At 55.9% G+C, this 102,240-nt stretch overlaps 4 protein-coding genes and 1 long non-coding RNA gene across 18 annotated transcripts; 4 read left to right on the top strand and 1 right to left on the bottom strand.

The window, feature by feature from the left end:
• Positions 1 to 508: 508 nt before the first annotated feature.
• Positions 509 to 9,701, top strand: ALG1 (ALG1 chitobiosyldiphosphodolichol beta-mannosyltransferase; the record flags this gene model as incomplete). Its single annotated transcript, XM_084536824.1, has 13 exons — positions 509 to 722; positions 804 to 881; positions 1,177 to 1,280; positions 1,772 to 1,920; positions 2,972 to 3,061; positions 3,719 to 3,835; positions 4,788 to 4,909; positions 5,668 to 5,706; positions 6,263 to 6,322; positions 7,053 to 7,163; positions 8,206 to 8,320; positions 9,050 to 9,125; positions 9,470 to 9,701. 13 exons carry the CDS (start codon positions 509 to 511, stop codon positions 9,602 to 9,604), a joined length of 1,410 nt encoding a protein of 469 aa, XP_084392950.1. The 3' UTR covers positions 9,605 to 9,701.
• EEF2KMT (eukaryotic elongation factor 2 lysine methyltransferase) lies at positions 8,221 to 17,551 on the bottom strand. Of its 3 annotated transcripts, none has more exons than XR_014698211.1 (9): positions 17,329 to 17,551; positions 17,189 to 17,251; positions 15,851 to 15,931; positions 15,521 to 15,622; positions 15,194 to 15,327; positions 14,043 to 14,341; positions 12,567 to 12,716; positions 11,668 to 11,900; positions 8,221 to 11,086 (listed from the first exon to the last, which is right to left on the bottom strand). XR_014698211.1 is itself a non-coding variant. In XM_084536826.1 (8 exons), exons 1-8 carry the CDS (start codon positions 17,401 to 17,403, stop codon positions 11,800 to 11,802), a joined length of 1,005 nt encoding a protein of 334 aa, XP_084392952.1. In that variant the 5' UTR covers positions 17,404 to 17,551; the 3' UTR covers positions 11,384 to 11,799. The 3 variants fall into 3 exon arrangements, 1 of the variants encoding a protein (XP_084392952.1); XR_014698212.1 differs by lacking the exon at positions 8,221 to 11,086 and adding an exon at positions 11,127 to 11,258; XM_084536826.1 differs by lacking the exon at positions 8,221 to 11,086 and having other exon boundaries at positions 11,384 to 11,900.
• A 58-nt stretch (positions 17,552 to 17,609) lies between these two features.
• On the top strand, positions 17,610 to 19,483 carry NDUFB6 (NADH:ubiquinone oxidoreductase subunit B6). The gene is made up of 4 exons (XM_084536829.1): positions 17,610 to 17,876; positions 17,972 to 18,064; positions 18,226 to 18,270; positions 19,329 to 19,483. The coding sequence occupies exons 1-4, from the start codon at positions 17,697 to 17,699 to the stop codon at positions 19,395 to 19,397; spliced, it is 387 nt and encodes a 128-aa protein (XP_084392955.1). The 5' UTR covers positions 17,610 to 17,696; the 3' UTR covers positions 19,398 to 19,483.
• Positions 19,484 to 20,933: 1,450 nt separating this feature from the next.
• Positions 20,934 to 23,382, top strand: LOC311445122. The gene is made up of 2 exons (XR_014698217.1): positions 20,934 to 21,149; positions 21,720 to 23,382. It is a non-coding gene; the product is annotated as an uncharacterized lncRNA (long non-coding RNA).
• A 2,814-nt stretch (positions 23,383 to 26,196) lies between these two features.
• On the top strand, positions 26,197 to 70,861 carry CAPN15 (calpain 15). Of its 12 annotated transcripts, none has more exons than XM_084537436.1 (16): positions 26,197 to 26,261; positions 29,773 to 30,125; positions 30,213 to 30,394; positions 34,603 to 34,748; positions 40,002 to 40,321; positions 58,836 to 60,333; positions 62,968 to 63,176; positions 63,388 to 63,571; positions 65,743 to 65,966; positions 66,927 to 67,052; positions 67,145 to 67,297; positions 67,631 to 67,792; positions 68,082 to 68,314; positions 68,509 to 68,669; positions 68,880 to 69,058; positions 69,201 to 70,861. In XM_084537436.1, the coding sequence occupies exons 5-16, from the start codon at positions 40,146 to 40,148 to the stop codon at positions 69,376 to 69,378; spliced, it is 3,483 nt and encodes a 1,160-aa protein (XP_084393562.1). In that variant the 5' UTR covers positions 26,197 to 26,261; positions 29,773 to 30,125; positions 30,213 to 30,394; positions 34,603 to 34,748; positions 40,002 to 40,145; the 3' UTR covers positions 69,379 to 70,861. The 12 variants fall into 12 exon arrangements, with proteins under 12 accessions (XP_084393562.1, XP_084393563.1, XP_084393564.1 ...); XM_084537437.1 differs by lacking the exon at positions 26,197 to 26,261 and adding an exon at positions 26,305 to 26,411 and having other exon boundaries at positions 29,773 to 30,120; XM_084537438.1 differs by lacking the exon at positions 26,197 to 26,261 and adding an exon at positions 26,305 to 26,411 and having other exon boundaries at positions 40,023 to 40,321.
• Positions 70,862 to 102,240: the final 31,379 nt, after the last annotated feature.

Below are 102,240 nucleotides of genomic sequence, written 5' to 3'. Positions count from 1 at the left end.
TTCTTGTAGTGAGGGGCCCAGAACTGAACAGTGCACTCAAGGTGCGACCTCAGCAGAGCAGAGCCCAGGGGGACGATCACCTCCCTGGCTGCACTACTCCTGACACAAGCCAGCATAACGTTGGCCTCCTTGGCCACCTGGGCACACTGCCGGCTCATGTTCAGGTGAGCATCGACCAACACCCTCGGATCTCTTTCCTCTGACACAGCTTTCCGGCCACTCTGCCCCCAGCCTGCAGCGCTGCATGGCGTTGTTGTGGCCAAAGTGCAGGACCCGGCACTCAGCCGTGCTGAATTTTTAATCCATTAAAATAAAATAAATAAATAAATACAATTTATTGTGATTTTATTTATAAATAAATAATAATTTATTGATAAATTATTAATAAGTTAATTTAGAAATCACCCCGTTGGCTTCCGCCTCGTGCCGTGAGGCGGACCCGGGCGCCCCCCTCAGCCCTCGCCCTCCGCACCGCCCGGGGGCGCTGCCCCCTCCGCGGGGCCTCAAGATGGCGGCGGGCGGCGGGGCGCTGGCCGCCGTCGGGGCCGCGCTGGTGCTAGCGGCGGCCGCGGCGCTGTGGTTGTGGCGGCGGCGGGCGGGTGGTGGTGAGGGCCGGGTGTGCGTGGCCGTGCTGGGCGACCTGGGCCGCAGCCCGCGGATGCAGTACCACGCGCTCTCGCTGGCCCGGCACGGCCGCGGCGTCTCGCTGCTGGGCTACCTCCGTGAGTCGGGGCGGGCGGGGGGCTCGGGGGGTGCTGCCGGCGGGGTCGCGGCTCTCACCCAGCCTCCGTCCTTTCCCGCAGAGACCCGGCCGCACGGCGATGTGCTGGGCAGCGACCGCATCCGCGTCGTGCCGCTCTCCGACCTGCGGTGGTTGCGAGGTGGGTGCGGGCCGGGGGCGAGGAGGGGGAAAGAAGGGGCAAAAACCGGCCCGGGGGTCGTCGGGTGCATGTTTTGCTCACGGTTTTGTGCGTGTGTTCATCTGCGGGTACTCGCTTTTTCCTCTAGATAAAAAGCAGAATGGGGACTTGGGGGTGGTGTGGTGGTTCTGTGACATCAGGTTTCTGTTTTTACGAAGTGCCATTGCTTTAAAGCTTCCCAATAGCTCATTCTGCACGGCACACACATCTGTTTGCAGCGCTGGAGTGTCCTCACAGGCTCTCTGTCCCTTTGCAGTTGGCCCAAAGATTCTCCAGTACGTTGTAAAAGTCATTGCTCAGGCGATGCAGCTGCTGTACACAATGCTGAAAATGGAGCGGCCGTCCTATATTCTCCTTCAGGTACGTGTTCTGTGTGTAATTAATCTTAATAGTATAGAATTACGGAATATTTTAGCAGTCTCAGACATTGCTCTAATTATTTGAGAGCTAAAATTGGCCCAATCCATGGTATAAACCTATATAAAAACTACTTATTTCATTCTAGACTTTTTTTTCTGTGAGCTCACATTTGTTCTTCTTGTTAATTTTTGAGCTTTTGAATTTCATTGGCATATATACTAGTAAAGAATAAATCCTAACAGAAATACTCGTATGTGTTTTGGATGGGAATTCTGACCCAGATCTGACAGGCAAATTTGAAGTGCCTGCCAGCCTTCCCAGGAGAAACTGGCAGTTCTGTAGTTGGTCAAAACAAAATCGTCCCTGTTCATTAAGATCCCTTTAAACAATGTTATTTCAGTCATTCGATTTTCTTTTTCTCGTTATTGCTAAGTGTTTATCATTTCACCACAGTCATGCCCTGTTTTTACTTGTTTTTATTTATTAAACAGAATCCTCCAGGTTTACCTAGTATTGCTGTTGCCTGGGTAGCATGTCTTATCTGGAGAAGCAAATTGATAATTGATTGGCACAACTACGGATATACCATAATGAGTCTGAGTCATGGAATAAATCACCCGCTAGTACGCATTGCAAAATGGTTTGTACAGAAATTTCTTCTCTTTACAAGTTATGCACCTTTGCAGAGCTCAGAAGGATGGAAAGCAGAAAGAAGAATATAATTAGCAAAGGGCTGTTTCCATCAAGAATTAGTACGTTTCAGGAAGCACATTCTTTAAAATGCCTTTGTTAAACACATAGGAAGGTGGTGGTAGGTGATATACTGTAAAATACACTAAAAATTCCGTTTAGGTAAATTTATTCTATAAAAATGATGTATGCAATTTAAAAGGATTAGGTTGTTCTCTAAAGTAATTTGTGAGTAACTCATAAAAAAAATACTTTCCTTTTACTTTCTGTTAAGTACTTCCAGTGTTAACGTTGCGAACATTATTCTGCCTGCTGTATGTACGTATATACACAGGGCAGAGTGCAAAGAATACGCTTTGTAAGAAGCCTAGGCTGTAACAAAATAAGGAAATTCATGTTCATTTTAGGTGAAATATGGTATCCCAATGCAATGCAAACTCTCGTGCCTTTGACAGTGAGCTATTTAGAAACAGGAGAATAAAGTAATTAGAAACCTGTCTTAAAGTAGGTTTGTGAATGTTAAAGGAACTAAAAGATTTTCTCACATGGTTTAAACTTGTTCCTTTTGTTCTTGTTTGAAGTAGTCATGTTGCATATGCAAACTTGATCTTATTGCAGTGACTTTGTCTAGTGTTGTGGTTTTTTTTTTTATTCTTTAACACTTCTTTACACTCCAGTCCATCTGCGAAGGTGTTTCTATTTCTTACTCAGTCTAGCTGGTTACCTACAGGTAACAGCTTTAAGAAGCTTTCTATTGTTGTGTTCTTAGGTTTTAAAGGATAAGGAAGTCATGCTGTATCCCTTCTCATAAACTGTTATGGCTTCAGTATAACAGCACAAGGAGTTAATCTTTAATTGTTAGTTAAACTTCAGTTACTGGGTGGTGGTTGAGTTTCTTTTGGTTTTGTTTGGCTTTTAATTGAGCATTGGCACTGGAGACTGCCAGTGTATTTGGCTGTTGGGATTGTCTTAGGTTCTAACTAAGATTTAATTTTTGTCAGGTACGAGAAGCTTTTTGGACGTTTGTCGGACTATAACTTGTGTGTCACTAACGCGATGAAAGAAGATCTATGGGTGAATTGCAAAATAAAGTAAGTGAAACACCTCTAACATTATTACGTACATACTCAAAGTGAAATGAAAGCACGTAATTGTGAATCTGAATTCAGAGTAATCTTAACAAAAGCAACTTTTTCCTAAGCTAGTTCAGCACTACTGGAACCAATTAGTCAGTTTTGTTATGAACTAGTGGAGTGTGGGTATTGAATAGTCTTCATTAGCCTTCATAATTAACACTTCATTGTCTAGAAGGTGGCAGTCCAGATGTTATTGAAGACTTGCTGCTGCACTGTCTATGAAATAAAAAAAAAAGGCAAACATCACTGTATTTGCTAACGATTAGTCAACCCTGCAGATTTTTATTTTGCAGTCACAGGGCTTTAAAATCAAAAGGAAAAGGTGTTTTTTAAGGAAACCTTAATTTATAGGTTTAAAAATCAGGACAGTGATGTCTGTAGATTTTTATGGTTGTGTTACATCCCTTGAATGTGCATATAGGGATCCTTTTTGTACAGTATATCAAGCTTGATCTATACCAGCAAACTTCAGGAATACAGAAAGTTGAGTTGAATCATCATTTTATTGTTAATAATCCGCTTTCTGCATTATATTGTAGCCTGTCACTCTTTACCACGTGCATTTTGTTAAATCTGTTTTTTTATTTAACTTGTGAATGTATTTAATTACAGGGCAGTAACGCTGTATGACAGGCCAGCTTCTTATTTTAAGGAAACACCACTAGAGCTTCAACATCAGTTGTACATGAAACTTGCAAAAGACTATGAACCATTTAAAGCACAGCATATGTAAGTAAAGCATGCAATTATTCTGTGTCATTCAGTTAAAAATTGGCATTTAGTGCCCAGAAATATCTTTGGATGGGATCACAAGTTTCTGAACAGCAGCAGACAGTGGTCTTTGCATGCGTTCAGCCAGTAGCAGATGCTGTGCAAGTCTGCTTAATTGTTGCTGGAGAGGACAGAGTAAGTGAAATCATTGAGGGGTGATAACATGTTGCTTGATGTGTAAAATTGGTGGGTTTTGTTTGTTTAAAGAAAAAGTTGGTGTAAATTCTGAGGAAATAAGTAATAAAATACATGAAGGGTGAAAGCAGTTGTCTGGTTCCCATTGAACTGGATGACAGTGATTGGATGCTTCGTTAATAGCATTAATTTAGCAATTGTTTTAATAGTAAACTCCTCGTTCCTTTATTGTGGAGGCTTTTCAAAATCTTGCACTATAAATTTAAGTGTTCTTCTCTGGCTGTGTGCAGGATGTCTGCTGTAGTAGATAGCCCAACAGGCAGTTAGTTTACCAAACTAATGACTGAAAATGGAGGAGAGAATCATACTGTATGGCATTTTCTTTTTGGAGCTGCACACCACTGAATGTAAAGGTTCCAGTTTTAATTGAATAAAAGCATTGTTGGCCCCCATGCTTTGGATGTATTTGGGTCAGAGCTGGAAAGAGAGACTGTTTTCCCAACATTTTAAGGAAAACACTGTGAGAAGATAGAAATGTGCTTATGATAGTGGTGTCATTAGGCTCATGGTAGTAATAGGAAAGATTAAAAAAAACTGTCTTTCTTACGATCGGGTGTGTCTCTGCAAATCAGAACAGTAATGGTTATTTCCAGAGAAATCGAGTAGCAAGTCTCAAACAGTGCTTAGAAATTCATGTCAGTTAAGCATAACATTTCCTTCTGTGTTTGTAGACTGTGTTTGTGTAGTCCATATTCAGAACATTCTGTTTACGTAGTACAGAGTCTGTCAGTTCGAATGCTGAGAGGTCTGCCTTTACAGAAATGGATAAAAGAAATGGACATGTGGTAAAAACCGGAGGACGGCCAGCTCTTCTCATCAGCAGCACAAGCTGGACAGGTTTGTAAGCAGATTATTTTTTAATATTTCGTTACCTTTTAACAAAAGATATAACTGGGGCTCTTTATATTTCCCCACACTCGAAACTTGATGTGTTATACAGGCATGTTTGTATCGTGAGTGGCAAAGTTAAATTTTTCTTCATTTGTCCGGAAGAATTTAAAGACAAGTTGTATATGATATACCTCAGTGACTAAAAATGAATTAAAAAAAAGAAGCGGGAAATCTTTTTTTTTTTTTTTTTTTTCATTCCAGACATAGTATCTTGTTTGGTGGTGTAAAATGGATTAAAAAACTATAAAATTTTTACTTCTTTATTTCTGATAACATCTATTATGTGACTTTCTCACTTTCCATTTTTTTTCTCTATATGAGAAAAGGAAAAGAAAGGTGAAACAAATCAATTGCTAGTAACCATGGCAGAATTGTCTGTACCTTTTGAATTAACAGAGCAATTTCCACTCTTAAAAATTCTGGTTTCAAAAGCTAGAGAATGAATGTGATACATAGCACATCCTCAAAAGAGTCCATCGGTGGCTTGTTGGCCATGTTGTCAATAAGGGGAACAAATACATTTTTTAAATGGTTGTGGACTCTTTTTTATGAAAATAATTACAGCAGATTTTTAGTAGGAAGAGCTTGTGCCGTACTGAAATCATTCAAGTAAAGGTGAAGAAAATCTTTGTTGTTATTTACATATAATAATTTGTTACAAATGCTAGAACCATGAATATCTCTAATAAAGCCTTTTCTTTCAGAGGATGAAGACTTTTCAGTCCTTTTAAAAGCTTTAGAAGGTAGGTACTAAGGAATTCATCTTACCTATTCCAAGGGGAATGGTTGTATGTTGGACAGTTACGAGGCGTTTCTCTAAAGAACAGTGCCTCCTTATTCAAACGAAAATGCAGGCATATTTGATTGATTTGCAGTACTTTAGGAGTTAAAAAACAGAAGTGAAACATCTGGATTTAACTGGAGTAGTTGTCCGGAGAGAATTATATTTCTCTTGGTAAATTGCAGTTTTCTAAGCTATGAGTACTTTCCATAGGTATCTGATAATAGGAAAGAAGGGAATGTGCATTGTCTATTTAAAAACTACAGCTGCAGTTTCTAGATAAATTGAAACAACCAGTATGGTGTAGTCAAAGAAACCTATGAATAGTACATTTTAAACATATCATAATTTATTTCTATAGAAACTTGTCAATTTTGGTATTTGTAAATTTACTGCTATTTTACTAGGTATATGTTTATAAAGAAATTACTTGAAGTAGGAAGCTAAGTGACCATGACCGTTCTTAAATCAATCATCCATTTATTTGTCAATTCTGAACAGTTTTTTATCTTTTCCAGATTATGAGCAGCATATCAATGAGGGAATCAAGCTTCCAGCTTTAGTATGTGTGATAACAGGTAATAGTTCACATTATAACTTTTTATTTTCTGCTAATAGAGATGACTTCATTTTCACTTTTGTACTATGCTGACTCTTCTATGATGATGACGAGAGAGAATTGTTTTTGTCTGATTATAAATCAGAGCAGTTGGATTCTTGCAGCAATGTAATCATGGCACATCTTTAAAGAGGAGAAGCTCTCAGCCTGGCTATCTACATGTAGCACAGCTGTGCGTTATGCCACGTTCAAAATAATTTAATCTCAACATTCTGAACACTGAGATGCTGCAGCCAAAGACACATAAAGGTGCATGTTCGGAGTGTTTCAAGCAGAAAGGTTCTCTTAATGCAGGAAGAAACCTACTCATCAAACATCTTTTTGTAAAACAGTATGCACAGAATGAATGCTGGTTGGTTAACTTTCTAATTAATAGCAGACTAAATCTTAGTGTGATTTTTAAAGAGCAAATTTGTATTTTTGGGTTGTCTTTTGGCTGTAAAGAAAATGCAGGTCAAGACTGGGCAGCACTGACAGTAGGCTGCTTTAAATACCAAGTTAAGAGAGAAAATGTAGGTTCATCTTGTTTTCAATGGGACTTAATCTGTGGGGTGATCATGGTTGGTATATTCTGAGATGTTTGAGGCAACAGGACTTTGTCATCTGTACAGCAAGGTGCGCGGACAGCACTTTATTTTCAATCATCCTGATACAATCATTATTATATTTTCTGTGTGTGTTTTAAACAGGCAAAGGGCCACTAAAAGAATACTATAATGGACTGATAAAGAAACTGCACTTCAGACATATCCAGATCTGTACACCCTGGCTTGAAGCTGAGGATTACCCTCTTTTGCTTGGTAATCAGAGGATTATGAAATAGATTTGATAATGTGTGAAAAACAATTTAGCGGAATTGTGATAGACATTATGCGCAGGAGATAGCAGAATATACATGTAGTAAGAAAATGAACTTGCTGGTAAATGATGATATATACATGTATACCACTTGTGTTTTTGACCTAGGCAAGCAAAATTGCTTATTTCTTTAACTGCATTTTTCACTCTTATCCCAAGAAATAGGCATAATACCTGCATTGGTATTTCAGTCTGTTATTTATACTTCTATGCTGAAATACAGCTTGCCTGATTGTGTTCCGGTTTACAGGGCAGGTCGGTACCTGATACCGTAAACTTTTGGCTGAGCACCCAAAAAAGCTGAAATTCTAAATTAACATGTCTTGGAATAGTGTTCCCTCAGCATGTTCATTGTATTAGCATGAAGTGTGAGTAAGCGTAATACAGTAGCCAACTACACTTTCAAGTAGATCTGCTCTTCGTTTTTCGAACCTGCCTATTTATGTGGCTGTAAAACATGGTGTTTATAGTGTAATTTTAAAGTAATGAATATAACGCCTATAAAATGGCATTGCAACTTCTCTGTCTTGAAATCACTCAAACTGGAAGAAGTCGCTCATGAGCAATGCAGCATGTGCTGTTTGAATTGTGGCAGTTTTCCTCTGCACTTACCCATTCTTCGCAGATTAAGAGACGGCAAGGCTGTTTTCAGATACGTGAGGTTTTAAAATTCCCCTTAATTTAATATATGTACTTGCTTGGTATGTTTCTAAAGCCTGGCTAATTTTAGTAAATATATAGTTTAGTGTGTGTGTGTATGTGTGTATGTATATATGTATATTGTGTGTGTATGAATATATTATATATGCGTATACACATACGTTTTCTACAAGCTTGAAATTGACTCAGTCTGGATAGTATTGAAAATAGCTTATATTTAGCTCATATCACCCAAAGAAATACATGCGTAGAAGGGTTCACAATAAGACTAGAAGAGATGCTTTCAGAGAATTTAGGCTCTTGTGTGTTTTGTTTGCTTCTCAGGCTCAGCAGATTTGGGTGTGTGTCTCCATAAATCATCCAGTGGTTTGGATTTACCTATGAAGGTGGTAGATATGTTTGGCTGTTGTTTACCTGTATGTGCAATATATTTTGAATGGTAAGAGCTTGCTTATTCTGATACAATTTAAGTAGATCTTATAAGATGCTATTCTAACAAGACAAGAGTTTTCTACATTCTGCATGTATCGGATGAGATTCCAGTACTATGCCATAACAACTTACTTTTGATTCAATAAGACAAACTTCAGAAGTCAAGGTTGTTTTATTTAAGGTTGGCTAAAAATTAGCACCAGTTTTTACAGACTTTGGACCATTTATTGCAACCAGCTGCATCAAAAAAAAAAAAATCCCCTGTAATCCTTTGTTTCATTTAAAAAAATCCTTCTGCATAGACATGTCTCTCTTCTGTGAAGGGGTGAATGTATGCAGTCAGACTTATAACTTCCAGTCCTTCAATTAAAGATGTATTCACTGTGGAGATCTCATGTACAGATTTTCCATGTGATTAAAGTAGAATGTTGCCCTGATCTGCGATGCATGTGCAGACAAATGGCACAATGACAAAGTGGGGGACCTACTGTAACGGTAAACAGCAGTATGACATAGGGGGGGAACAATCTTTAAATTAAACCTTTATAACTGCCTTTTGTTCCATTTTGTCAGGAATGTAATGTTCATATCTAGACATCTAGGTTCTTAATGTGTAAGGCATAGCCATGTCTCTACAGATACACTGTGCAACTTTTTAAACGTGTATGTCCCACTCACTGTTCTTTTTTTCTTGTTTTTTTTTTTTTGTTTGTTTTTCTATTACTTTTGTACACAGTTTACATGAACTTGTGAAACATGATGAAAATGGTCTGATATTCAGGGATTCCAGTGAACTTGCAGAACAACTGAAGGTAAAGTCTTGACAGATTTTCTTTTTCCGCTAGCTTTAACCACAAAGGTGTTACCGTGTAAGCTACCTTCTCGTGTGATAATCCTCTGTGTATTTTGCATTCTCAGAGGTTACTTCTTTGCCTGGTGGATCTTATTGGCCCTAGTTCTATTTGAATATGGATATTACTGGCCACATTTCTATTTGATTTCAAATATGAAGTTGGCAAGAACGCACTAAATATTGTGATATTAAACTGTTCAGAGGGTCACACCAGAGGGTTACCCCTGAGAAACTAGAATTAATCCAAAATATAACATGATACTTTTCTGTGTTTTTTTGTTTTGTTTTGTTTTAAACTTACAGATGCTTTTCCTGGAATTTCCCACACTGGAAGGCAAACTCCACAATTTCAGAAAAAACCTTTGTGCATCCAAGCAGCTGCGTTGGGATGAGAGTTGGGACCAGACTGTTCTTCCCTTGTTTATGCAGAGTGAATGACTTTTTGTGGCGAGAGGAGGGTGTCCAAAAAGCTAACACATTCCTGCAGTTGCATAGATGTGACAATCAGTGAATAAACGCTCTTTGTTATCTGTGGTTACAATTTTTAATTGCTTCATCTCGGGGCCTGTTTTGATGAACCTTTTCTTTTACAATTGGAGTAAGAATAGTGCTGCAGGTGCAGTTGAGGTTATTTGTTGTCTGTAAATCTTGGGGGAAAATGTGGTTCCCATGCTGAAGAGGTTGATCCTTGCCATCTGCCTTTTTTTCTTGTACTATTTGGAATGAATGTGCGAGGTTTAGGTACTCTGGGAACTTGTATAAAATATGCTTAACTGGGCTGCTTGTTGGTTACTTTTAGCTGAAAGTACTTGAATACATACACAAATTATACCAGTTATACCTACTGTACAATAAATGCTTAAGTAGGTGATTATTTTTCTGCAAGGGAGAGACTTTTTTAGTTTGAATTTTCATTTGAATCGAGGATACATTTTTTTTGTCTTTTTTTCATATAGTTAACATTCTTGTATAGTCTTCCCTAGACAAGTACTGACTATACCCTTGTATGTTTTTATGGAGATGGAAAACAACTTTGAAATTAGATAGTTCATTTTTACAGTGTGTGCAAGAGTAAAAAGGCACAGCCACTGGTATGTGACAGCTTTATTGAACACTTAAGAGGGAAATTCACCTTTCAGTGAATGTTGTCCTCATGCATTGGAGTAAATGTGCCCATTTACTTTGAGAAAGAATGTAAAATTTATCCCTAGAATAGAATAGAAAAGATATTTAAAGTATGCAATAATCTAGTAAAAGGGCACTTTACTTTCTGAGCACTCATTCAGGTCTGGCCTTTGTTTTTTTATTGTTAGTGTTCCTATGGACCTAATGCTTACAAGATGTTTTTTCGTCTTCATGATTCTTTATAAAATGGTTTTATCATACAGTTGCTGCTTGCATAACTTTCTTCAGAGTTCCTGGGCTGGATTCTGCACCAGTGCTTTTAAAACAGCTTACAGAGTAATCATTTAATACCTGCTTCTGCCAAGCTAGGCGGCCATTTGCTAATCTTACCTTCCTCCTGCACCGTGGTTACAGTAGATACTCTCTTTTGAAAAGAGAGCTCTGACAGTGATTTGGTTCCACTGGTGGGAAGATGATGATAAGAACCCAAGCTGCTTCCTGTAGGAGTTTGGCAGTTTCATTAGTTCATTGACTGAAGAACCATCTATGAAGACATACTTGCTGATTCCCCTGTTTTGCAGCAAATCCCTGTACAAGAGTATGGCCAGGCCCAATGCACGCATGGATGTAAATCAAGTATTTCTCTAAAGCAAATGGTGATGCTGAAAGCTTTAGAGAAGTTGGATGTTAGGAAAAGGTTCTCCACTGAGGGGGTGGTTGGGCACTGGAACAGGCTCCCCAGGGCCATGGTCACAGCACTGAGCTTGACAGTTCAAGAAGCGTTCTATGATTTTCCTGTAAGAAATGGTTAGATTTCCTGGTTAGACCCAAAATGAGCCGTCTAGCCTTGCAGAACAATTTGAAGACTTTTGTGACAAGAAAGATAAAAGAAACTCCTGTTTAGGCTGTTAGTGTACATTTACTCTAGCACCTTCCTCCTACCCTCCTCCTCCTCAGGGAGAGGTAGCTAAAACAAAAAAGTATGTCCAGGGTTACTTCTGTATGTCCGACTTAATACTAACAGTCATGGTCTGTTTTAAGATGACCCACATAGCAAGCATGCAAATGCATAAAGAAGTAATTACAACTAGCTTTAGTATTAAAAACCATTTATTACTATAAAACATTGTTCTGCTCCCTTGTCAGTATGAGGTACTCATCCTGTGATCACAGATCATGGCTCTGTGTAACACAGATGTCTGCTATTTACAAATCAAAATATGTTTGAACAAATTGTTGAACTCCGATTTACAGAATCGGAGTGCATTATGATTAGGGCTTTCTTTATTTCTACAGCTTGAGATACACAGATACTTCTAAGAAGCATCTCCTTTCTTGCATGAATGCTGGCAACTGCAGAAAGAAAAGTAGCTTACTTTGACAGCAATCTGTGCATAGAAGTGTATCCTCAGTGCATGCCTCTCTTGTACGTTTCTGGAATTCAAGGTAATCTTGTTGCAAGGATGAGATAGCACTTGCTGGTCTGAAAACTACTTGCATCTACCAAATTATATAAATAGCTGCAGAATAGTTACATTTGAGTGAGTATCATAGAGAAAAATACTGTTGCTGTGGACTGGAATAATCTGCCATCCGATTCCAACTTTATCTGCAAAGAGAAACATGGGGAATCATATTTATGCTTAGTAAAATGAAGAGCAAAAGTTGCATGTGAAGTTCTGCAAGGAGATCTTAGCATGCTGGTAAAGCAAGCTACAGGCAAATGCTTGAGCATGTATTTTTTAAAGTTAACAGGTATGCTTGTGCTGCGCATTCAGCATTTCATTGATTCTAATCAGCCAATGGCTGTAGACCAGCTGTACAGCTAGTAGGCTGCAAGATGGACTTCTGAAGCATATGAAGGAAAAAAAAACATCCTTTCCCCTTTTATTTAAAGTTCTAGCTTTTTTAACCCTCAAAGAACAGTTAAGATAAGAGTTTTAGGCTGCATCTGAAACATTATCACAGTGGCAGTGCAGCACAGATGTTTTTCCTCCTTCAAGCTTAACCTTTACAATTTTTCCTATTGCCTCCACACTTGCAATCCATCTTAAGTTGACATTCTTAACAACTGAGAGTTGTGATAGGATGTAACAAGAAGCTAAAGCTTAATTTCCTGACCAAATCCATTTGGAAGGGTTATTGCTCTTGAATACAAGAATCCTGTTATTGGTCAGTACCCTTTACAAGGAAAAAAAAAAGTTTCTCTGCTACAGATAAGTAATTGGGGAAAAAAGCTACAATTATTGATACAGTTGATGAAAAAAGTACCTACCTAGTTCAGCCTGGAACAGATGATACGTGTCTGGATTACGAATTGTGAAAGCAATATAGACCTCAGGAGGTTTTCCATCTGCTCTGAAAGTAGAGAGCTTTTGTAGCATACCAATAAGGCTTGCAGTTATCTCTGGATCATATACCACATCTGCCAAAAAAAGGGCAATATTCAATATTTATTAAGAATTGAGCAAGAAGCAGAAATAAAGCTATAAAGTATTTTCTTAAGGAAGAATGGCTCTATCAAGGGATTACAAGTTTCCAAGAAGAGATTTTAGAAAACACAGTATTTTATGTACTATGTCAAATTGCCCTCATCTCCATTATTGGTCCAAAATCACTAAAGATCATTGTTCCTTTTTGTAATGGATTGTCAGACCCTGTGTTTAAGCCTGTGTTCAGGGAGACTGCACAAAAGTTGAGCATTGGTAGTGTTACGACTGTCCTTAGCAGGACAAAACCATGGTGTTAGAAATCTATTTCAGAGGCTGAGTGGAAAAGTCTTGATTTCAGCTGCAACGCTTTTTATTCTCAGTATTTTCCCTCAAGTAGGAATACTGATGAAAGGTGGAAAACCTTACCATTAAGGGCTGCAAAAGTAAGCCTCACTTCTTAGCACCGTGAGTTTGAAAGCTGTCAGTTGTGTTCAGAACTGACATTTAGTAGGTGGCTGTTTACTACACAGTAACATTGAGACACGTGTACAAGTTAACATATGTTGCAATGTAGCAGAAGCATGTCCTGTAGTACCAGCAAATAGTAGATACATGTAATTTACCCTGTTTTGAATTGCCTCGCCTTCATGAGTCTGAATCAGGCTGCTTTGTGCATTCTGTCAACAGTATGGCTGGGTTTAAGTTAACATACATGCAGTGACTTCATGTTATAGAACTCACATATATGATGTATCACATGTGATACCTTACGAAGAATTGTAATCATGATGACAATTACATTTTACCATTTCTTTACCTGAATTCTTAGGTGGTTTTGCTTTGCAAAACCCCTAAGCTGGAGAGTAAAATCATGTAGTTACAGTTCCAAAATTCACTATTGCTGTATTTTCCATTAATAGATTTTTATGGACTCCCTCAAGATTTGAATACAAGCAAGATCCAAAAAGGGAGTGTGTTTTTGATGTTTTTTTTTGTTTTTTTTTTTTTAATATTATCCCCCTTGAGAAGAATAATGCTTCCAGCTAAAATTGATGAGGGTCTCAAGGGTGGCAGATCTATCATCTATTTCTGGATTTAAAAAATACAAAAAAGACAAATAATTTGCTCTTCAGTATTGGGTAAACAACTGTTGGATAGCTGAAAAATACAAAGTGGTGAAATGAACTGGGAGATGTTTCTCCAGACACAGTACCCAAAGTAGGGTTGGCTGAGCCCTGCAAACAAATACCTTTGTTTCTGTTACCTATTTATTTCTGCACGATGCCATACAATCTGGTATAATCAGAAGTGAAAAGTACCTGCTGCAATGACAACGTCTGGCTGTAGATCCAACAGTTGCTTTTCTGTAACTGAGCCCCAGTCAAGCTCTGCAACAATTAGTTTCGGCTGTTGGTAGTTCTTCCCTTCTGCCTCCTGCCCTTCAGATTTTGGTTCAATAGTTTCAGGCTGCACAGCAAAGCCATTCAAACGGATGTTTTCCACCAGCTGTTTGAGAACACAATGGTGGTAGTCACTAAATATATATGCCTTGGGGTTGCAAGTTTTGCAGATTGCCAGTCCAGTGAAGCCAATCCCACTTCCTAATTCCAAGACTGTCCTGAAGGTTAATGGAGTAAAGTAAGTATTGATTAGGACACTATGAGTTATGACATCAAAACGTTCAAATTATATCTAATGGTAAAAATCAACTACAAATTATTTCAGTATTTTTTGAGTAAGCCATCTATAATCTCTATTTAAAATATCTGGTAAAGATGGTAAACAAGATGCAGTTATAAGCATAAAAATGCATCACTTGAAGTACTTCTCCTGCTTTTCCATGTGGTACAAAGTACTTCCATCACTGGAGCAAGACACATTTCATGTGTTCCTTGACTTCTGCAGCATGGTTGTCTCCACTTAAACTGGTTTTACAGTTCTTCTCTTAGTCAGTGGAGAGAGACAAATGATTCTGGAGCACAGTTCCTTTCTTGTGAGGTGGATACTTTAAATTAGCTTAGCTGAACCTTTCCCCAAAAGTGCTTGTTCATCTCCATTGATTATAAATAAAGTCAAGGTGATGAGATTAGCTGTGCACATCTGCACTACAAACACTTGAAGTTAGATGGGATGAGTCCCATCCAAGAGGGAAGTGCACTAATTAAAGTTAGCTACCTTGCTGCCTAGCCAGTAAAATTCAGCAGCAAACATACAGAGCAGGCCAGACTATCTGGTGTAATGGTTTTCATCTTGAAGCCCATCTTAAACTATAAAGTCATCTCATGAATTAAAGTTCAACTTGCAGAACAGAAAAAAGCAACAGCTGGTAGCCCAACTCAAATATTTTATCTATTTTGGGGGTAAATATTGTGCATTATAAAATTATAGTTGTGCATATAACTCACTTATGCTATGAATGAAAATACCTTGGTTTCTTTCCCCATCTTTCTGTCTGTGATGTTGTTTTTACCTGTTACTGAAAACTGTGGAGTTCTCCATTGCCCATTCAGCAAGATGAAGAGCAGCATCCCACGTGACGAGCCCTGTGGTTCCTTGAGAGATAATTGCCTCGCTCTCAGAAAGAGTAACGGATTCTCCAGTAGGCTGGAGGACATGCAGAGGAGGAGAAAGATGGATCAGCACAGACAACTGATTTTGCAGTTAACAGTCAATATTACTGCCTAGAAAAAAAAAGTCAGAAGCACTCTGGGTTTCTGGATGTGACATTTAAAGCCACCTGTTGCTTAGTTTAGATGATTAAAAGTGATTTATAACAAAGCAGTACATTAGTTTTTACCAGTAAGTAGTTTTTGTAACAGCGAGTAGATTCTTTTTCATTTAAAATATCTGCTAGTGTATCGTACAACTCATCCAGGGGTTCAGCTGTTGTGGACTCGTGCTGTGTGGAAGAGAAAAGGACAGCTTCAGTTATCAAATTGTTAGTCATGGAACAGAGAACCCATATGTTAAATACCACTTTAATACACTGTTGGCTATAATGTTTTACACTAAATGCTGTTTTCTATTATTAAGAATAATTCAGCTTGGCCCACAATGGTGTATTTTCAAGAAGACCCATCCCAAGGTGAACCAAAGAGTTACAAGCAACATGGAAAGTAAGCATTACCTTTTTGATGAGTTCAGTTAGGAAGCATCTTCTGTACTTGATGGAAGGGGGATACTTTACACACAGAGGGTGGAGAATGGTCTAAAATGATAAAAAAAAAAAAAAAAAAACAGCTGCAGTTGAAACCCTTTACCAAGTGAAGATCTTAGGGAGGGCACAAAATGCACAGTGACTTGAGCCTGAAGCTAGAAGTATTGATGCTGAGCCAGAAAAAGAAATTTGGTGATTTCTGGTCAGTTTGTTAGGTTTCAGACCTGTGGCAACAAATGTATTTTTCACTTTTCAAAAAAATAAATAGCAAAATTGAGTGAAAAGAGTCCGACTAGCGCTCCTTCTTTTGCTTTTCTCTTCCTTTTGCCTTGCTGCCTCATTTGTGATTTCCTGTCAGCATGCAGACAGAACATGGTAAGGCTTTAGGGATTCCCTGGGTGGCTTGACTCACCAGCTGCTTTCTTAACATCCAGGGCACAGGGATGTGAAATCAGCTTGGCAGGTTTGCTCCTGGCATTAGGGACATCTCCACCCAGGTGCACTGAGCTTTGATTTTGATGCTAATAAAGAACAGCTAAGTAACAGGAAGGAAAGGAAGAGGTCTGTCCTGCTGAGTCCGAAGTAAGGCAGGCAAAAGTGTTACTGAAGAATCAGACAAAGAAACTCTCTAAGACTCAGTTTGGAGCTTTAGCAAGGAGGCATTCCTTAATTGCAGAGATGGATGTGCAGGGGATCAATCCACCTAGTGTGCATGCCGAATTGTTCAAGCTATGGGGGTTATATACAATCAAAATATACATATAAATGTATACATATGTATATTTCATGTGTATATTAATATAGATATATACAGATATGAATATAGATATCATATATATGTAGTCATAGTTAATGCACTCATGCCATTTCCTGTAACTCATTAGAATACACGAATGTTTCTGACACGTGCACGTTTGTTTTCACTCGGGGTCTTTCAGGGGTCTCTGGTGGTCCTTGAAAGCCTTCCTCGCTGTGTTGGGCCCAGTTAGCGGGTCCTTCATCTCCTTCTTCACCTCCCTGCCTCAGCCCAGGCCCGCCCGCACCCCGGGGCAGGCTGAGGCGAGCTCCTCACCCATCTCCTGGCGCACCCCCAGGACCCTCTCGCCTGGCTTGGAGACACGAGTCGGTGCTTTCTCACAGATGAGGCTGGCTGAATAACGAGAGCTGTTATATCTGAGCTTATTGTACGTAACTGACCGCGGTGAGGTTTGCCCTGTGCTGCTAAGGCACCTCAGCCCCGCGGCAGGCTCCCTGCCCGTCCAGCAATAGCCGCGATAACCGCGATAGCCGCGACAAGCCGGCCCTCACCTGGTGCAGGATATCGGCCAGCAGGGAGGAACCCGGGGCGCTCCTCAGCCTCTGCTCGAGCTCCTGCAGCACAGGGAAACCAAACCTGAGCCGGGCCGGGCCCTCCTCGCTGCCCCCAGCCCCCCGCGCCCTCACCTCACCGGCCAGGGGAAGGCTCGCAGCTGCCGGGCCGCCAAGAAGCGCCGCTGGAAGCAGAGCCCCAGCTCCTGCTCCATGGCCCGGGGAGCGCTGTCCGTGAAGCAGCCGCGCCCAGAGGAAGCAGCGAGGAGGAGCCGCGGCGCCGCCTGAGCAGGGCTCGAACCCGCGGCCCTGCCGTTAGCAGCCCGGCGCTGCCCCCGCTGAGCCACCCGGGGGGACGGCCCCCCCCCGCCCCGCCCCGCCCCGCCCACCCGGTGACGTCATCGCCGCGCGGCCCGGGGCCGTCATCGCCGCGCGCCGTCGCCAAGGACACGGCGCCCGCCGGGACCGGGAGCGGGGCCGGGAGCGGGGCCGGGGCCGGGGCCTCGCCATGGGCGGCTTCAGCGCGGACGAGCGGCTGCGGCTGCAGCAGCTCCGCGTCCTGCGGCGGCGCTGGCTGCGGGACCAGGAGCTGAGCGAGCGGGAGCCCGTCCTGCCGCGGCGGCAGCTGGGGCCCGTGGCCGCCTTCTGGGAGCGCTTCCTGCAGCCCGGCGGCCTCTGGCGGCAGCGGGTGAGGGGGGGGGAGAGGAGGAGGGGGGCGGCCCCGGGCCCTGAGCCCTGAGCCAGGCCCCGGCCCCCAGCGCTGACCCGCTCCGTGCCCCGCAGGTGTTCCGGGCCTACCAGGCCGGCGGCTTCTTCGTGGCGCAGGTGCTGATCCCCGCCTGGCTCGTCCACTACTACGTGAAGTACCACGTCATGGTGCGTGCCGGGCTCCCCTCAGCTTCGCGTGGTTCAGTAACCGGGTTACCGGGCCGTGCGCCCAGCGCAGGTCGTGTTTCGGGAGGGCTGGGCGCTTTTCAGGTCTTTGAGGTTTCCGCTGGGTGACACTCCTTTTTCTCTCTCCCCTTTCGTGCTTTCAGAGGGCGCCGTATGGAATTGTCTCATCCAACCCAGCAATATTCCCGGTAAGCCCGCTGACTGCTTGGGTCACCCTCCGGCTCTGTAAGTAGAGGCAGGGGAAGGAAGGCGTGAGGAGAAGCACAGGTTTGTGTAGTAGCTGTAAAGAGGATTTACAGAAGGATGCACACGAGGCAGCTTGTCCTGAAGCAGCACTGCACTATGTTCACGGTATTTTTGTACAGTTTTTGTCTCATTCTTAGAGCAGACAGCTCCTGTTTCATTGGCATTTCCCTTCTGTAACTGCAGACTTTCAGGTACCTGGCTGGCAGTGCTGCCCATCCTGGGCAGGAAACACAAACGTCCCCTGATGTTGTCTGCACCCGGAGCATGCAGACCCTGCAGGGCTCACCGCAGCCCAAAGCTTTCCTCTTAGGTTCTTGGTTTGCCCAGTGTCTGTCAGGTGGTTTGGTCTTTAGTGGTTCTTGGACTGCTCTGAGCTGCAGCTCGTTGATCAGTGCAGCAAGTTGGTGGGCAAATATTCTCATATCAGTTTGGCTCTGCTATTTCTGCTTCATCTAAAAATAAAATATAATTTTGAAAGTTCTGCCCCTATCAACCACACAGCAACATGCAGTCAAGCTGTGGGTCTCTGACATCAGCCCAACCACTCGAGTAAGGTCAGTTCAGCAGGCCACAGCAGTGCCTAAAGCTTTAATAAACAAAAGTCAGGCACTGGATTGATTTCTTTGAGGGATTACACAGCTCTTTGTGTGCCACAGAGACCGCTTTGGAGACTCACTAAGGGTGGTGCTGTGAAGGTGGTTATGCAGTGCTATAAATCTGGTGCAAATTTTAAAAGCAACATTCTCTTTAAATGCTTGTCCGTATTTCAGTGGCATGAAAAGAAAGGGGTAAAGCAAGTACAGATTTTGCATAACTTGGCTGTGATGTTTTGCCAGCACCCTGGGACATGTTGAGTGAATGAGAATGTTCTGGGTAAGCTGAAGCAAGATTTTTTTGTCTGGAAGCGGGGACAGTCACAGCTTAAGTGAAAGACTGAACTGTGTAAAGGAATAGATTGGTTGTAAGAGAAAATGCTCACCATGCTCTCTCTTCCCATTAGGGGGACAGAATTTTAGAGACGGGAGAAGTTATTCCACCCCTGAAAGACGAATCTGCTGGGCACCACTGATGGCTGAAAACCGACTTCCTCTGTGAGCAAACAAGGCGAGAACTGCAGCCAGCTGCTTGTTCACTTCTATAAAAGTCTTTATCCTGCGTTGTCTCGTCTTTTCTGTTGTTAACTTCCTCCGTAGTCCAGCCTATTCCAGTTGCTACTCGTGTGGGAGTTTCTTTTGCTTTCCGTGAGTTTTATTGCTAAGCCCTTGTGATTTCCTCCCCACCTCCTTTTTTTTCTGACACGCTCTGACGGTAGGACAGCGGGGCCTTGCAGTAACAGCAGAGGTGCTGTAGGTTTCCTTGTCTGCTCAAACACATAGTGCCCTGGCAAGCTCCTGCGCACCCTCACACGACAGCTGTCCTCTTCCAGGCAGCCTCGCAATCCCTTTGCTACCAACAGAGACAAAGTTAAGCTTCCACCTGCGTGGCTTCCCCCATCCCAGCCAGCAGAGGGTAGCAGAAGTGGCACCTGGTGCCCCACTGGCCTCCCCTATCCCAGCCTGTGAATCAGCACGTTGAGAATTTAGTCTGCCCCAAACTGCCTCTTCCTGAGCAAAGAATCCAGCTGGGGAGGAGAGCAGAGATTCGTGAGCCCTCCCAAAAGGTCTGCCTGATAGTTTGTTTTAAGGGAAGTAGGGAGATGAGGTTTGGAAGTGCTGAGTCAAAATTCTTCATTCTTACTAAATTCTTTATTCAAAATTCTTTATCCTTTAGCACTTATCTCTGACTTCAGCCTCTCCTGACTCAGAGTCGTCCTGCTCTCACTGTCCCCTCACACCCGTGGCACTTTGCACTGGGGAATATTGCCCTCTACTCTAGTGCCAAACCCACAAGTATTTTGGTGGCTCGTTTGGGGCTAGAAATGACTAAAACAGCAATTCAAAGTGTAACTGGAGGCAACGAAGGCGAGGGGCTGGGACAGGAGCACCGTGACCTGATGGAACCGCCGATGCTTGTGATGTCACGGCTGCGGGCAGGAGCCCCCGGGGGGCTGCCAGACCCCCGTAACCCCCCCGGTAGGGACGGCACCTGCACGAGCACGCTGCTCCTCGCACCGGCAGAGCCATGGCCAACGCGGGGGTGAAAACCCTCCTGCAGTCGAAGGAGCTCCTGGAGGCCATGGAGCCCCCGCTGGGCAGCCAGGCACAGCCCCCCGTCCCCTGTCCCCTGCTGGGCCCGGGATCCTCCCAGGCCCTCGCCAGGCACGCGGCCATCTCCTCCCCGGGGTAAAAGGCAGCTCAGGGTGGGACAGCATGGGGACAGGGACTGGGGAGTGGTTGGGGGGCACTGGGGTGAAGGAAGGTGGCGAGGGGTGGCAGGACCCCCACTGGTCACCGTGGGGAGGCTCAGGGCAGGAATGCTGGGGAGCTAGAGGGTCACCAGCACGGTGTGGAGTCAGCGGGGGCTGCTGGGGGCACTGGGAAAATAGAGAGTCAAGGGGGAGATTTGGGAGGTAACGGGGTGATGAAGGGTTATCGGGGGCAATAGGGGCTGGTGGGGGTCATGGAGGGGTTGGGAGGGTCTCGGGGGGTTCCTGACCATGGTCACGGGGGTCGCTGCCCCATGTGTCAGTCCCCCCATCGCAGAGTTCCGCAGGAACAGCACTCCCCAAAACTGCTACAACCTGAAGAGAACCTTTGCCTGCACCAACCTGCTGCCGCTCAGCCTGGCCAGCTCTGACAGCTCCACAGAGAGGGAGGCTTCCCTCGGCCCCCGCCTGCACACGTCGTGCTCCCAGGATAAATCCGAGCCCGCTGCCCCCCTGGTGAGTGCCTGCTGGGAACGCCCAAAACACCCCTGGGAGCTCCCTGGTGCCCTTGCCACATGAGTGAGGGACTGGCTGGCGTGCCCCACATCTCCGAGGTCTCTCTGCATGCTTCTGCGGTGCTTGTGGGGGACTGGGGACCCTGACGTCTCCTGGGGACATCCCCATACCTGTGAGGATGCCTGGAACCCCCAGGGCTCCCAGATCTCCCCCAGGGAAACCCTGACACCTCTCCCCCTCTAGTGAGAGATCCCACAGGACTACAGGGAACTCACAGCACCTCAAGTCCCATGGATGTCAGAGCTCCAGCACCCCTAGGGGACATCACAGCCACCCGTGATCCCCTGTGTACCTATGAGGAGGGGCCCAGGTGTCTGTTCTAGGTCACAGACTCGGTCCCAAGTCTCAGGAACGGGTGTGTTGGGCCAACAGGCACATGTAGGGCTGGTACGTGGGCTCCAGAATCACCACAGGGAGGGAGCAGACACCTCTCCATAGACCAGGGAGGGATGTGACTGTCACCACCCTGCCAACAAAGACTTTGCGTGACGCGGAGCATGGTCATGGCAGGAGAACTGATCGTCAGCACCTCGCCTGTCCTGCTGAAGAAGGCAGAATGTGGGACTCGGTGAGCAGGACTAACCACCCACTGCAAGACACCGTAGTGCTAACAGCGTGTTGTGTCCGTGAAATGAAGGTTCCTCTCTATAAACGCAGTGTGGCTCTTCCCTTGGGGACCTTGGGGTTTGTTTGGACCTCTCAGAAAAATCCTTCTGAGTCTTGTATCCCTCAGTGTGGGTGATGTGTTACCTTGACAATGAAATCAAAGTGATTCTGGGTTTGTACAATACCTTAAACATCCTGTGTTACAAACAAAACCCCATATACACGTGTATGCGCATGAGTACACCTACTCCATGCCAGTTTTTTGAGATGCCTACGTGGTAAAAAAGTATTAGATCATCTCTGGTCAGTGATAGGCATATGTATATAAAATGTATTTTTAGTTGTTACGTATTCTTCGCACCCTTTTTGTTGCACAAAGCCTTCTACTGCAAGCTCAAGGACTCATAGAGGAGATATCCCATATGGGTGATAGATCTCATGCTCTGGGCCATGACTTCTCCAACCAACCCTTTGGAGATCCATCAGGACCTGCGTGTTCCTCAGGCTGAGGCCAGGTACCAGGACAGTGTGGAAAATAGCTGCTTGCCAGTCTCAAACTAGGGTAAAACAGGAGGTAAGGACAGAGTCATTAAAAAGTTGATGTTTTGGGAGACAAGGACTGGAAGATCCTCAGCTGGTTGGCCACCCCAGCCTTCCTCTCTCACCTGATGCACCTCAAGCAGGAGCTGCTGGTTCCAGCACCTGCAAGAACTCATAGCCAAGAATCCTGTATGCATCCTCCGGTGTTCTTCACCGCTGGGCGTGCTATCCTTGATGCATGGCGAGCTGGGTGGGCTCCAGGTCAGTCCCCAGCTTCTGCCATCCCACAGAGTATCCCTTGGAGTATTAGCTCATGATCAGTGCCTAGCAAGATCATTTACATGAGGAGGAGACACTGAAGATTTGGAGCCTTCTCAGCACTTCTGTCTACACTGACGTACAGTGGAAGCCGTGAGGCTTTGTGTGGCATTTGCTTGTTGGATCTTGACTGTGCAAATCCATGAGAGATTGAAGCACAGAGTATTGCAAGAAGTGGCTGATGTTTTTCCAAAGCTGCTTGCTACCATCTTTGAAAAGCCCCGTTGATAAGGGGAGAGTCTTCATGACCAGATCACATTTTCTACCTTCATCAAAAAAGGTCCAACAGATGGCCCATGCCAGCCAGCTTCACTTCAGTCCCAAGGAAAAACCATGGAATGACTCCTTGTAGAAGACATTTCTGGCAGATGAAGATAGGGATGGGGAGCAGTTGGCATGGATTTACTATGATTTTGTGCCTGAAAAGTGTGGTTGCTTTCTGTGGTAAGATGGTCAGGTTTCATCAGGGCAGAGCAGTGGATGCCATTTACCTTGACTTCAGCAAGGCTTTCAGTGCCGCTAAGGCATCTGTTTCCAGGAGCATAGTTCACTGAAATATTGATGCCTCTGGTGCGTTGGCTGAACACTTGCTTCTCTTTAAATCAAAGACAGAAATAGGAACTTATCTCAAGTGCTGTAATAACTGGAATCCCCCTCTGGAATTGTCTGTCTCCAATGCTCATAGATAAAAACTTGATGGTCAGTACAATTGAAATGCCTCAGTTTAGATACCTAAAATTAGGTGATGTGCATCCCCGTTCATCTGGCTTTGTAACAGAACACCCTGGCATTCATTCAGTACTTGAAATTGCTTCGTAACTAAGTCTGTTCTGTGTGCCTCTGAGGGCCAAGCATAATTTCAGGCTCATCACATCAGCGGAGCTGGATGTCAGAAGCTGGGTCTTCAGCACAAAAGGAAGGGGTGGGGAGCCGGGGGTCGGCCTCTTCTCACAGGTAACCAGTGATAGGACCAGAGGGAATGGCCTCGAGTTGTGCCAGGGGAGGTTCAGGTTGGAAATGAGGAGACATTTCTGCTCAGAAAGAGCAGTCAGGCGTTGGGACGGGTTGCCCAGACAGGTGGGGGAGTCACCATCCCTGGAGTGTTCAAGGAGAGGCTGGACATGGTGCTTGGGGACAGGGTTTAGTGGTGACAGTGGTGGTAGGGGAAGGGTTGGACCAGATGATCTTGGAGGTGTTTTCCAGCCATTATGATTCCAGGTGGATGTGGTGTTAGAACCCACTGAGTGTGTGGTGATTCCTCCCTTTCCCCTCCTTCACTCCATACTATGCAGCTGTGCTTCCTCTTGCATCTCAATTAATAATCAAACACATAACAACACAAGTGACACTAAAGTGGGAGGATCCATTGACTCTATCGTGGGTAGAGGGGCCTTGTAGAGAGATATTGAGAGACTAGAGGGCTGGGCAATTGCTCACCTACTTCATGAGATTCAACAAGATTAAGTGCCAAATTCTGCACCTGGGAAGGGGCAACCCTGGCTGTACGTACAGACTGGGGGATGAGAGGCTAGAGAGCAGCTCTGCAGAGAGGGATCTGGGGGGTTTGGTTGATAGCAGGTTGAACCTGAGCCAGCAGCATGCCCTGGCAGCCAGGAGGGCCGACCGTGTCCTGGGGTGCTCCGAGGCTGGCACTGCACTGCTCAGGGAGTGCTCGTCCTGCTCCGCTCTGCCTGCTGCGGCCTCACCTTGAGCACTGCTTGCAGGGTTGGGCACCACAATATGAGAAGGGCCTAAAATATTGGAGAGAGTCCAAAGGAGAGCTGCAAAGATGGTGAAGGGCCTACAGAGCAAGACCTGTGAGGGGAGGCTGAGGTCCCTGGGTTTGCTCAGCCCAGAGCAGAGCAGGCTGAGGGGAGGCCTCATGGTGGCCTGCAGCTCCCTCTCGAGGGGAGCAGAGGGGCAGGAGCTGAGCTCTGCTCTCTGGGGACAGCGACAGGACCCGAGGGGACGGCATGGAGCTGGGACAGGGGAGGGTCAGGCTGGGGGTTAGGGAAAGGTTCTGCACCCAGAGGTGGTCAGGCACTGGGACAGGCTGCGCAGGGACATGGTCACAGCACTGAGCTGCTGAGATCAAGAAGTGTTTGGACACTGCTGTCAGGCATCAGGTCTGGTTTTTGGGTGGTCCTTTATGGAGCCAGCAGTTGGACTTGATGATCCTGTGGGTCCCTTCCAACTTGAGATATTCTGTGATTCTGTGAAAAGGGACTGGACTGAATTGCTCACACCTAAGAGACAGAGGGATTTTAGGTACAGTGAGGATCCTTCCTCATCTCCAGATGCACTCAATAAGGTAGAAGATATGGATGAAGACATCTGCAACACAAGACCTATTGGACATGTGGACATCTCAGTGACATCTCCTGCCTGAAATAGCCACCACCCTGTAGTCAGCGGTGCCTTTCTATGCACAACTTCCCCTGGGGCTCCTGCCAGGTTTTGCCCTGCAGCAGTCAGGGCAGCCCTGCGGCTGTTTTAGGGTGCTGCCCCTGTGGGCCCACACGCCTGGATCCTGCCCTGTGCTGCCCTGGGGCTCAGACACAGGAGTGCTGCTTTCTGCCATTTCCCCAGCCCACGAAACCTGCTGGGAAGTGGGGGCAGCGGGGTCTGTACCCCCACTTCATGCCCAAAGAACACAGGGAGGGCTGTTCCTGCAGCCTCAAATGTCTACAGATAACTAACTGCATCACAACGACCAGCAGTTCCTTCTTATGGAGAGCTGAACAGAAGCAAAAACTTCATTTATTTAGCGTTTGGCCCCTGTGTTGTCTGTAGAGGAGCCTGCCAGGCCCAGCACGTGTTGCTATCACAATCCCTTCACAAACGCATGAGCCAGGACGGGTCCAGCAGCCTGAAGCCGCTGTCCCCTGAATACAAAGCGCCCTTTTCCTTCCAGCCACACACATTTTGTCTTCAGGTCCCCGCGGGGAGCTGCAGCACGAGGCAGCTCGGAGCCGATCTGGGGTTTGCTTCATGCGCCGCCAGGTCATTACGGGCTGCAATTAGCGAGCCGGGCAGGAGCGGAGCCGGGAACGCCGAGCCCCGGGGCTCCGTCCCCTTGCAGGGCACGCCCGGCCCGGCCCAGCCCGGCCCCGCTGCTCCGGCTCCGCGCGGGCGGCGCCTTCCCCGGACCGCCGGCACCGGCTGCTGGGGACCCGGGGTCTGCCGGAGGTCCCGGTCCCGGTCCCGGTGGGCAGCTCCACGTGCCCGCAGGCCCGCGGCAGCTCAGGGCCGGGGCGGGCCGCAAGGCACTCTGGGAGTTGTAGTCCCCGGCCCGGCGCGGGGCCCTGCCCGCCGCCGCCTCCCTGCCCCGCTCCCGCCGCCTCCTCGCTGCCCGCCGCGGGGGTCCCGCGGCCGCTGCCCCGCCGCGGCGCCGCGCCCCGCCTCGGCGCCCCGCGGACTACAACTCCCAGCGTGCCCCGCTCCCCCCCCGCGCTTCTTCCGCTCGCTTCTTCCGCGCGGCGCCCCCTGGGGCTTGTAGTCTCCCCGCGCTATTCACGACGGCCTCTGCGCCGTTTCCGCGCCGTAGCGGCCGGGGGCCGGAATGGGGCGCTACGCCACGGCGGCGGCGTAAGGGCGGGCGTGGGGACTCCGGGGCACGCCGGGCCGGCGGCGGAGCGGGAGAAAGGCGGCGGCGGAGCGGGCCGGGAGCCGCTGGGGGGGGAGGGGAGGGAGGGGGCCGGGGGGCGGCGGAGCAGCGAGGCCGCTGGGGCTGCACAGGTGAGCGGGGACCGGGGGGGACCGGGAGGGACCGGGAGGGACCGGGGGGGATCGGGGGGGGACCGTGGGGGCCGCCTCGCCCCCCGCCGGCGTCCTTCAGGCGGGCGCAGGGCTCGGGGCAGCCCCGGGGGCAGTGCCCGGCTCCCTGAGGCGCCCCCGGGGGCCGTTCGGGTCGGGGCGGCCTCGCCGTTTCCTCGCCTCTCCTCGGAGCCCCCCGGGGCCCGCGGCGTGGCCTGCCCGGCCCCGAGCCCCCCCGGCTGTGTCAGCGTCGCCCTAACGGGCACCGGGGGGGCTCGGTTCGGGTGATCCCGGCTGTGCCTGCCCGGGGTCGGGCACCGGCTCAGCGCTGCGGCAGCCTCCGCTCGTGGCCGAGGCTTCAGCAGCTCGAGGCAGGAGGCGGCACCCGGCACCGCTCCCTTCCCCGGCCGGGGTTTGGGGCTGGAGAGGCCTTGGGAGGCTCCGGGTGAGGCTCCCTCCATCGGGAGCGAGGGGCAGCCTGCGCCAGCCCGGTGCCGGACTGTGCAGGGGAGCCCGAGGCGTGTGCCAGGCAGAAGGGCTTTGGCGTCGCAATAAATATCGAAAAGCAAAACTGCTAAAGTTGCACACGCACAGGAGGAAAAAAAAAAAAGGTCGGGCGTCCTGCCCAGGCGTGGAGCTGCTGGCGTTGGCTGGAGGATGGGGTGAGCCTGCGCTGGGTCCTGTGGGGGGTTGTGGGGTTTGCAGGGGTTGCACAGGATGCGGGCGGTGTGTACGGGGTCACTCGCTGCCCGGAGAGGTGCTGGGTTCTGCCCTGCTTCATTGGGAGCCCCGCTTTTTGTTCATTTCTGAGTTGATGTCGGGCCTTTCTGGGATCTGTGGCCGCTTTGGGAAGCGCACGCCGGAGCCTGGTGTCCTGCAGGAGGGCTGCCTGCAGCGCCTCGCTCCCAGTAAGCAGCACGGGGAGGAAACCAGCACGGCCAGCGGGTCTGCTGGAACCTGGGGCTCCCCGAACCATCACGTGTAGTGCAGCCTTGGGCAAGCACGCTGTATGGGGGATTCGGGGGCTTCCTCCTGCTTCTCCACCGTAATCCTGCTCTTCAGAGCGAGCTGTGCTGCGTGCTGCCCTCCAGGAGCCTCCTGTTTCTGCCTGCGTTTGGCTCAGTGCTGCTGGATCCAGGGAGGAGCAGGCCACCCCTGGACTGCTGTTGCACTCTGGTTGCTATTTGGGGTGGCGTTGCTCGCCTGGTGTTCAGCAGTGGCAGCTGAGGAAGGCAGAAGGGCTGCTGTCTGTGCTGGAGACGAGTTTAACTCTGGCCTTCACGGCTCCTGTGAGCCCTCTCTGTGCGTCTCGGCTGGGCTGGGGGGAAGCGAGGGTGTTCCTGAAACTCCTCGCTCACACTCAGTTGCTTAAAAGATAAGGAGGGGTTTTGTGTGCCATTTCCTCTTGCTCTGGAAAAAACACCGCTGCCCAGGTGCCTGTGCAGAGGAGGAAGTCCTAGAAGGAAATAAGATCTGAAGCAACGTGTCGCAAGCAGAAAGAACAATCGGTTTTCGGCATTTACATCGCGGAGCGAAGTCCTGTTTGACAGCCGAGATAATACGTTTATATTGATGCAATTAGCAGGACGGGGACTTTGCTGAACGGCTCGGGGGCAGCACGCTTTTCAGGTTAACTCCAGCAAACAGATCAGCGAGGACTGGAAGGCTGCCGTGGGTTGCTAGAATCGGCCCTTCGGGTTTCTGGAGGTTGAGTACATAACTGCTGATAGTTCCTATTGTGCCGTAGCCCGCCTAGTTGAAAAGAAAATAACTTGAGGGAACACAGGGCTATTTTTGCCAGCTTGAGATGATTAAGTTTGATTTCTAAAAACTGAAGCCGAGTCTTTAGGCTTGTGCATTAAAGGCAGGATTGGAACCACACTTCTGCTCCCCTACAAACGCACGCCAGCAGGGCAGACGCCAAGAAGTGTCCGTCAGGAGGAAACAGCTTCTTGCCTGCAGCGCAGTCCCTCTGGTAGCAGCCCAGGGCCAGTGTTGGGGTCGGTGGTGGCGTCGTCCCCTCCGGTGGCATCACCCCAACACATCTCTGCCGTGCTTCCCCTGGGCCGCCTCGTACCCAGCGCCAGCCTGGGTGGGTCTGGGGCACCCAGGAGGTGGCCGGCAGCTTCCCAGCCTGCCCCAGCTTGCGTTCCTCTGCCCGCAGATCGCCCTGCTCCCGAAACCAAGCTGTTTGCATAGGGGCTGCACCTCGGGCAGCTTTGCCAGGCGAGGCAGCACCTCCCCAGCGGCTGCACGGGGTGGTGGAAGCAGGCACGGCGCTGTGCCGGGGGGACTTTGCTCTCCGGGGGTGCTGTGGCACCGCTGTGGGCAAGGTCCCTCTGCGCTGCCTGTCCGCACCCGTTGCCTGCCGGCGGGGGGCTCGGGCAGCCCGTGGAGCTGCAGCACGGCCAGAAGGTTTTACTGTAAGCCCTGGCAGTTAAGCGGTTTCTCCTCCCAGACAATGCGTCTGCGAGCACGTTTCCTGCAGGAAAAGTGACGCGGTGGCACGTAGACCGACGTACGTATTCACGGGGTGCTCCGTCCTCTGGTGCTTAGCTCGCTGCCTCCTCAGCTCTGTGGGACGTAAGCTGCTTGAGTGCCCGGCGCTGCTTTGGGCTGGGAGATCCTTGTGCAGCCTGTGCTGTGCAGACCTTCGGGCTGAAAGGCTCGGGGTGGGCCTTTCCAACCTCAATCAGTCCCTTGGTTACTTTTTTTGCTGGTTCCTGAGCGGCACCTCTTGCCTGCGGTGCTTTTCGTGAGCTGTTTTGCTGTCCTTAGCAGCACGTGCTGCAGGCCCAGGTGCTCACTGCAGGTTGTCTGCTTCCCGCTGCCCGGGGGTCTCAGCAGTGCGCGTGGAGAGAAAAGCTCCTCGTGAGAGCCCCGTGCCCTGCCCAGGCTGCGGGGAGGAGGTGAGGTGGTGGGCACAGGATGGGCTCTGTTGGTGCTGTGTGCTGAAACCTTCCTTGTTTGTTTTTGCCTCCTCCCCAGTCTGAAATAGAGAAAGGAAAAACATGCGATTTAGCCAAAATGTTGTGGACAAGGGTTCCTATTGCTGTCCTATAGAAGCCAGTCCTGAAGGAGACAGCATTTTCACAGAGTGTTAATTTAATTAAAACAGGTTGTTCCGAGAGCAGAGGGTCTGAAGGGGCAAGGGGAAATGTCCTGGGGGAGGGAGGTTTGTTGGTTTTGCTGAGGCAGGCGTTCAGACGTCATCTGAAGGTATGGGGATGGGCACATTGGACATAATCCGAGGGATTTCTGCTTCTGAATTTGCAGTATCTGTACCTGCTAACGATGTCCTGGCCGTGCGCGGTAATTAACGTCTCTTCTTGTATCTGAACAGCCAGGCAGCGTGCCCCTCCAGACGTCCCTCCGTTCGCATGCGGATCTCCTGGGGGATCCTGCCCTGTTGCTAATTGTCGAGAGCTCTCCAGAATCCTTATCGTTGAGACCCTGCGGCGCTCGTGAGGCGCTCCGTTACCCGACACAGCCCGGCACCAAGGCCAGCGGAGGGAGCAGCACCGTGCAGCCACAGCCTGAGGTGCTGACAGCAGAGCGAAGAGCCCGAGCCGAGCCCAAAGCACGCGACTGCTGCCTCCAGGTGGGATCGAGCGCCGGCCCGATGCTGCAGGAAGCCCCGAGCCCTCTGGGAGCCGCGGTTCGAGCGGACGCCGAGTGAGCGACCCAAAATGTGAGGTTGGTTGCGCGTGCCGCTGCGGCGCCGACGGGCCCGGGGTCCCGGCAGCCCTTTGTCCTCACCTGCCTTTCCTCTCCGTTGGGCAGCTCGGCGCAGCTGCCGCTCCTCCTGGCAGGCGCAGCGGTGCCGGCGGGTCGGTGCAGAGAGCGCGGAGCATGCCCCAGCCGGGCCGTCCAGCTGGCGCCAGCAGCAGCCGTTCGATCCCGGGGACGCCGGGCTGACCTCGCACCGGGCGGGCATCGCCTCCGCAGAGCAGCAGCCGGGTCGGGTGAGAGGCTTTTCTGTCTGCAGCTGGCTCTGGGCTGGGCCGGGAGGGGCTGGAAGGGCGAAGAGCTGTGTGTCGTGAGTGTGGTTACCCCGCTTCCTCTCTGCCGTGCTCTCGTCTCGTCTCTTCTCTCGTTTTGGTTCCTTCTGAGTGTTCCCTGCTCCGTCTGTGCGAGGGCCGCACGCTCTCGCGGGTGGGGATGCTGCTGTCCCCTGGTTTTCTCCTGATGAGGAAGAAGCTGTAGGGGTGGAAAAGAAAACGAGGGCTCATCCAGGACCTTGCAACCTTAAACTGTGGAGCCTGCATGGCTGTCTGAGCACGTGTTTGAGGCAATGCATGGGCAGGAAAACAAATTAACTGAAGGAATTGTGCATTGCATTGCCTGCAGTAACCACAGCACCAGGCTGGGAGCTGCCACGGCACTGGGACAGCAGCGTGGCCACGCGGTGCCTTACACAGCCGGGCTGCTTTTAGCCTGGTGGCTCGTGGCCACCCTGCAGAGACAGGGCAAGGCGGTGAGCGGGGCAACTGCTCGGAGCTGCTGCCTTCAGGGCACGCTCGTGGTGTCTGCTGCAGGGCAGTGTCTGGTGGGGCTGGCCTTGTGTCTGAATGAGCCGAGCTGATGTGGCTTTAGCCCAGGCCGGGGCTTTGGGTTAATTGGATGGGTGCTGGCATCGCTCGGGTCTGCCTGGGTGCCTGCGGGCTAGCTGGAGTCTCTGTGTGCCCTTGGTCTCCGGTCTGTAGGATTCCTTTCACATCTTGGGGTCGGTGAAGCCCTGCAGACGCACTGAGTGGTGGCTGTCACTAGGTGGGTGCCAGCTGGGAGCTGTGCCGGGGCTACTTCTCAATGGTGCTTGGGGCAGCAGCATCCCTGCTCGTGCAGCAGGTTAGATGCAGCCTTGGGGTTTCTCGTGAGTGGTGCTGCGGGCGTGCAAAGCCCTTGTTCCCGTTCCCTGACCTCGCTGTGCCTGCTGCTTTAGCAAGCAGAGCTTGGCGGAGGGAAGGCTGGGGGTCTGTAGCACCCCAGGAGGCTGAAACGCATCTCGAGAGGCATGTGGGTGACTCCTGTAGCACACAGTCTCCTCTCCGTCTGCCTGTTTGGGTTGAGGCAGCTCCAGGCAGCAGCTGGCTGGTGCTGGGGGAGAGGTGAGCTCCGTCGGAGGTGTGTTGGGTGGCCCAGCAGGGGCTTTGCGGGAGCGGAGGCAGTTGCTCACCGAAAGCATCTGCAGGAGTTTACAGCCCTCTCATCTACAGCGCGGTGTTTTCCTCGTGTGCTCGTTGTATTTGCTCAAATAATTGCTCTCATGGGCAGCTGTTGCTTCAGGCCGTGTGTAACTGAGCACATCCCCCAGTTCCAGCTGTATGGCTGTAGCTGACGAGGAGCCTCCTGCCGTGCAGCCAGGGATCCAGTACGGCTGCGCCAGTGAGGAACGGGAACGTCGCCGTGGTGTCAGGCACTGCTGTGTGCCTCCATTGCTCCCTTACACCGGGGGTATTCGGTCATAACCTCAGGGGCAGCATCAGCAGAAATGCTGGCGTGGCTGGGCTGGCAGCACGCAGGATTCGTGCGTCTTTCAGGATGACAAGTGAAACCTGGATGCGGAGAGAGGGGCGAGCAGTAACGTGATGCTCCCCGTTAGGTCACAGGACCGAGCTGTGCCGGGAGAGAAATCACCTCTGTGGCCTCTCTGTCTCACTCCCTGCCCCACCTGCCCATTGTTCTCGTTCCCTGTGCTCGCGGGGAGGGTGGCAGCCTCTCGCACACCTCCCAGTGAGTCTCGTGCTTTCAGCTCCTGCTTGGTTGTGATGGACGTGCCAAATGCCACTGGTGGCTGCCAGGCTGGTCCTGCCTCTGCGCTTGCCCGAGGCACAGCCAAGAGACGTGGTTGTTTAAGTGTTTAAGTTGGTTGGAAGGTGGGACACGATGCCTGATTAAAGCCAAGAAAGTCCAAATTATGTAAAAATGGCGGGGGGAGACATGCAGGTACTGCTGTCCTCGTGAAAGGAGGTGGTTTTGGTTCTGGACAGGGCAGCACAGTGAAGACCGGGCTTTGTTTCTAGTAAGGAATGCAACTGGATGTGGCTTGGATGAATCGTGTATTTGTCTTCTCTCTAATCTCTGTTGAATTCAAGCTGTGGCTGGACTATCTTGGGCCAGCGCGCTCAGGGGACATCTCCTCCTCCCTCTTCCCCTGAGACTGCTTTTGGAGTCTGTGCCCTGGGTTTTCGCTGGCTGTGAGGCTCCTCTTCTCGCTGCAGCTCTCTTCTTCGGTGGCCAGCTCTTCATCTGCTTATCTGTCAGCTTAGCATGATCTGAAGATACAATCCCCGACGTCCTTCTGGGTCTGACCTTGTGTTTGTGCTGTGCTTGGGCACCTCCGGCCCTCTGAACCCAGCTGATAGCAGGCGGCTGAGATCTGCCTTTCTCAGTGCCCAGGAAGGGCTAAGTCTAGTTTAACACTGCTGACACCAGTCACCTCGTGCGGGTCGTGAACCCTACCAGGAACTAACTTGGAGCTGACTCCGTGCTTTGTCCCCAGTGCTGCTGGAGCGGTTGGGCCAGAGCTCTCCACTTTGAAAGGTTGGAAGCTCTCCGTGACTTACAGCATCTGGTTTTCCCAGGGTAGTTTCTTGTTCCTGTGCCATTGCAGTGTGTCATCTTGCAGATGAGAGATGACTTGCAAATTTTTTTCCCTTCCCTGTTTCCCCGTAACCTTTCCGGCCTGCGCTAAGCATGGCTCTCGGTGCAGACTTGTCCTGAGAGCTGTGCAAGCTGTTTTGTTTTCCTATTGTTTCTTTTGGGGAGGTTGGCTTTGCTGGGCTTGCGTGTTTCCACATCGTGCTTTTGAGTGTTTTAAGTGCAGGTGGAGTTCTGAGCCGCGCAGCTGTGAGTGTTGGTGCATACAGAGGATCGCTCTCTGCGTCCCCGTTACTTCTGGCTGGGTTTTTTCTTTGTCCTTGCTACTTCTGCAGTGTTGCCCCTTCAGGAGGGAGCGATGTCAGAAACAGTCGAACCAAGGTGAAACTGATAAAGCAAATGTATTGGAGAGCCAGTGCCTGGCGCTTACTCATGGCTCTTACTCATGTTTATCTCGAGCTGTGAATGTGCAATAACAACAGTTCTGTTCTGCACAGGCTGGCACAGCCTCAGACAGGAAGATCTGCTGTTTACCAATCAACACTCTGCTCTGAGTGAGAAGGGGGGAAAAATTGTTTTCTTGCTGCTGGGTAACCCAGAGACTGGTTAAACCTATCTGGAGGAAAAGAAAAAGAGGAAACGAAGAGCACATGTGTTGCTCAAGATGCGTTTTCCTGGCAAGAGGCCTGTGTGTGTGTTCTTCCTGCAAAGCATCCCTGCTTCTGCGACTTCCTGGTAAATCTATAGCACGCTGCTGGCAGGCAAGTAAAAGCTTCCTGGTTTTTATAATGCAGCTAGCCTCAGCAGGCGGGCTGTCGAGGTGATTTTTCAGCCTGACATGTTTTGTAGCCGGGGCAGTCTGTGGGCCGAGGGGGATGACAGAGCTGTGCCGCAAGGATTAGAAATGCACAGAGGAAAGGATCTGGGAATTAGCTCCGCTGGTAAGGCTCCCCAAGACTGGATGCTGTGGCTTGTCTTGGTTCATTTCTTCCTCTTGTCTTGCTCTCTGTGGTGTTCCTGAGATGTTGCTAATGAGACAAACCGTGCTGGCCTGTGTGCTTTTGTTAACCCCGCTCAGAAACCAGCCACAATTAGCCAGTAAGCTGGAAGGTACAAGTGGTCCTCTTGAACTTCACTGAAGTCACGTTAATTGACTTATTAGAGCACCAGGTTTTTAGAGATGTGTGTTTGTTGTTTTGTTTTTTTAATCTGTGTGTATTCAGACCATGCTTCAGCAGTGCCTTTGTTGCCATTTTCATGCTGATTCAGATAAGGACCTTCCTGTTCTTGGGTTGAAAACAGAGATGGGTTTTGGAGTTAACCCTTATTTTGAAGAAACTTTCCTGACCCTCTTCTTCTCCCCAGAGTTTGTAATTAAGACGTCGATTTCCACTTCCAAATCTCCGTAAGTGCCTGTGATAGATTTCCAGAAGCTCACTGGGTGATCTGTCACTGCTTACAGTGTGCTGTGCGAGGGAGAAGAAGAAACTTTTTCCAGCCTTTGACGCTAATTGCTTTGTGGCTAAGCTGGCTCTGCAATAAATCTACTTTTCCTATCAATCTTTTGCTTCAGGCGTTGGACACCTCTTCCTCTGCCTGCATACTTATGAAGAGTCAGTGCTGGGCACTGAGTGCAGCTCAGCCCAACCCAGCTGATGTGTATGAATTTCTTCTGTGTTAAAGTTGAGCCAGAACCAGTTTCAAGGCAGCTGAACGAAGGTAAAGATCCTGAAGCTTGCCTTTGCATGTCAATGTCTGTGGCCAGAACGATGTGCTGCTGTTCTGGGCTTTGCTAAAGTGTGGCATGAAGTACGAGGCCCTGCTCTGCCCTGCTCTAGGACTCTGGGTAAAATTATCTTGTTACCTCGTTAATAGCCCATCTGGAAATCTATTTCCAGGCAGCTAATTGCATCTAATGATATCTCTGCAAGTAGCACACCGATCTTGTTTCTCGCTGTGATTTGGAAAACAGCTCATTCACAGCTCCCAGGCCCTCAGATTTCATCTCGGGCCAGAAACCCGCCTGGCCTCTCTTCTCCCCCAGCACGAAGGTTTGGCTGGGTTTGTTTCACCTTCCTCTCCACCTCCCTGCCTTCCCTGCCTATTTGTGGTGCTCGTGTGGTGCCCGGCATCCTCGTGCCATGCGAGGGGGATGCTTCTTGTCCCTGGGAGGTCTGGCAGTGCCCCGAGTCACAGGGGGAAGCTGTGTGGCAGAGCTTGGAGGCTGGAACAGCCTCCCACATCCCAGTCGAGCTCACCAGCCGCTGGGCCATCCTTCCTGGTACACCTCAGTCTGTCCCTGCTACCTTCCACCTCTCCCTGCCAGCGACTTTGCAAGGAACTGGAACTTGCTGACACCTCAATTTCCTGCCGAGACTGCAGCACTCAGGCTGGCTTGCCAGGTGAGGGCAGGAAGAAAGAGCAGCAGAACTTTGTTTCTTGTCACCAAGGGGCCAGCTTTGTGCGAGATGCTTCCCTGCTCAGCATGGGGCCTTCTGGGTTGCTCAGCTGCTTTGCCACGTGGGTCCTGCTGGCAGTCACGGGAGCTCGTGCTGTGTTTGAGCTCCGGAGCTCTTGTTGGGTTGGGGCTTCGCCTCTTGGATTGCCGTCTGGCTTGCTCCTGCCTGATGGGGATGTCTTGTTGCTTGTCAGCTCTTTTCCTGCCTTGTGGAAAGAAAAAAAAAAAAAAGAGCTTGTTCTCCTGTTCTCCCTTCCTCCCCTGGTGTCTCCTATCAGGGTCCTCTCAGCACAGCGAATGCAAATCGTGCTCTGCAGGTCGTGTGCCTGCCTTTGCAAATCCTCGGGGTTTGCCAGCCCGCCCTGCCTGGCTGTGCATCACCCGCTGCGTGCACAAAGCCCTGAGCTGCTTCCGCGTGCTCGGCTGCTGGGACAGGCCGGCCGGGCAGCGCCGAGGCCTTCCCTTGCTATCTGCGCCTCGCCTCCTCCGTGACCTCAGCCGGGGAGATCTCTTCCTCTGCACGGTGTTTAAACTGGCGTGGGGCCGAGGGCCCGCCCTGTCCTTGTGGCGTACGAAGAGGTCTCCTGCAGCCTCCTGGCCCTGCAGCTGCATCTCCCCCTGAACTCTTTTTGTTTTTAGAGAAATGCAAATCGCGTCCTGCAGTGCCCAGAGAGGAGGCTGCTCCCGCCGGGGCTGTGTGTGGGGAAGTTCAAAGCCTTCAGGAACCCTGAAGGAACCCTGCTGAGGGTGATACCAGGTCCAGCCCCTCCGAGGCAGCCCGCAGGCAAGGATGCTTACCCAGCTGCAGGAAGAGAAGGGCTGGTTCTTGCAGACTCAATCTTAGCCACAGAGCAGGAGGCTTTCATCTTCCTCTGGGCACAGCTTCGAGGATGCTTTTCCCCCAGGTACACGTAGATGAGAATTAGGCACAATGGATTTCCAGCCTCTGATGGGCTGGCTGCTGGCCTGGCCCTGTGGACAGGGGGTGTCAGATGTGCGAGGTGCCTGTGTTTTCATCCCCAGCTCCTACCAGAGCAAGGCAGCAGCTCAGAGGTGACTTTATAGGGTGGAGTTGTTAACAGAGGGGCAAAGTCTTGGCCCTGGGATCAGGAGGCCAAGAACTGTGATGCTGGAAAGCTCAGGCAGGAGCTGAGCAGCTGGTTTGTGCTTCATGAACAAATAAATCACAAAAGGAGAGTGTGTGAGGGTATCCCATCACAAAGAGGGGGCTTCTTCGTGTGGGACTAGCTGAGGTGAGTCCCACCCCTGGCTTTCTTCCTGGGCTGGGGCAGCCCCAGGCCCCTACCTGCTCGTCCTGCTGCGTGCCAAAGGGAAGAGCTTGGGTTTGGGCCCCAAAGGGTCAGTCCTGCTGGCTGGGCTTACCTGGCAGCCAGGAGACTGCTCTGCTCGCCCAGGAACGGGAGGATGCTCCCCAGGAAGGCTGTGCTGCCCTGGCCTCGCTGTAGTGCCCGCTGCTCGCAGTGGCAGTGGTGTGGCAGCGTGACCAGGGGTCTGCCTCGCAGCCCCCAGATCAGGGCAGGGGTGCGGGAGCGGCTCGGAGGCGGAAGGACCAAATCTATTTTTGTTTTGGAAGCAATATTTTGGGAGCAGTTCAGCAGTGTCAGTCGAAACCTGATAATTATTGCAGCTGCAAGGGGCAAAAAAACGCAAAATCCGAACTCAGCATCTTGCTAAGGTGCTTAACTGCTAATTTCCATGAGTGAGATCCACCCTTCCCAAGGCACTCCAATCTGTTTGCTTTGTTGTTTCCTGCTCTAATTAGATAGGTGGAAGCAGTGCTTTATTTATTAGGAGGAAAATCCTGTTCCTTCGTGCCAAGGCAGAGGAGCTCTTGGCAGCTCGCTCCCCTCCTGGGCTGAAGATTCCCGTGTTCAGCACGGGCTGTGCGCCTGCAGGGCACCTCCTGGGGCATCTCCCTGCCTGGTGGGAGACGGTCCTTAAAAATAAGGCTCAGTGCTTCCAGAGAGGCTTTTTTAATTGTCCCCTTCCCTTGCAAGGGTGCAGTTTTCGTTCTCACCTTCACATCTCGCCAGCTCTTCATTTGCTTGTGGTTGGCCAAAGGCGTTTTCTGGCTCGGCGTGGCAAGCAGGTTCATGCTTTGCATCGAGCTGCGGCGATGCTGCTCCTGTTTTCCCACGGCCTTGCCTTCTCTCCCCCTGCCCGTGCTCCCCTCTGAACGCTGCCCACCGGCCGCTCTCACCTGCTGCGAGGGGTGACCCTGGGAGGAGGATTTACCGCTTTGCCCGGAGAAATCCGATTTCACGCCGCGCTCGCAGCCCGGCAGCTCACTTAGACCAGGCAGCCTTGGAGATCACGGCGACTTAGCTGGGTTATCCTGCACCTATTTATAGACGCCTGCCTCTGCCCAGCTCCACCCCGCGGGGGGCTTTACCGCCCCGCTTTAAAGCAGGCCCCCAGCCCCTCGGGCTCCCCGCCGCAGCCCTGGCGGAGGAGGAAGGGCCAGGCCCCGGCAGCGCGTTGGAAGGCAGCAGCGATGCAGGCAGCAGGCATGTCTCTCGCCTCTCGTGGTGAGCTAAAAGTGGCGTTTCCGCGTGTGGGAGGAGGAAGCAAAGGGCTCTGCTTTTCCAGCTTGGGAGTCAGCCGAGGAAGTGCTCTCGAAGCAGCCTGTGGAGCTGCTGCACTTGGCAGTTCAGCTCCGCACGGGGGGAAGAAGGCTGCGAGCTAGCTGAGCATCCTGCCTTCTGCTTAGCCCTGCCTGTGACGAGCTGCACGGGGCTGTGTTCCTACCCAACTTGCTTTTATTTCATATACAGGTATTTATTTTATCCTGGTAGAACCCAAGTCTGGAGGTGAGAGACAGTTTGGTCTCCTAGCAGGCCTCTCGGTTGCATCCCCCACGGCTTTGCTGCCGTGATGCAGCGCGGCTGGGGGAGCGCACACAGCCCTGGTGGGGGCAGCGAGGGCTGCTGCAGGGGGAACAGAGCCACCCTAGGTGGGGGGCAACAGGTATCATCGGCTCCGGTGTGACTGGAGATGCTTGGAAATGCACTGCCCCTCGTGTTCCGGCTTTCATCGAGCCAAAAAATTGGGGTGGCTGTAAACTAACTGCTCACACAGCAGGAGATGAGAGGGAAAGCACCAGGGATCCGTTCTGGCTGGGCGTGCAGAAGTCAGTGAAACCCTGCCGCTGGGCAGGCAGCTGGGAGCACAGCGTGGAGATGTTGTCTCCAGTCTGGCTGAAGCACAGCAATTACACAGACCAATTACAGCAAGGTAATCAAGGTAGGAAAAACAGTTTTTGGGCACTTTTTTTTTTTTCCAGCTTCATTTTGTTAGTCCAGGCTTTGCAGGTTACAGAGAAGCCACCGTGACAAAGTAGTTAATGTTCCCCAGTTAATGGCCTAATGCAGGCACATTCCAGTATTAGGCTGGTAGCAGAACTGCACCTGCTCCTTGAGCTGCTGCATTTGCGAGCCTGTTATCTATCAAGGCCTTTCTTGATCCCTCAGAACAACCCTGGGATTGAAAAGCTGTATTTTAGGAGTCTTTGTTTCAGCCTTTTCGCTGCACAAAGTAGATTCTTCGCAAAGGTCTTTCTACAGCTCATTCATCTCTATAAACCCTGGTGCGTAATTGAATAAGCTCAGCTGTGCTAATTTTTTTCTTCCTCATTTCTTTTTTTTTTTTTTCCCTGTTAAATGTTCCCTTGATCTGTTCCTCCTGACACGCGTCCAGATTGCCATGCCTTTTTCCTTTAAGGAGAGAGATATATATGTTCAAACTTCTTTGAATACGAGAGGACAAGAAATGTTTCTGGGGTTTAATTGTGAGGATGCTCAAAGAACAAATCCTAAAAAGTAGGAAAGAGGGTGAAAAGGCAGAACGTTCAAAGCCCCAAGCCTGCTTCTGCGGGTAGGGGGATGCTCAGGGTCTGCTAAAAATTGTCTTGAGCTGAAATAAAGTATTTCATTGCCCTGTGTGAAGACGTCACAGGAGCATACTCGTGCAGGTAGCCACTCAGACTGCTCTCAGTCTTACTGCCAGTGTTCCTGGGGAACAGGAAGAGGAGATTTTCTTTCACACGCAAGAAAAATGAAATCTCACTGCAGACAAATCACGCTCCTGGTCGCTGAGGTAACTAACGACCCGGTGAGCCAGCTAGAGCCTGGAGCTTTCAGAAAACCCTTTTTGGGTGTGAGGTTCCCAAGAGCTGCTGGTGGGGGCTCTGCCTGAGGCTCGCTTGTCCCCTCCTCTGCTACCTCACCGTGCTGGCAGGGGCTGTGTGCTGGGCTCTGCTGTGCTTTCCTCCTGGCCCCCAAGCCCTCCTGGTGCTTCACTGGAGGGATCCTATCCTGCAGGCAGCAAAAGGTGGCTTCAGTGACGTGGCCCCGCTCGCAGCATGCATTTATAGGCTTCTAAAGCTGGAGGGGTGTTGCTTGAACCGTACCTTATCTCTCTCTCTTCTCTTCCCTCTTTTTTCCTCCCTTTCTCTGTTTGTTTGTTGTGTTTTTTTTTTTCCACCTCTTGATCAGAACCGACCTTCCTTTCTCCAGCGCGTTGGGATCTTTCCAGCAGCTCATGCCGCAGCGCCTCGCCTGTTCCACCCGAGCTGCCTGCGCCGCTGGCTTGGACCTAACCTAGGCTAAATCCCCGCGTGGCCTGGGGACGGGGCAGCCATGGGGAGCTCTGCCTCGTCGCTGGCCGCAGAGACCGAGTCGGACCATGGCTTCACTAGCCCACCCTACCCGGGGCACCCAGCCGTGGGCTGGTATAGGAGTAGTCCCAGTGGTCCTGTTTGGGAAAGTGCCCTTATAACGCGGCAGCATCAGCACTTACACCACCGGGTGCGAAGGTAAGGAGGAGGGGAAGGAGCCTGCTCACCTGCTTACCTCTCAGCTTCGGCCCAGGGTGCTGCATTCGGGGACAAATTGCCTTGGATCCTGCTGAGGGTCGGGTTCTTCCATCAGGGCTCAGCTCTAGCCCTGGTGGAACTTTGGGCTGAATTCTCCCCGATTTGGGTGACGCCAGTCTGCGTCCTGGTACAGGGCTGCCGATGTCTCCTGCAGGACAGGCTGCAGGGCTCATTGCAGCCCCTCCTCACTCGCCTAAGCTGCGGAGGTGGCTGCCTGGGAATGGGATCTCAGTTCCTGGAACAAGCTGGCCGTGTGCTTGTGGCTTCCCTCCCCCCTCCCAACTAATGACGAGTGTCACGGGGGGAGGACTGTGACCCCAGGCTGGCTGGGGATGAGCAGCAAGAGCTTCTGAACTCAAAAGAGCGAGAGATGTTGTTGTCATGAGAAAGAAGTGAAACGCTTTGAATACCAGATCCCGGGGAACAAAACACACCAAAACAGAATGAAAAAGAAAGAGCTTGGGGTTTTGGACCCCCAGTTTCTATCCCTCGGTGAAATCAGCATCTCGGGACGTGTCCCCGAGTCGCTGCCTCTGCCCCTTCCCCGCCAGCCGCTTGGGAGTGAGGAGTTTTTCTTCACGCTGGAGGGCGGGTGTCCTGGTTCAGCCTCTGACAGGTTGTGAGGTATGTCGACAGCAGCTAAAAATCCTCTGCCTGGGGGCTTGGCTGTAGAAGCTGCCGCGTTTTGTGCTAACAGTGCTGGAGCCGTTGCCTAATGCCTGCTCTGTGTAGATTCCAGCCCGCTCGGCTGTTGGTACTTGCTTCAGCCCGTTTGGAGCCACTAGGTTTTTTAGGCATAGCTGCTTGCTTCTGAGCGTCCCCAAGCTGTTGTGGCTTTCCACGGGGAGCACTTGCTGTGACGGTCACGTCCTATCTGTGCTGCAGCCCTCGTTTTCCTGCCTCATCGCTGCTGCCAGTCCCCACGAGTCTGCTGCACGGCGCCTGGTGCACGACTCGGGGAGACCCCAAGGCAAGCGGCGCCGCGCTTTGCTCCTTTGTAGCCCTGTCTGGGGGTCCCTCGTTGAGCTGATAGCGGTGTGAAAGCAACCGGTTCTTGTCTTTGCTCTCAGCTGTGGGCCCGAGGCCCTGGCGATGCTCAAGAGGCCTTTACCAGGGCCGCTTTGTGGCCTTTACCGGGGCTGGCGGGCGGTCTGGGTGTTGTAGGTTTGTCCCCTCCAGCTTAGAGGGATCCTGCCTGCAGAGCTGGGTCCTGCCCGCAGGATCCTTCCTTCCAGGCTGCTGCTTTTCCCCGAGGAGAGCTGGGGAAGGCGTTGAAATTTCTGCCGAGCGCCCCGCTCTGCCTGCGCGCAGCCAGCCTGCTTCAGGCTGCGGTGCTGGCAGCGGGTGCAGAAGAGGTGCTGAGCTCAGGCCAAAGCGCCCGTGGCTCCCACGGCGAGCCCGCTGGGACAACAAGCAGCAGCTGGCTGGTTTCCAGAGAGGAACAGATAAATATATTGCCCTTTTTTTTAAATATATAAAAAAAGGTAACTAACTAGAACAAGCCCGAGGAGGTGGGGCTGCCTCTCAATGGCCTCGTCCCCAGAGTCCCGCAGCCAGGAAGGAAGCGGAGTGCTGGGGAGTCAATCGGAGGCTGGGCTGCAGGCCGGGGATAGACTCTGCTTTTCCTGCTGCTTTCCTGTCTGTGCCTGCGGCCACCTTCGGAGCCGATAATGCTTTGGCTGCCGCGGGCCAGCACGGAGCCAAGCCCGCTCGGCTCCGTCTCGCGCCTCGGGGACGGATGCAGCCTGTCCTCGGCAGGAAAACGGGGGCACACGGGGGCTCACGTACTTGGTGGGCAGCAGGGGGAGGCTTCCCCCACAGAGGGGTGGCAGGAGGGGGAGGAAGCCCAGCAGGGCCTGGGCTCCCTGTGTGCCCAGCCCCTCGTGCAGCGGCGAGGTGTGGTGCCACGTGGCTGGTGTCGGGAGGGGATCACGGCACCGAGCTGATGTCCAGGGGAGATTTAAGAGAATATTTCTGCTCACTGCGCCTCCGTTCCCCAGCGCTCATGAATTGGGGCACGGGACATTGTCCTGGTTGAGTTCCTGGTGGCTGCTCGATGTTGCCATGCGGGGATGGGGCCCTTCACTGCTAGAGGTGCCCGTGGGCCTTCGGGGGGTCTCTGCTGGTGCTGTGAGCGTGCCAGCACCCGGCCGGTGGGGCTCGCTGAGCCCTTCAGGTGCATCGTGGCAGGGCTCTGAGCACCGAGAATTGCTTGGGTTTGATCCCCTCAAGAGAGGCTTTTCGAGGAAAGCATCACAAGATCTGTGTGGCTGAATCTGGGCGCCTCTGCCCACCGCTTGATGTGGCCGAAGCTCCCCGCGTGCCTCCCTTTTGCAGGGAGCTGGCGTTTCCTGGCGTTCCCCGCAGCATTCCGCAAAGCCTGTGTGTTTTCCTACAAAAGCCTCTTCAGAATGAAATACCTCCGGGCCTCAACGACCGTGGAGGGAGGAACGGATTTATTTATTTATTTATTTGAAACGCTGTGGAGAGATAAATCTCCCTGCTGTTTGAGGGCAGCTGTTCGAGGAGACCCGCTTCTGTGGCTGGCAGTGGGTGGGGGGGCGCTTGCTGCACCCCTCCCAGCACGAGCCAGCCGGGGCCTTGGCATTTGGGAACCACACGGCTTAAATGTGTGGGACAGGAGGAGGAGGAGGAGGTTGGTGCGGCCGGGTGGCTTCACACGATCCTGTCGCAGGGGCTTTGAGCCCGTCTGAGGCTGGGGCCGGGGCTGTGGGTCGGGGCAGGCAGCTCCCTGGTTTTTATCAGCAGCCTGCTCGGCTTTGGGTGTGCTCAGAGTTGATTTTGCACCCTGCAGGAGTGAAAGCTGCCTGCGGTTTGCTCAGGAAGAGCTTTTCCTCATCCCAAGATAGCAGCGTTTCGACCCATTAGAGGTTTCAGCTCTTATTTCCTCTCCGCCGCCCGCCCTCCCAGCCCTTCTCTTGTTCTCCGAGCCTTAGGAGCAGCTCAAAACCTCAGGCAAGGTCACGCATGGAGGAGCTCGGTTGGGGATTTTAGGGATATTCTCCGAGCTGGTGGAATCGCTGCCACACAGCTAACCAAATCCCTCCCCACCTGCACAAGGACACTGCAGGGCCCTGCAGGGACCCACCAGCTCCTCCCAAGCTCCCGGACAAGGACCAGAGGCTTGTGTGGTTGGGGGAGAGCTGGGGATAACCAAAATCTGCCCTGACTGTACCCACAAAGGGGCGAGGAGAGAAAAAGAGCCCTGTGTTCGGAGCTGTGAGGGGGCTGCCATCTGCTGCGGTGCCCAGGACATGGCTGGGGATGGCACTGAGCAGAGCTCGTGCCCACGGGCAGCACAGTGCTCCCCAGGGAGCCGTGGTGCTGTGTTCTGCTGGGATTTGGTGGGGTTACGATGCCTCAGGGGTCCTGGGTACCTGCTTGGTGGGAGCGCTGCCCCCGTGGCTGTTTGCTTGCCGGTTCTCCCCAGGCACCCTGCAGCAGGAGCGGGGTTTAGCCAGCAGGGTGCACGGTGCTGCGGGGCTGGCAGCACCCCGGGCTGCTCCCGGTGCTCCCAATCCACTGTCCCCACTGGCTGTTCCAGCTGCCCGTTCCCTCTCAGAGCCCCAAAATTGTTTAAATTGGGGCTATTTAGAGCTGTGGAGCTGTAGAGAAGGCGGAGGATGGCGTGGAGGAGTGGAAACTGAAGTTCTTCGCGTGAACCCAAATAGCCCCAGCAGTAAGAGGGCAAATTCCCCTTCCCCTCCCTTGTGCCCCCAGGCCCATTCCCCACTTGTTTTTTTCCAGAACACCCTTTCTGCATGGCTCTCCTGACTTTTCTTGCTGCAGAGGCAGGAGCCTGGCCCCATGGTTCATGACGAGTCCCTGGGCCCCTGGGGAGGTGTCACGCGTGTAGCCCGGAGCCGTGCAGCAGTCCCGGTCCTCTCAAAGGAGCTGACGGATGGGTGCGGTGACAGCAGGGAGCTCAGGAGCCTGCCTGAGCGGCTGTGAAGAAGGAACCAACGTAGGAAACTGTGCGTGTGTGTATGCTCCAAGGGGAGGTACTTAATGTTCTCCTTGGGTCGAGTGAAAGACCCAGGGTGAGAGCCCCAGGCCCCTCCACCGATGTTGTGCAGCGTCTGCTGTGGAGGGAGATGGCCCTGCATTAACCGCACGCGTCTGTCGTGGGCTTGGGAGAGGGGCTGGGGCCAGAGCAGCCTCCTGCTTCCCTCCCGTGGGGGTGGGCAGAAGTGTCAGGTGCTGGGAGCTGCTTCAGGAAGGGAGAGGGGAGCACTTGTGGAGCTGCCACCCCCCTCGCCTGCCTCCAGCCCTCGCTGCAGGCACCTGGCCCCGAGCTCGCTGGGCACCCAGAGGCCCCCGAGAGGCCCCCGAGAGGCCGTGCTGGTCCCATCGGGGCTGGAGGTCGGTGCTGGTGCGTGGAGGGGACGGGGCAGCGCGTGCTGGGCAAACCCTCTGCAGCCCTTTGTTCCCTCGCGCGGAGCCGTCCCGGCGCTGCAGGGCTGCCAGGGACAGAGGGGCGGTTGTTCGGGGCTGGGGCCGCATGACAAGCAGCACATCTGGCTGCTCCTGCCCAGGGATCGGCAGCCTGCCCTCGGAGCTGGGCTTTAGCAGATTCCCTCCATCCCAACAAACTGCCCCGGGCTTTTATTTGGCCTGGGATCCCTGTCGGAGCGCTCACCCCAGCGTGCTTCATCTTTAGGAGGCAGCAAACAGCGCGAGGGGCTGAGTGACCGAGGCCGGAGGCCCCCAGGGTGCTGTGTGAGTCGGAGGGACTTCTGCTGGCTGGCCCTGGAGCAGGGCACGTGTCGGAGGGGCTGCCTCAGCTGAGGCCGAGCAACAGCTCCTGAGTGTAGGATGTGAGCAGAAAGAGAGGGCTGCAGGGCGGGGGTGCTGTGGCTGCCCCTAGCCCACCCGTTCTGAATTTCTTCGGTGGTGTCAGAGCACAGCGCAGAGCAGCTGGCTCGGGGCAGGGGGTGTTTCCCTGCCATCTGTCCTGTAACAGAGCTGTTAAAGCTTGCTGAGGAGGTTTTGCTTCTGGTTCTGATGGGTGTGTGTCAGCGCCCAGTCCTGCAGAGCAGAATTAGGGCTTTGTGGGAGCGGCCGGGCGCGCTGACCTCCCCGGGGGTCCTCCTCGGAGCAGCCAGTGGGGGTGTCTGTAGGGGAAACCAGGGGCTCCTTGCACCTGAAGGACCTGGATCCAGCACCACTTCTGCCTTCTGGCCCTTTTGTAGGGGCAGGGGATGAGCCCTGTGCGGTGTGCCGCTGAGAAGTGCGGGCTGATGCCGCTTTCTTTAGTTCTTTTCCTTCTGACAAGACCCAGGGTGGCTTTTCGAAGCTCAGGTATCTCTCTCAAAAGTTGCTCAAGCCTTTTCCCTGCAGGTCTGGTGTGCAAAGCTGCATCTCCTGGAGCTGCAGGATGTAATTTAGCTCATCTCTCACAGTGGTGTAGGAATGGCATCTGTGTCCAAGCAGCGTTGGAAGGAGAAGGTGGAAGGCAGGGGGTGGTGGTGGGGGCGTCCCTCCCCCTGCCCTGGGAGCAGCCTGAGCTGCCCCGGGCCTCCTGTGCCGCTCGTATCCAGCCTGACTTTTCAGCTGCTGTGGAGACGGGTGGGATTCTGCCTCCTGGGCTTTGCCTGTGCTCCCCACCCCTCCCCGCACTCAGTCCACGGCTCAGCACTGCGGGGACTGGGGCGCAGAGCTGGAAGTGGCAGCTGATTTATTCGGTGGAGCTGTGAGTGATGGGAGCAGACAGCTTCGGAGCCGCGCTGTGTCTCCTGATCCATTTCTCCCCCTTCCTTCCTTTCATTCTCTCTTTCTGTTCTGCCACTCCTCTTTGCGTTTTGTTTTCCCAGCACTGTAAGGTGCAGCATCAATCTCGACGGAGCGGCGCTGCAGGCTGCTGGCCACCCGTAAATCTCCTCCTCCATCTCCCCACGCAGCAGGGACCTGACGCGGGAGGTGAGGGCTGTGGAGGAATCCTGGCCGTGCCTGGCTCTTCCCAGCCGTGTCCCTCAGGCTGTCTGGGCTACGGCAGCAGGAAAATTCTTCTCCCAGCCTCGACTGGGTGCTGAGACCTGGTCTTTTGGAAAGCAGAGTGTGTGACAGCCTCCAACACAGGACAGGAGGGAGCTGCAGTTGCTGTTCTTCGCGTGTGGTGTCTGAGGTTGTTCCTTGTTCTGAAAACTTATTGAAGGTGGTCTTCATCTTCATCCTGGCAAGCAGACCTGTTCCTCCCAGCCTACCCAGCGCACGCAGGGGCTGGTGCTTTCTGGTGCAGAACACACACGTTCTCCACAGACTGCGCTGCACTGAGGCCGGGTGTTAGGGGAGCAGAACAGAAGTACAGCCCGTGCCTTCATCTTAGCCTCTTCTTTGCAGTCTTTGAAGCTTCAAAGGTGTTTTCTTCGCTGTGTTCTTAAAACGCTGGACACGTGCTGGAAGCTGTGAGGATGGGCATGCTGGAGGTCAGCAAGGCTTCTGCCTCGGTACCCAGAGGAAACCGAGGTGCAAAGGGGAAAGGCAAGAGCAGAACTGTGCTGGAAAACCCTGAGATCCTGCGGGCCTGGGATAGCTGCGATATTTGCAGAGGGGAAGCACGGGGCCAGCAATCCCTGCAGTGTGTAGGGACGGTGGGGCTCTGACTCCAGACAGGTGTCTATTCCTCACCCTGCTGTGCGCTCCAGGGAGGGCAGGCTCCTGGAGGCAGACTGCAGACCCACACTCAAAAAGAAATTGCTTAACTGGCTTAAAGACAGTTAGAGAAATGGAAATAGCAGAGAGAGCTTCTTCTTCATCCGGACTTGTTTTCCCTGCAGGGGTTGCTTTGGGAGTGGTTCCTCAAATGCCCCTCGAGTGCAGGTGGCTGCGTACGGGGAATCGCGTCCTTGGGTCCCAAGAGTCCACCCTCCTGGCTGATGCTGTTCCAGCTCCTCGGAGGCAGCAGCTTAATGACTTCAGAGGCTTGCTCCTTTCCTTGCCTCCTCCCCTCCCTCCTGGGGGCAGGGAAACCTTTACTGTGCAATGCAGCCTTGGGAATTGGCCCATCGTTGCCTTTCCTTCCAGCCCTGTGCCAGGCGTGGGCTTTGGGGTGCGCACAGGTCCCGGTAGCTCCCTGAGTCCTGGGCTCAGAGGCGTGCTTTGTTCTCTTAAGATTCTTCTTGTGTATATGCATAACCCCATTAATAGCTGTGATAAACCATATGCCCCCGTTACTTCAATAAAACTGGAGAAACCTCCCAGGTTTTCCCACCTGTGGAAAATCGGCAGATGGGGGAGCTGTGTGCGGGGCAGGGGGAGCAGAGCCCACAAAGACGGCGTCAGCGGAAACAGAGCAGTGTCTGGAAGCCTCTCGTCTTCCTGCTGGCACTGCTCGATGTGACTCCAGCTGCTTTCTGTTCCGGGATGCCGGGATGTGCGCTCCCCCGGGGGCTGGGGAGGACACGCGAGGGCTGCGCTGCCGGCGGTGGCTGCCCGGGGCATGGCAGTGGGCACGCTGCTCTCACAGCTCACCAAACCCCGCGACTTCTGGGCCGGGAACAGTTCGGTGTCCTTGACCTGCTCGATTCCTGAGATCAGCGCTGTGTGCAGGCAGCAGGGCTGGCCTGCCCCAGAGGGCTGGAAATCATGAAGCTGGTGAGTAGGAAGGGGTTAGAGGATGGTGGATGGTCACTGCCAGGGCTTGAGAAATGCACGTTTGGGTTCTGGGCTCGGTGTAGACTTTGTGGTTGGGCACAACAAGCCCCTGTCAGTGCCTTGTTCTCTGTCTGGGTGACAGACCCTGCGGGAGGAGAACCCAGAAGCATCGCTGCGCTGCAGGCCCCGGGCTGCACAGATCTGTATGTAGAGGTGTGTGCGGGCAGGGGTCTCAGCTCCTCCTGCTGCTGGTGGTGTTTCTGAGGCTGGAGGGGGAAAGTCATTCCCGGTTCTGTCTAGAACCTCCCCAGGCGCTTGGCGGAAAGGTAATCGGGCAGGCAGGCGCTGCAAGGCGAGAAGGGCCCAGCCCTAGCTGTGTGTTTGCTGGGGACCAAACAGAGACTGCAGTTGCTTCCAGAGGGCTTCTGTGCTGCTCCCGAGAAGCCACCTGGCATCTCAGCCCCTTCTTCTCATTACAGAGCCCTTACAAACAAGGAACTTTTAGTTCCTGACCTCCCGGCCCGTGCACACTGCGCAGCCAGCTGGGCTGTCTCTGATAAGCTCTTGGTGCCTGGGTGAGCATCCCCCGGTGCCGCGTTGCAGGGTGCCTCTTAGCTCTGGCTCTCACCCCAGAGGCCCCCGTGCCCAAGGTTTGATCCCTTCTGAGGCTGAAGGTTCCAGAAGTGACCCCAGGGCTCCAGAAGTGACCCCAAGGCTCGAGCTGTGACCCCCCCAGGACAGAGGTGGGTGCTGAGCCATCCCGCTGTGCGTCCCAGCGCCGTGTCCAGCGCGTGCTGTGCCTGCTGCCCCCGGCACCCCGGGTAGGCAGGCAGCTCTTTAGCAGCCTTCAGCTTCTTCCGAGTCGCTGAGATCTCCTCGGGTGAGTGCTGCGTGGAGCATTCGGCTGCCCGGACCCTCCCCTCGCCGCTCCAGCCCGTAAGCCTCTGTGTGGAACACCGGCTGTGACAGCAGGGGCCCACCCTGCTGCAGGCTCTCGCCGTTTGTCAGAAGAAATCGCTTCTCCAGCCTGGTGCGTGGAGGAGATGCCGGGCCGTTTGCCCCGAGCCCGAGCAGCACCTGAGGCAGCTTCTGCCTCCCCCCTCGTTCTGCCTCCCCCCGAGCCTGCGAGGGGCGCAGAGCCTGCCCGAAGGAGCCTGATGCAGCAACAAATCCGGTGCCGTGCTGCGTTCGTCTCTCTGCCCTGAAATAACCCGGGAAGAGGAAGAGCTGGAGGAGGTGGATCCAGGGGGGAGAAAGGCTGGAGCCAGCTGCGAGGTCGGTGGGATTTACTGCTCTTTGAAGCCTCTGCTGTCCCGGCAGGGCCAGGCAGCCCCGCTCACCACGCGAGCCCTCGGCCCCGCTGCACCCCAGCGTGGCGGTGAAGGGCAGGAACGTGGCTGCAGTGCAGGAGGCTGCTCCAAGCCTCCCTGCACGATTTTCCAACATCTGGCAGTGAACGTAAGTGCCCCTGAAAGTTGTGTTTGGAGCCAAGGGCTTGAGGGGAAGAGCGAGTGGGCACGTGTGCGTGAGCTCTGATGCCCTGTTCGTTTGGGACAGCGCCCGAAGCTGCTGCTCGGTGTGCTGAGATCCTCCTCCGGGGTCAGCCCTCTTCTGAGGGGTTGCAGGTGTTGTTCCTGAGGTAGCAGAGAGGATTTCAGCCTTGGGCTCTGCCTTCTGGCCTCTTCTTGCCAAAGGAGCAGAGCTGCTCAGGCACAGTGAGAGCGGGCGGCGCTTGCTGGCCGGGGGCATTGGTGGCAAATGGCTCGGGACGATTCGCCCTCCACAGCCACTTGTAGCCGTGGTGGCTGCATCACCGTGCCCTGATCTGACCGTGGGCTGAACTCCAGGGCTGGCAGCCCTTGCCAGAGCTCACCTCTTTTCCCCTGTCCCTTGGCGATCTTTCTTTCCTCCCGCAGATCAGTGCGAAGCTCGTTGGCCGGGTTATTAAGTCGGAGCTGCTTTCCCGAGGCACAGGGCTGGCTTAGCTTCTCATTAAGGCCCGTTAATCACCCTAAAGGGACTCTGACAGCCACTGGCAGCTGACCACGCTGCCTCGCTGCCTTTCCTTCTGCCAGGATGCTCTAGGTCCTGCCTGCAGTGCCCTGAGCACGGCTGGGAGCTGCGTGGGATGCTGCCACCGCCGAGCTCGGTGGTCTCGGGGTCCCGAGGAGTTTCCCCCTTTGGCAGCAGTTGTGCGAGGGGGGCAGGATGACGGCCAGGTTACAGCCACAGCTCAGGAGCTGGAGGCTCGGGGCTCTGCTTCCTCCCTCTGCCAGCGCCTCGCTCGTTAGGCCCAGGGCTCGGGGAACCCCCAGCCTTTCTCTGCCCCCTCTGTTCCAAAGGGCACCGAGCTGCTGAGTCCTGCTGCTTTGGTTTGTTTGGCAAACTTTTTGTATGGGCAAAAGGAACCTGGTGAAGAGGATGTTCTGCAGCTTCCCCGGGTGCCGTTTGGTGACTGCTGCTAATGCTCCGAGGCGTTGCACTTCTTGGGATCTCCTGGTTCACTGCTGTTACCAACTTCTGTGCCCTTTGGTAGTGAAATGAGTTGGTGTAAGAGCAGCAGGAACAAACAAAATCTTTCCGGCTGTTCCTCCCCAGCGTGTCCTCCCGGCTCTGGCGTGGGGGTTGTAAATCCTCTCCCTGGTGTTCTTCCCCTCCCCTGATTTCTCTGCATCTTGCACGAAACTTCAGCGGGGGCTTGCAGGTTTTTGTTCCTGATGGGACCATGAAGTTTCTCAGGCACCTGTGTGATGTTCAGCATCAAACTGGTCACAGCTGGGGCCAGACCAGCAGGGAGCCCTCGGGATTTCAAGAGCAGAGCCTGTCCCCAGCGTGCGACAGGGCTTCTCCTTGCAGGATGCTCTGGGTGCGTTTGTCCTGGGGTTCCTGCGCTCCTGGTCTCACCCAGCCCCTTCCTGGCACACGCTGAGGAGTGAAGGACCTTGCTCCATGGAAGGCTGGTGCCAGAGCTTGTCCCAGGGGCTGCGGTGTCCTTGCTGCTCCCTGCTGGGTGCGTGACCGACTCGGTGCCATTTGGTCAGACCTCAGCGAGCTGCTGGTGCCAGGGCCGTGGCTGCTCTGCAGGGATCTCCTCTCCTGCTGCGTTAAGGAGCCCCGGGCTGCTCAGGTTTCAGATTCCCCGCCCGTCCTCTGAACTGTTCCTTCCTAACCAAGGGGATCTTTTCAGAGTTTGAAGTCTTTCATTTACCTTCCTTTCCTCAGCAGCACTCAGCCTCCTCCACGTGTGAGTAATTGCAGATTCCCTCCTGCTGGGGCCGTTGAGGTGATCGTGTGGAAGCGGCAGCACGCGTTTGTACCGGATTTGTTCTCAACATCAGGGAGCAGGCAGGGCTCGGGGGCATCCCCCGGCACGTGTGTGCAGCCGGCGTCTCGCTTGTGCCGCGTTCAGGGGGTCTGAAGGGCCAGCAGCTGACGTACGGCGCCTCTCAGAACGTTTTGTCGAGGCTTTTTATAAAAGCCAACTCGTGAGCAGGTAATTAGTTCATTTAGTAGCCTGTCCGTAAGACGCATCGTCTTCATTTGTGGGATTTACTTCAGTCTTAACCTTCCCCCATTTCTGTTGCTCGTAAATTTTGCTGGGCGACTTTATTTTAAGTGGGAAACTTTCTGGAAGACTCTTCAGACCAAAGATGGAGTATAAGGATTAAAAAAGCAAACCAACCAAACAAATGCAAGGTAGCTAACCAAATTTTATCAGGCCAAAACTCGCGTTCCCCACGTGCATCCTCGCTCTGCGCCTTGAGGACGCTGAAGCTGCGGCACCCAGCGCAACGGCGCTGTCGGTCTGCTGGAGGCCTGGGCTCTCTGCTGGCTCCAGCATTTGTAAGGACACCGAGGATGGTGCAGCACAAGGGCTCTTGTGCGTGGCTGTGGTGAGCCTTATTGATCTGTTGGAAAAGATTTTATTTTTTTTTAGCAATAGGAAAGTAAGTTCTTGGCTTGTTGTGCTGTTTGCTGGAGGATTTGGGTCCTTTTTGCTCTGAAAGTGCAGCTTTCGTGGGGCTGCACGCACGCTGAGGCACTCCCAAAGCTTTTAGCACTAGCGGGGTGTCAGTAGGGAGCCCTTCTACACCCAAATTTCTCCAATTTCATGAAACTGGGAATAAAACTGTAAAACCAGTGTACCTCCTCCTGTGTGTTTGCCCTTAAGTGGATTCAAATATCCGCTGTATGTGGATTTTAGTCAAAGTCAGTGAGGAAATGCACTTGTATAAGGCAAGGCATGGATTGAGGTCGTTAATTCAGCACCACCTCAAGCAAAATCAATCTATTAAGCCGTTGTCAAACCTGTTTAAGCCAGGGTGAGATGCTGGGCCGAGTTAATGGCACATAAATCTTCCTCGGGGTGCAGGACTTGGATGCAATTGGATCTTAATACTGTTTGCTCTTAATCTCCTCAGATACCCCAAAAATAGGAAAATGTAGGAAAAAATAAATAGGAAAAACTAAATGAAGTAGCTGAGCAGAGGACCAACAGCAGCACTAGCAGGCGTGGTGAGGGTACGTACCCGCTCCCTCTTCTGAAGGGAGGGAGCCCAGGGCTTGCAAAAGCTCACAGCGTTTGATCAAAGGCAGGGCTTGGACTTCGCCAGCCTCCTTGAAACACTTTCTGCCTCTTTCTTTCATATCCCCAGGGATTCTTCTTGTTGTTCGGGCAGAAATTTGGGTAACCTTTTCTCTACAAAGGAGCCTCTGCGCATGGCCCTGTCTCTGCAGGGCGCTGTGCTGGCCGAGCTGGTTTCCTTCCCAGATAGCATCTTCTGACACCCAAGCAATTAAGGGATACCGAAGGCTAATGATGCACCTCCTGTTTTTCTCACGGGGCAAGCCTTCCAGATTCGGATTCTGCTTTGAAGATTTCGCATGGAGATTGATAAATGTCTCCAGCACGCCAGGTCGGGATGCTGCTGCCTGGGTGTCTGCACCCTCCGGGCAAAGGGAGTGTGCGGCGTGCTCCTGCCAGCCGGGCTGCTTTGGGCTGCTCCGCGTTCCTGCAGCAGCAGCAGCAAGCCAGGAGCTGCAGTGCCCACGTATTCAGATGGGCTGAAGCCTTCAAAGACTCTGCTCCTCTTCTCCTTTTCCCAGGCCAAACCCAGCCGGGGATTTCAGCCCTGTAAAGGACTCTCCGAGCGATGAAGGTCTCCTCACCGTCCATCCTTCATCCAAGCCAGGTTTTGGTGCACCTGACAGGAGCTTTCAAGCTGCTTCTGTCCCTGCTGGGCTTCTGCCTCTGCCCATTTCCCAGCCGGCTCTCAGCAGCTTTCCTGGGGCTTTCCTCTGGCACAGCCAGCGAAGGGTCGGGGAGCACCCTCTCTGCTCCACTCGCATCCTTTGCGAGCAGTTGTACTCGCTGACGTTGCCTTGGAAATTGTTTCTTCCCCATCCTATGGCAAACTGCCCCCTCACCCCTAACATCTGTCTGTTTTAGGGCAGGCGAGCCCTGGTTATAGGAGGTGCCCGCAAAGCAAGTGGCAGGGAGAGCTGCAGTTGGAGAGCAGTTTCTGTGGTTTTGTTGGCTGCTGCAAAAATACCCTGCTGAATCAATTCCAGTTAGCTGGGGCCTGTGTGTTTTTTTTTTTTGTTTTTTTTTTATCCTGTCAGGCTTCTCATTAGTGCAGTTCTGTTTTCCCCTGGGAACCTTCTTATTAAAACTTGTAGCCTCTTCTCTCCCTGGCCAGTGAAGCACAGCGGAGCTGTCTGAGCACTTTGCCAGCTGTGTCCAGCGTGGGAAAAGCGTGGAAACTGCAAGAACCCACAGGAGATCTGGTGCAATGGGACCGAGAAATTCCCACAAACCGGGCTGTTTCAGCAGCTTGGAAAACCCGTGGTGCCTGTCTGAGCCCCTTGGCGCTCTCAGGGAAGGGTTACGTGCTGTTACGGGTCTCTGATGGCCCCGTTCACCTTCAGGTGCTCACCCTTGCATGGTTTTCTGCTGTAAAATTAGATTTTTTTTTTCCTCCCTTCTACTTTGATGAACAACCCGCCTGTGCCGCCGCTGCTTTATTGCCCAGAACAAGTCCAGATGTCTTGCATCAGTGCCAGCTGTGAGCAGGGGAAGATGCTGGGTTCTGCCCACGGGTGATTGCCCTGTCCCAGCAGTTGTCAGGAGCCCCAGCACTGCACTGGGACCTCCCGGAGGCCGGGGAGCCCTGCCTGGGGCAGGGTGTGACAAGTGGGACATGCTGGTCCCTCAGCTGCCTTTTGTCCCCCCCATCCAAGCTGGCTTCCTGCAAGCCAGTTGGGTTTGTCCTGGAGTAACTGTAGTGAGGGCAGGTATAAATCTATAACGAAACTCCGGAGTCCTCAAAGATTAGCACAGAAGGTTCAAAAAGTCTTTATTTCATCAACTGCTTCAGCAAAAGGATGAATTTCTGCAGCTGTAGCCCCCGTGGTTCCCTTCCAGCAGACCTGAGGAACAAGAGCGGTGCCGCTGGAGCTCAGCCCACAGCCCCAGCCCCGGCCTGCCCTGGAGGATCTGCCCGGCACGGGTTTCTCCGAGACCCAGCTCGGAGCCAGGAGGTTGGCCTGGAAACCTCCAGAAGTCCCTTCTGGAGCTGAGTTTCCCTGGGATAAGTCTGGCCTCCTGAAGCAGCTCGGTGCTGGCTCCTGCAGTGTGCTGCTGCTTTTGCTCGCGGGTTTGGGGTGCCAGCCAGGGCCCTGCTCTGCGGGCACGTGGGTGACATTGCAGCAGCCTCGGTGCCCTGCTTCCCGTCCTTGCTTTGATGGGAGCCTCCAACAAAGCAGGGGTGAGCGTGGGGAAGGGCTCCCTGTGGCCTCTCCTCTCGCTCAGCTGAAGAACGGCGATGGTGGAAAGCAGGAGGGGAGCGCAGAGGGGCAGCTCCCTCCTGGCGCTGTAATTCCGGCTGCACCTCTGTGTTGGGTGGTGGTCGCTGGTGTTTCAGCCCCCTTTATTTTCTTGGCTTGCTTTGGAGGAGTTGGAGAGGCAGGATTTGGAAATACTGAAGCAACCTGCCCTGACTGCATGGTGCAAGCACTTCTGTAGCCTCGGAGGTTTTGAGGCATAAATCAGAGGCTGCTTTTCTCCACTGATGCTCCTCTAGAAGTCAGTAAAAATTGGGAAGTCCCTGCTGAGCTCCTCTGTGTTGCTGTGCCAGTCCGTCTGCTGACACCTCCCCTGGCCCAGCCTGATGGCCCTTGCCTGGCTCTGTGAGAGGGACTCGGCTCCGTGGGCAGCACCTGGGAACAAAAAAATTAATTGTTGCTGCTCTCCAGCAACAATTAAATAAATAAAATTCACCAGAACAAGGGATTCTTCCCTGTTCCTTCCTGTCCTGTCCTGCCCTGCTCTGGTGAGGCTCCAGAAACGCCTTTGGTCCCTGCTGACACCCGCAGGTGGCAGAGAGCTGCGGCTTGTCTGCTGGCTGCGTGGGAGCCAGGGCCCTGCGGCACCAGGACGAGCTCAGCTGAGCCGGGCTGTGCCTCCCTGCAGGCTGTGCCCTCTGCCTCTGCCCCTGCCAAGTGCCTCCTCCCCAGGAAAAAGCCCTTCCATGGGCGGGGGGCTCTGCAGGTGGCTGTTTGGGGAGAAACCCATCTCCTGCACGGGGAGACGGCAGGCGATGTGCATCTCCGTTGTGTTTTCTGGGGCTGCAGCGTGTGTTGTCGTACAGCAGCTGGGCTCGGGGGGTACATGGCTGGGTTTTCTCGCGCAGGCTCCTTGCCTGCCAGGAGAGGAACCAGCCAGGTTTTACAGGAGAAGTGCAGGGCTCGGACTGGCTGCGGGGGTCTTCTCCTCCTGCCAGCCCCTTTGTGAGAGGTGAGGGGAGCCGTGGGGCAGGGGCTGCAGCCACCAAGTGCGGTCCCAACAGGAGCAGGCTGAGGATCAGGGGCTTGCTCGGGATCTCCCGAGGTGCCTGCCCACGTCCTCTCCCATTTCTGTGTCTCCCACCCAAGCTGTGTGGCTGTGGGACACCCCACAAAGCGTGCCAGCCTCCCTGGGGACGAGCAGGCAGGGAGCTCCCTGCTGCTGCCAGGGGACTTCCAGACCCCCGGGGAAGCAGCGAAAGCAAGAGGTGTCCAAAGGCAAGCTCTTCTGGGAGGCTTTGGTTTGTCTCAGAGCTGCCAGAGGAGAAAGCCTGGAGGTCCCGGCAGCGGGTGGATGGCACGGCTGGGGAGAGGCAGCAGCTCCCCACGGCCAGGGACAGAGCTCGGGGCAGAGCGCAGGCAGCTCAGCAGCAGGGCAGAGCACTGCAGCGTCCTGCTGCCACCTCCCTTCTGCTGCCTGGAGCTCCTGCCCGGCCGAGTGAAGCCGTGCAGCCTCCCCGAGCCCGCAGCTCCCCGCTGGGTGCACATCAGGCACACCCGGCGATGCCGCCCGCCCTGCTGTGCCCGCCGGTGGGACCCGTCTTGCCTCGGCCATCCCGGGCTTCTCCTTCTCTCTGCTGCTCCGGGAAGGGGCACGGTGCTTTGCCACGGTCCCGTGGCTGCGTGGCCAGAAGCCTTGGCCAGCGTGGTTCGTGCGGCAGGAGGAGCGGTGGCTGCAGGGTGCCGAGCTGCGGTAAGCGGCGCCAACGCGCTCCAAGGGGTTGGTTTTGGGGCCGGGGCTCCCCCAGCACAACGCGGGATGGCTGCGGGTGGTGCGGGTGGTGCGGGTTGCTGCCAGCCCTTGCTTGCTTTCTGTTGATGCCCGTGGTTCGGTGCGGCTCAGCCGGTGAGGGGAGTGGATGTGACAGGATCGCGGTGCCCTTCGCGGCCCCGTTGGTTTCCCCGCCCCTGCCGAAGCTGGGCACACGGCTTCTTCCCTTCCCTTCCCTGCCTGAAGGCTGATTTTTCCTTTCAGACGTTTCTGGGCACGGTGCTGCCACGGGGAGAGCGCTGCGCAGGGGCTCACAGCTGCAGGACTTCAGGCAGAAAAATCAATGTTTGTGTTTCTTTTAGCTGGGAAAGGTTCTTGAAAGGACTCCGGTAAATAAATACCTTGTAAAGTTCAAACTGGGAAGGCACGGTGCGTGAGTTTTCGAGCTCTCTCTTGAAATAAAATGGATTTCTTGGGTTCGGGCTTTATTTAGAGAAACATTTGATTTAAGGAGGGATTTGAAGGTTGCATCTGATCTCATGAGGGAGGGCTGGTCTCCAGGAGCACGGGTTGGGGACGTGCTCAGGTTGCTGCTGGGGTACTCCTGGGGGTGTCCCATGTCCCCAGCCCCGGAGGGGACCTTCCTCCCTCCCGGGTGGCTCCTGCTGCAGCCGCTGTCCCCGCAAGGCCCCGCTGCTGCAATGCAGTCAGCTCGCTGCCTCCGGGAGCCGGCCGTGCAGGTGCTGCTGCCCGGGATGCTGGAGGCCAGCCAGGAGCACGTTCCCTCCGTGGGCATCTCCCAGCTTTCTGCACCCGTCCTCTGCGGCACAGAAGGGTTTCTTTCCCTTCTTTGTTCCCGTTTGCATTGGGTCGAACCTGATCCTCGGAGGGGTGCTAGGAAGGTGGTGACCCCCCGTGATTTAAGCTGCGGGTTCCTTGCTCCGGGACAGCTGAGGGCTTGGAGGCTCCTCCTGCAGGGTCGGCCCTGCCGGGGGTCTGTGGCACACGGGGCAGGGGCTGGGGGCTGGGAGGGGAGCAGGGCAAGGAGCAGCTCCCTGCGTGTCCGGGGCTTTAGGCTTGGCTCTCGTGCGGTGCATTTACAGGGGGGAGAGCTCTCCGGTCCTCGTGTGAAGGAGGAGGAAGCAGGAAACTCTGTTTCAGCCCCACCTTCACTGGAAGTTGCAGGAAATTACCCAGAGCAGAGGACAAGCAGCAGGGCTGAGGTTCCTTCGGCCACTCCTTAACCTGCGTGCGAGCGGGGCATCGCCTTCCCTAAAGGCCCCTGAGGGGAGCTGCTCTCCCTGTGCCCAGAGGTCCCCCTCAGGAGCTGGTGCCGCCGCTGCTGTTTGCTTTCTGAAAATTGAACCTGCCTAAAAACATCAGTTTCTGCCCTACAACGAGGTGCTCTGGCATGTGTTGGACATCTTCCAACGTTAGGTCCAGGGGTTGGAATCGAGGGTTGGTGCTCCGCGGCCGCTCCGCTTCCCGGAGAAGTGGGGCTGGAGCAGGGAGGCAGCGCTGAAACCTGCCCCTGCTGGAGGCTGGAGGGGCAGGAGCTGCTGAGCTGCCCTGCATCAGCAGTGGAGGGTTTTGTTCCCCCTGGCACAGATAATTGTGTCTGCACGAGCAGAAAGTGCAAGGGAGGGGGGCTGGAGAGGCCCCGAAAGAGAGAGAGAGCCGACACCGGGAGCAGAAAGAAGGCAAAGCAGGTTGGGCGTTCCCAAGCAGAGGCACGGGTGGCTCCCAGCTCTGCATGCCCGTGCCAGCCGGGCGCCCTGCCCTCCCCGTGTCCCCTTCCTGCAGCCACAATCCCACAGCTCCCTGAGCTCGGCTCTGCCACTGCCCACGGCTGCCTTTTCTCCCGGCAGTCGCCTGTCTCACACAGGAGCTGCCTCGGCATTACAGACAAGCCAGAGGGGGGCAAAGCAGTTGTGGGTAGGGGCTGGGTGCAGCCGTGTGGGGCTCGCTCACCTGGGTTCATCCCCACGGACACCAGAGGGCTCAGCGGGGCTGCGGGGCTGCTGTCTGTGCCCTTCCTGAAGCGCTGGGGGTGGAAGCTGGCCCGTGGCCATGCACTTGTGGAAACGCTGTCAGTGCCAGAGAAGCGAGTGCCTGGAGAGCAGCGACTGCATTGCTTTTTGTTCCCTTCCTGGAAGCAAAACCCTGCCTGGGCCAGCCTGGGAAAAATGCGTACCTGGCGGCCCTGCCCTCACCCTTGTGAGGAATGTTTATTGTGAAGACTGAGCCATTTCTAACACCCTCCCGCTGTCCTCTGCTCTCTTCCAGCAACTCCCACTCTCCCGGCTCCATGGCTGCGGTGCGCGAGTGGTCCTGCACCCGCTGCACCTTCCTCAACCCCGTCGGCCAGCGGCAGTGCTCCATATGCGAGGCCCCTCGCCAGAAGCCGGACCTCAACCACATCCTGCGCCTGAGCGTGGAGGAGCAGAAATGGGCCTGCGCCCGCTGCACCTTCAGGAACTTTCTGGGCAAAGAAACCTGCGAGGTGTGCGGCTTCACCCCGGAGCCGGGGCCCAGCGGCTCCCCCTTGCCCGTCATCAACGGCGTCCTGCCCAAGCCCGCCGTGCTCGTGGAGCCCAAGGGCACGTCCCGGGAGGAGGCCGCCAAGGTGGAGAGCAGCAGCGAGGAGTCGGAGGGGAAGAGCCCCGAGGATGGGGAGCCGGAGAGCGGCTGGGCTTGCCAGCGCTGCACGCTGCACAACACGCCCGTGGCCAACTCCTGCTCGGCCTGCGGTGGGCCGCGCAAGCTCTCCCTGCCCAAGATCCCTCCAGAGGCGCTGGTCGTCCCTGAAGTCATCACCCCTGCGGGCTTTCACATGGCCCCCTCCACCCCGCAGCCTTTGGTCCCTGCAGAGGTCTCTGAGGGCGACGCCGTGGCCGCCCAGGGCCCGGTGGCTATGGAACAAGAGGCCCAGAAGATGCCAGCCTTCAGTCCCTTCTCCCCGGGGCTCCAGAACAACCCCGTGCCCCGCAGCCGCCGCGAGGTGCCCCCGCAGCTGCAGATGCCGGGGCCCGAAGCGCCGCAGCCCGGGGCTCCGAGCGCGGCGGGGCAGAAGGGGTCCCCGCAGGGCCAGGCACGGGGCGCCCCCGCTGCCCGCTTCCAGGAGCTGCTGTCCACCAAGCGGCTGAGCGTGCTGGAGGAGGAGATGGAGGTCAGCCCGTCCCACTGGAAGTGCAGCGCCTGCTCCCTGCTCAACTCCTCCGGCGCCAGCAAATGCGAGGCCTGCGGCACGCAGAAAGGCAGCGACACCATCAACCTGGCGGGGGACCTGGTGAGGTTCACCCCCTGCAGCCCCTCCAGCCCCGACTTCACCACCTGGTCGTGTTCCAAGTGCACCCTCAAGAACCCCACCGTGGCCCAGAAGTGCAAAGCCTGCGGCTCCTCCAAGCTGCACGGCTTCCAGGAGCACGGCGCTCAGGGCGAGCCGTCCCCCCGCTGCCCCGACTGCGGAGCTGGTGACAAGGGCTCCTGCCCCTCCTGCGGCAGCAAGGCCCCCTCCGCCCGCAAGGTCGCTCGCCTCTTCCCGTCCCCGCTGCCCGGAGCCCAGGACAGGCCGGCTCAGTGGGCCTGTCCCGCCTGCACCCTGCTCAACGAGCTGAAGGCCAAGCACTGCGCCGCCTGCCACACGCCGCAGCACTACGTGGCCCAGCGCAAGGGCCTCAAGGCCCTCAAGAGGAGGGAGAGCATGCACGTGGAGAAGAGGAGGCAGACGGACGAGGGCGAGGCCAAGGCGCTGTGGGAAAACATCGTGACCTTCTGCAGGGAGGTGAGCGCGGGCTGAGCGGGGCTTGCTGCTGGTTTCGCTCCGGGGAGGCCCCGTCTCAACGCCCCGGGAGGGTGCTCAGCGAGGGCAGGGCCCCGGTGGGGCTTGGGGACAGAGGTTGCAGGGGAGGTGCTCACCCACAGCAGCTGGAGACCCTGAAATGGGGCATTTGAAATCCCCAGGGGGGGATCTGTAGGGTGAAGGGGCCCTCCAAGGCGATCCATCCCATTCACCACCCACCCAAGGGTGAGGAGGTCAGAGAGTTATCTGGCTCCTGGAAGTGTTTTAAAGCTGAGAGAGAAGGGAACGTTACGGGGCGATCAGCACAGTCCCTGCCTGTCCGAGGGTGAGGAGGGCTGGGGAGGAGGGTGTGCGGGGGGTGCAGGAATCAGGGTGCTGCAGAGCACTGCGTGTGCAGGCAAAGGACACTGCTGCCGCTGCGTCTGTGCCGGGGGTTTTCAAGGCTCCCAAAGTCCTGCCTTCGTTCAGCTGTCCTGGGGCTGCTCAGCCTGCTGGTTTTGGTGTTTGCGAATGCGCAGCTGCGCCTGCAAATGGCTCAGCCCCGTCTGGGGAAGGACAGCTGAGGTTTGGCTGCATCCTGCCTTCAGGTGGGGGTCTCAGGAGCATGCCCTTAGTGCCCCTCCCTCCCTCCCAGCGTGAAGTTTCTGGCTCAGTGCTGGGCTTCAGTCTCCAGCAGCGCTCTGCTGGCCCCGTTTTTGCCCCGAGCGGCACCCGATGCTCCTGCGAACGCTGCTCTTCCCCTGCCCTCCTCCTGGAGCGAGCCTGCAGCTCTTCAGGACCAGATGGGAAGGGAGCCGCAGTCCCGCTCTGACGCAGCGTCGAGGCTCTCCCTGTGCGGGCCGAGGAGCGCTCCCACGGCCGGGGCTGTGCTGCTCTCACCAGTGCCCGTGGAGGCGTTTGAGTGGGGAAGGAAGCTGCTGAGTGATGCTGGTTTGGGGCTGTTTGTGGTGTTCTGGTTGCTGCGTGCCCGTGGCTAACAGACTCTTTATATCGGGGAGACCCTGACTCTGCGCAGCCCCCTCTAAGCAAGTGGACGGCCTGTTGTGGAGGCAGGGAGCAGCCCTTCTGTGCGGTGGAGTCGGGCCTGAAGGATGTTAGGAGCCTCAAAGCTTGCTTCTGGCGGCTGCGTTTGGTGGGAGCAGCGCTGCTCAGCCTTCCCCTGGAGGAGAGCATCGGGCTGGCCAAATCTTCTGCCTTTTTAAAGTCTCTGTGCGTCGGGGGAAGCAGCTCGACTCGCAGCTGTGCTCCCTGCAGGGATCGCTGCCTCCTCTGCTGTCCTGGCAGCGCCTGTCCCCGTGCTTCCTGGTGCCTGGCCCCCAGTTTTCAGCTTTATCATTTCTCGCCCGGCTGGGAGGAGGCAGGGCTGACCTCTTCCCCTTGGGGCCGGGCTGCTGCATCCTGTCTCGTGCTGTTCCCCTTCTTGCTCATCCTCATCTCGTGATTTCTCTCTCGTCCGACCCAACGTCCTTCCCCTTTCTGCACAGCAGCAGGCGGCAGCGGGCACGGCACCAGGAGCACAGCCCGGGGCTCTGCCTGCCCGCGCCTTCTCTGCCACTTCTGCCCGCAGAGCCCTCCTGTCTGCGGGTTTATCCCCTCACAGGGGACACAAGCAGCAGCCTCGCTGCCCCATGGGGACCGTGCAGGTGCCTGGCAGTGCCTGCTGAGCGTCCTGCCCAGCGCTTGGCAGCGTGCACCCTGCCAGCCGCAGCGCCCGCTGCACCCCTGGGGAAAGGCAGCAAAGCCTCGGGACTCTCTGTGGCCTCGGCTGGGAGTGGTGACAGCTACTAGCTGAAAAACACCCTTCTGAGGAGCAGGAGCTGGGAGCGCTAATTGAGGCACCGGGTAGGAAATGTTCGCATCACTGAGCCGGGATTGCAACACAAGAGGCAGAGCGAACGCTGGCGTGGTGAGCACAGCTCAGTTAAATCAGAGAGGGCTGCTGCTGAAAGAAGTTAATTCCATGTAATTAACGGTAACAAAGAAATCCCAGTTCTTACTTCACCCTGTGTTAAACTGTCCGAGAAAGCCATCCTTCTGCCCTTGGGGAAGTTCTGCGCTCCCATCCTACGTCCGTGGCTAATATTTGGGGGTGTTTGTAGGGTTATTTGCTGTTTAGCCCACCCGACTTTATTCAGTGCTTGGTGGCGGGTGGAATCGGGCTTGGGAGCGAGGGCTCCACGGCTGCCAGCTTGGTTCGGGCTGAATCTGGCTGTGGAAGGCGCTGCTGGCACGGTGCGGAGCTGTGCCACGGGGCTGGGCTGTGCCAGCAGCGCCTGGGGCCGCCCCGGGGGTCTCGCCCCGTGGCACGGGCTTGGACCGAGGAGCGCTTGGTTGCCAGGTGCTTCCTCAGAGCCTTGCTGCTCGTGGGCTTCGCCACTCGTAGAGGCAGCCAAGGGCCCCCACGGCCCAAGTTTTAGCACCAGCGTGAGGTGTGAGATGTTCCCTGCCCGGGGAGGTTCCCCTAAAACACACAGGCAGATCGGAGATGCAGTCGGGAGCCCCGAGGGGTCGAACCAACTCGTGGCTTTCCAAGCCAGCCCCGTTCCCGGAGGCCCCGGGGAGCTGCGTGCCACACAGCTGCGCACTGATGCCGTGCCTTGCCTTTTGCTCTCGCAGAACAAAGTCAATTTTGTAGATGACAGTTTCCACCCTGGGCCCAAGTCTGTGGGATTCCCGGAAGGTGACAGCGTGCAGCAGCGGGTGAAGCAGTGGCTGCGACCCCACGAAATCAACTGTAGCATCTTCAAAGACCGATTGCTGAAGTGGTCGGTGTTCCGGACGCCCAGGTCCTCGGATATCCTCCAGGGTCTGCTGGGAAACTGCTGGTAAGGAGGCGAGAGCCGGGGCAACACCCTCCTGCCCCAATCCCCCACCGTCCGGACCCGGATCGTGCCCCCCAGCCCTCCCCAACCCCATTTCTCCACCCCGGGCACGTGCCCACCCTCTGCCCATCCCCTTCCCCCTGCGCTGGGCGGCCGGGCAGGGGCTTTGCTGCCCACCCACACCCCGCTGAGCCCAGCCCCGTCCCCCGGGCAGGTTCCTGAGCGCCCTGGCCGTGCTGGCCGAGCGGCCGGAGCTGGTGGAGAGGGTGATGATCACGAGGACGCTGTGCCCCGAGGGCGCCTACCAGGTGCGGCTGTGCAAGGACGGCACGTGGACCACGGTGCTGGTGGACGACATGCTGCCCTGCGACGAGTGCGGGTACCTCCTCTTCTCGCAGGTCAGCAGCCCCAAGGGGGGCACAGGGGATCAGGAGGGGGTGGGCAGTGCTCCGGGGGAAGGTGGGCTCGTCCCCAAGCCCAGGAGAAGGCAGTGGGGTGGGAGGAGGCACAGCTGTGGTGTGTCTTTGAGGCCATCCCATCAACCTATTTCAGGCCGCTTTTGGCGTTTTCCAGGCTGCAGCGGAGAAGTTTCTTCTGCATTTTTTTTTTTTTTCTCCATCATTTCTCTCTGCATTGCAGGCCAGCTCGCTAGCAGGGGAAGACATCTTTATTCTGCACACAAAAGGGAACTCTGCTACCTCTGTGGCTGTGCGCTGAGAGGGGCTGAGCGAAAGCTGTTCCTCTGCTCGGCAGGAAGGGCTGGCAGCTTGGCTGTGCCGGGGAGGGGCGGCGGGGAGGGAGGGGACACAACAGAGCAGCCTGTTTCGAGCCAGTGCCCGGTGGCTCTGAGCACACTCGGGTGGCATCTGCTAGGATTAAAGAAGCTCCCTGAGCCGCTCCGGGACGTCACTGCGCATTCTGCCCTGCCTGCCAGGCCCGGGGGCGCTTGCTGGGATCATTTCCATGAAGGAGACTGAGAACGTCTTCATTGCAGCTCAGGCTGCACAGATCTGCCACGCGGACCGCAGGGCTGCCGTCAGCAGGAGGGACGGGGACGATGGGCTTTGACTTGGTTCTGAAATCCAGACCCTGCTTTAAAACACACGGGGCCCTGAGCCGGGCTGCAGAGGCAGAAATCAGAGGACAGAAGCAGAGGACAGGCAGAAATCAGAGGACAGGGCCTGGCAACGAGTACCTGGGGAACCCTAATGCTGCTGCAGCTCGCAAAACCCCTGCTCTGAGCTCTCCTCCCCGCAGTGTGCAGGTGGCCCAGCCCTGGGGCAGGGGCGTGGGGCAGCAGAGCTTTATTTTCCCTCTTACCAATTTCAAGCTGTGGTTTTTTGTTGTTTGTTTGGTTGTTTTTTTTGGAACTTGGAGGTTTTCACGTGGGCTGGGCTTGCCTCGCCTTTGTTTCCAGATGCATCGGAATCATCATGAGATTTTTCTGTGGAGCGTTGAGGTGCGCGAGCTGAACATGGGGCTAAAAGAGGAAACACAGGGTTATAAAACTGAAGGAAATCAGGCTCTTAGCAGAGCTCGGTGACTGCCTCTCGGGCAGGAGTAAGCAACGTGAATTTTGGTTGAGTGGGGGATTCAAAAACAAACCCAAGAAAGGCACTTCCAAGCCTTCTTTACCCGTCAGGAAGCTGCCTCGCTGCCTTCCATCCCTCTCCCAACTCTTGGCTGCCACCTGTGAGCCGCATGCGGTCCCACACGCACCGCTGCTTCACCCTGCTGCCCTCCGAGCTGTGCTTGATATCGCCAGCTGAGCTGGATTTGGTGGAGACACGGAGGCCACCAAATGTCCCCTCACCTCCCACGCTCCTCCGTTTGCAGCTTCCACATCCCCTCTTGGCTCCCTCGTCCTCAGGAGGCGTCTCCTCCCAGGACAAGGGGTGAAGCATCGCTGGTGACCGCGGCCTGCAGCACGCTGAGGACCCACAGTGGTGGCTCGGGCAGGGCTCTGAGGGCTGCGTGCGGAGCTGAGCCCACGCCACGGGGCTGGCGGAGGCTCTGCAGAGCTCTGGGAGCCGTAATGCAGCTCCTGCACCTCGTCCGTCCTCGGTTTGGCAATGCCAAGATCGATGCCTGGAGCGAAGGGACTGCAGGGGGAGTTTGTCCCTGCAAAAACACATCTTGCTGCTGTCCCCGGGATGGAACCGGGGGAGTTTTCATGTCTGCACAGGGGTTTTGGGAGCTTGTCCTTGAAGCAGCCTCCTAGTGCCATGGGTGCAATGGGATGGGTCCCACGGCCACGCATGCTCTAGGCAGCCTCCTTCACCAAATGCGTGGTGGGTTTTGTTCGCAGCAATGTGTGTGTGGGAGATGTGCTCAGTGCCCGTTTCCATTACTGAACATTTTAAAATCCAGGTGGATGGAAGGAAAGGGCCTGGTGCTACTGGGTAGAGACCCTAAGGTGCAGCCGTGTCGGCATCCAGGCACCCGTTACACATCAGCTCCAGGACGTCTTCCCAAGTGGGAATTAAACCACTTGAACGGACAGTGCAGGGTCCCCTTGCCTTCCCATCTCCTGCCCGGGTTCCTGACGTGTTTCTGTCTCTCTCCCCAGGCCCAGAGGAAGCAGCTGTGGGTCGCCCTCATTGAGAAGGCTCTGGCCAAGCTTCATGGTTCGTACTTTGCCCTCCAGGCGGGGCGCGCTATCGAAGGCCTGGCTACACTAACGGGTGCCCCCTGCGAGAGCCTGATGCTGCAGGTCAGCTCCACTAACCCCCGCGAGGAGCCCATTGACACTGACCTCATCTGGGCCAAAATGCTGAGCTCTAAGGAGGCTGGGTAAGACGAGGCAGGAGGGCGCCGTGGCAGGAGCAGGGACGCTCGGAGAGGGGGGCGAGGGGGCTGCACTCACCTGCAGGGGCTCAGAGGAGAGGTCCTAGTGCATTAATGGGGGGGTCCATCGCACCTGGCGTTTGTCTGAAGCCTTGACAGAGCCCCCCCTCCGAGCTCTGTGAAGCGGGGTCTCCTTTGGTTCATTCTGATCCATAATTAAACCCCTGGTGAACTTCCCTCTGCTCGCTTACCGCTACCTCACAGTTTGGAAGTGGCTGGCATCGAGCCCGCTTGCTGCGCTTCGAGTCTTTTGTCTTGTGGAGTCCTGCGCCCTGCACGTCTCCCACCCGTACCTGGCATCTTTGCTGCCCCTACCTGGGCATTTGTTCGGGCTATTGGAGACAAAGCAAAAGCAAAATCCTCCCGCTCATCGCCCCAGCAGGAAGAGCAGGAAGGCGGTTAGGTTAGCTTTGCACCATGGAAGTCACTGATTTTTGGGGGATGGCTGAAGGCAGGGTTGCTCCTGTCAGTGTGCAGCAGCAACGCCCTTGGCAGGACCCCAGGGCCTGGCACAAAATGGGGAAGGTTTGGGCAAAGATCCGCTGTGCACGGACGGGGCTCCCAGCCCTGCAGGTGGGAAGGGACGGGGGATTCAGCGCGGGGAGGGCAGCCCTGCCCTGTCCGTCTGGTGTTATTTGGGAGCCAGCCAAGCACCCTGCTGCTCAGAGCAGCTCACCGTGGAGCCTGGGCTCAGCAGAAACCTGAGGGGATGGAGGAAACTCGCTGCTGCCCAGGCTGAGCTACGGCCAGCAGGGTCGGGGCCCTGCTCCGGAGCGGTTTGCGGTGTGGTTGCAGAGGGAATGCACAGGAGCCCGCTGCGGGGAGCCTGCCCCGTGCCTCGAGTGATGGGGACGAGCTCCCCCCGTGCCTTGCAGGACGCTGAGCCTTTTGCTGTCCCCTCTGCAGGTTCCTCATGGGCGCGTCCTGCGGCGGGGGCAACATGAAGGTGGACGATGTGGCCTATGAGAGCATGGGGCTGCGTCCGCGGCACGCCTACTCCATCCTGGACCTGCGGGATGTCCAAGGCTTCAGGTGGGCGCGGCGTGGGGGCTGGCAGTGCAGCAGCCCGAGGAGAAAGCCTCCTTACTCCTGAGCCTCTGACACTCTTGTTCCCCGTCCCCCAGACTCCTGCGGCTCCGAAACCCCTGGGGCCGCTTCTCCTGGAACGGCAGCTGGTCCGACGAGTGGCCCCACTGGCCTGCTCCCCTCCGTCACGACCTGATGCCCCAAGACAACAGCGAGGGGGTCTTCTGGATGGAGTACAGCGATTTCATTAAGTACAGTAACACCCGGGAGGTGGAGGCTGGGGGGTGGGAGCAGACAGCGTGACCGGGGGGGGGCTGTGGGGTGCTTCATGTAGGGTCGTGGGGACCCCTTTGCTCAGGGGAGGCAAAGCCCCAAAAGCCACAGGGTGTGGTGGGCATCAGTGGGTCCCTGGAGCTGTAACTCCTCTCCCAGTCCCTTTGCAGGGCTGGGCATCCCCAGGGGGAGGCGGGGGACATTCCGGTGCCCGCAGCTCCTGGCTGCGTGAGCTGCAGCCTGCTGGGGCACGAGGCAGAGCAGCGCACCCGCAGAGGACCCCCCTGGTGCTGAGCCCAGCTTCCCCACAGGTATTTTGACTCGGTGGATATCTGCAAGCTCCATTCAGACTGGCACGAGGTGCGCGTGCAGGGCATGTTCCCCAACAAGGCCAACGGGCCGGTGACGGTGACGTCGCTGACAGTGCTGGAGCGTGCCACCCTGGAGTTTGCCCTCTTCCAGGAGGGCAGCAGGTGAGCAAGGCAACGCGAGGGCTGCAGGCGGCGACCCAGCCCTGGGAGAAATGCCTGAAGTTGTCCCCATCCCACCTCTTCACCCCACGCCATCCCACGGGGTTGCAGAACTCGGCGATGAGCCTCCGCTGGCATTTCTCTGATCCTCGTGGCTTACGAAAACCCAAAACCCAAACCCAGGCAGCGACTCCTGGGCGGCCCCCAGGGCAGGGGGAGGACCGTGGGTCTGCCTTTCTGCCCTGCGGGGCAGCACCCAGCTGATGCCTGCCTTTCTCCCCTGGGGGCGCAGGCGGTCGGACACGGTGGACAGCCACTTGCTGGATCTGTGCATCATGGTTTTCCGCGCCACCTTCACCAGTGGCAACAAGCTGAGCCTGGGCCGGCTGATGGCTCACAGCAAGCGGGCCGTCAAGAAATTCGTCAACTGCGACGTGATGCTGGAGCCCGGCGAGTACGCCGTCGTGTGCTGTGCCTTCAACCACTGGAGCACGGTGCTGGCCGGCCCCGCCGCCACCGCCCAGGGTAAGGGGCTGGGTACCCTGCCCGCGGGGCTGCTGGGGGAGGCGGAGGTGCTAAAATACCTCGACCTTCGCCATGGGAAGAGCCTGCTGGGGGTGGAGGCTGCCCACGTGCGCTGCAGTGCAGTCAGTCCCCGCTCCTGGGTGCTTGGGGATGGTCTCGGTGATCTCCCCCTCTGCGCGTTGTCCTCTCCACAGCCTCCAGTCCCACCAGCAGCCGGCCGGCCACCGATTACTCCAGCTACATCCTGGCCATCTACAGCTCCCGCCAGGTGATGGTGGAGCAGATCGAGGCGCAGCCCACCACACTGGCAGATGCCATCATCCTGCTGACCGAGAACAAGGGCGAGCGCCACGAGGTGGGTGCAGTGGCACAGGGCAGGGGCTGGCCTGCCCGCGCCTGCAGCAGGGAAGGGGACAACGGTGCCAGAGGGAGCCTGGACCCTGCCTCTGCCGTGTCCTCAGCGGGCAGGGCTCAGCTGGAGGGGGAAGGTGCTGGCCCAGGGGTTATGATTTAGAGGCAGGGCTTCCCAGAGGATTCGTGCTCCTGACCATGCCGTTTGCCCCAGGGCCGTGAGGGGATGACGTGCTACTACTTGACGCACGGCTGGGCAGGGCTCATCGTGGTGGTGGAGAACCGGCACCCCAAATCCTACCTGCACGTCCAGTGCGACTGCACCGACAGCTTCAACGTCGTCTCTACGCGCGGCAGCCTCAAGACGCAGGACAGCGTCCCTCCCCTGCACAGGTCCGGGGTAGGCAGGGGTGGGAGGAGAGGGTCAGCGTGGGGGCACCGAGGGGTGCTGGTGGAGGGCCCGGGGCAGGGATGGGAGATGGGGGCAGAGGGTTTGCAGCACGTGGCCGAAGGCTGAGCCCGACTCTCTCCGCAGGCAGGTGCTGGTGATCCTGTCCCAGCTGGAGGGTAACGCCGGCTTCTCCATCACCCACCGCCTGGCGCACCGCAAAGCCACCCAGGCCTTCCTCAACGACTGGATGTCGACGAAAGGCACCCACAACCCGCTGCTCACGCCCGACGTGGCCGGGCTCCACGGGCCCCGGCCCCTATGACGAAACGCTGCCCCCTCCCTGCTCCTCTCCCCTGTGATTTTCACCCAGCCTCTTGGCCTGGGGCTGCCCCCGAGCTGTCAGCGCTGAGCCGCGGGGCAGAGCCTGAGCACCACGCCGAGCACTTTGCCCTGCGCCGCGGGGCTGGGGCGAGCTCTCAGGGCCGGGACCAGCTCTGCCGGCCGCCCCCACGGCACTTTACGAGGAGCAGCTGGGGGCACGGGGCCATCTCAGGATCCCACCGGGCCGCTGCCCTCGGCCAGCCCCGGGCACGCAGCGTGGCAGCGGGGGGCTGCAGGAGAGGGGGGGGGCTGGAGGTTGCTGTCAATGCCCTTCCCAGGCACCACGCTCAGGACTCTGCCCCCTCCTGCGGTGCCAGGGCCCTGGCGCTGCAAAAAAAAAAACAAAACAAAACACACACAAAAAAAAGAATATACCTCTGATGTCTGTCCGTCTGTGTGACCCTCCGTCTGTCCCTGGGCCCTCCCCACCGTCTTGTGTCCCCCGTCCCCCCTCGTTGTCTGCTGCCAGGACCGAGTGGGCACCGAGGTGCCGCAGCTGGGCCGGGGGTGGTGCCCCCCACCCCGTGCCGGGGCTGGGAAGGGCACGGGGCTGTCGCAGGGAGCTGCTGCCGTCGGTGTTCACCCCACCTCGGGGCGAAACGAAGGCGTGCGCTTCCCCACCTCTGCTCCGGGGTGGCGAGCGGGGCTGGGGGCGATTCCCCGTGCCCCCCACCCCCTCGCAGTGTTACTATGCAAAGGCGGCCGCTGGATGCAGCGCCTGCAGAGAAGCCATGCGGCCCCCCGGGGCCAGGGGCAGCGGCGGTGCCATGGGGCAGCAGGGACAGAGCCGGGGGCTGGAGAGCAGCACCCAGCTGGTGGCCCTGCCCCAGGGAGTGATTTTTGGGAGGAGGAAGCAGTGGGCCCCATCCTTCAGAGGGGCACAAGGCCGAGGTTTGTAGGAACCTTGGGCGCTGCTGCGGCCCCGCGGGGGCTTCGTGGCGAGGCTGGCCTGGTGTCCGTCGGGCTTGGCAGGGCTGTGTGTCTGTACGTCTGCTGGGGGCCCCCAGCCCTTCCCCAGGCCCCCCAGCTCTGGGGGCAGGGGGAGATGCTGGGGGCAGGCTGTGGCAGCAGGGGCTGTGGGTCTGTCCGGCCGCTCCGTCTGTCCCCCCCCGGCCCTGAGGGGCTGGGGCAGGGGCTGGGGATGCTGCGCCAGGCCCCGGCCATGGTTATCTCTGTTCATCGCTCTGTTTTCTCTCTTCCCCGCGCCTTCCTCCTCGGGATGATTTGTCCTTCACTTTTTTCTCTCCGTCTTTGTGAGCTGTGAATATTTTTAACCCTGTAAATACTGTCCAGCTCCTCAGAAACATAGGCTATTTTATCAATTGTAAAGCAGATCAGTACTCCCTGTACGATAACGAATTATCCATGGGTGGTTTTCAAACTCAGGTTCTGACGGACCAAATAAAGTTTTGTTTTTTACTGAAGCTGCCTGGTTCTCTGGGGCCGCCGGGGCTGAGATTTTGGGGGGTCCAGCGAGTTTCGGAGCCGCTTTCGGGGTGGTGCCGGGGGGGGGATCGGGGAGAGCGAAGCCGGGGCCGGCGGCGGCCGGGAGGGGGCAGCCGCTGCCCGCGGAGGCTCCGCTCGGGCCCCGTGCCCCGGCCCCGCCGCCTCGGAGCCCCCCGGGTCCCTCGGAGCCCCCCGGACACCCCCGAGGCCGCCGGGTCCTGCCCCGACCCCCGGCCCCCCTCGGGGTCCCGGCTGCGCCCCCTGGCCCGGGGTGGGCACCTCGGGAGAGCAGCGGGGAGAGACAGAAGGCGAGGGTTGCTGCCTCTCTCCGAGCGACTCGTAATAGATTTTATTTTTATTTTTTTTTCCCGGGCGAAACATCTTTGCGTTCAGGAGGCCCTGTCACAAGCCATCAGCCTCAGCCGGGGAGAAACAGATGGAGAGTTAATTTTGGTGGGGAGGGCACTGCCGCTCCGCCTCGGTCTGTTCAGGGAAGGGAGACGTGACGGAGAAAGGGTTTAACCCTCGCGTCCCTCACAGCCCTCCTGGCCTTCCCCAGCCCGCTGAGCAAATCCTGGACAAGTCCTGCCCTGTGCCACGGTCCTGCCCCGGGAGATGGGGGCACCCACACAGCAAGGACAGCCCCAGGCCTCGGTGGTGGCACGCGGTGGCCCAGGAGCCTTGTCCCTGCCAGGGGTGTGGGTGGCTCCCCCTGCCCCAGTGACAGCCTCCAGCATCCAGCTGCAGCTGGATGTGGTGTGGGTGTGGGTATAGGTACGGGTGTGGATGTGGTGTGGGTATGGGTCTGGGTACAGGTGTGGATGTGTCACCAGGAGCAGGTGACACCGGTGATGCTGCCAGAGGTCCCCAGGCACCAGGACGCACGCAGAGTGGCCGAGAGGTGCGGGATGGAGGCCAACAGCCATGGCAGGGCAGGAGGCAACACTTGCAGTAGTTAAGAGACAGAATTACCCGTTTTATAATTGCCTGCCAAAAAGATATCATTATTACGTATCAAGATATCAATCATTGTGTATAACCGCATGTGAAAAAGATATCATTGTGTTTGAATTACTGTTTGCGTAGCAGCGGGTTGCTTTATCAGCAAGCACTGCCATGCCTTAAAGCAGCCACGGCTTCAGCCTGAGGTCCGAGGGGGAGATGGGCGCTGGGCAGGGAGAGCGGGCTGACATGGAAGGGCAGGCAGCAGGAGGGGCGAGGAAGGGCGGTGTTGGAGCCACCGGTGTGTTGGAGCGCACTCATGACAATGCAGGCAGCAAGCAGAAGGGGCTGTCCCACGGGGCTGTGCCATGGCACGGCTGTGGGACCCTGACCGAGGGGCTGGGGCTATGAAATGTTGAGTGCTGGGGACACCAGGTCGTGCTTAGTGGGACAGAGATCACCAGGGAAGCTGCAGAGGGCACACTGTCCCCCCACGCTGCCTGCCCAGTGCTGCCCATCGCCCCGATGACAGCCCCGTCCTCTCCATGCTCACGGCAGCCCCAGGCCCTGCGCTGCTCTGGCATTTGCCATCCCATCGGTGCGCTCACCCTCGGCAAGGGCGGCCGAACCCATCCTCCCTCCACCTGCCGAGCCCATGGGGGGTCTTCCAGGTGGAAGCAAGGGTCCTTCTGCATCCCCACGTGCACCACGAGGTCCTGGCCGCTTGTCAGGACCTGGCACCGCCACCACCACAGCTCCTGCGGCCGTGCCGGGGCTCGCGGGGTCTGTGCAGGGAGGGGGCACACCGGGGAGCGCGGGCTTGAGCGCTCTCCGTGATTCACTCTGACTATAATGGGAGCTGCTGGTGAATATTTTATGGCTCCCACAGGGCAGATAGAACATATTGTGCATTTTACGCCACAAATCTCCGCCTAGAGACAAGAGGGAGGCTTGAAAAGAACATCGCCAGCGCTGCGCTGGGATGGAGGGGGCAGAGCTGCAGCGGCTGTGTGGGAGCAGGGCTTGTGCCGCTGCAAGGGCATCGCCGGGCGTCCTCTCGGGGCCTGCAGCTGCCCATCCCCGTCCCCGTCCCCGTCCCCGTCCCCGTGCCAGGCCAGGCGGGCGCTGTGCCGCCGCAGGATCGCCTTGCTGCTGATGCTCTCTGCGGTCGCTGCGGCTCTGCCTGCCCCGGGCTGGCCGGGCTGCTCTGCGGCTCTGCGGCGCAGGCAAAGTGCTTTGCCCGCGGCTGCGTGCTGCAGGAGGGGCCGCTGCCCATGCTGCCTGCACCGCGGCCTGCCTTCCCCTTCGTCAATAATGCAGGCCCTGCCCCGCACCGCCCGCCGGCACTGCCCGCAATAATGGATCGGGGACGGGAGCCATCGTCCCAGCTCAGCCCAGCACCCCCGGCCCCCTCCTCATCCTCGGCTGAGGCCGGTGCTCTGCCGAGAGCATCGCTGCGGGCTCTGAGCCGCACGGCGGGGTTTGGAGGGAGTGGGTGCTGCCGGGAGCACAGCTCTGGTCTGGTCCAAGCAGCAAACACCGCACGTCTGGGCTAATAGGGTCATGGACTGGGGGCGGCATGGGAACCAGGTCTTCTGAGTGCCGGTAGCAGGGTGCCAGGAGAAATCCCACGTCTCTGCTTCCCCTGGAGTCCCCAGGTGGGCAGCAAACTCCTCTCAAATTAAATATGAAGCCTGCTGCAGGGCAGCTCAGCCCCAGCGCTGGAGCTGGGCAGTGGGTTTGGGGGCTGAGCTCCCGCAGGGCTGGCAGGAGGGCACGGGGACGCGTGGCCCTGCTGGCACCGGCACCGCAGGGGCTCCGTGCTCCAGGCCAGCCACTCAGGCCAGAGCTCCCACCCTGCAGCCACGTATTTGTGGGGCTGAGCACTGTGCCGGGCATGCAACCCTGCTGCCCTTGAGCCCATGGGCTGTCCAGCAGGCAGGAGCCATTAGGGACATCGCTGGCAGCTGCCCGCACTGAGACGGTCTCAGCGGGATGCAGGAGGCATCTCGGAGCATGGCAGCAGGGAGGTTGAGGACTGTGAGGCCCTGCAGCTGCTGAACACCCCTGTGACCCCTGGCTCCCCGTGCAGCTGTAATCCGGCACGGTGAGGACCCGATGCTGGGGGCAGCCGGACCCTCAGATGGGGGGACCTGGGTGCTCTGGAGCCCGGCTTTGCCTGCCCTGGGCACCCCCAACTGGGCCTTGGGGGTAGTCCCCAGCCCCACAGCACAGCCTGTGCCCTGTCCCCAGCCCTGCCTTGTCCTCATCACCGATGGCAGTGTGAAGCCTGCCAGCATCTCCCTCTGACCCCTGCTACAGCAGAGCAGCACCCTGAGCGTGCTGGCAGTGCCACAAGGCTGGGTGGCTTCACAGCATGGCCACAGTGGCATCCTGGCGGCTGTGCTCTCCCTGTCAGCATCCCAGTTGGGTTTCAGGACCACAGGCAAGCACAGCAGCATGGCCAGGCTGGGGGAAGTTTGCCAGGTTGGGAAGGAAAAGCCCCAGCCCGGTGGGGCGGCCGGGCAGCCCCTCAGCACCTCCTGCCCCGCTCGGCGTGGGGACGCGCTGGGACGGGGCTGGCTGGCACAGCTGCGGCTGCGGCCGCCACATCGCCGGGGCTGTCACGGGCTGGGCTATCGAATCTGAAAGCAATTAAAGCCATCATCAGTGCTAGCTCGGGGCTGGCTCCAGGCTGCAGGGAAGCTGCCACAACAGATCATGCGCTCGATGCTGCTGGCCCGAGGACCCGGCTCAGCCCGCGCCTGCTCCCACCCGCGCCCGCGCCGTGGGGCAGCACCCTGCAAAGCACCAGCATCGGCCACCCCGGTGAGCACCCAGCGGGCGTCTGGCCCTGGGACAGAGCTGCTTGGGTCCCCACCAAGCTCCCAACCCAGTGGGGACGTGGCACTGCGCTGCCCTCCCAACGCCACCCAGCTCCTGCCACCAACAGGCACGGGGGCCTCCACCAGGTTCAGCCACGCTCTCGCTGCAGGGCTCGGTGTGCCAGGGGGGTGGCAGCGGGGTGGGTGCTCCTGGGGTGCTGGGGGGGGCTCGGCTTCCTTCAGTCTCTCCCCAGGACCCCCAGCTGCTGGGGAACACCCCTCAGGTGGTGGGACAGGAGGGGAGGTGGGGGCAGCCCCGGGGGGCTGGGGGAGGCTCCCAAAGGGCAGGGCTGGCACCGAGGCCCCCCAGCCGCTCCCTGGCACCCCCAGCGCAGGGGTGCGACGGGTTCCCACCCCCCCCCCGTGCTGAACAGTTAAGCAGAAGTTTGCTGGTACGGAAGTTGAACATTGTCTTGAGGCACATTTTCTGTTTTTTCACTTGTGAAATATTTCTGTCAGAACCAGTTAATGTACAAATTAGCAGCGGTGGTCTCTCTTACGTCTTCTGACTCACTAATTTGACAGGGGGTGTTGCGGTGCCGGAGCTCGCTCTTGACAGGCAAATGGGAGGTCAGGGCTGGCGGCTGCCGGGCAGGGACCCGCGGGTCGGGGAGGCACCGAGCAGCCTCCCTGCGCCTCTCCTCCTGCCCACCGCCCCCTGCTACTCAGCCCCAGATGGAGGAGTTTTGTCCCCAGAAAATAAAATAAAATAAAATAAATTCCCCACAGAAGGCTCCTGTGCTAGGTGAGGGGCTGGGGAGGGAGCCCGGGGTGGGGGCTATGCCTTTGGGGTCCTGCAGGCAGAGCCCAGCCGTGCACAGGGCCAGCCCGAGGTGGGGACACGGGCACGGCCTCCTCCCTCATCCCTCCTGGGCCAGGCTGCCCCTGGGGACGCGGCTCTGCGTTTACAGGAGCAGCCCCCTTGCTCCTCCTGCTTTTTGGGGAGAAATGAGTTCATTTGGGCACACATCCCCTCCACACACAGAGTTACGGGTGAGTCGTGCCGGTCCTTTTGTCTCCAGGGTTTGTGAGGGGGCAGGATCACGCCGAGCCCCACGCTGAGCTGAGCTCAGGACCATGGGCACCTGGACCAGTGCAGCTCCAACCCCATCCTGGGTGCGAGCCCAGCCTGTCCCAGGAGGGACTCGTCCCTGGAGGAGGAGAAGGAGCTCTGTGGCTGCTGGAGGAGGAGAAGGAGCGCAGTGGTTGCTTTTGTGACCTTTGTGACCCCCCCAGGTCAGCCCTGCTCACGCCTGCTGGCTCGGTTCCACCGCCCCGAGCCACATCGTCCTTCCTTCTGCAGGCCTCGTCATCGTCCCCAGCGTGCCCAAAGCCTGGGAGCTCACCGACTGGGAGCTGGGGAACCTGCCTTGCCCAGCCCATGGCTGAAGGCTGCTCCATCCCTGCCCCTAACCCCAGCTGTGGGGCCGTGCACCAAGGGGTCCTGGCTGGCAGGGGCTGGAGATGAGCCCAGGAAGGCGACTGCCACCATGGTTCATGCAGCTCCAGGGCATGCTGCTGCAGCCCAGGGCTTCCCCATTTCCCCTCTTTCTGCTGATGTTTCCCAGCAGCTGAGCTCTCCCAGCTCACCCAGCTTACTCCTAAAGACACCAAATCCCCCGGGTGCTGGAGTTGCACCCAGTGTGTCTGCATCCACCTGCATGTACCAGACCCCTGTGAAATCCTCCCCTTTGGGGTCAGATGGGTACCTGGCTGTTGTTTTGCAGCACGAGGGCAGCAGCCTGGAGAGTTTTGAATGGCTGCATCCTTCAAAGGCCTCACACCAGCCAAGCTGTGTGGTCCTTGCCTCTCCTGAAATTCCACTCCAGTTTGACATATTGCCCTTAGCCCAAAAACTCAATGCAACAGTTGAGGCCGCCAGTTTCACTTCATGCTGCGTGGAAGCAGCAGCTCAGCCCAGCTCGTGGTCTCCAGCACGGCCACCTTCTCCATCACCCGATGGCAAGGGCAGCCACCCTAACCCTTGTTGGCTGGTCCACAGCGGTGTCGTGCATCACCCAGCACCTGCAAAGTCCCTGCTGGGAATGAGCTGGTGCAGTTGGTGGGAAAAGCACCCTGCTTAGAAGAAGCAAAGTTGCTTGCTCCATCTGCCACTTCATAGCTTGCTGTTAGCAAGAGCATTTGGGCTGGACAAATGAATGGGAGAAAGCTCAGGATTAAGGCAGCAGCTTTGCTTCTCAGCTGGATCCAGGCCTCTCTGAGATGCTGCACCATGGCAGGGTGGGAGTGACGGAGAGCCCATGGCGACTTGCTGTCCCCAGCACAGTGCAAAGGTTCAGCGGGGTTCTCTGTAGGTTTTGCAGTGGTTTTTAGGGGCCCGGCAGGGCTCAGGACCCTGAAGATGTGGAGCAAGCCCACCTCCAGGAGGGCCTGGTGTGGTTGAAAGGCAGAGCTCCCCAACCCCAACCCTTCTGCATGGATGGCTGTGAGGAGTCCCAAGGTCCTGGGCACCCCAAGGTGCACTTTCAAGGCTGTGGCTGCAAATGCACCCCTCACACCACCCGGGGCCCAGCACAGCCCGGTGGCCTCATTCCCCGGCACAGTCCAGCTCCGTGCCCACCACCTCTGCATGCAGCCCTGGGGCTCCTGGGGCTCGCAGCAGGGACAGGAGCAGGAACGGAGCTGGTGGCACCGGGTGCCAGGAGCAGGACCGGGGCTGGTGGCACCGGGTCCCTGCTGGCCACCCCGGCTCAGGGCCGCAGGAGCAGCGAGCGCCGAGCAGCAGCCTCGCCGCTGCCTGGGAGGGAGCCGCCGCAGTCAGAAGCGGCCGGGGCGAAGCAGCTCAGGCAGCACAAATCGACTGTGACAGCCCCAGAAAGGCTGAGCCCGGGGGTGCGGAAAAATACAAGTTAGTTTCCTTTTCCTTACCATATGCTCCCCTTCAGCTGTGGGCGGCACGGTAATTACTGCCATCCACCATGCTGGTCTGCCTTGTCACACAGCCTGCCGCCTGCTCCGCACGCAGCCAGCGCTCAGCCTGCCTCCGCGGCCCCCTGCAGAGCCCGCCCTGGCCCCGCTCACGCTGGGGAGTGGGATTTGGGTGCTCGGACCTAATTTTGGTCATTCCCGGCACGTGGGGGGCATCAGCCTGGAGGCAGGAGGGCTGGCAGCAAGCTGCAGACCCAGCTTCCCCCAGCGGCATCTCCCAAGGGCCGCGTGCCACCCTGCTGCTCACTTTGGCGTGGGTGCTGCTGCTTTGTCTCCTGCTGGATGGCAACACCTCTGCCCCCTCAGCCCGGGAATCAGGGAATCGCAGGGTTTGGGTCAAAGGGAACCTTGGTGCCCACCTGGTTCGGATCACTGCTGTGGGCACGACCCCTGCCCCCAGCCTAGGCTGCCCAAGTCCCCATCCAGCCTTGGGCATTGCTGGGTTTGGGGCACCCTCAGCTCTGCCAGGCAGCTCGTGCGGGTGCAGGAGCACCGAGGGACCTGCAGTCTCCCTGCACGCACCTCTCTGCCTGTGCTGCCCGAGCATCCAGCCCCTGCCTCAGTTTCCCCAACACATCCAATCGCTCCCATGGCCTCAGTGGCACGTGATATGGTGTAGTGGAGGACTTGGTCGTGTTAAGTCAGAGGTTGGACTCGGTGATGTTGGAGATCTCTTCCAACATAGTTGATTCTGCGATTCAGTGATTCTGTGATCCCACCTGCCCGGGGAGGTGCAATGCGGAGGGGACAGCTGCAGCTGAGCTGCTGGAAGAAGCAGCAGCTGAGGAATTATCCAGATTTGGGCGACTTTCCCGGGATGCCCTCAAAGGCTGGGATGCGGAGGGGCGGGTGGGCCACCCTTCACAGCAAAGCCACACGTAAGAGATCTGCAGCCCCTCAGGAGCCACAACTCGAGGAAGGAGAACATCCCACATGCCAAGCAAGGTCCTCGCCTCCCCTTCAGCACCTTCAAAGGGAAAACATCCCTCACCCACGCCTCCTCCTCCTCCTCCACCGTGCCTGGGGGTACCAGCACCCAGCGGTGACCGCAGGGCCGTGGCTCGGTGCAGCCTCCCCGGTGAATCACCGGCTCCTCGAAGCCTTGTGCAGCGCAGGGGCCTTCACCCAGCCGCGGTGTGGGCCCGACGCTGATGCAATGTGACGGCCGCCCTGCGCACCTCCCCAGACGCAGCCACTCAGGGCCGGGCCCAGCGCCTCACTGGTGCTGCTGAGCGCATGGGGGGCACCCACCCGTGGGGCTGGGGGGGTTGGGGAATCCTCCACCAGCACCCGAGTGACCCCTGACGTCAGGGGAAGGCGGTTTCATGGCCGCCGATCGCACGGAAAATTGTGTGTTTGGCCCCAGAGCCCTCCTCTTCCTCCCCCCCGGCCGCCTGTCCTATTTTGAAGGGCTCATTTCCTCGGCGCTAATGAAAGCGACAGCCGTGCAGGGCTGGTATTTGGGGTTATCACTGAGAATATTAATGGCTGGCACTCGGAGTTAACTCTTTGAGTCCAGCCAGAGGCCACAGCAGGGCTGCACCACTCAGCCGTGATGGAGCTGGGTGTCCCCAGCACCACGCCAGGGGCAGGGCTGGTGGCCACGTCTCCGGGAGGTTTAATTGCCAATTTTCCACCTGGAGGGAGGCTGCTGACCCAGCTGCCTCCTGCTGAGGAGGCCAGCAAGCAGGGAGCTGGAGGCTGCAGGGCAAGGGGAGGCTGCAGCAGCGAGGCAAGGGCTGGGGCAGTGGGGGAGGACGGGACCCCCCCCAGGTGGCACCTCCCCAGAGACACCAGCCAGGAAACCTGAGCATGTTCATGGCATCTGTGGTTGGCTGGGATGCAGAGATCCTCATGATGGCTTTGGGATCTCAGAGTCCCTCCTGTGACACCCATTTGTCCCTCCTTGGCTCCACTGATGCCATCTCATCTGTGTCACATAGCTTGGGATGCTTCGATGCACCGAGAGCAGCGTGGGCAGCAGGGCAGGGAGGGGACTGTCCTCCTCTGCTCTGCTCCTGTGAGACCCCACCGAGATCCTGCGCTCAGCTCTGGGCCCCAACACAAGATGGACACAGACCTGTTAGAGCAAACTCAGAGGAGGCCACGGAGATGATCAGAGGGCTGGAGCTCCTCTGCTGTGCAGCCAGGCTGAGGGAGCTGGGGGTGCTCAGCCTGGAGAGGAGAAGGCTCCAGGAGACCTCCCAGTGGCCTGCCAGGGCCTGCAGGGGGCTGCAGGAGAGCTGGGGAGGGACCCTCTGTCATGGGGTGTAGGGATAGGACAAGGGGAAATGGATTTAAACTAAAAGAGCATGAGTTTATATTAGATATGAGGAAGAAATTCTTTCCAATGAGCATGATGAGGCACTGGCACAGGCTGCCCAGAGAGGCTGTGGGTGCCCCATCCCCAGCAGTGCCCAAGGCCAGGCTGGATGGGGTTTGGGCAACCTGGGCTGGGGGAGATGTCCTTGCCCATGGCAGGGGGTTGGAATTAAATGACTTTTAAGGTTCTTTTCAACCCAAACCATTCTGCAATTCTCTGAATCTCTGACAATGCCAACGGAGCAGCCCATGTGCAGTCAGACAGCCACCAGTGCCAGGGGGGACATCAGTGTCCCTTCTGGTCACCGGTCCCATTGGGAACGGGCTTGTTGCAGTGGTGAGAGGGAGCTTGTGGTGGCCTCCCCACAGCGCCCAGCCTGCAGAGCTGCTCATGATGCCCCTCAGGGCGAGCACATCTCCCCAGCCACGTCTCAGGGTACCCCTGCAAAAGAAGAGGGGACGGGGAGGTGGGATGTGCCCAGAGACTCCCAGCAGCACTTATAGCAGCTCCTCGGGAGGCCTGGGACTGGCATAAACAGGCTGGAGAAAACACAGGCCACGGTTTGGTGTAGGCACCTGCCCAAGCTCCATGTGCGAGCACTCAGGTGCTGGTTTCTTGGTTCTGCCACCGCTTGTGCTGGTGCCGGGCGGTGACACCAGGCAGAGCCGCACAGCATCGCGCTGAAGGGAGGGTCGTGCTCACCAGAGGAACAACAAGTCACCACCAGTCTTCAGCTTGGACATGAGTTTTTTTGGCAGGGCCCCGCGTGGTCAGGAGCTGACTGTCCGTCTCTAAAGCCCTCTCTAATTGGATGCATTTAAAGATGCCTCCCGAGCTGTCTTTGTCTCCTTGCGGCCAGCAGGACACACGTCCCTAAAATGACACCAGCTAATTAAGGCCGTGGAAGCCCAAGAACTCTTCTGTGCCTTGTTTGTTATCTGAGAGCCTGAGGCAACACTGAGGCCAACAGGACCCTGACAGGCAGCTGGGGAAACCTGGTAATGACAGGGCCACCAAACCAGTCAGGGAGAAAGAAGCAGAAGAATACAGAAATCAGCAACGACAATAACAACCAGCCACTCTAGCGGTGCCGAGGCTCCTACTGCGCCTTGGAGAGTTGGGATCAATGAACCAGAGAGCTTCATCCCTGCTCCTCACCTTTTTCCAGGCACCTCCAGGCTAAAAGTGATGGAGGGTGGGGGTGGGAACAGGAGGGCGCTGGGGATGGAGGCTGCAGCGTGTAGGCCAGGAGATGAGTCCCTTACCGGCCCGTTTCATGCCTGCTAGGAAAACACGGCAGCACCTTTCTGTTTTGGCTGGGGACCTGTCCCATTGCCAGCTGCCTGGCCTGGGAGGCTGCTCTGCCTTCAGAAGCCACAGCCCAGGGCAGGAGGTGTGTGCTTAGTACACACATACGCAGGGCTGGGCCTGGGAGAACCGTTCAGGAGAGGACACCACCTTCTTCCCCTCCCTGGAACATCTCACCCCTGCCATTATACAGCCTCTGTGTGCCCACCCTGCTGGCCCTTGTTAACGCACTCCCTCCAACATGATGGGTTTGGGCCTTCTGAGAAGGTTTCTCCAGTGGCATCTCACAGTCAAGAGGTGCTTCTGGATCTGTCCCTGGATGGTTCTGCAGAGACATTCAGGGTGACGAGGGTAGCAGTGTGTCATCCCTGCTCTGATCACCTAAACTGAGCACTTTGGGTCTCATTTGGGCAGAGGCTGGATGTGGCAGTAGGTGAGGTGGTGCCTGTTGCTATCATGGGTGCTATCAGCCTGGAACAAAAGTACCTGGCGAGCTCCTTGGGTGACAAGACAGCTTGGTGCCCAGAGGTGGGAAGGAGAGGCTTTGCTGTCAGTCTTGCCTGTTGCAGCAGGGGCTGAGCTCGCATGCCAGCACTTCCTCTGTTTTCAGCCAGCATGAGGAGCATCCTGGCACTCAGCGCTGCTTCCAATAACTGTTTCCAGCGATGGCTTTCTGTCCTGAATTGTCGTTTGAACCCATGGCAGGATGGAGAGGAGGAGCCATTAGATTCAGTGCTGGCCAGGTCAAGGTGCTCGAAATGCCCAGCTCATGGGCTCTGCAGCTGGGTCATCCCACAGGGGTGTTATGCAGTGCTGGGATACTCAAAGCAGTCATGGTAGGCAATGTACTGCAGGGCACCACAAGCTGCAGAGACCTGATCTGCCATAATAAATATATTTTTTAATAAAAAATAAAAATCAATTTTGGGTTTTAACCTTTTTTTTTTTTTTTTTTTCTTTTCCTAGCAGTAAGCAAGTGGGGTAAAAATGGTGCGCTCGGGAGCAGCAGATAATGGAGGGTCACCACTGGCACACGGGGCTGTCCCGGCTCTGTGTGAGCCCCGTGCTCCTGGAGATGCTCTGGGGAGAGCAGCGTAGAGCCTGCAGCTCGCCGAGGGACCAGGTGACACTTTGCTTTTCTCCCTCCAGTGACTTACGATTGTCTGAGCAGCCAAAGCCTGGAGTTTACATTATATGACAGGACAAAAATGTCCTATGGGCAAGGATCTAGGAAATCACACAAATAGCAATTTACTAATTTCATGCTGCCCACAGAAATGCTGAAGGCCTGGGGGTCTGGGAATGGGACGTCAAGCTTTTCTCATTTTGGGCAATTAGTTTCAATCCAGCCTTTCTAATGGGTGAAAATCCTTCCTCGCCTGAAGGCATTTCAGTAGCCTACAGGAAAAGGGCCAGGGTCTCTGTGTCGTCAGATCTATGGATCACTAAACCCATCTCTATGGGTTGGGCTGCTATGGGCCAGCTCAACGGGGTTTCACCCTTTAAGCCAGCAAAATGATTTGTGATGAAGATGGGGCAGGAGGACAGTGGTATGGAGAAGCCTCCAAAGTTTCCATGGACATCATGGTCCTAAGTGAGATTACAAAGGATGTTCGTGGGCTGCAGGGATGCTACAAGCAATTTTCATCCAGGCTGGGCCAGGCACAGCCAGAAACCACAGCCCAGCCAGCAACCAAAGTGATTCACCCAAATAAATTAGGATGTTTCTGTGCCAGGCTGGTGTCCCCTGCTCTGGGGCTGGTGAGGGTTGAACATTTGCCTGAGTGAAGACACAGCAAAGACCCTAGGATCCTCAGAAAACATTTGGAAGTCTTCCTGGGGGCTGTCTGATATGTGTGTGACCTCAGATTTCAGCCTGAGCTGCCAGGGAATTGTCCCTGTGTGAGGCTGAGGGCAGACCTCAGGAGAGGCACTTCTTCCTGGGGGGAGCAGGGGCTTGTGCAGAGGAGGGATGGGGGCACTGTCCTCCCATCAACTCAACCCCTCCTGAAGCAGCAGCTCTTGTTCCTCTCCACCAAATCCCATCAGAAAAAGCACTACAGGGCACTCCCTGCCCAATACCTCAGCAACCAAATCCAAGAGCATTTGTGCTTTGTGGCTGCAGTTTCACTCTGCTGGCTCCTCCAAGCATTTTTCCTGTGGCTTTTGCCAGTAGGAAGGTCACGCTGCAAGGAGGCTGTGGGTGACCCTGGCAGCCCAACAGTGCCGGTGCCACCACCCAGAGCTGCAATGTGCCACACTGGGGTGTCCTGGCCATGGACAGCCCTGACCTGCAGCCTCCCCATCTGCCCCACTGAGCCCTGGCACCTCGTCCCAGGGCAAGGCAGGGACAGTGTGAGTGTTCCCCCCCACATCTCCTGTCCAAACCCAGCTCCAGCTTGCAGCTCCTCCCATCTGGTGCTTACTCCACACATTTGCTACAGCAGCTACTGAAAGAAACTCCACATTGTTACGGAGCTGAGGGCAAGGTCTCAACCCCCTGTGTTTGGTTTCTTTGTCTTTGCTTTGTGTGCTGAGCCTTGCCTTTAACTAATGAGTTTGGCAGCATGATTGTCTTGATACAGCTGGAAGCGTCTTCTCTTCTGGAGCACTTGCCCTGTGCAGAGCAGTTTTGGGTGAGAAGCAAGAGAAATGGTGTGCGTGTGCCTCACGGTGGAGGGTTTTGCCTCAAAGGCTTCAAGAAGCCCAGCTTTCCAGGACAGACCCAGGCAGGCTTCGTGGTCCTGTGGTTGGCAACAGCATGGGAACACCCAGCCAAGTGAGAACCCTCGGGGAAAAACTCACCCAAAAAAAATCAGAGCCCAGCCCCTGGCTCTTGGGACAAAAGGTTGGTCTGATGGCCTCCTCCAGAAAGTCCCGCTGGCCTCTCCAAGCTGCACCCAGACCATTGCAGAGGACAACACAACGAGGTGCCCCCCTGCACCATCCCCATTCCTTTTCAGCAGCTCCCATCCCGGTGCTCTGCTGCCTTCCCCACTGCCGCCCCACACTCTGCACCCATCGGGGCGTCTGGGTGGCCTGAGCCTTGTCCCCATGCATCCCTGCCCCGGGAGCATCCTGCCCGCTCCCCACGCCACCCCATCCCCACGTCCCCGCTGGCACGGGTGCCGCCGCTGCCGTCAGCCCCGGCCGTGCTGATGGGCCCTGACAGCGCTGCTCGTTTTCGCACCGGCGGCCGGCCGCCCGCGGGAGCGGCACCGCACGGAGCAGCTGTTCCCCATCACATCGCGGTGCGCCTCGCGGAGCTGGCAGCGGGTGCAGCGCCTCGGAGCTGCCCTGCTGCTGCAGGATGGAGGTGCAGGAAGGCTGCCCTTCCCGGGGCTTCCCTTCCCGGCCAGGTCCTCAGCAGGAGGAGATGGGGCCAGCGGTTCAGGGCCCGCTCACACCGCTTGGCCCCCTTGTTCTCGGTGCCTTCCTTCGGCAGCAGCACTTCCCGTCCCTCACTGCGAGGGAAGGCTGGTGCTCAGCACTCCTTATCCATTTTTAAAGAGCAAGCCTCATAAATACTTTGTAAAGCACCTTCTAGCCAGTGTGGGTTTTTTGATTATTTTGTTCTTCCCCGGCTGCTTGGAAGGGATGTTCGCTCTTCGGCGCCTTTCTGGGCTGCAGCTCTTGCAGCTATCTTGCATGAGCTCTCTACTTTGAAGGCCGGCTCGCTGCCTCCAGTGCTCAAGCTGAGCTCTCTGCATGGTTGTGGGGAAAAAAACACCAAGAGCAGAGTTGGAGCCGGGGACCCAGCCCCAGGATGCGGCCAGAGCTCCCCTCCCATGGTCCAGTGAAAGGGTTGGGTGCCCCCAGGGGTGGGTCACGGCTCCATTGCCCCCAGACCCTGCCAAGGCCTGAGGGGATGCGGGAGGGTGGAACAGGAGCATTGTCCACTCTGGCGGGTCACAGAGAAGGAGGAGAGCGCTGCTCTCCACTCCCTGCACCCTTCCCAGATGTCTTGGGGTTGGTTTCCATGACCAGTTTAAAAGGAAGGTGGGTGGTGGACCAGGAGAAGACAGGCCAGGAAGATGATTCCCTGCCTGGGAGATGTTCCCAAGCTGGGATTTGGCTGGTTCAATGTACAACAGGTTATTCTCCTCTTTCCCTCTTTTCTGAACCAATTTGTTGCCTGGTACCAGGTCGGGCACTTCCCAAGCAGCCTGCCACAGCGCTACTCCTATTACCAGCCAAACCTTCAGTCCTCTCCAAAAATGTGTCAGGTTAGCCGAAGGAAGTCTGTTCTCCCCAGATCGTGTCAACAGGCCTGGACTCATCTTCAGTTCCTTGCTGCCCAGCTCCGGCAGCCCTCGACTCCGCCAGGTTTTGGTGCCAGAGGAGCAACCCAGCAGCTCCCAGCTCCTGCTTGCCTCCCGGCCCCTCTTCCAGCTCTAACCTGGCTCCGCATTGTCAGCTGGCTGCTGTAAAGGGGCTAGGGCCAAGTCCTCCAGCTTCCCACATTCTTGGTCACATTTCAACCGATTTGGACAAAATAGTCAGTCTCAAAAGCGGGAACAGGTTTTGTGAAGCTTCTTGGCTTAACCAGAGGGACAGACCCAAAGAGCTGCCCTGTGTTCCCCAGGGAACGCTGCACTGGTGTGCCAAGGGACTGCCAGCCAGCCCACAGCAAGGGCTGGTGACGGGGACAGGGAGGTCCCGCTGAGAGCTGGGGCCAGTGGGATGGATGGGGCTGGAGGGAATGGGATGGAGCATCCTGGGGGCACAGAGGGAAAGCGAGGTGGGGTGGGACACGCACCCAGGGAGCAACCCAGAAGCTTGTGCTGCAGCTTTTTCTCTTCATTACAGACACCTCCGCCAACCTCTAAACCTGGTTAAAAGCCTCCCATGCAGTTTGTAGGGGCTCTTCCCATTTCTCTGCTTCTCATTTGTTTTTTCCCTGTTGGCTCGCCCCCCCCCCCAGCCCCACCAGGACTTTCCCAGAAGTGAAAGGGTCGGCTCCTGCGCCTTTTCCTTCTGGCTTTCTCCCTGCCTCGGTGTTAATGGCTCTTGAAGGCAGCCCGAGCCCATAAGGCAGCGCAGAGTAACCTGTGCATCGAGCGGACACCCTCGCCCCCGGGCAGCACCCGCATGCGTGCGGCGGCGGCGCTGCTGCTGTCACTGCGAGGCAGCGCGAGGGGCTGGCCCGGTGACACAGGCTGCTGGTGGCAGCGTCAGCCCTCCACCAGGTGAGCTGGGGAGGACGGGATCTGCTGAGGGCATGCAGGGCTCCGGGCTGGGGCTTTCCTCCCGCCTGGCTGCCCACCTGCCGTGCCTTTCCTTGGGTTTGGGGGTGCTGGCTGCAGAGCCTGCGCCCAGCCGGTGTGTGCTGGTCAGCCCCAGAAAACTGAGTGTGGGGGAAAAAATTTAGGAGTAAGGGGAGCACACGCAAGCAGCAGGTGAAAGGAGATGCAGCAGAGCATCCTGATCAGGCTGGGACATCTCCCTCCAGCTCTGGAAGGGGAAGTTCCCCTTCTGCTCCGTCAGGTTTGGGGCTGGCGAGGAGATCCCTGGAAGAAGGGGTTGGAAATGAGCACTTGGAGCAGTGCACTTGTGTGTGTCTCTAGGATCCAGCCAGGTTGTCCCCTAGGAAGGGCACTTTGAAAAGAAGAGCAGCGAGACCCCAGCTGAGTCCCTCTTTAGGAAGCTGAGCTGTGTGAGATCAACACCCCCAGTGTGGGAACCAGAGCAAAAGGAGGCTCAGCTCTGTTGAAGCCTGGGTATTCACCCCCAGGACTGAGGAAAAGCATCTTTCCCAAAAGTACGGAGAGGACCAAGAGGCAGGAGTGCATCCATGGGCAAGGTGCTCATACCCATGGGTGCAGAGCCAGGCGGTGTGACCGAGTGCGGTGTCCCCATGGCTGGTCCCAGTCACAACAACCAGCATGGCCAGCGTGCAGGGACAGCTGTATGCACAGGCTGGAAGGAATCTAACTCTCACCCCCCAGAAATGAAATTGGGCAATTGCCATCTTTGAAGATGTAGGGAAAAAAGAGAGAGAGAGAGAGAGAGAGAAAGAAAGAGAGAGAAAGAGAGAAAGAGAGAAAGAGAGAAAGAGAGAAAGAGAGAAAGAGAGAGAGAGAGAGAGAGAGAGAGAAAGAAAGAAAGAAAGAAAGAAAGAAAGAAAGAAAGAAAGAAAGAAAGAAAGAAAGAAAGAGAAAGAAAGAAAGAGAAAGAAAGAAAAAGAACGAAAGAAAAAGAACGAAAGAAAAAGAATGAAAGAATGAAAGAACGAAAGAATGAAAGAAAGAAAAGAAGAAAAGAAAGAGGCAGGAGAGTGAGGCTGGCCCACCCTGCTTCCTGCTTGACCCTGGCTCTTGTACAGAGCTCCAGCCCCTTTCCCTTCCAGGCACTGTGGTGCCAGCAGTGTCCCTGTCCTGCACACAGGGTCAGCCCCATGGTGTCCTGCAGGCTGAGGCTCCATCTCTCCTGGCTGCCAAGAAAATAGCCAAGCCACCCAGCACAGACCAAAGCTCAGTCCTGGGAGAGTTTTACGGAGAAAGGCAGAACAAACAGTTAAAAGACCTGCCAAGAGGAGCGTTATTTATATGCAAGTCACGTGCCCCTGTGAAACTCTGCCAGTGAAAGACCTGTGGCAACCAGGACATCTGTGAAAGGGTTTAACAATGATGAACCAGAAGATTATGTAGGCAAAAATGCTTCAGATCTCCCTACCCAGCCCCATCTTTTGGAAGATGTGGTGTGAGCGGCCAGGCAGCCAGGTGAGCCGAGCTGGGAAGGCGCAGGGTGGCTGCGAGCGGCACCTCTCACGGCTCCCCCGCTCCTGGTGGGCTCCCAGACCCCAGCCCCTGAACAAAAACACAAACCCAGCCGTTCCTCTCTCCGAGTCACTGGGCATGCCTGCACCCACGCTGCTGATGTGCCTGCCAGGCAAGTGCCTGTTCTTTGTGGCCCAGGTTTGGCAAGGAAATAGCTCTGGCCATTTGTATTGGAGGTAGGTACAAGGTAGAGCAGCTTCAGGCAATCAGAGTGAAGATTTCAGCTTTCAATTTTATACTACCCAGATCTTTGCTCAATTTTGGTGTCCCAGAGATCTTTGATTAGAGCAGCTCTCACTTTATTGATCTGAGGGGCACCCTTCCTCTTCAGTGCTGCTGCACTGGCCTCATCCTTCCGCTCTGTTCTTCAGATTAAGGTGCCGTCCACTGCTGGTTTGGGAGTCCTTTGAAAATCTGCATAAGTATTCTGTGAAACACCTTTGGGAGCCACCTTTGGGAGCAGCATCCCACTGATTCAGTCCAGCCCAACTCTCCTGTGTCTTGTCCCTAACACAATCATTTGTACTTGGTCAAAATGAATGCAGGGCGAGGATGAGGCACTCCTGCCACTGAACGTGGGCCCAGCAGTCAGAGAAGCTGCAGTCAGAGTGCGATAGCTTGTAGGAGAGCTGGGGACCCCAAGTAAATTCAGCACACGTCAGACAGGAGCTTTATTAATTGCAAGAGCTTTCAGGCAGCGTCTCCCCTCTGCTGCTCTGTTCTCTGCTCAAGGATTGCAGAGACCCAGCCCATGCTGCTTCAGAACAGCAACAACAGCAAAATAAATAAAAATAATAAAAAAATCCAGTGTTAATGAAGCTAGGCATCCATCCCCAGGAGGGATGGACTCCAAACTTCCAAACTACCCTGTATATGTTATCGAGGCCAGGTGATGACACGGAGATGGCCATGGTGGAGCCGGGAGCAGTGGGGCACTCGCTGTTATCTGAGCTCAGAAGTGAGCAGCTGGAAACAGCCACAGAGTGCTGTTAGTTGAAAGCAACATTCTTTTAGTCAGGATAAACTTCTCGCCAGACCTCTCAATTCTTGAATATTATTAATTTTACCACCTCAGGAGGAAGCCGTTTGTTTAAGGGTTGATTCACGGTGCTGTGTTTACTTGTGACATCTTACTCTAGGGCTATATTTGGTCCTGCTCTCACCTTCCCACATTTCCTTGAATAATTTTTAATTCACAGCTTTCTTTAACTCATCTGCCCCGATTTCCAACTGTCCCTAGCTGACTGCTAAATAGGAAATACAGCATTAGCCTTCCTGTAGCTTGCTTTGCTTTTTCAATTATGTGTCCCCTCCGTTCTTAATGAGGGACTCAGCACTGCTGGGAACCCCCTCCCTGATCTGTCATTCAGTCACTGACCTGACCCAGGCACCTCTTAGTGCAATTCTCCTTCCCACCAGCCCACGTGTGGGAAACCAGCTGGGAATTATCCAAGCACCTTTGCTGTGCTTCCCCTACAGAAACACGTTCCTCTGCCTTTGTTGGCTGACAAGCTCTTGAGTCCTAGACAGGTGATTATAGCTACGCCAATTGCTTGCTTTGGTGTTGAGTGATGTTTTAAATAAGCAAGACCACAGGGGTTACTGTTCAGATCCATCAGGAATGTTACTTCACTTACCCCACTATTTCAATCAACACCTAACGAGCTGCTGTGAGCTGCAGTTTTCAGCATCTCGTGTGACTTTGTGCAATCCTCTGAGCTCACCCAGCAGCACCTGCCAAGTGGGAGATGTCACTGCCTGCACCTTGGGGCTTTCTCTCCAGTGCCGAGATGTAAGAGACATGTCCAGCTCCTTCTAACTGGTGCCAGGGATTTCACGCCTCTTTAGTTGGAAAGTTTTCCTTGAAACTCCGGTGATTTTAAAGCAAAAATGAGCTTCTGCTTGCTGCAGTTCCTGGTTCCTGATGTTGAATGTTTGAAAGTGCTGGAGAGCATAGGAAGTGCCTTGTGGTCACTTGGAGCACAGGACGTCTCCCTGGATTTCCAGAAGGAGTCTGCGCCAACTCTGGGACCTGGGATGGGAAACTGGTGCAACTACAGCAGCAGACACAGAGCTCGATCTCCTACACACCCTTCTAATTCTGTCCTCCTACCTCCACCAGAAAGAGGTAAGTCTTCTGCCCGCCTACACCTGGTTTTTGTCCAGAAATGAAGACTGGCCTTTAAGCTACAGAGGAGCTCATTTTGTTGCTAATTTGCAAGGCAGGATGGTGACAAGACAGGTTTCTGCTGGGGGGGCTATGACCAGTAGACCGGGATTTCCAGTTCCTTGGTTTCTGGGATCACACGCATCATATCCCAAGGAGCTTGCTGGAAGGAAGACAGGATTTAGTTGGTAGCTCTCCAGAGTTGGTACAACAATCCCAAGGTTGGTTTGTGCCCATGGTAAATTTGCGTTAGGGAATCTCAATAGGTTTTACCTAAAGAGTGAAGGGTCCATAGGTACCAAGTTTCTTCAATTTCAATAAATTACCTCTCCAAGAAAGACTGAACTGGATGAGTGGAGAAAGTACATGTAAAGGGAAGCTGTGACTTCTTTCTGCCAACCGTACTGCTCCTGCTCCAGAGGGACTGTGAAACAGCAGCACTTCCCTTGCCTGTGATTTGCCAAGTTCACCCAGGATGAAAAATTCGGCTGGAGAGAACGGACAAGAAGGGAAGAGAAGAGAAAAGGGGAAGCTGCTATGTGTGGAAGGAGAAGAGGGAACTGAGTTGCTGTCTCACCGTGTTCTCAGTGCCTGCCCCGTTCCTTGGCTGGGGATGACTGCATCCTCCTCCCAGACCTGCACCTTCAGCACGGTCTCAGCAAGTCCATTGTCACTGTGACACTGTTATCGCTGCTACCACCTGCTGAGACAGCTTCATGGCCTCGTTCATGTTTGTGGAGAGCTTTGAGGTTCTTGGATGGCGAGGGCAAAGGGCTGTTTTTTACTGGGCACCTCCACGGAGCAGTGGAGGTGCCCGTTGCGCAGCAGCCCCTTGCCTCTGTCTTCCAAGAACACTTGGGACCCTCGGCCTTGCTGAGCTGCTCATTGCCGGTCTTCACCCCTGTTGCTGCTGCTTTCTTCCCCTCTCCCTCTCTCTCACTCCCCCTTTCTCTCTCTCCTCCTCCTCTCCCCGGCTCCGTAGCAGTTTCCTCGGGAGTGTTCAGCTAGCTGACACATTTGCCACAGATGGATGGTGCACACGGAGACAGCTGTCACTCCCGATTTGTGGTCTGCTGCGTGACAGCGGGACTGATGCCTTCTGAAAGGCCGTCTCGCGGAGCACATGCACTCTGACATTCTTCGAGATGAGCCCTACAGACACCTCTCAGTGGACCTCGGGAGAAGCTGGCAAGCTCACCCGTCCCGCTCCCCCCCTCCCCGAAGCAGCCTGCAGGCTGGAAGAAAGCAAGCACGCCGGTGTGCGCACACGCTCGCGCACACACACACACACGGCCAGGCTCCTCGGGTGGTTGTGTGCCACCACTGGCCTGCCAGGTCCCAGCCCGGCTGTTTGCTCCTGGTGCCGGCGTATGAAGTCAGGCAGGCTGAGATTTGCAAGAGGGAAAGGTCACCAGCGGAGCTGCTCTGTTCCCTTTTTCCTCCTTTTTAATCGCAGGAGGGAGGGACGTGGGGTTTCATTCTGCCGGAGCAGCTGCCTCCAGCCTCCGGAGCTCCTCTCTCACAGCAAAAGCTGATGGATTTCACAGCACCAGCCCCTCCAGGCCTCTGTCTTCTCCATCACTCATGGTGATTTCCATCTCTGAAGATGGTCTCCACCACCGATGATGGGCTCTATCACGTATGACCCCCACAGGATGGGGTCACAGAGACATGGAAAATCCCTCCCAAAGCAGAGGGTTTCCTCCCAGCTCTCCTGTGCAGGTTCATCTCACCAGCTTGAAGCCAGCTGAAATGCAAGGTTTAGGCAAGGCTGGTTCCTTTGGGAACTCAGCCCCCTGCCCTTAGCCAGGCTGAGGTTCATGGCTCTAGGTTTAGGCCACCCATACCTGTCCTAAGCACTGAAACGTAGAAGTCAGATTTTGCAACACCTTGCAGAGCCTGCAACAAAGCCCTTTTAGTGGGACATTCAGTTGGACAAAGAGAAGCAGTGGAAACAGTCTTCAGCTCCAGGCAGAAGGACAAAATCTTCCAGATGCTTGACTCAATGGGAGTGGGAACTGGTCCTGCCTTTAGTCCTCAAACAGAAAAACCTTCCTCCTGAAGAATGGATATGAACAGCTGACCACTGTACAGGTGACTTGAGGGAGGTTGTGGCCAAGGGAATTGGTTTTCCCAAACGGAAACAGAAAGCTTGAAGTACAGCTGGAGAGTATTGTCTAGGGTCTTCTGGAACTGAAACTGCCCTGAGACGTCTCCCTCGTGTTCAGCATCTGAGCCTTATTGAAGCCAGTAACTGCACAGGGTCATGCCAAAAGCCCTTCTCATGTGATTCCTGGGTGGTGTTCGGCAATAGAAACACAGAGAAGAGCAAAAAAGCAGAGTAAACGTGTACTAGACTTCACCTTTCAAGCATCCAACTAGACATACCCTGAGACTTTCTGAACCAGACATGATTTCTCTGTATTTAGTGACTCTTGGTGAAGTTCTCATCCCGGCAGTGCCTGGCTAGGTCTGCACAAGCATCCCGTTCCCAAGTCTCTATAAGCAAACAGCAGTGAAGGTGTACACAGCTGCAGGGACACATTTGTGTAGGAGCACGCCCAGGAAGACAGCCAGAAGGTGTGTGAGTTTGTACCAGGTCCTGGGCCCTTCAGCAGCAGCAATCACATCTCCCACTAAGCTAGCCATGAAGGTTGTGCAGCTGTTCACAGCGCATAAATGCACTTTATGGGCAGCAGGATTATGGACACAGGGTGTTTGCATTCCAGGTACGTTGGCTTTGAGCTTTAAAGCCGAATGTAGCTCTGTTATCTGGGCAAGGACACTTTGGGCTCGGTGGGAGCTCATGCCAAGCCAGCATCCGCACAGGATGGAGGCTCCTGCTGGTCCTCCTGGAGGAAGGTTGGAGCATTCACCTAGTGAGAAAGCTGGCACAACATCTTCCACCGTGGCAAAGTATCAGGAAAAGTAAGGAGGCAGCAAGGAACTTCAGCATAAGAACTGCACGTTCAGGATTGCTGGAAGAGTCGTCAGAAGCCTGAAGAGGTTGAAATGGACCCAAATGTCATTGAAACTAAGGAGAAAAAAGCATTTCCCTCATGAGGAGAACTCCCCACTTCGCATACAGAAAAATTCACCTGAACCATTTCATCAAGCTGTCCCTAATGGTGCTGTCTGACCCGAGATGGGACCTTCCCAGTCAAATGCTACCAGCAGCAGCCACAAGAAGGTGGCCTGAGAAAGGTCTGTGCTCCTCTCACAGCAGCACAAAGCTGTTTTTTTTCCCCGGGTATTTTTCAAGGAAGTGGAATTGCAGGTGAGAAGAAGGTACAGGTTTGTGGGCAGGATCTCAGACCTGGTGAGCACACCATCAGGTCACTGGCCACGGCCCCTGTGTGCAGAGGAATGGCAGAGCAGCCCGTCCCGGCTGGGCTACTGGGGAAAGGGGAGACAGTGAAAGAGAAGGGAGCAAAACAAACCTTATATTGCATGAAAAATGCTTAGGTTTTGAGCCTTAACAAGATAAAATAAAAAATAAAAAAAAAAATACCACATTCAAAATACCACATTCATAAGAAAAACTGGATCCGGTAATTATGGACAGAGAAATGATTCAAGGGCAGAGAAGCCACCAGGTGAAACTTGGTGGAGAATAACGTAAAACGGGGTTTTGTGCCTGTGAGAAACCATTCTCAGCACCACCTGGTGTGGCCCCTGGCTGCAGGGGAGGCTGGGGATGGAAGAGGGCACTTGCCCTCGAGGAGAAACGTCCTCAACCCTCCAGGACCCCCTGGAACACACTGGGTGCAGCTGCCTCCCATTGTTCCCAGTGCTCCCCGAGGTGCCCCCCACCTCGGGCGGGTGGAGGCGGCTGCCTCGGTCCCAGGGCTCCTCCTGGTGCACCAGGAGGTCCACCCAGGAGCTCGGTGGCCCTGAAGCCACAGGACCCGGGCTTGGGGAAGGATGGTTGGAAAGCCCCGGGTGCAGCCCGGTGGCCCCAGCTGTGCAGCAGGCAGGGGCAATGCGAATATTTTGCAGTCGGAGCGCCTGAAAGTGAGTCTGCGGCCCCTCACCTGCTCTGGCGGCGAGGCAGGCGCGGGATCAAGGCGAGCTCGCCTTCACATCTGGAGGCCTTGAAGAGCACATGAAAGGGGGCCGCTGGGAGCCACGATCACAAACGGAGAGCGGGGAAAGTTCGGGTCAGGCAGGGATTTCTGGCTGGTGGGTTTTGCACTGAGAAATTCTCTCTGTCTCTTTCGTGCTGATGAAGATCCTTTTAATTTTCTTCCCCCTTTCTCCTCTCCGTCTCCCCTTCGGCCAGGCAGATAGCTGGGAGCCGTGCAGCATGTGATGCTGCCTCCCATATAGGGGCAGGAGCAGAGCAGGACCAACGGATGGACGCCCTAGGGCCAGACTTGCAGACAATATATAACCTACTGCACGATCTAAAACGCTTCCCACTTCCACAGAGCGAACATCAGGCGGAGCAGAGCGGCGGCCGGGAGAGCAGCCCTCGTGCAGGTGAGTCCCCGCGGCTCCTCGCCTGCAGCCCGGCTCGGGAAGGGGAAGGTGCGAGGGACTCGTGCCAGCAGCAGCACTTCTGGGGTCGGGGTGTGATTCTGGGGGGGGGGGGGTTAATCCTTTTCCGTGCCCGTGCGAGTCAGCCGAGGAGGTGAGGAGCGGGTGTGCGGCAGAGCCCAGGCTCAGCCCTGCTCCCTGCAGATGCCGTCAGCTGCGGAGCATCCCGAGCAGCTCCGCTCGCTCCCATTTCTTGTGCCTGGGACACCCGCGCTGCTCTGGGACATCTCCAGGCATCGGGGCTCCCTGCACCCTGCCTTTTCCAACAGAGCAGAACAAGAGCAAACAACTTTAAAAAGCACTTTTTTTTTTTTCCTTTTTTTTTTTTTTCCTTTTTTTTTTTTTCCTAAGCCTGAATCCTTCAGCGCCTGCCTGGATGCCTTCACCTTCCTGCGCTGGAATTTCCTTTGCAAAGGAAACTGTTCCCAGCTGGGGCTGAATGGGGGATGTGGGCTGGAGATAACGCGGTTAAACGGCGAAGCAAACAAAGCACCCAGTGTCTGTCTGTCTGTCTGGGCGCGGGGGGGTCCCTGCAGAGCACCTGCTGGGGCTTTCCTTGTGCCGTGTAGCTGTTCTCACACGGGGGGGAACAGACTTCGTGCCTGGGATAGTTTGTGCCCTGCTGAATGGCAGATATTCCTAGCAACAGCTACACGGTCTCGATGCTCGTGCAGAGTTCTTGTTGCTTTTTTTTTTTTTTTTTTTTTTTTTTTTTCTTTTTTCTTTTTCTGCTGTTCATTGGGGTTTTGGCTGTGTCTGACCGCGGGGTGGGGGCTGAGGAGCCCGGGCTGCATTCGGGGCTGGGAAACCTCGGTGAACTTCCAGGAACTTGAGCAAGCTGCCGTGGTCCCAGGCAGGCGGCTGTCATTGCGAACTGGTTAAAGAGGGGCAGAAAGGTTAAATTGAATACATTTGTGGATTTCTGTTTATATGTGCTAAAATTTGTGTGAGTGGAAAAAAGGAGAGGGGGCTAAGTTGAACCCGAGGGGATGCTCCTGTGCCTCAGTTTCCCCCCCTGCTCACTTCACCGCGCGATGCCAGCCTGTGCTGCACAGCCCTGTGCCTGCCCAGGCAGGGATGGCATTTCTTGTTCTTTGTTGGGCAATCAGAAATTAGATCATAATTAAAGCTGCACTGTCGAGAGGGGACTCGGAGGACCCTGCTGGACAGGGACACCCAGACACTGCAGGAGATGGCACCTGCGGGGTGCCGGGGGCTCGTGGGACCTCAGCAGTCCATGTGGGGCGTCCTGCGGTGTCATCAATTTGGGCCAAACTCTCCAGCATCCCCCTGCTGCCGGGAACTTTTCCTGGCCATAGGTGGAAATCCAATTCCCTTCCACAGCTCAGCACCACTGGGAAGTCCTGGGGAGCCCCTTGCCCCCCGCTCGTGCTTGGTCCCTGTCTGCGGGACATCAGAGGACAGCAGCTGCGTGCAGCTGTGGAAGGGGGGAGCTGCTGGTGTTTCCAGCTTTTAAAGCCCTTCATGGTGGCAGATGCTCTCAGATTTTCCGACCCTCTTTCTTCTGCCATTCTGGCTTCACTCTGTGCCCTGCCAGCAGCAGCACCTTCCCCTCTGCAAAGTCAGCCAAGCAACGCTTGGGTGACAAGCACATGCCGCACAGGGTGCCACAGCAGAGATTTTGGGGCCCTGAACCTTGTGTTACACCCTTTGACAATCTGCAATTCCCATATCCAGCCTGCCCTGCTGTGGGAGAATTCAGGCTTTGGCAAAAGCTCTGCTTGCCCTCAGAGGGGTTAAAAACCCCAACCCATAGTGCTGATTCTTCGCTGTCCACCAAGAGGGAGAAGCATGGACATCAGTGGGGATTTTTTTCCCTTCCTGGCCCCTCGCTGCTCCCTGCCACCGGTCCCACGGGACTGATGCTGTGACCGAGGGGACCCGTGGCACAGACCCAGCTCCAGCCTGGGTCTGGGGACCTGCTACGTGCAAGGAGCCGCTGAAGTGCTGCAGCGGGGCTGGCGGACGGGTCTTGGTCGGCACAGGAGGCAAAGCACTCACTGGGTTTTAGGTCCTTATGGTGCTGGCACTGCTTGGGGAAACAGCCCCCAGATCCCACTGCCAAGCTGGGAAAAGGGCCTGAGCCCCCTTCTGATGTGTGCAGGAGGGGATTTTTCCATGGGGAGAGGCAAGCACAGCTGGGGTCCCCCAGGGGATGTCCCCCACCAAGCCCCCCCAGCCTTGCAGATCTGACCCGGGGGCAGCAGCAAGTGACAGGAGGAGAGAAGGCACCCGAAAGGAGCCCGCCTGGGGGGCGGGCAGGGGCTGCGGAGGCACTCGGCTGCCCCTGGGTGCCGGCACCTCTCGGCCCCCAGCCCCGGCACAGCAGCGAGCGGCGGCAGCGGGGCTGGCACAGCTGTGTGGCTTTCAGAGCTGCTTGATCGATAGCTGCTTCCTCGCGCTCCCCCATTCCCCCAATCCCCACATGCATTTTTCATGCTAACCCCTCCTGGGCAAAGGCTGTCTGCGCAGGAAACAAAACACCGCAAAACAAAACAAAACACAACCAAAACCCACTTTTGTTTCTTTGGTCCCCGGAGGTTGTTTTAGTTTAAGGGCCAATCTATATAGGTTCGGGGCTGGGAATATCTTTGCTCCACGAACAAAGAGGCATGAGAAAGCTCCCCAGGGCTTCTCTTCAGCCTCTTCAGGTTGGCCCAGAGCTGTGGAAGGCCGGGCTTTGTACAGCCAGCCCAGGCCTCTCAGCGCCATGCAGTCGGGGCAAGGCAGGGAAGGGGAGGCTGGGGCTGGGCTCCTCCTGGGCACCTCCTGCCGGCCCCACGGCCCTGCTGCCCCGTGCCAGGCTGAGCTGGCTGGGATGGGGCAGAGCCACCCCGAGCTGCGGCCCCGAGCACCTCTGGGGCCCCGTTGGAGCTACGTGTGCTGAGCTGGGCTCCGACAGCTCCCGGGGCAGCAGCAAACCTGCGGGTCCCTGCCCGGCCAGCAGCATCACTGACACACCGACTGCTCCCCGCAGCTGCACGAGCATCCCCCGGGAGAGGCTGGAGATGAAGGTTTGGGCATTTTCCAGAATTAGGGGGGAAAAAAAACAACGCTGTGTTTGGGCAAAGAGCAATTTTCAGGGAGAATCCCCTTATCCTGCCCTGTTGTCCATGGGGAGGGGAGAGGTCCCTTTCTGCTCCCTGGTTTTGGGTGGCAGCAGGAAGATGTGGGATGGTTTGTGCATCATTGCCAGCACCCCCTGACTCTCCCTGCTGGCACTGGTGCTGGCCTGGCCGCTGCAGGGAGGCTGCCACACAGCTGTGCTGAAGGACAGGGCCCTGGGTGAGGGCTGGTGCAGGGACCTCCCCCAACCTGTGCTCCTCTTTGTGTCCCTAGCACCGGGCACCCCATGGGCTCAAACCCCATGGGACCAGAGCAGGGAACCCCAGCCACATCACCCCGCACTGCTCCCAGCCCTGAGCCCTCCCAACGCACCCCGGGGATGCGGCTGCACTGAGACATCTCGACCGGGTCCAGCGTACGGCAGCAAAAGGGCAGGGGCCAGGATTAGCACGGGGAGGAGGACACCTTGACCTTTCCAGCAGCTGGTGACGAAGAAAAGTTTCCGGCGACCTGTAGCAAGGCACCGGGCGGGCTCTGTTATCATCTCATCAAAGGCCAGTGTGCTGGCCAGCAGCGGGCAGCCACTGCCGCAGCGCCGTGGGGCTGGGAATTAACTCACCGGTGCCCGGCTCGGCCAGGAGCTCTTGGGATGCCGAGCTGGGACAGGCAAGAGGACAGACCACAGCCGTCCCTGTCCCCTCTGCTGGCTGGCATCCAGCACCCCCAGGGGGCTCAGACCCCATCAAACCGCTCCCATGGTTGCAGACCCACAGAGAGGCTCGCATGGGGGCTGTCGCCGTTCCCCTCACCAGGTGCCGGCACCCTGGGGTGCGGGGAGGCAGCCGTGCCCCAGAGCCGCCCCAAGCTGTCCCTCTGCTCACTGGCCCGGGGTGGGGGGTGGCAGCCGGCTGTCCCCGACCTTCCCGCGCGCAGATGGCATGGGCAGCCAGCACAGGTGGCCCTGTGCCGCGGCAGATTGGGGCCGGCTGCCTGCTACGCGCCCGGGAAGGGCTGCGTCCCCGCCACGGCTCGGGGACAAGAGCGAAGGCAGGGAGCGGGGAGCCGAGGGGGCAGCAGGGACAGCTGCAGGTCCCCGCGCTGCTGTGCCCGCCGTGCACGGTGCCAGACCCGGTAATGGCACCAGAGACCTGCTGAGCTGTAAAATACTGAGCCGAGGACACAGCCCGGTGATGGGGAGCCTGTGGGTCAGCAGCGAGAGGGGATGCAGGGTTCCCTCGCTCGGCCCCAAAGAGACAAGCCAGGCCAGAGCAGTAGACAGTTTGGGGAGGGTCGGATTTTCAGAAATTGCATTAAACTATGCACAGGGGTCCCAGGGCACAAGATCTAGGATGATGGCAGGGCTGTCCCAGTACAAGGGGCTGCACAGAGGGGTCATCTCGCACCGCTGGAGGCACGGTGCACGAGGCATCAGGGCACGGGCTGCAGCAGGTAAATGATTAATGCCGCAGAGAGCCAGCCTGGCACCCTGCCCATCGTGTGTCGATGGGAGAAGGTGACGCCAGGAGGGGAATTTTTGCACCCAGGGCTGCCCACACCACCCCACAGGGGCGAGGGCTGGTGCGAGGAGCCGGCCCCGAGCTGCTCACGCACCCAGCCCCAAACCAGTGTGCCGCGCTGCCTCCCGAGCACGTTCTCCTCCAGCCCAGCTGGTTTTGCTCCCAGCCTGCTCCGTCTGCGCGCATTAAAGCTGTTTCTAGGTCTGAACTGCTTTTGGCAAGCCGGGCTCCTGTTGGCCTGTCCCTCTCCCCACCGCCCTCCCCAGCCCCGGTACACAGCCCCACGCCAGCCCCTGGCCGCTCCCCCTCCCTGGCCGCAGCTCTGCCAGGGCCATGGCAAATCAGAAAGAAGCCTGCGGGGCAAATCGGTACAAATGAGACCGAGCAAGAGGGTGGGGAGGGATGGTGAGGGGGGGGGGAATGACTCCTGGGTTCGCGCTTCTGTTCCCGAGTTTGATGTTGTCTGCAAACAGCCCTGTAAATGCTCGGGAGCAGCATCCGCAGGCACCTGCCCCGCTCCTCTCCGTCCCAGAGCAGAGCAGGGGCCCAGCCGGACGCTCAGCGCAGGCGGGGAGCGGGCTGAGCTGTAAGTCCTGCCGATTCGGGGCCCGTTGGGGCGGGAAGGGGTTGGTGGACAAGGGGGCCGAGGGGCAGGGGTGACCCCGAGGACAGCACCCCACCGAGGACCCAGAGGGGGAAGCTGTCCCGAGGCGAAGGCTGCCATATCCCACCGGTTTGCATTGCCCCCAGAAATCAGCCCAAGGAAAACGGGGAGCCCGGCAGCGTGAGCAGGGGCTCAGGTGCCAGAGGGATGTGTGGGCGCTGGGAAAGGGCTGAGCGAACTGTAGGAACGGGGGCACTGCGGGGAAAGACACCGCTCGGCACGGGGCTTAAATCATTTCAAAGCGCTGCTCTTTGATCCAGCCACCGAAATTTTTGCAAAGTGTTGCCGCTCCATCTTATTAAAGGCGCTCGGCACCGGGAGGTCATATGGGGCCTTTCTGCTTGGATTGCTCTCCTAATGACATGTCCAATTGCCTTTGCCGGGAATTTGCTCACGCGAGTCTTTTACAATAGAAAGTTTGTGGCGGATTTTGGACGCTTTCCCCGCTGCCGTGTGGCGTGCTGCGGAGGGCTGACTTTGCTCCCGACTGGGAAGCGAAGCAATGTGTCGGTGATCAGGCTGGGCACGCACAGGGCACGGATTCATTTGGCGTGCTCTTTCCCAAGGACTGCATTTTCCTCTCTGTGATCACAGAAAAATCAAGAAGAGCAATTATTTTTTTTTAGGCTTGGAGATGTGATAAATGTTTGTAATCGTGAAAGACAAACACAAATGGAGGGAAGGTATGAGACTTAGAAGTAAGACAATATTATCCATATTACCCATCTTTTTCCCTCTAAATTCTTCCTAACGGGAGCAAAAACTAAGCTGAGCCGCTGAATTTTGAAGGTTAGTTACTGCGATGTTTAATGGTGCCGAATAGAGATATACCAGAGAATTCATACCAGAGAATGAATGTTTGCAATAATTTTGACAATTAAATCAATGGATCATGTAATGAAGAGCATTTCACAGCACAGAGCATTCTCAGGCTCTTAAAAAAAAGGGGGTTAAGGAAATGAGGTGGGTAGATCCCAAATGTGTATCAGCAGTGGCAAAGCCCAGGACTGACACGGGCAGGCTTGGGGCACTGCCCCTGGGTTTTCTCACCCCTTCTGGTGTTTCAGAGCCCAGCAGTGCTGCGGTGCAACCCTGGGTTGGAGGAGGGAGGCACAAAATGGCCCCTCCGGAGCCGACATGCGGTGCTGGACACACAAAAATGCGGCTCCACGGCCGTTTCCTGTGGTCCCACGGCACACAAGAGGTTAAAAAGCTGCCTTCCCAGCTTTACACCAGTTAATAACACCCAGCATCCAGCCCCAGTGGCTCTGCCTCAGGCCGTTAGTCTTCCCGGTCATTACTTGGCCATACAGACCCGGCTGGGTCGCTGTTGGAGGCAGGGTCACCTCTGGGCCCCAGCGATGCCGAGGGCGCGGGGTCCGGGCTGGGAGCTGGGAGCTGGGAGCGGGGCGGCCCCGAGGGAGCAGGGAGCTGCCTTCATCCACGCTGACACAGACCCAACGGCCCCGCCAAGGAGCAGAGCGGCTGCTGCTGCCTCCAGGGGAGCGAGTGGCCTGCAGCACTGCAAATGTTCCTGCCCGAGACTAAATGTGCGTTTTGGGGGAGAGCCGCCCGCAAAGCGGCTGCGGGGAGCGGTGCCACCTCTCCTGCACAGGTATTCCCTGCCTGCGCCGTGTCCCCTGGTGCTCTCTGCTGACAGACAGCACTTCCAGCACATTATCCCCCGGGAAAAGACTCATTTTAATTCTGTAGAAAGTTCTTTGGGGTGTCCCCGCCTTGCTGGCCCGGAGTCAGGGTGATCCCATGCTCCTGGCTGCTTCATCTCCTGCACCTCCAGCAGGGTCGGTCCCTCCCGGCCCACACCTTCCCTCTCTGCTCCCACAGCCCCTTCAGACAGCAGAGCACCACTTGCCATTCCGTTATTTATTCAGCAGCTGGAGGAGATTGGGCTGGATTTTGTGGGATGTGGTCTCCAAACTGCACCGGACCCTGCCCTTGAGGCTGGTGCTGCAGTCCGTGCTGCGTGCTGCAGAGCTGGAGCATCACCTCCCACACCCCCCTCACCTTCTGCCTTGAATATTGCCAGCCTCCTGAATGCCGAGAGGGTGCCCGGGCACAGCCAGGGTGGATTTACTTGCTGTGAGGAGAAAAGGGGCTCTCTGGATAGGGGAGAGATGCGATGTTTATGGGATTTAGCAGGGTCTTTGCTGTGGTCTCCATAAGGCAGGCAAGGAGC

Source organism: Aythya ferina (genome assembly GCF_964211825.1).
Source record: "Aythya ferina genome assembly, chromosome: 15".
NCBI lineage: Eukaryota > Metazoa > Chordata > Aves > Anseriformes > Anatidae > Aythya > Aythya ferina.
This window is presented reverse-complemented; position numbering and strand designations above follow the sequence as displayed.

Bases quoted from the DNA above. Each gene is read 5' to 3' on its own strand.
- EEF2KMT (XM_084536826.1), bottom strand. From the start codon at position 17,403: ATGGAGCAGGAGCTGGGGCTCTGCTTCCAGCGGCGCTTCTTGGCGGCC. The intron at 15,932-17,188 runs GTGAGGGCCGGC...TTATCATTTTAG, and splicing joins TGGCCGATATCCTGCACCAG to ACCATTCTCCACCCTCTGTG. The intron at 15,623-15,850 runs GTAATGCTTACT...TCTTCCACACAG, and splicing joins TAACTGAACTCATCAAAAAG to CACGAGTCCACAACAGCTGA.
- NDUFB6 (XM_084536829.1), top strand. From the start codon at position 17,697: ATGGGCGGCTTCAGCGCGGACGAGCGGCTGCGGCTGCAGCAGCTCCGC. The intron at 18,065-18,225 runs GTGCGTGCCGGG...TCGTGCTTTCAG, and splicing joins ACGTGAAGTACCACGTCATG to AGGGCGCCGTATGGAATTGT. The intron at 18,271-19,328 runs GTAAGCCCGCTG...TCTTCCCATTAG, and splicing joins CCAACCCAGCAATATTCCCG to GGGGACAGAATTTTAGAGAC.
- CAPN15 (XM_084537436.1), top strand. From the start codon at position 40,146: ATGGGGAGCTCTGCCTCGTCGCTGGCCGCAGAGACCGAGTCGGACCAT. The intron at 40,322-58,835 runs GTAAGGAGGAGG...GCTCTCTTCCAG, and splicing joins TTACACCACCGGGTGCGAAG to CAACTCCCACTCTCCCGGCT. The intron at 67,793-68,081 runs GTGAGCAAGGCA...CTGGGGGCGCAG, and splicing joins CTCTTCCAGGAGGGCAGCAG to GCGGTCGGACACGGTGGACA.